Below are 135,117 nucleotides of genomic sequence, written 5' to 3'. Positions count from 1 at the left end.
TTTGCAATCCAGTCCCTGGGCCAGGCTTCCAGTATAGGATAGAAGGCCCCAATTGATAGAATTTTTATGTTCAGGCTCCTTGACTTCCAGAAGCTGTTGGAAGCAGACTTCAGCAATCCTGTTGTGAAATTTGTGATGGATAAAAGGGCTGAATTTTGGTTGCACATCCCCATGGCTCTTAGCCTAGTAAGTAGTGATTCACTTCTACCTAGGGATTATTCCCTGCAGTCATTCATTCAACCTGTTTTCATCCTATTCTTCTATCCTTCCCTTGAGTGGGCATTACTCTCAAGTAATTTATTCCTAGTGTCCCTTTGTTTCCACATAGAGATCTTATGATTTCTTTGATTTCTCCACCTCTGCATGTTCATAAGTCTGGCTAAAGTTAGAAACCCACACCAAAGACAAGTCACACAGCTGGACACAACCCCATCTACTTTCACAGGATCCCAGGATCCAATTTTGAGGTCTACAGCTGGTGGTTACCTTGGTGTGGGAGCTCTTGTGGGGCAGGCAGGTTTAGAGGTGGAACAGAAGGATTGAATAAACACAACTATCATTCCTTTCCAGGGAAGCAATTCCCTAAAGAATTTTTTGTCTTATTTTTAATTTTTTAAAACTGTTTTTTAATTTATTTTTGAGAGAGAGAGAGAGTGAGCAGGGGAGGGGAAGAGAGAGACACAGAATCTGAAGCAGCCTCCAGGCTCTGAGCTGTCAGCACAGGGCCAGCGCAGGGCTCAAACTTGTAAACTGTGAGATCATACTTGAGCTGAAGTCAGCTGCTTAACAGTCTGAGCCACCCAGGCACCCCAGAAGCTTTTGTCTTTTGCCAAGTCTAAGTGACCTAGGCATGATTTCATGTTGCAACCCTTGTTGGGTAAGAATTCCCAGATGTATGTTGGAATATCTAAGCTGGTTCCTTTACTTACTTTCTGATTCTTGTCCCACTGAGATTTGAACTTTGCTTCTGAATTTCTAGTCCAGAGCTTTGATCCCTGGACCTTAAGATAATGTTGGGAGGAGATGGCTTATAAGACTTTTGGAGAAACAAAAATTAGCTATCATAGAAAAACATGCAGTATGGATTTACTCTGTGAACCAGGTATGGTTATAATGTCCAGTGAATTTTCTTAATCTTAGAGTGCCAAAAATTCTTCCCCTTACATCTGTTTCTAAAGTTCAGAGTCTTACCAATGTATTCATATGCTTCTTGACTTCTCCTCCAATTGACGGAATCACAGGGAGAGCTAAACTATGCCTTTGGAGTAGAAATCCAATATAAAATGATGTAACTTCCAACTAGGTCCCTTTGATTATTGGGTTTGACAAAGAAGTTCCACTGGCTCTCATGTTCAGTATGTGAACCATGCCTAATGGTTTCAACAGGGGTTGGATGGGGGATAAAGAAGAGGCTGATAACTATGGAATGATACTTTAGGGGAGCAGAGATGAAATTTTATTTCTACTCTTTCCCTCTCTTGTCTGTATAATCCCACCTATTATCTCTTATTCTTAGCCCTAAAGAGCCATTCAGGACTGTTTTTATCTTATTTCCAAGCAAAATTTTATTTATGCTGATTTTATTCTCTATCCTTCCTAACTGTTCTGCTAGGATCTCTCTACTTTGTAGACTGCTTCTCCTGTCTGTCCTGCTAAATTCCTTTTCCTGTGTGTCTCAGAGAAAGAGAGAATTATTCTCTTATTCATTTATCCATTCTTTAAAGCTAGGTCTTGAGGATATATTAGGTACTTACACACACACTTGGCTTTCTAGGAACTTCCAATATTTTGGAAAATAAGGACAAGTAGACAGTTACTTCATTAGGGAATTCTTAATGTCAAAATGTAAATAAATACATCAGAGGGCATCTAAGTCAGTTTAGAGGGTCAGAAAAATCTTTCAAAGGAAATGACTTCTGGAATGAGATTTCAAAAATGAGAATGAATCAGAACAATGAAGAGGAGGCGGGGAGAGACGGTTCCCCATAGAGGGAAGCACATGCCTAGAAGTGTGAGAGTGACCAACACGTGGAGATCTGAGAACTGGCAAGAGACTAAGATGATGAGCATGTCGGGATATAGATCATAAGGTATCAGCCATTTTAGAGAAGGAATACAGGGATACTAAATGGAGTTGGGCTGCAGGTATGTAGATTTAGGGTGTAGAAGGGTCACTCAGAATGCAATGTGGCAAAATATTGGAGTCAACTAGACTGGCTGGAGGGAGGCCAACTTTATACTGGTTGTATCAAGGGAGGTTAAAGTGCAGGATACCAGGTGTTGGCCAAACATACAGGTACTTTCCTAACCACCAGATAGAATGTCTGATGTGAGCGAATGATCTCTCCTCACAAGACATTTGAGCAGAAACTACATGATGTGTCAATAGTCGAAAAGACTCTTGCAGGGGCCCTGGGCGGCTCAGTCGGTTAAGTGTCTAACTTCTGCTCAGGTCATGATCTTGCGGTTTATGAGTTCAAGCCCCGTGTCTAGCTCTGTGCTGACAGCCTGCTTGGGATTCTGTGTCTCCCTCTATTTGCCCCTCCCACACTCACACTGTGTCTCTGTCTCTCTCAAAATAAATAATCATTAAAAAAATATATATGTATATATAAAGATTCTTGCACCAGTTGCCTCTTTCAATCGTTTCAACTCTAAGATCCTTTTTTCCTGTGCTTGACAATTTCTTCGCCAAATAGATTTGTTAGTTTAAGAGGATTTTACACTCACCTTAACCTGAATTATCATAAGATCTTATCAAGTGTCCTGAATTACTGAGGAAAAATGATTAGTTAACTGTGCCTTGAGGAAATCTGGAGGGCACACCAGGCCAAGACATGTGCTTGTGTAGAGGGTACCTGGTCCACGATTGGGGTCAGGAAGGGGCCAGCCTGACTCTAGGGAAGGATTTGTATAAGAGAGTTCTGGGAATTAATATTGGATAAGAAAGAGAAGTCACAAGTTAGAAGAACTACAAAGGCAGGGCGAGGAGTTTCGAGTTTGTATAGCAGATGGTGCAGAGTAAGTTTTCATAAACAGAGTGGGGACATGATGAAAATAGAACTTTTGGGTAATAAGATAAGACATTTGATAGTGTGGAGATGCTAGAATCAGAGAAAGTAATTAGGAGAGTGCAGATATGAATGATGAGACTGATATAAGGGACTGTCTGGATGACTAAGTGTAAAAGATGCATGAAAGACATTTTATTTTATTTTTTATTTTTTTAATTTACGTCCAAGTTAGCTAGCATATAGAGCAACAATGATTTCTCTTTTTTTAAATATTTTATTTATTTTTTGAGAGAGAGAGACAGAGTGTGAGTGGGGGAGGAGCAGAGAGAGAGAGAGAGGGAGACACAGAATCTGAAGCAGGCTCCAGGCTCTGAGCTGTCAGCACAGAGCCTGAGGTGGGGCTCGAACCCACAAGCTGTGAGATCATGACCTGAGCCGAAGTCAGACGCTTAACTGACTGAGCCACCAAGGCGCTCCAACAATAATTTCAAGAGTAGATTCCTTAGTACCTCTTACCCATTTAGCCCATCCCCCCTCCCACAACCCCTCCAGCAACCCTGTTTGTTTTCCATATTTAAGAATCTCTTATGTCCCCCTCCCTGTTTTTATATTATTTTTGTTTCCCTTCCCTTACGTTCATCTGTTTTGTCTCTTAAAGTCCTCATATAAGTGAAGTCATATGATTTTTGCCTTTCTCTGACTAATTTCATTTAACATCATACCCTCTAGTTCCATCCTTGTAGTTGCACATGGCAAGATTTCATTCTTTTTGATTGCCAAGTAATACTCCACTGTATATGTATATACCACATCTTCTTTATCCATTCATCCATCGATGGACATTTGGGCTCTTTCTGTACTTTGTCTGCTATAAACATGGGGGTGCGTGTGTCCCTTTGAAACAGCACACCTGTATCCCTTGGCTAAATGCCTAGTAGTGCAATTGCTGGGTTGTAGGGTAGTTCTATTTTTAGTTTTTTGAGGAACCTCCATACTGTTTTCCAGAGTGGGTGCACCAGCTTGCAGTCCCAGGATGAAAGACATTTTGAAGAAAAACTTAAACATTGGTGAGAATGAGGATGCATAGAGGGGAGGAGAGAGAGGAGCCCCATGTTTACCTCCTGAGCTGACGAGGCTATTTGAAGACTTCAGTTGGCCACTGTGTGAGAATATACATTCATTTCACAGTAAGAATATAAATATGTTTGATTATGGGGTACTGCCCCAGACCCCACTGGAGGGGTATATGATGTAAGGACTATGTGCTGTATTACTCCTTAAAGAACCACAGAATTCTGGTTCTGAACACTTCTGACCCCTATATTGCTGATAAAGGAATTGGACCTCTAGTACATTACTTAGTGCTATTAGTATCCACGGTATGGAAATCGATGTATGTTTATGTCGGTGAATGTGTGAAGGGTGGCCAAAAATTACACACAACAAGAAGTTTGAAAGGTTTCAGAACTCTGACAAATTCACAACAATTAGGTGTTTGGTCTACAGTTGTCCAACCCCCTAGCTCATGGTATCTAGAGCCTTGAGGCCCTGCTTCCTCTTCCCCTTTCATTTTACTCCTATGGGGAAAGATCAACAACTCTCTCTCCCAACCCCTCCTATCTTTGTAGAACCTTCTCTTTAGGTTAGAGTACTAGAGATAATGGTAGCTGAATAATAGGTATAATTTTGTCTGTCAATGTAAAGTGCTCTAGATTCAAGTGGGTGATTTTCATCACAGGAAAACTCTATGTTTTACCAATTCACCGCTAATGGAGTGCTTTGTAGAGATTTTAAAGAAATCTCATACTTAAACTGAATTTTTTTGTTGGCAATTATGTTGTGGACCAATTATGAAACTCTTTTGAATTTACTATAAGACTACAAATGAGCAAATATGCTGATACTGTGGGAATCAGTGTTCTCACTGTGAAAGAAGCAAAAATATGTCATGGGAAAGGAAGAAAGAACTGTGTGGTAATGGTTTGGAATCAGAGATATCTGTAGGGTCTCTTGTCTTTATTGCTGAGAGGCATTGACACCACAGTATCAGTGAGAACAGCTGCCATTCAGATCTTGGGTTCTAGAAATCATTGGGGCGCCTGGGTGCCTCAATCGGTTGAACGTCTGACTTCGGCCCAGGTCATGATCCTGCACTTTGTGGGTTCATGCCCCAAGTCGGGCTCTGTGCTGACAGCTGGGAGCCTGGAGCCTGCTTCAGAGTCTGTGTCTCCCTCTCTCTCTGTCCCTCCCCTGCTTGCCCTCTGTCTCTCTGTCTCCCAAAAATAAATAAACATTTTAAAAAATTAAAAATAAATAAATAAAATAAAAAATAAAAATCATTACCCCCTGTAATGACCCAGGGATTTTGAGAAATGGCTGATTTTAGGTCTGGCTGCAGAAAGAATGAAATCCTAGAAAATATAGTTGTGTTATAAATCAGTAAAATACCCAAGACTAATGTGGACATGTCAATGGCACATAGATAGGTAACTGCCTTGGGGGAAGTCATATTGGCCACATTTGTCATCTGTCACCTAGCAGAGATGGATCTCTGTCAAGTAACAAACACGTTTATCATAAGAAGTTCATTTCACGATATGAAAACCCAAACCATGGGCACCTGGCTGGCTCAGTTTGTAAAGCAAGTGACTCTTAATCTCAGGGTTGTGAGTTCAAGCCCCACACTGGGCATGGAGCCCACTTAAAACAAAAAACAAAAAACAAAAAAACAAAAAAACAAAATAAAAAACCCAAACCATCCACACTGATGTTACTGATGGAAGGGAACGTCAACAATGTACAAATAAGATAGTTAGGTAGACAGATAAATAGACATTAAATCCAAGGACCTGACTGAGTGTGTAAAAGCCAAAGCTTTCATTTTTACTGATGAGATTCAACAGAAGGACCAATGGAATATGGGCTGAAAGATCCTTGTCTACACAGGTGCATTGTCAGGTACCAAATTCTATTGGCTCTGATGAGTTGTATAAATGGGATAATTTTTGCAGAAACAACCAAACACTGGCAAGGAAAAGTGTGAAGTTAGTCGCCCACATGCTAATTCACCCTTCTACAGGAGGGGAAACAGTTATTAGATTGTTTGCATCCAAATAAGGGCAAAAATACAATTTATAAAGAAAGGGGAGGAGGATCATATGTCTGGGAACAGTCAGTTTTTTGTCCTACTGGATAAACTGCTTGGCAGGACATTATCAGAGAGATTACTCTAGTCACTCTTCTCTGCATGCAGTTTATTGGAAGACTTTCTAAATATCTTGGAAGTTTAGCTGTTGAACATATGCAACAGTGTATCTCTGGATAATGTCCACATGTCTTTCTGTTGTACCTCTCTTAGTTAAGTCAGGAAGGCACCACTCCCCTTCTATACAATCCGATGTATAGAAAGTTTGTTGTGCAGGCAAAAGTATGAAGAAAAAGGCCCTCTCACTGAGTTTGAAAAATATATCGGAACATAAATCGGTGCAACTCTTACTAAAGTCAAACTAAGAAAATATAGAGAAGCCTTTGGCTTCTAGCAGAGGGGAAGTAACAGAAACCAGATTTAGCCTCATTTGAAAATAAAACAAACACAAGAACAGATAATATAAATGAAATTATGGTTTTCAAGATCCTGGAAATCAGGCAACAAAGGATAGCAACCCCCAAGAGATGGGAAAGAAAGAGGTGAGACCTATGGTTGTCCCAGCTTACACTGTCAGGTGCAAAATCATTTCCAGATGTGGTACAGGAAGGGATCAGAGGCAGACAAAGAGACTGTATTGAGGAGATGAAGCTGAGGTCTGAGGAGAAACAGCCAGAGTTCATAGGACACAATACCAGTGAGGAGACAGCTGGGCAGAGAGAGAAGTCAGGAATTCCATCTCCAGGACTCTGTGGATCATGAACTCAGTCCCTGATCAGTGAGCTCATGCTTGTGAAGAAACTATCTGAGGTCACGGGAAGAAACATATGAAAAGATTATGGAACAGGGCCTGGCATTCCCATAGGGCAGGAAAGAGTGCCTGTTCCCACTAGGTAGACTGGAACTATGCATAATTTGTTCTGCTTCAGTAGTAAGAAATAATCAGTCCTAGAATGAACACTGTTCCTGAACCACCTAAAAAATCCTAAAAGCAAGACCCAACAGGATCAGTTTATAAGTCACTTAACTATACCCCAGAATAACAATCAAGAATATGTATAAAATTACCAAAATAGCCAGTACCCAAGAAGCTAAACTTTGACAATGTCTGCGATCCAATCAAACAATGCCAGGCATGTAAAAACGTGACCCATAAAGAGAATAATCAGTCAATTGAAACTGAACCAGAATTTACACGATGTTAAAATGATCAGAGATGACTTTAGGACAGTTATTATCACTTATATATGTCCAAAGAGTTAAGTAGAAATGTGGAACATATACAAATGGCCAGAATGAAACCTTAGAGATAGAAACTAAATAAATCTACACCTGAAATAATAAATTCACCAAATGGAATTATTAGACTAGACACTGCAGAAAAAAAGATTAGGAACATAAAGATATGAACATTTGAAGATATGCAAAATGAAACTCAGAGTAAAAACAATTTTTTTAAATGAACATAGCATCAGTGAATAGTAGGGCAACTTTAAAAGTCCTAAAACATGAATAATGGGAGTTCCTGAAAAGATCCAGGGAGTCAAATGAACCCTGAGCACAAGAAACATGAAGAAAACCACATAAAACCATATTATAATTAAATTGCTCCAATCCACTGAAAAAGATTAAATCTCCAAAGCAGCCAGAGGAAAAAGACTTGGTCCATACAGAAACAAAAATAAAGGTCAGAGCTCTTATCAGAACCAGCGTGAGTGAGAATATAGAAAACATCTTTAAGGTTTATATTTTTGAGTCCGAGAACTAGTGGAGAGGGGCAGAGAGAGGGCGACACAGAATCCAAAGCAGGCTCCGGGCTCCGAGCTGTCAGCACAGAGCTCTTGGGGCTCAAATCCAAGAGCAGTGAGATCATAACCTGAGCCCAAGTCAGATGCTTAATGGACTGAGCCACCCAGGTGCCCCCAGAAAACATCTTTAAAGGACTAGGGTTTCCCCCTAATGGAATGTGGAATTCTATGCCTGCCCGCCATCAAGTTCTTTAAAAAATGAAGGTGAATAATGACATTTATAGACATAAAAATGCTAAAAGACTACATCACCAGGAGGACTCCTCCAGGAAGAAGGACATTGATACCACATGGAAATCCGGAGTACCGAAGGGATGAAGGACAACAGAAATTATATCTGTATGGGAAATTTTATAAGATTTGTTATTATTTAAATCTGTTTAAAAACATGACAGTTTAAGGGACCTCTGGGTGGCTCAGTCAGTTAAGGGCTTGACTTCAGCTCAGGACATGATCTCACTGCTTGTGAATTTGAGACCTGCCTCTGACAGCTCAGAGCCTGGTGTCTGCTTCAGATTCTTTGTCTCCCTCTCTCTCTGCCCCTCCCCTGCTCACACTCTCTTTCTCTCTCTCTCAAAAATAAACATTAAAAGAATTAAAAAAAAAAAAAACATGACAGTTTCGGCAAAAGTATAACAATGGATTGTGGATTTTTTTTTCAACGTTTATTTTTTTTTTTTTATTTTTGGGACAGAGAGAGACAGAGCATGAACGGGGGAGGGGCAGAGAGAGAGGGAGACACAGAATCGGAAACAGGCTCCAGGCTCTGAGCCATCAGCCCAGAGCCCGACGCGGGGCTCGAACTCCCGGACCGTGAGATCGTGACCTGGCTGAAGTCGGACGCCTAACCGACTGCGCCACCCAGGCGCCCCGGATTGTGGATTTTATAACATATGTAAAGTAAAAAGCATGGCAACAATAGCATAAAGGTGGGCAGGGGAGAAATGGGAAGAGGCATGGGATCAACTGGAGGGAGACTGGTAAGTTACACATGTATATGCTATGAAGCCCAAAGCAGTCGCCGAAATAACAAAAAAAGATTTATAACAAGACCACAAAGGAGAGAAAATGGAATCATGTAAAAACTGTGGTAGAGTAATTGCTTTTCCAGGACTCTATGGAAATAACTGTACAAGCGGTCAAAGATATGTCGACAGGAATGAAGACTACAGCATTATTTGTAATGTTAAAAATATAGAACCAAATTAATTTCAAAAGCACACAGAGTGTTAAACACTAGTACAAACGATAGAAGAAACTTCTATGGAAAGTGAGGCCGAGGACAGCTCTGCTTGTTCTTGCTTTTTCATACATATGCTTTAAATAGCTCTTCCCAGGATCTGGGATGACCTTTGCATAAAGGATCCAGAGGTGCACAGGACCCCGAAGTGCTCCAGAAGTAGAATGGTAATATAAGTGAGGTCTTCTCCTTCTTAAAGGGAAGGAGATCACAAGACCAAGGCTTTTCAAGCCCAAACATTACGTCCCTGGGTGGACTCGAACCACCAACCTTTCGGTTAACAGCCGAACGCGCTAACCGATTGCGCCACAGAGACCTGCTCAAGTCTGGCTTTTCATCCCAATAAAGAATGAGCATGCACTCTACTCCGGGAGAGCTACCCACCTCGGCAGGACCACTGTGCAGGTTCCAAAGCCTCGAAAACCCGGGAGGACGAGTCGACGGGGCTAGTTCCTCGCATTTGAAATCCTTGCCTTGGGCGATTCCGAAGGCAGAAGGGCAGCCAGCCGGACTGTTCGTTGCTGTGGCGGGAACCAGAAAATTAAAGGGAAGGTTATGGAGGGCGGGACCAGGAGGAGGTGGGAAGGAGATCAGGGGAAAACACGAAACGTGGAAAGAAGTATGGACGAGACGAAGAGACCTGCCCGGACGGGAGATGGGAAAATTGTTTTGTGGAACAGAATGGGGAGGGAGAAACGGAGAAGAGCGTGAAAGAGGACAGCACGAACATCTGTAGGTGTCCAAGAATAAAAGGGCAAAGGAAGTGTGAATATGTTTACGTAAGAACAAACCGTAGGTATCTGGCAGTGGCGGCCCGCAGGCCTGTGGTGCATGGTCACTGTGCAGTGGTTAGGGCGTTTGTGGCTGCAAGTTCAAACCCGGTAACGGCAGAGTAGTGTCTGACCCATCTTTTTGGGTTGCTCGTCATCCCAGCGCCAGAGTTAGCAGCAGTTGGAGCACACCATACTTGAGTGCAGAGTACACGGCTGACCCCACAGAGCCACGCGGCCACAAGAGGAGTAAATGCCACGGTGCACGAACTGGCAGGCCGCCAGCCAAAGCGAAACTTTGGGAGTTTCCTCGTCTCACTACCCAGCAGAAAACATCCCAAAGGTGAAATACCGCCTTCAGGGAGGCTTGCCTGTAGCCTCCACTAACGAAATAGTGCGGTCATAGCCTTTTTTTCTGGTAAAGATATTTCAAATATCTGTGTGTGTGTGGCGGAGGGGGTGGGGAAGGGCTACACTAAAGGAGAACGAGTTTTCGAGTTTAATAAAATGCCAACAAGCGGTCCTGGTCTACCTCAGCTTGTCTTCATCTGCCATTCATTACTAGTTTTTATGGGAACAGTAAATTACTGAACTATAGTTCACATAGAGTAAAAATCACAAATCTTTAGTGTACACTTTGTTGAATGTGGGCAAATGAAATCATCACCCAAATCAAGTTACAAAAAATTGCCATGATCCCAAAAGTGTACACTGATCCCCTTTCCAGGCAATTCAGACCCTATTTCACTTAGTTAATTATCACTTGGAGGTCTATTTCCTATAGGTTACAATTGCTTGTTCTTGAAATTCAAACAAATAAATGCGTATTTTTTTGCATTTGTCTTTTTTTCATGCAACATTATGTTCATTAAATATGTCCATACCGTTATGTACATCACTTCTTGATTTGGGTATTATTGGAGTAACTTTGGTGTTATTTAGTATTAATTAGTGCTATTGATGAATATTCTTAGTGTTTTGATGCATAGTCTGTGCTGGACTTTCTGTGTACTTGTACATTCATAGAAGTACTGCAGTTGCTGGGTCATGGAGTTTAACTTTATTAGAAATCACTGGGGCTCCTGGGCGGCTCAGTCAGTTAAGCCTCTGATTTTGGCTCAGGTCATGATCTCATGGTTTGCAAGTTCCAGCCTTAGGTCAGGCTCTGTGCTGAGAGAGCTCAGCCTGCCTCAGATTCTGTGTCTCTCTCTGCCCCTGCCCCACTCATACTCTGTATCTCTCTCTCTCTCTCCAAAATAAAAAAATTAAAAAAAAAAGAGATTGCCAATAGTCCTCTAGAATGATTTTGAACCAGCAACTACAGTTGCAATTGCTCTACATTCTTATCAGCATTTGGTGTATTAATTACTTTAAATACAGTCATGCTGGAGGGTGTAGAATGTTATATCTCCTTATATTTTAATTGTATTTCCCAAAGGAGTAAAAATATCTGGAATATTTCTGATAACTTTTGGTCATTAAGATATCTTACTTTCTGAGGAAAGACTATTCAAATATTTTACCTATTTTTATTTGGTTTAGTTTTTTACCACTGATTTATAAAAATAATTGAGACATTTTATTTATTTATTTATTTATTTATTTATTTATTTATTTATTTATTGGGACAGAAGGGGAGGGGCAGAAAGGGAAAGAATCCCAAGCAGGCTCTGAGCTGAGAGTCCTATGTGGGATTTGATCTCATGAAGCATGAGATCGCCACCCAAGCTGAAATCTAGAATTTGAAAGGCTTAACAGACTGAGCCACCCAGGCACCCCTGAGACATTTTAAAGTAATAATGTGACTAATATATTTTCTCGATTTGTGACTTGACTTTCATATGGTGATTTCTCATGAGTATAAGTGTTTAATTTGGGTGAAATTTTTTAGCTTTATTTTTTTGTTTATATTTATGCCTTTTTATGTTCTATAAGAAATCTTTGTACCAAATATTGTGAATATATTCTCCCAAATTCTCTATGAGCTCTAGAATTTTAGTCACAATTTAAAAATCTGTGATATGTTCTTCTCAAAATCAAAATAGTCTTAGGAGCTATCAATGACAAGGAATAGAAAATACTTCTAAAATGCTCTTAAGAGAATCTATTAGGGACTTGGGATGATGGTGTTAGCAATACTCCATGTTCACAGGAAGATTCAGAAATTATCCTTCAAACCTGTCAAGTGCTGAGTGAAAATGACTCTTTTGGAAATCTCTACAACACAGTTTGCCCCTGGTTGCAAGGGCTGTTTACTGGATCTAGTGAAAGTCTGCATAGATAACCTGCACAGGTATTTTCTGAATTACAGTCTTCCCAAGGCTATCTCCAGTGAGTGATTCTCCCATAATATTTGGCTTCCTTTAAATGGCATTCTATTCTATTTTTTTATTAAATAATTTTTTTTTTTTTTTTTTTGAGAGAGAGAGACAGGGTGCCAGCAGGGGAGAGGCAAAGAGAGTGGGAATTCCAAGCAGGTTCCAGGCTCTGAGCTGTCAGCGCAGAGCCCTACCCTGGGTTCGAACTCCGGAACTGTGAGATCATTACCTGAGCAGAAGTCAGACGCCCAACCGATTGAGCCACCCAAGCACCCTGATTTTATATTTTTTAGATGGCATTTAAAAAAGCCCTGAGAGCCTATCATGCGCGCGCACGCACGCACACACACACACTTACACTTGTCATATTTGAACACTTACCTCCTTCACACATTCCCCTTCCTCACTCCTCCTGGGCAGGGACCTGACCCACAATCTATCCAGCACCAATTCCAGAAGGTCCCGGGGTGGATCCAACATCCCCCAGGATTGACAACTCTACCAATTCCGTATCTCTCCTACTCCAGACCTTAACGACAAGCATTTGCAGCTACCGCACGCCCACGTCATAAGGTGCCTTTGCGCGCCAGGTTCACGGCTCTAAGCCCCAGGAGCCCAAGGCCTCTTTGATGCCGGTGTCTGTGCGGGAACACCGAGGCTGGGTGGGTCAGGCGCGATTCTCCCTCCTGGCGTCGCTTTCAGCCCTGCTTGGGAAATCGGGTCTGCACCTTCGTCTTCCTGGATCTCCTCTTTCGCGACGGAAGTGCATGCTTGTAACTGCTTCTTGCACCACACCCCCGGTCTGTCCAAAAGGTGCCAGAGCTACACCTGCTCTTTCCCTGCAGTCCGCCCTGTCTGCGGGAGCTCCGGCGCCAGGATCTGGCCCAGCGAGCTCAGCCCCAGGCTGGGAGCTCCTCGCAGGCCAGCAGGACAAAGGCCACACGGCTTCCGCTGGTGGGAAAGCACGCGGGGCGTCACCGGAGGGCCTCCGCTCCAGCGCCACATTCCCTTTGGAACCAAGTCGGAAGGAGGCACCCCTTCCAGGAGCAAGGAGGCCAGAAACCTGTCTTCGCACGGAGGCTCCCGGGGCCAGCGCGCCCTTTGTCTTCCTGCCCCAGCTGGCCACGGTTCCTCGTCTCTCACCCGGCTTCTCCTTCCCGCTGCTTCTCTCCCACTCCCGCTGTGTCCTTGGGGACAGGAAGCCGCCCTCTCCGTCCTCCCCGTCCTCTCCCCGCCCCCCCCCCATCCCCACCCCTACCCGCACTCCCCGCGGAAAGGACCTGTCGCCTCTCCCATGCTTGCGGAGCAACCTTTTGTAACAACGGGAGGAGAGAGGAACTGCGGTCGGAGGCAACCGGTTCCCGCGCTGGTTCTCACGGCCCAGCCCGTCGAGGGGCCCGGCTCGAGCCCGGAATCCTTGCTTCTCCTTGAGCTGCCAGAGCCTGCGGCGCCCGGAGCTGGCCAAGTCAGCGTCTCTCCCACCGCACCCCAGGGAAGAGCTGGAATATCCTGTGGGGGTCGCACTTACCCAGAAGAGACACCTGGCAAGCGGTCCAACCGAAGCCCGGACTCTGCGCCCCGGGCCACTTCTCGGCGTCGCTTCCGTCGGCGCGTGCAGCCCTCGCGGGGCCTTGGAGAGCGGAGGAATGATGGAGAAGGACGCACTCTCCAGTGGCAATAAAAAATCCCACTTTCTCCCAACTTGCCTCACCGTCTTCCCCACTCCTCCATTCTAACACCTCCAGGAAAGAAGAATGGTGGTCTTGCTTTTCTTGCAGATTTGTTTTTGTCCATGACTCCCTTTCCTTTAACGGACATGTATTCACATATCCACAAATTACTAGTAGAATGACATTTTTACCAGACTTTCCCCAAGTACGGTATATTGAAATTACTTAAGTATCTGTCATTGGTCTTTAGTTTTACGGTGGTATACTTATCATTACACCATTATCATTAACACCAGAATGAAAGTGTGACAAATGCAATAACACATATAAAAAACATGATGTTGCTTGATAATGGTTAGAAAAAGTGTATATTCATTCATGTGAATTTGAAGAAAGGACAAGCCTAATCTGTGGGGGTAGACATCCCTAAAACAGCAAGGATGGATAGGCATTACCTGGAAAGTGTATCAAAGGGCCATGCTTGGATGAGAGAAAATTTGTCTCGATCCTGGTGTGATTAAACATTTCAATATTTAAATAGCTGTCCATTAATGATTTGGGCATTTTGTTCCATGAATACACATTACTAATTTCCTTTTTAGGATAAAATTGACTATCCAACGTTAGAGACTACAACGTAGACCACGACCAGTTTGGAGTGTATTGCAAACTCTTTAAAATCTGTTCTTTTTGTGTACAGCAGTCTCACTAATGTTTGAAATAGTTCCACCAAAAACAAAACAAACCAAAAAAAAAAAAAAAAAAAAAAGAAAAAGAAAAGAAAAGAAAAAACAACTCTCCATAAGACTAGACCATTTCCTTAGTGGAAGCTACATACAGGGATCATTGAGAGCTTCCACTTCATCTTTAGATATTTTCTGTTAAATTGGGAGATGTGGAGCGCGTCCAGGGTTTCTCTGGGACAGCGCTGCATAAAGCTTAGTGCACTATTGTTTGTTTTTTCCTTCCTCCTGACCGTATCGCACTTGGTGGTGGCCTGCGAAAAGTGTGGCTCTTTGCGTGCAGGTAAGGAGAGCGGCCCGTGTGGTTTCAAACACAAAGTAAAATGGAAAGCCTTGCCGTGACTCGGATTCGAACCGAGGTTGCTGCGGCCACAACGCAGAGTACTAACCACTATACGATCACGGCGCGCCACTCTACCGGCGGTGAACTCAGTTCTTGCTCTGACAAATGGGATGAAATTCATTCCAGTTACTGTGCTGCTTTGTTGTTGGATAACTGCAGGTACTCGTGCTGTTCCCTCGTGTCTTGCCTTCGTTTTCCCCCTCCCCATTCGAATTCATTTATCATCTCCCCTGCATCCAGCCCAGCCTGTGCGTCTGCACAGGCCTCTGCGGGGTATCTTTGCGGTGTCCATGCCTCCCCCGTTTCTTTCCCTCCTCCATACGTTTCTCCTTTTGATGCCCCCACCTCTCACTCCGGCTCCCACCCCACCGACCGCGGCTGAGCCGAGCATCATCAGCACAGATGGGCGGGTGAAGACGGCACAACCCGAGGAGCCATCACGAGAACCCACCAGGCGTTCAGCTTCTCTTGGGCACCTCTTGCATCAGGCTCGGGGAGTCGCAGCCCTGGGCGTCTCTGGGGGGCTCTGGTATCTGACGCGAGCGTGGAACAAGGTATGGGGGAGGCTGTTCAGCTGGCTGCCTTCTACCGTTGGAATCGCCCAACGCACGGGTTTCAAACGGGACGAACACTGCATCGCATCGCAACTCTTCTCCGATTTTCCGAGGCTTTGGAGCCTGCAGTGCTGTCCGGAAAAGGCGGTTGGCTCCCCCTAGCGTTGCGTGAGTGCTTGCTCTCTGTTCTATGAAAACGTGTGCTTCCACGGGTCTCTGTGGCGCAATCGGTTAGCGCGTTCGGCTGTTAACCGAAAGGTTGGTGGTTCGAGCCCACCCAGGGACGCACCCGTCGTTTTTTGTTTGTTTTTTTTTTTAGATCGTGAAAGTCGTTTCTTTCTATCTTGTCCATCCCCTCCCCTAAAGGCAGAGAAACTCCTCTGCAGAGAAACTCCTCTATTATCCTCCTGTCCATACTGGTCTTGTGCACAACAGAAGGACCTAAGTCAAGATCATCACGGATCCTCAAAGACCTCGGGAGGAAAAGAGGTCACCAGGAATCCTCAAGAGTAAACATCGTTACCCTGAGTTCGTTTCAACAACGAGGCTTCTTTGCTTGTACTAATATTTATTTAAGCCTTTCCATATAGTTACCAAATTTTAATTTCCATATAGTTACCAAAATTAATTTGGTTTTATGCTTTTACTATTATAAATAATACTGCTGTCATATCCAGTCAATACTTGTATACACATCTACATGGTAGAATGCAATTGTTCTATCATAGTCTTTAGTCTTTACATGGTTTCTATAGGATTCCACTTTTTCTCCTTTGATGGTTTATTAGCTATAACTCTCTTGTTATTTCAGCTACTGCTTTGGGCTTCATAGCATATACATCTGTAACTTACCACAGTTGCCTTTAAGTGATCTCATATCTCTTCACATTTCTCCTCTACCAGCCTTTATGCTAGTTTTGTCATGCATTTTACTTTGTGTATGTTATAAACCTCACAATCCATTGTCATTACCTTTGTTTAATCTGTCTCTTGGTATTAGGGATTTAAGTAATAAAAAAAAATCCTATATTTTCCCATGGAAATATCCTTTCTGTTGTTCTTTATCTCCTTGGGTACATACAGATTCCCATCTAGTATCAGTGTCCTTCCCAGAGGACTTTTTAAACATTTCTTGCAATGTGAATCTGTTGGTGATGAAGTCTTTCAGCATTTGTATGTCTGTAAATGTCATTAGTCACTTTCATTTTTGAAAGACTTTGGGGGGGGGGGAGGCAAAGAATTCCACCGTTGAATTCCTCCCCCATCCTTTAAAGATGTTGCTCAACTGTCTTTTTTTTTTCTTTCTAAAGGGACATTTATTTCTTTTCCAAATGTTACAGTAAAACCAGGTGGAAGAGAATGTTTTTAACAGTTAGAAAAAAAAAAAAAGTACAAATCTAGGGTTTGGCCATTAAAAGTTATTTACAACAATGGGAGGGGGAAAAAAGACAACAAGAAGTTGTTTTACATTATAGACCTCCCCCTCCCCCCAAAGCCTAATACTTGCTTACCAAGTCAAAAAAGAGACACAGTCGATTCACAAGCTGGAGGTTTGAATTTGAGTAAGACATTTATAAAAACCTAGACAGAGGCAGTGTCCTCCCCAGCCCAGGTGCCACTAGGCACAGAACAAGAGACTAAAAACTCAACAGGGGTGGGGTGGGGGGGGAGGGGGAGGCTGGACACTCAGGGTTTGAGGGTGTAGGCACCCCACATCTGGCTCAGGGATTTGGGAAATAGGGAAAATGTCTTTTCTACTTGGAAAAGAATTGGGGAAGAAAACCAGCAATTGCCTTCTGCAGGGGTGGGGACAGGACAGGTAAGGCCAGGAGCAGGAGCATTTCACATCACTAACCTAACTTGGGAAACTGCAAGGGACCACCTTCAACTGGCCTTAAGAGGAAGGCCAAATGGATGATGGGAGAATCCACAGGAGGGAAAAGGAGAGGGAATGTGGCTGGGAGGGAGCAACAGCCCCTTCCTTTCTGGGCACAGGAAGGCAGTCAGGGGACCTGGTCCAGGCAGTGACCTTACAAGGACAGCACAGTTTTTGCAGCTTAGAGATCACCCACCTGCCCCCACCCAGCTACTCATTCTGCTCGCTGGAGTGTGTAGGGCCACTCTCCCGCCCAGAGGGAGTGGATGGTCCTGCAGCCTGGGCCCCTGCCTCTTCTTTGGTGTCTCCTCTCTTGGAGGCAGCACTAGCCTCTGCCCCCTTGGCCTGGGGCTCCTGACCCTCCGGGGCAGCAACAGCCTTCCCTTCCTGGGCTGTGCCTTCCTCGCCGCAGGCACCGATCTCCCCCTGCTCCTGATCTTCCTCTGTGGGTGAGGAGGCAGAAGAATCACCCTTACCCTCCTTCCGATTTCTCTTGAAGGACAGACCACTCAATTTGAAAGCCTTCTTGAAAGAAAATTTCTTCTTCTTCTCGGGGGTCTCCTTGGCGGGGACATCCGCCTTGACCTCACCGCCCTGGCTAGGGGATGCTGGCTCGATGGCATCGCCAGTGGCCCCGGCTGCTTCCTCTGTTCCGTTCATGGGGGGCGATTCCCCTTCACCCTTGGGGAGAAGTCTCCATTGCTTTTCACGTGGTCATTCTCCATCTGTTGGCCTTAGCAGGGGAAGCGCCTGCTGCCTCCTAGGTGGTCACGTCGCCCCGGGGAGCCTTGGAGCTCTGGCTGCCCATGATGGGGGGAGGTCTGCTGGGGGGCGCCCGGAGCCGCCCCGGGCTCGCGCTGCAGAGGATAGTTCAGCCAGGTCCGCCTGGCCGGCGGAGGGGTGGGGCTCGCGCCTGAGGGGGAGGGGGAGGGGTGGGGGTGGGGAACCGAGCTGCACCCCCTCTCCGCGCCCGACCCGCTAGCTGTGCCCAACGCCGCCCAACTCCGCGCCAGAATGCCCTCAACTGTCTTATCATTTGTGCTGGTTCTGATGAGAAGTCTGACATCATCTTTATTTTTTTCTGTATGTACCTTAACCTTAAAACAAAATTGCCAGTTGTTTTACCAGCAAAAGATCAGTTTGTTCAGGAATAGCAGAGAATTACAATCCCAGACAAGCAAGCTAAAGCAAACCCATAGACAAGTGCACAGAACAAAAGAGAGGTATGCTCTTTTATACAGGAAAGCGGGAAGTTGGGAAGACTATTATTATAAATAACTACTTTGGCTCAAACTAGGAGTTTTAAGTATAGGGGCTTCCCATTGGCTGAGTTGTGACTGTTTCATTGGCTGGGCTGTTGCCAATGAATGAGAAAATGAGAAAAGATGAGAAAAGCCTCTCATCTTTCTGCAGGGTAGCAAAAGTAGTGTCTTCCTACAAGGTCCACCTTTTACAGTTGGATTTGGAACTGAGAGCAAATGGTAAGGCATGAGAGCCCCCCCCCCCTCGCCCCGTTGAACCTCCCCACTACATTTCAGTAAGGTTTCCCTTAACGAATTTTCATAGTACCATGTCTTTTTTCCTCTGGCTGCTTTAAAGGTACCCCCCCCCACCCCCCCATGGATTTGAGCAATTTAGTTTTGATGTAACTTGGTGTGAGTTTTTAAATAGTCCTTGTGTTCTTTCATTGTATCCATTTGGCTTCTTGGGTGGGTGAGCTTATAATTTTCATTATGACTGAGGGGCGCCTACATGGCTCAGTTAAGCCTCTGACTTGGGCTCCGGTCATAATCTCGCCCTCCCTGGGTTCCAGCCCCGCATCAGGCTCTGTGCTGACAGCTCAGAGCCTGGAGCCTGCTTCGGATTCTGTGTCTCCCTCTCTCTCTGCCGCTCCCCCACTCACACTCTTTCTCTCTCTCTCTCAAAAAGAAAACATAAAGAATATTAAATAAAAAATTTTTTCATTATGATTGGAAATTTTTCTCATTGCTTCTTCAAACATTTTTACTTCAAAGAATTTTCTCCTGCAGTCTTTTCAGGGATTCCAATCACTCATATATTAGGCCTTTTAAAGTTGCCCTACTATTCACTGATGCTATGTTAAGTTAAAAGCTTTCTGGGAGCGCCTGGGTGGCTCAGTCGGTTGAGCGTCCGACTTGGGCTCTAAGTCATGATCTCGCGGTTTGTGAGGTCCAGCCCCGCGTCTGGCTCTGTGCTGACAGCTGAGCCTGGAGCCTGCTTCGGATCCTGTGTCTCCTCCTCTCTCTGCCCCTCCCATGCTCATGCTCTGTCTCTGTCTCTCAATAATAAACAAACGTTAAGGAAAAAAAAAAAAACTTTAAAAAAAAAGGTTTTTTTTTCTTTGCGTTTCACTTTGGATATTTCCATTGTTCATGGCTTTATGTTCCCTAATATTTTTTTACACAATGTCTAATCTGCTCTTAATTCCATCTGGTGAATTTATTAACTCAGGTGTTATAGTTTCCTCCTTTAACTTTGATCCTGGTCATTTGTGTATGTTCCACATTTCCAACTTAACTCTTTGGGCATATGTAACACATAGTATCTATTTTAAAGTCTTCTGTGCTAGTTTTAACATCTTGTCAGTTCTCGTTCAGTTTCAATTGCTTATTCTCCTCCTTTGGGTTTTGTTTTTCTGCCTCTTGCATGCCTGGCAGACATTGTCACAGTGTACCTTCTTGGATACTGGCTACTTTGGTATTCCTATAAATTTTTTTTTGAGTTTTGTCCTGGGGCACAGTCAAGGGTGTGGCCTGCTCTCCAAGGTGACTGGGAGCAGACACAGAGCGACCAGGCCTGGTAGTCGAGTGCTGAGAAGGCTTTCAGGTGGCGGTGGGACTCCGGCCTTGCTTGTGTTGTTTTTTTGTGTGTTAGTTTTCTAAATGGAAACGCAACAGCGCGCCCGCCGAGGCCGCCTTGGCTCAAGCCATTGTTCTTTCTGCCTTTTAAAGGTCAATAGATATATGTGTGGGGGGCGGGGCGGGGCGGGGCGGGGGGGGGGGAGTGTGGAGGAGGGACTCGTAAAAGGAAGCTGTTTCCGCCCGGTTTCGAACCGGGGACCTTTCGCGTGTGAGGCGAACGTGATAACCACTACACTACGGAAACGAGCCAGGCGGCTGGGTCTTCGGCTCTAACCCCCAAAATCAGCATTTCGGCCACACCCGTTGGGCCCGCCGACTTCGCTTGAACTGCCCAAGGCCCTGAAAGCAGCCGCGCCCCTGCGGGCGAGGAGCCTGCGGGCGAGGAGCCCGCGCCCCCGGAGCGGTCCCGGCAAAGGACCCCGCGCCTCCCCTGACGACGGGACCCTGGCGCCCTCAGCAGCCTGGCCTCGGGAACCGCACCGAACGCAGGGTGTCCGCCTCCAGGACGAGGGGCCCCAGGGCAGACGTCGGGTGCACGCTCTTCCTCCGCCAGCCCTTTGGCTCTGCGCCGCCCCGCGGCCCTCCTGGCAGAGGGGTCCTTCCGATTCCTGCCGCCATCGCTTATTCTACTCGGCTCCTTTAGTTCAATATTTTAATCATGCCTGTGTGTTTTAGTCAGTACCGTAGCAAAGGCCACATCTTAGGACATCTGGCTGTTTTAAAATATCGAACACGAATACAGGCCAATCCACGATTCCCGGCCTGGAATGAATTCGTTCGAAGACCACATAGAGTAAGTATAAATCTATTCAGGAGCCAGGGACAGTGCACGCAGATTTCATGATTATTCGATTTCCTCCTCATCCCTCTTGAGATTCGTTTTGAAGAACAGTTTTGTTTTACCTTTCACAATACCTGACACTTCTTTTATTTGCCTTTTATAATTTTCCCGTTCAACAGGTCAAGGAATGCGATTTTTAACCTAGGACAGGTCAAGAGGTAAAGGCGGTTTTCACAGAAAGCATGTGCCTGGAGGGGTTTTCAAGCTCACCTCACAGCAAAATGCTAGCCGACCAATGCTGGGAAAGACTAATGTTCTTTCTTTCTTTGCTTTTCTTTCTTGTCCCTCTCCCCTTTTCTCTTTTTCCTTTAGAAGTACAGCTTAAGAAGTTTGGCGAAGAATATGCCATTTTCTCCAGCGGTTGATCTTAGTGCAATGGTTACTGCGTGGCCTTCTCGCTCAAAGTTCAAGTGCTCCAACCCGAAGGAAGTGCGGGCAGCATACTCACTGGACACCAGCCCACAGTGCTCTGCTTTGTTCTGCTTTGGCTCAAAATGCAGTTAGGGATGCACCATCGTCACCAGCAACCGGAGGACCTGCTTCCAAAAGATGTGGCCTTCAAAGTAGCTTTCCATCATTGAATTTCTTTAGGTCACCCTCCCCCCTTTCCTTCCCTCCAAATTCTATTTTTCTCCTACCACCCCCAGCCAGGGGAGAGGATTCACTGTCTTTCTGTCGTGTCCGGACCCTCTGTGGTTGTACGTGGACAGGAGGAAGGAGTATTTGAACCTTCCCTCCCAGGAGCAAGACGTGCAGTCGGGGCTGGAGAACCACAAACGAATACACTTGGATCAGCTGGGTTTCCGCAAACCCAGTCGAGCGGTCCTTGGAGCCTCTCTGTTGGCTGAAACGGAAGGCACGTGGGATTCCACACCCCTCAAGAGGAGCTACGCTGAGGGGCCCCGGCCCTAACCCCTTGCCCTCGAGGACAGGCCTGGAAGAGGGACAGAGCCGCCCCCTCACTCCCCCCCCCGCAACACCACTCCCCCCGGAAAAGAACAACGGCGGCTCAAACCCAGGATCCCTAGACTTAGGGATGAGGGAGCCAAGGTGCCAGCGTTAAACTGATCTCCCGCCTGTGTCGGGAGAGTCGTTTGCCCGAATCAGCAAGCCGGTTGTGTGGCTCCGAGACGGCAATTAACAAAAGCAGCAGCAGGATTTTCGGACAAAGCAGGCGTGCGGCGTGTGGCTGGGGGGCCGGGGGCGGGGGGAGGGGCGGGACCCGAGTCCAGTCCAGGGCTGCAGAGCCTGCCTCGAAAGCCGTCTCGGTCCGCGCCGCCTCTGTCGCTGCGTCCCAAACTTTGGGGGGATGTTGGGGACTGCGGGGTCTCACTCCGGGCGCTTCCCCTCCCCGCCTCTTCGCGGCGACCTTGTGTCCACACGCAGCCACCGGTGCGGCCTGGACGGGGCCCCGGGGCGCAACCGCTGTCCCGCACAGTGTAAGGTCTTTGTTGTGGGGCATTTTTTATAGAGGGAACGGCCTTAGGGGACAGTTACTGAGAGGGGTGCGCGTCACCCAGAGCAAACAGACGGGAAATAGCCACCGCTTAACGCGGAGAGTACTCCTGCTTCTTAAAAAGAAGCGGCTGGCAGCTCCCTGGTGGTCTAGTGGCTAGGATTCGGCGCTTTCACCGCCGCGGCCCGGGTTCGATTCCCGGTCAGGGAAGGCGTTTTTTTAATGGTTCTACATGCACGAATCTGGATCTTCATCCCCACGTGGGGGGCGGGCAGGGGCAGGTCTCCGGGTCCAGGCTGTCTCCAGGCTCTGCTGCTGGCAGTTCAGAGCCTGGAGCCTGCTTCGGATTCTGTGTTACCCTCTCTCTGCTCCTCCCCCGCTTGCACGCTGCCTCGCTCTCTCCATCTCTTCTCAAAAATAAACATTGAAAGATTTGGTCAAATAGAATTTTAAAAAATGACAGAAAGCAAAGGGCCCTCTATTTCTGAAAGAAAGGCAAGAGAGGAGCCTTGCAGCTTGAGAGGAATGAAAGGGAAAGACAAGGGGGAGGTGGGGAGTCCCACTGCTCTTGGCTTGCAAGGAGCTCTCTCATGCCTCACAGCTGTGCAAGTCCCCCAGTTTCTGCAGCTTCCAGAAGCTCCAAGGTCCAAGGGATAAAAACTTTCAATTTGTACTTTGGTCAAAATCAGGAGTCCCGCCTGAGATGTGGGATTCTGAATCCAGGATGTGAAAATCCTGGGCCCTTACTTCCAGGGGAGAGGCAATAAAGCCCCAAAGCAGGGGCCTCTGGAGAGCTGAGCTCTCATTTGTCTGAAGCTGTCTCAGTTCTTTCTGAAGACTTTGCTCCTGGTATATTATGCATATGAATTTTGCGTATCACATGCCCTAAATTTGACACAGCAGAAAGCTCTGTATTCAGGAAGGGGTGAGGAGCCACTACAGTGAAGTTGCCTTACATGTGAAAAATGAAACTAATAATAACACTGTTAGTTATATTTGAATGGGAAAAAAAATATCCTTTCAGAAACTGAGTAAAAACTATTTTCTTTGAAAAACTTTATTCTTTTCTGAAGGACCTTGCTTGAAAATGCAAGAAATATAAGAGACCTCATTTGCATCCTTGGACTCCAAAGAACCCTGGAAATAGATTCAAGCTGGCTGAAGGGGGCAAGAAGAGTTGAAAACAGGGTTTGAGCATACCAAGCCTGCCTTCTAAGAAAGCATACACAGTTAAAAAGAGCCAAATTCTGGCAATCCAAGAAAACAACTTTGCAGACAAATTCTATCTTTATTGCTAGAGCTCCACATGAAAATATTTCAGTTAAGTCCACCAATACTCCACTCATTAGAGCTTTTTATCTGATTTAAATGATAAAAGCAACGAGAATGAGATCACTGATCAAATGATAGCAAAACCCAACAGTGTAAGGAATCTACCTGAAAAAACTCAAAAGGAAGCCTTTGATTCTAAGTGGGTTTATGCCACCAAGTACTGAGTTTATAGTCCAAGGGACAGGTGACCCTGAAGTCTTTGTGCCATACTCTGGAACATAGAACTAGCTATTGTTGGTGTTTTTTACTACAACTAGCTGTTGGTGTTTCATCCTATGCCCGTCCAGGGTCCTCTAACTCTGTAAGTCTGGGGAGGCTTTGGACCTTGGAGACGTGACTAGGGAAGTCATATCATGGAACACATTTGGGGGCCTGTGAGAATCCCTGTTAAGTGATTTCAGGGCTAGCCTGGCAGGCCAACTGTCCTCCCCTAACTTGTTCCTTACCTCCCTCAGAAGGAAAGATTCTGCAAATCCCATCTGCAAACTGAGAAGACACCAGAACCCAGTTAAATTTTACTTCCCCCTTGCTTGAAGTGAGGTGTCTTGTGGACGCAGAAGCTTCCTTCCAACAATTTTTACTGCTGTTTCTCCTTAGCCCCATGGTGAATGCAAGAGCTTCAGTTTTTAGCATACTTCCCACAGCTAACTTCACAGCTAACTTCACAGACATCAGCAGTGTCACTTAAGGTTTTTTCTTTGGAGGAAAAGCAAATATTCAAGCATTACTTTTCTAAGCATTTTTTTTTTTTTTCTACAAAAAAGCCCTGGGATTGACAATGAATGCTATCCTTTGAGTTGATTTCTAGCCAGGGAATACATGTAAACAATATCCCACAAGCTTAGGGGCCACAAGCTTGAAGGACATACTCCAGGGGCAGGAATAACCGAGAATCTGATGAGAGGAAAGTAGAAGGATGGTGAAGCAAGTAAGACAGGACACTGAGGCCTACCAGGTGGTTCAAATCTTGTCTTATTTTGTTGAATAACTTATCAGTGTAAATGCCTGATCCAACAAATGGTCAGGAGGGAGTAAGTTGTGTGTGTGTATGTGAGTGTGTGTGTGTGTGTAGGCGTGAGAAAGTCACGTAGCAGAGATGCAATTTGCTGAAGTTCCCAGTCTTATTTCTTTGTGAGGTGCCATTGTTCTATTGTGTTTAACATTGTTGTAGTGACATCCTCAGTTAGAACTGAGTTACAATAAGTGAAGTGGTCCTGGAAGAATATGAGCTTAGGTATGGGTTCTGAGAATGTGTTCTGGAGTATCTGCTATGGGGTCTTAGACCTGTTTAGATTTGAAGGTATTAAGGACCCTGATGTCACGGAATACTGTCAGTTCATGGCATGCAGTAGCAAAGCATTTACTCAAGAGGCTTTCACTGTTCACTTGCTTGGTTGACCGAAAACTTGCACCAAAAGTGGCCTCTTGTAAATGAAGTTTAAACGCCAGAACTTCTTTGGTATATTACAGAGGAAAGTATCCAAAAGCTTAGGGAGATCAGGATACTAGAGAGGATTTATCATGTAAGACAAGCTCACTCACCCCTATCTATATTCTCTGGAAAGGTCGAGAAGAACACACTACTTCCAACAAGGTTGTGAGAATTATATTCAAGAGGGCTGTCTCTGCATCTTCAAAGGACTCTGTAGTGGCTATTTCTTGAAGGACAGTGGGAGCTGCTGCCATTGAACTGTGATTCCTGAAATTAGTGGGGATAATGGAAAGATGGCGTTGAGAGGGTCACATGACAATGATAAATCTCTAAAGAAAAAGTGGTCACAGCTAATACAACGGGTAGCAGACCTGAAGCACTAATCAGAATGGCTTACCACTCTTTATCATGAACTCATCAGTGTCCCCAGATCTGAAATAGATGGGTAACCTATTAGAATTTTACTTGATCTGTATAAACAGAAATATTTTAGGTCTAGTGAACATAGGTCTGACTTGAGTCACAATAACCACAAATCCTTAACAAATTCACAATCATAGAGCCCTTTGAATGAAGGAAAGATAGGTTCCCTCAAGGAAAGATGCTATTTATACAGTTAAAAATTAACACTCTCAGACCTTTAGCCATAGAGCATGATCATGCCAGAGTCATCTGAGTAGAATGCTCTAATAGTAAAAGATGAGTTTATAAGAGAATATTTGAAAATTGTGCCATAATAAATATTACTTTATGGTAGCTATTATTGGTTATGTTTAATTGCCAAAAAAAAATATATAAGGATTATCATTATGGTTGATTGTCATTATCATTATCATTATGGTTGATCAGTGAAAATCAGAATGAAGCAAGTTTAGAGTTTGAACATCTGTCATGAGATTTACCTTTACTAGGAAGCACAGAGTAGCTAACTACATATTTAAGCAGCATTTAACAATTTTATAGGAGCATATAATGAAATTCTTTATAGCAGTATTTGGTATTTTTAACTTTAGCCATTTCAGATATGTGGAATGATATCTCATTGCAGTTTTAATTTGCATTTGCCTAATGGCTAGTGATGTAATGGCTTGTCACGTGCTTATTTGCAGTCTTTATATCCTTTCAGGGGAAATATCAGTTTATATCTTTGTTAATTTTCTAATTGGGTTGTTGCTTTACTGGTGAGTTTTTTTTTTTTTTTATGTTTATTTATTTCTGAGACCGAAGAGACAGAGCATGAGTGGGGGAGGGGCAGAGAGAGAGAGACACAATCAGAAGCAGGCTCCAGGCTCTGAGCTGTCAGCACAGAGCCTGATGTGGGGCTCAAACTCGTGATCTGTGAGATTATGACCACCTGAGCCGGAGTTGGATGCTTAACCGACTGAGCCATCCAGGCGCCCCAAAATTCTTTTTATATTCTAGATACTAGTTTTTCGTGGATATATGGTTTGCAAATATTTTCTCCTTGTCTTTTCATTCTCTTAACAAAGTCTTGTAGAGCAACGGTTTTTAATTTTGATGTGGTCCAATCTATCAATCTTTCCTTTAATGGATCATGGTTTTGGTGCCAATATTTGGTGCCGTAACTCTTTGCCTAGTCCTAAATCCCGAACAGTTTTAAGTTGAAGCTCATTTCTTTTTTTTGCCTATCAATGTCCAATTGCTCCAGTATCACTTGCTGAAAAAGGCTATCCTTCCTCCATGGGATTGCTTTTGCACCTTTATAAAAAAAATCTGATGAACATACGCGTGTGGGTCTATTTTGTGGGTTCTCTATTCTGTTCCATTGATATATCTATGCTTTCACCAACACCACACTGTATTGCTTACTATGTATAATAACCCTTAATGTCAGGTAGAGTGATTCCTCTCACTTTATTCTTCTTTTTCAAGATTATATTAGCTGTTTGAGAGTCTGTTACTTCCTTATAAGTTTTATAACAAGCTTATCTATGTCTCCAAAAATTTTTGCTGGGATTTTGATAGGAATTGCACTAAACCTATAGGTCAGTTTGGGGAGAGTTGACATCTTTAATATCTTGAGATGTCCAAACATGGACAGAGTATATCTCTCCATTTATTTAGGTCTTTTTTATTTCTTTCATCAGTATCTTGTCATTTTAAGCACACAAATCCTTTGTTTGCTTTGTTAGATTTATACCTTAGTAATTCATTTTCTTTGGAGCAATTGTAAATTATATTGTTTTTCAACTTCAATTAAATTCAATTAAATAATTCCCAAGTACTCATTGTTAGTGTATAGAAATTCAGTTGATTTTTGTATGTTGATCTTGTATCCTGCAATCTTGCTGACCTCATTTATTAGTTCTGGGTTTCTTTTTTTTCCTTGGAATTGTCTACATAGACAGTAATGTCATCTGCAAATAGGGTTAGTTTTATTTCTTCCTTACTAATCTGTATGCCTTTTATTTCTTTATTCTTGCCTTACTGCAGTGGCCAGAACTTGCAGTATGATATTGATTAAAGTCATGAGAATAGACATCATTTTCTTGTTCCTAATCTTTGGGGAAAAGCATTCAGTCTTTCACCACCAAGTATAATGTTAGCTGTAGGTTTTTTGTAAATAGTTTTTATTAAATTGAGGAACTGCCTCTCTTGTCCTATTTATCTGAGAGTTTTATTCATGAATGGATATTGGATTCTGTTGCATACTCTTTCTGCATCAGTTGGTGTAATAGTATGTTGTGTCTTCTTTAGCTTGTTGATATAGTGAAATATGTAGAAGCCGCTTTTAGACAACAGGTGTGCGTGAGCAATGGAATGTAGAAAGAGCCCTCAGTGACTCTCTGGCTGAATACAGACAGGCCCACCACCGGGCAACTCATCTCAACATATCCATAGGCCCTGACTAACCAATGGGCTACTTACAACCAGGCACAGTTCAAAAAAAAAAAAGAGGAAATGCCTTACTTACTCATACTCCTCACCTTCCACATTTAAACACAGCCCCCACCCACTGCCTCATTGCAGACACTCTGCTCTGCTGACCTGTCTGTAGCCCCCTTATGGTGTATTCAATAAACTTCTCTCCTTCTCTCTGCCTTGGGTGAATCTTTTCACCGCTCAAGCCACCAGCTTCCACTGTAGCAGGATTTTCCACAGAGATGGGACATGGAGGCTCTTCTTTCCAGGAAGCAGTTTTATTCATGCCACCACAGGCTCAGTGGGCTAAGACCCCAAAAAAGCAGAGCCTCAAGTGCAGTGGGGCTTTTATGCAATTTCGACTCCTTTGTCTCCTGTATATGATGACACATAGAGTCTGACTGGACACACTCCAAGTTGCAGAGTCTGTTAGAGTTATGCATATGTGTATAGGAGTTCATTGGGCCAAGTTGCGTGTTGCCTTCCTTTGTTTTGAGAAGGCCTCCACCACATTCCTTAGGGAGGGGCTCTACCACACCACCTGATGGTCACCCCACACTTGGGAGCCCCTATCCGATTGAAAGACAGACACCATAAACTATATCAATTAATTTTTTAGTGTTAAGCCAACCTTGCACACTTGGAATAAATCCCACTTTGTCATGGTGTATACTTTTTTTTATACATTGCCAGATTCAATCTGCTAATATTTTGCTGATAATTTTTGCATTTAAGTTCATGAGGGCTATTGGTTTATAGTATTCTTTTGTACTATCTTTGCCTGGTTTAGGTATCAGGGTAATGGTAGACTCATAAAATGAGTTGGAAACTGTTCCTTCCTCTTGTATATTTCAGATTAGATTGTGTAAAATTGATGAAGTTTTGGGGCGATGGGGGGTTCGTGGAATTCAGAGCTGACGGCCAAGAAATAATTCTTGAAGACACCTTTGGTGCAAAAAGGTGATTTATTAAAGCATGGGGACAGCACCCTTGGGCAGGCAGAGCTGCGCTATAAGTATGGGGGCGACCCTTTTATGGAGTGTGGGGAGATGAAGTCAAGAGGGGGTTTCAAGAGATACTTTCACATGCTAAAGACTTATTGGAGGCCTTACTGTTGTCAAGCTAAGGTTGTTTTTCCCTCTAGCAAAGCATTAACATTAAGACTGTAGGGAGTTCCTGGACCTTAGGCTATTGATGGGATTGCCTTTTTCTGGTAAACTGGTGGAGACTCTTACCAGTTTTTTGTCATTTCCTGTTTTTGGATAGCCAGGAGAGTCCAAGGAATATCATACCTGTCCCACCTAGTGTGTGGCGGGGGAGGGGGAGTGTGCGTGGGGGGTGTTAGCTTCTGCTTTGTCCTTGGTTTGCTTCACGCCCCCTCATCAAAATTCATGTTACTTCTTCTTTAAATGTTTCATAGACTTTTCTGGTGAAACCATCTGGGCTGGGAGACTTGCTTATGGGGAGTTATTTAATTACAAATTCAATTCTTCAGGGATGCCTGGGTGGCTCATTTGGTTAAGCATCCAGTTCTTGATTTTGGCTTTGGCCTTGATCTCAGCATCATGTCATGAGTTCAAGCCTCATGTTGGGCTCTGTGCTGGGTGTGGAGCCTACTTAAAAAAAGAAAACAAACAAACAAATTCAATTCTTCAAACTTTATAGGATTTTCAGATTGTCTATTTCATCTTGGTTCAGTTTTGCTAGCTTGTGTTTTTTGAAGAATTAGCTCAATACTTCTAAGTTTTCCAAGGTGTTTTTTGTTATTCACAACAAGCCTCTTTCAACCACACCTGAATTTATGTTAATGGAGGGACTTTTGGAAAGCCCCTAAGGATGAGGACTGGTTGCCAGTGGAACTAACTGTGATTAGAAGGTTGGAACTTTCAGTCCTACCCTCCTACCCTTAGGGAGGGGAGAGGGCCTGGAAATTGCCTCAATCACCAATAACCCATAATTTACTCAATCATGCCTATGTAATGAAGCCTCCATCAAAAATCCCAGTAATGAAGCCTCCATCAAAAATCCCAGAACCATAGGGCTCTAAGAGCTTCCAGGCTGGCGAACACAGGGAGGTGTTAGGAGAGTGGCAACCCCAGAGAGCGTGTGGAAGCTCTGTGCCCCTTTTCATATACCTTGCCCTATGCATCTCTTCCATCTGGTTGTTCCTGAGTTATATTTTGAAATAATAAACAAGTAACCTAGTAAGTAAACTGTTTTCCTAAGTTCTGTTAGACACTCTAGCAAACTAACTTAACCCAAGGAAGGGATTCTGGGAACCTCTGGGTTGTAGCTGGTGGGTCAGAGGCGTGGTTAATAACCTGGACTGGTGATTGGTATCTGAAATGGGAAAGAGACAATCTGAAGGGACTGAACTCTTGTGGGATCGGACACTAACTCCATTAGTCAGTGTCCGAATTGAGTTAAATTGTAAGACACCCAACTGGTGTTGCAGAATTACTGACGTGTGGAAAACTCATGTATCTGGTGTCAGAAATAAATTAGCGTTGTAATACTGAGGCTAGAGGAGACACACCAGGGATGTTTTTCCTTTACAACAAGTTCACTTTGGGTAAGTTACTCTCCTAACTCTCACTGCTTCACTTAGGATGTTCTTTGAGGAGTCCGATGATGCTACAGGCATTCCTTAGGGTTCCCTGATTTTTTTGAACCCAGCCTGAAGACCATCTTTATTCTTGTCATGTTGGCTACCACATGCTCTGCCATTATCTTGGCTTTCTTCAGATACTTTTCATCCTCCAAATTTGCTGACTTTCTTCCATTTTCTCTCTCAGCTCTGGATTCTCAGGGCATTGGCTCAGCTCAGGCTATTAGAGGAAACACACACCGTAGGGCCCAGGTCAGGTCCCAGCAACAGTTCCCAGGGCATGTTTAATACACATTACAGTTCCCCACGGACTCAGAGAAAACTGAGTGGGAGAAGACCTCGAAGAGCTAGAACAATAACCTTATTTTACTGACAAGGAAACAGGCCCAGAGACTAAGAGATCTTCCCAAACTCCCCCCCCCCCCCAAATGGCATCAGAATCACCACACAAACCTTGGCCTCAAGCTTCTCTGTCCAAATGATATAACACACCCCCCAGGAACCCACATCTAAATTTCAGGGGACCTTGGAACAAACATAGGTATTTCCACTGTTAAAACAAAGAGCCTTTCCTGGGACATATTTTAAAATGTTTATTTTTGAGAGAGACAGAGACACAGTGTGAATGGGGAAGGGGCGGAGAGAAAGGGAGACAGAATCCAGAGCAGGATCCAGGCTCTGAGCTGTCAGCACAGAGCCTGATGCAGGGCTCAAACTCACACACCGCAAGATCACGACCTGAGCCAAAGTTGGACACTTAACCAACTGAGCCACCCAGGGGCCCCTCCTGGGGCATTTTTAAAATCACACTTCTAATGTCCTATTATTTATACTCCGTCAATTTTCAGTTGTGGCTGACACAATGGGATGAAGGAACACAAGTATTAAGTAAAACTTATCACAGTCATAATTAAAATGTATTGATGTGATTATCTATAAAATACTGGGCTCCTGTGCCAGGAAACCATCTTCCTGAGAGCAGGCACTCTGTCTGCCTTGTTCATCCAATCTCCCCAGTGCCTCCACAAGAAACTGCCAGATAAAACATTGTTGTAAATAGTTGTTGAATGTATAAGTAACAGTTACCAGGAATAACTAACTCTTACGGATATTGTCCACAAATCCCATCCTGGGTCTGTGCTGAAGAAATAAAAGCACAGCCTTGGGAAAAGCAGTCTAAGATGTGAATACCAGCTTCATCACATATTGCATATGCTTTTGTAAGGGTTAAATTGTAGTGTAAGGCTAACGCTTAGCTTGAAAAATAACAACTTTGTTCTGACACTGAAGGCCAAAAGATAACAGCCTTGCTTTTACTCTTGTAAATCATACTTCATACTCTTGTGAATCAGGCTTTACCAATAAAGGAAACAAAAGCTCAAAAAAAGAGCATCAGAGACAAGGTCAAGGAGATCCACTGGTTACAACTTAGCGGCAGAAAGTCTAAAATAATCACCTCATTCAATAACTGTTTCTGACTCATCTGGCAACTGTTTCTAACTCATCTGGGAACTGTTTCTCTGTTCTGTTCCCAGATAATGATAAAACGATGTGATCGGCTTTAAAAACTCTGTACCCCGGCTGTTCGGAGCCACACTCTTATCAAGAGTGTTGGTCCCGGTCAGTCGGCCTTGCCTCTCGTTGTAATAAACTTTGTTGTGACTGTCACTGGTACCTGTAGCATTCTGTTTCAGGAGTCGTGTGGATGCAACACTTTAGTGGATGATTTCACTATCCTCTTTTTTTTAAATGGTTTTATTATTTTTGAGAGAGAAAGAGAGAGAGAAACAGAGTGTGAGCAGGGGAAGGGAAGAGAGAGACACACACAGAATCTGAGGCAGGCTCCAGGCTCTGAGCTGTCTGCACAGAGTCCGACACAGGGCTCAAACTCATGAACCTAAGCTGAGCTGAGACCATGACCTGAACTGAAGTCGGATATTAAACCGACTGAGCCACCCAGGTGCCCCTTCACTATCCTCTTTGAGCTTATTCTGCTTACATAGAGCAGGAAGGAATAGAGAAAGAATAGAGAAGGAAAAATAAATAAATAAATTTAATTAAATAAAAATAAAATAGAAGGAAGCATTAACCAGGAGAGTTTCTGGATGTTCAAATTAACGTCAGTAAAGAAAGCTCCCAATCCCAGCATCATAGTCATTGGTGTGCTTATTAAAAATATCTGGGGGAATATGTGAAAAACTCACAGCTAATATTATACTCATTGGTGAAAACTGAGAGCTTTTCCTCTAAGATCAGGAACAAGACAAGGATGTCCAGTCTTATCACCTTTTTTTTTTTTTTTTTGAGAGAGGGAGAGAGAGAGAGAGAGAGAGAGAGAGAGAGAGAGAATCTTAAGCAGGCCCCACACTCAGCATGCAGCCCAATGTGGGGCTTGATCCTATGACCCTGGGATCACAACCTGAGCTGAAATCAAGAGTCAGATGTTCAATCGAGTGAGCCACCCAGGCGCCCCTATTACCGCTTTTACTCGACACAGTCCTGGAAGTCATAGCCACAGCAATCAGACAAGAAAAAGACATAAAACCCATCCAAATTGGTCAGAAAGGAGTAAAATTTTCACTATTTGCAGATTACATGATACTATATATAGAAATCCCTAAAGATTCCACCAAAAACCCATCAGAATTCATAAATGAATTCAGTAAAGTTATAGGATACAAAATTAATATACAGCAATCTGTTGCATTTCTATACACTAATAGTGACGCAGCAGAAAGAGAAATTAAGAAAACAATTCCTCTTACACTGTTGGTGGGAATACAACTTGGGCAACGACACTGGAAAATAGTGTGGAAGCTTCCTCAGAAAGTTAAAGATAGAGCTACCCTATGACCCAGCAACTGCACTACTAGGTATTTATCCAAAGGAAACAAAAATACTGATTCTAAGGGGCACATGTACTCCAGTGTTTATAGCAGCACTATCAACAAGAGCCAAATTATGGAAAGAGCCCAAATTTCCATCAACTGATGAATGTATAAAGAAGATGTGGTATATATATATACATTTTATATGTTAACTAACTTGAATTTAAATAAAATCTTGGAAAAAAAAATTCTATTTACAGTTGCACCAAAAAGAATAAAAAATACCTAGGAATAAACTTAACCAAGGAGGTAAAAGACCTGTACTCCAAAAACTATAAAATGTTGATGGAAGAAGTTGAAGATGACACAAATAAATGGGAAAAAATTCCATGCTCATGGATTGGAAGAACAAATATTGTTAAAATGTCTCTAGTACTCAGAGAAATCTACAGATTTAATGTAATCCTTATCAAAACACCAACAACATTTTTCACAGAACTAGAACGAATAATCCTAAAATTTTTATGGAACCCAAAAGACCCCAAATACCCAAAGCAATTTTGAAAAAGAATAAAATTGGAGGTATTGCAATCCCAGATTTCAAGATATACTACAAAGCTATAGTAACCAAAATAGTATGGTACTGGAATAAAAATAGACACATAGAGCAATATAACAGGATAGAGAGTCTACAAATAAACTTATGCTTTACTTATTGTCAAGTAATCTACAACAAAGAAGGCAAGAATATACAAGGGAAAAAAACAGTCTCTTCAATAAATGGTGCTGGGAAAATTGGACAGTTACATGCAAAAGAATGAAACTGGACCACTTTCTTATACCATGTACAAAAATAAACTCAAAATGGATTAAAGGCCTAAGTGTGAGACTTGAAACCATAAAATTCCTAGAAGAAAACATAGGCAGTGACCCCTTTGACATCAGATGTAGAAATATTTTCCTAGGTATGTCTCCTTTAGCAAGGGAAACAAAAGCAAAATTAAACTATTGGGACTACACCAAAATAAAAAGCTTTTACGCAGTGAAGGAAATCATCAACAAAACAAAATGACAATCTACTGAATGGGAGAAAATATTTTGCAAATTATGTATCCAATAAGGAGCATAATATTGATAATATATAAAGAACTTATACAACTCAACACCAAAAAGCCAAATAATCAAATTAAAAAAGGCAGAGGATATGAATAGTCATTTTTCCAAAGATGGCCAACAGACACATGAAAAGATACTCAACATCATTCACTATCAGGGAAATGCAAATCAAAATCAAAATGAGGTATCACCTCACACTCGTCAGAATGGCTAAAATGAAAAACACAAGAACTAACAAGGGTTGGCGAGGGAGGATGTGGAGAAAAAGGAACCCTAGAGTGTGGTTGATGGAAATGTAAGCTGGTACAGCTACTGTGGAAAACAGCATGGAAATTCCTCAAAATTTAAAAATAGAACTACCAATATGATCTAATAATTCCACTACTGGGTATTTACTCAAAGAAAACAAAAGCACTGATTTGAAAAGATATGCACCCCTATGTTTATTGCAGTACTATTTATAATAGCCAAATTATGGAAGCAGCCCAGGTGTCCATCCACAGAGGAATGGAGAAAGAAGATGTGGTACAGGGGTGCCTGGGTGGTTCATCGGTTGAACATTTGACTCTTGCTTTCGGCTCAGGTCATAATCTCAGGGTCATGGGATTGAGCCCTGTGTGTGGCTCTGTGCTGAGCACTGAATGTGGAGCCTGCTTAGGAATATTACTCAGCCTTAAAAAGAACAAAATCTTGCCATTTGCAAAAACATGGGATGGAGCTACAGGATATAATGCTAAGTGCAATAAATCAGAGGAAGACAAATACCATATGATTTCACTCATATGTGGAATTTAGGAAACAAAACAAACAGAAAAAGGAAGACTCTTTTTTTAAAAAAATTCTTTAATTTTTTATTTATTTTTTAGAGAGATAGATCACAAGCACGGAGGGGCAGAGAGAGCGGGAGACATAGAATCTGAAGCAGGCTCCAGGCTCTGAGCTGTTAGCACAGAGCCCGACGCAGGGCTTAAACTCACAGACTGTGAGATCATGACCTGAGCTAAAGTCAGATGCTTAACTGACTGAACCACCCAGGCACCCCCCAAAAACCCAGATTCTTAACTATAGAGAACAAACTGGCAATTGCTAGAGGGATGGTGGGTGGGGGGATGGGTCAAGTAGGTAAAGGGGATTGAGAGTACACTTATCGTGATGAGCACTGAGAAATGTATAGAATTGTTGAATCATTATATCGTACACCTGAAATTAACATAATACTGTACTTTAATTATACTTGAATTAAAAAAAATAGCTGGGTATAGAGCCTGAGAAACCACATTTGAGACAAATTCCCCAGATTTTCATGCAAAGGAAAAACCCCACCATTAAGCAAACAACTTGAGGTGATGACCCCCAAAGCCCTAACTGCAGTAAGAGTGACTCAGCTGAAGCAGGCAAGTCCTTTGTTCGTGGTGGTCTTTCAATGGTAGTGTCCCTGTTTGTAGGAAAGAGCGTTCCACCTGATTTGGGCAACAAAGGAAAACACTGTTTCCCTAGTATGGGTCTTTGGCTCCTTCCATTCCATTTTTTTTCCTTCTGCTCTGTTAGGTGATCTCAGCTCTCATATGGATCATTTCTTCATGAAGTCTTCTGTTATTGTCTTCTCTTGGTGAAAGAGAGAACAGAGATTAGTCTGGATCTCCATAGTTCTAGGCTTTTTGCTAAGCCACCTTGCTGGGCTGAAAGAAATCATGATGGATAAAAGTCAGGTCAAAAAAGAGGATCCCAGAGGAACATGAGATCGTTAGAGCAACCCCTCATGGGAGATAGAACAATGGCATGGTTAATGTCAGATCTATTCAGATGGGGAGGACTTATCAACTAACTATGCAGAGGATGCTGTGAGAGGAGGATGAGGACCATCCAGAGGAGTGTGAGACCAAAGAAAAAATGGATTAAATGAAGATAGAAACAAATGGGTTTTTAATTGGGTGGGGAGGAGGATATTTACTGTTGAGATAGAGTCTCTGGAGAATCCTATCTGTAGTCAGAAGCTTCATTAGCACCCAGGACAATTAAGAGGGCTTGATTATGGAGCAGGGGCCTCAACAGCCAGAGCTTAGAGCCTGAGGCACTGCTTGCAGTCCAAGCTCCAACAAAATTGCCAGTTAATTGGCGTTACAAGCACAGAAGTAGAATATAAGGAGAGCTTCCTATCCAGGGAGGTTCTTTCCTTTGGCTGTCTAGCCAAGCCAACACCCAGTGCAACAGCTCAAAAAGTGTACACTCTGGGCTTTGCTTATTTTAATAGCCATCTGCAGTCTTCTGGTACCTTTCTGCCCAAACTGCCAACCAACCACCTTAAAAAATCTACAATACTACTGCTTGTTCAATCCTCTATATACAAGTACAATATCTTTCACCTCCTCCCCTCCATTTTCGAGAACTGATGTAAAGTCATCCCTCAGTCTCTCTTAACCAAAACAGATTTTATGGCTTTTTCCTCCGATAAAAAATTAGAGAGTTTTAGATATTTCTTCTTCTTCTTTGAGTCCTCTCCAGTTTTTAAATTTTCACACTCTTCAAAAAAATACTAAAACATAAATGTAATATTCTACTTAATGATGACTAATTAATCCAGTAAAAGGTTTTATCCCCCTGACTTTTGATATTCTTCTTGATATACTCCAATACCATTGTCCTTTTCCTCACAGTGGGCTATATTGATGTTTCATTTAAATTGAGGTCAGTTTTGACCTTCTAATGTCTCACTTCCCACTACCACTTCTGCCTGTGGGATGCTTTTGTGTTTGTTTTTTTTGTTTGCATGGATGTTATTCTTTTTTTTTTTTTTAATTTTTTTTCAACGTTTTTTATTTATTTTTGGGACAGAGAGAGACAGAGCATGAACGGGGGAGGGGCAGAGAGAGAGGGAGACACAATCGGAAACAGGCTCCAGGCTCTGAGCCATCAGCCCAGAGCCTGACGCGGGGCTCGAACTCACGGACCGCGAGATCGTGACCTGGCTGAAGTCGGACGCTCAACCGACTGCGCCACCCAGGCGCCCCGCATGGATGTTATTCTTATACTTGTTGGTTTTACATTTCATTTTGGCTGTCTAAGGTCACTTTACAATTAATCTCCTTTAAGATAGTGGCGGTCACCCATTTTGATGACGACCTGCACATCTGATGACACTCTTTTATTCTTTTATTCAGGTCACCAATACACCGAACGTGACAGGGCTCAGGAGGAATCTTGACTGATTTGCTGGAGGGAGGTTGCCACAAAGCCCCTGGATGTGGTCCAAGAATGTGACCTTTCTATAGAGCATGGTAAAATCTGGCCCTTGGGTATTTGGGGCATAACCCATGATCTGCATGTGAGTGGCGTTTAGTGATGTTGCCACTGAGCTTGTCAAGAGATGCTCGAGTGTGGCAGGGGAAGGACTTATCTGACCCACCTTGTCTCTCCGTTCTAACTGAGGTTGAAGCCTGAGACTGAGGAGGATGTCCTGGAGTAACCATCTGTCTCTGTGGCTCTGCTGCTAGACTGTTGGTACCACATGTTTGATCCTGAGTGCCTCCACACGTGCAGCAAAATGATTTTTAAAAAGCGAAGGCAGAAAGATGAGGGAAAATCACTTTTGAAAGTTGTGCCTTACTCTACTCTGCTTCACATCTAGCTATGCCGTGCTATTGCATTGTGAAATGTCTCAAACACATTTCTGAACTCTCTTCTCCAGTAACAATGGGACCTGCCATTGTGTTGGAAAAAGACATTTTTTTTTAATGTTTATTCATTTTTGAGAGAGAGAGTATGAGCAGGGGAGGGGCAGAGAGAGAGAGGGAGAGGGATAGAGGATCTGAAATATAGAGGATCTGAGCTGATAGTAGCAAGCCTGGTGGGGGGCTTGAACTTGTGAACAATGAGATCATGACCCGAGCCAAAGTCAGATGCTCAACCGACTGAGCCACCCAGGTGCCCCTAAACATTAACTCAGTTAAACCTCCTACTAACTTTGAGGAAGTGTTATTATTGCATCTAGTTTATCAGAAAAGAAGCTGAAGATTACGGAGGCCAAATAATGTATTTGCTCAGGTGCTCAGGTTTTGAGGGTGCCACAGGAAATTGCACCCAGACTACTTACCTCTAAATACTAAGGAACATCCCCTGCCCAGAAGATAATGTCTTCCTTTAATGATGACTGCCAATTTTTTAAGTACTCTTTGTATACATGCTATTGAATTCTATCAACTGAAAGTAGATTCGGATTTTTAAAATATTATTTATATTTAATCTGATAGAATATTAATACCGGAATTACACCAAAACCATCTTCACAAACTCTCCCATTTTAAGATGAAAGAATATAGGTCTGATTTTTTTTTTCCGGTGGCAAATAATGGGGTTTTTTTGGATAATATATTAGAAATTCTTGATTATAAAAGTAGCATAGTAGATGATCAGCAATCACATACGGTCGTTTAACATTTGTATTTAATGTTCGATTACAAATAGTATTGCCAGCTCTAAGCTCAGCTGATCCCCCTGATGATGAGGTGACTTTATGAGTCAGTTTGCTTAAGGCTCAGAGCCAGTGGGTGGTGGTCGCATTACGAGGGTATTTAGACAGAGAGACTCAGAGCCCGGCTCCCTGATACTTTGTCTCTTCGTCACTTATGCTGGAGTTACTCCTATCCTAGCGACAACAGCCATTAGTGACCAGGCCACATCCCAAATGGCTGTGTTTTAGAATCGGCATTTGTTCATCCTTTGAGTCCCTCTCTCGCTCAAGATTGTCACTGAAACCAGAGGAAAAGGAACAGAGAGACCTATTCACAAGGGCAGAAATAGGCCTAGTTAGGGTAACAAACTTCAGTGAGGAGGACTTAAAACAAAGCTTTTCAAACATAAGAAGTGATGTTCATGCAGGAATTTAGGGGAGGACCAGATGCTAGCTATGGATCTTGAGAAGAGAAAAGACTTCTGGGAAGAAAGGAGAGAGCCTGTGTTGAGGATGTGAGATGTGTTGGTTTTGAAGCTACTGTCTGTTGGGGCGCCTGGGTGGCTGTTGGCTCATCTGACTTCAGCTCAGGTCATGATCTCAGGATTCATAAGTTTGAGCCCAGTGTCGGGCTCTGTGCTGACAACTCGGAGACCGGAGCCTGCTTCAGATTCTGTATCTCCCTCTCTCTGCCCCTCCCCTGCTCACGTACTCTCTTTCTCTCTCTCTCTCTCAAAAGTAAATAAACATACAATGAATTTGAAGTTACTGTATGTCAGCTTCAAACACTGATTTCCTGAGTACCTACAAACCAGCTCTCTCCCATCTGAGTCTGCTAATGGGAGCACTAGAAGGCAGGAAAATGAGAAGGATTTGCTTCTTCCTGTTTGCTCACTGTTCCTTTTCTACATCACTTCAGCAATAGTGCTTCATCTTGGCAGTTGTTTCCAGTAGTTACAGTTGGCCCCAGATTCTAGTGTTTTCCTCCTATTCCCAGAAGGATTTTCAGTGTGCTCCTTCAGAGATATCCGCGTCAGCAGCCCTGTGCCTCCTGTTCTGAGTCCTGGTGGCAAACAGGTGCCTCTTCAGAGCTCTTGCAGGAGTGTGGCGATGTCCCCTCTGGATCTCAGTGCTGCAAGGGTCTTGTTTAGACTCTGGAGGTTCTACCAAAGGTGGGCTTCCCCTTCTCCTCAGCTGCGAGCTTTGCAGGGTCCCTCCTTCGAATTCCTGAGGAGCCAGCATCAGCCAGGTACTGAGCCTCCTCCCAAAGGTTTGGGTCCTGATTCTGGGGGCTTTGTCCCCTCTGATTGCCTGAGGTAACAGCAATGGCTAGACAGCAGCTTCACCTCACAGCTCCAGGTTCCAGCTTCACGGGGCCTCTCTTCCAAGCGTCCAGACTTTACAATCCCCTTATATATATTCTTTCTGGTTTTCTGGCCCTAGGTATGGAAGCTATTTCCTGCTCTTTCTAGCTATGTTAATTTGGTGTTGGCTTTTTGAATGTTGAGCCTCCAATATCTGTTGAATTCATTCCATGTGGTTTCTGTTTCCCAGAGAGCTGCTCATCTCAGTAGTCAATGCCTGGGCCAAAGCTGTGCAACTTGAAGAATGATCACCTGAGCTCCTCCCATCGGATCGTTTAGCTATCTCCTATTTTCTTACGTAGGAAAAGGAGCATCCTCAGGAAACCTCATCCACCACATGGTTTTCCAAGATAGCTATCACTGGGGGAGAACAAAACCATGCTATTTCTGCAGGAGAACAGACAATGACAATCCATGTTCTATTTTTGACAGTCCAGAGTACCACATGTGTGGTCAGTCTCGAAGTGACTATTATACAGCACTGGGTGAGTGGGGATGCCTGTGTGCCCTCCCTGGGTCTGGGTGCTTCTGTGAGTGCTCCAGGATCACTGTCCTTGACTTGAGCTCTCAGGGCTGGGGCATTGACCCTAAGCTGGAAAGGTAAGCCAGCAGGCCCTCTTTGGTGATGGGTGAGAGCGTGTCCATCTAGGCTGCCAAATTCTGAGATTCGACAAGGGCTTGCTCTTAATGTTACATCTGCTGGCCCATAAATGCTCACACCCCAGCTTTGGGGCAGTGGTTGGTCAGACTCCCACTCCCTCCCAGCCCCCATCCTTTAACATAGGAACTTCTGCGGAGAAATAGCTCTCTTGTGATGGCACTCAGGTCCCCTTGGAGTTCCACTTCCCGACCAACCCATCAAGGATTCTGAGGATTCCATCTTTCTTTTGGCATTTCATTGAAGAGACAAGGAGAAAAAAAGAAAAAAAAAAAAGGGAGAGAGAGAGAGAGAGACAAGGAGAACTAGCCATTTTCATGTCCAGTGTGCAAATGCTCCTAAAACTGTAGCTGCAAAGGGTAAAAAGGGAAAAGGTGGGCAGAAGAGAGCAAAGAACAGGAGTGTGAGAGCAGAAGATGAGTTAGAGAAGGAAACAGATGAAAGGAGTTGGAGCAGGGGTTGGGATGCTTTTAAATACAGTGTCGCCTCTTTTCAGATCCAAATGGCATTTTCTGCTGTCAAGGTCCATATGAGACCATCAGAAGAGCAGTATGGCTTCCCCATCCGAGAGGCCCAGGACCTGGGTCTGGCGCTTTCTTGCTTGTGTCTGTTGTGTGCAGCCTCCTGCGAACTACTGTGGTTTGGCTCTGTTCTGCCATCCTCTGTCTTTGCCTGCAGCTGTGTCTAGAGGCTAAGTGCAGAGGAGCAAAGTGACTCCCTTCAGGATGGTTTCCAGGCAGCTTCTAAACACACATCTCTTTTGCTGTCCAACTCTACTTTCTTCCTTTCCCCACTTGTGCTCCCCCAGGCTACAGGGACAACAGGGAAGACAGAGAGAGCCTCCCTGGTTTGCCTACACGGTCTCACTGTCCTACAGCCCGATTCCAGGACTGGCCTTCTCGCTGTACCCATGGAGCTGCCTGTTGGGGACTGTGAGCTGTCACCCCTCTCAGCTGGGTTCAGAAGGCCTCAATTTATTCTCAGCCCTGCCACCATTTTCTTTGTAGTCTCAACTTCCTCTGCTGTTAAGTGGGTCCATACGTGACTCCTTTATTTCCCACCACCAAGTGCTCAAAGTGTCCCTGACTTCATCTTGGATTTCCAAGAACAAACTAAAGGAACTATTTTATGACCATCCCTGCCCCCTTTACCACGTCCACTGTTGGGACCCAGGCCTGCCATGGACCAATGATCTCTCTCTAGCACTCCTCCTCTGGGAAGTCCCTGTGCTCCAGGTGTCGTCAGGACTCAGGTAGAGCAGCTCAAGGTTTTCCTTGTTTCCTCCTCTGACCTGTCCTCCTTCATCTTCAAGGTTGGTTGTAGTCATTCAAAGGCATAACCTTCAGCACTCTGCTCCAGATGACAAGCGTGGTTCATCCATTCGTCATTGCTCTATAGGACCCACTGCTGGAATATGCCGTGATTTATTTCTCCTTTGTCCTATTGATGGGCCCTCATGTAGCTTCTAATTTTTTACCTTAACCCACTATGACACTATGACTATTCTACTAAATGTCATCTGATGAAATAGTATGATTTTCCATTGGAGGCCCCTTCTAGGTCTTCTGTGGTATTTTTTTTCTTTAATGTTTATTTATTTTTGACAGAGAGAGAGAGAGAGAGAGCGCATGAGTGGGGGAGGGGCAGAGAGAGAGGGAGACAGAATCTGAAGCAGGCTCCAGGCTCTGCGCTGTCAGCACAGAGCCTGACGTGGGGCTCGAACCCACAGACCACGAGATCATGACCTGAGCTGAAGTCGGACGCTCACCCGACTGAGCCACCCAGGCGCCCCTTCTGTGGTATTTTGGTATGTCTCTTACATTCTTTGAAGTCTTCCTTGGCTACGGTGGTCTAGACAAAGCCCATCTTGACAATGATCTAAATGAGCGGCCCCAGGGTCACGTGAAGGCTAAAAGCAGTGTTCACTGACCCTGTGCCAGTTTTCCCACCATCTAGCCAGCATTCCAACACCACACAATAGTGTTCTCATACTAGTACTGGAGGGGATCCAGACAGCAATGCAGTGGGCCCATTTAGGGGCTGCCTGATTTGTCATAGGGGCAGGGTTTTCTTTACCTTGAGTTGATTATTTGAGCACAGGAGCTAAAGTAAAAAGCTTGTGCTACAGCCAGTGCAAATTTACCTAAGCCTCATTAAAAAGCAGGATCACAAATTATGTGTGCAGACTAAGTGCATTTTGCTTAGCATTGGTTAATGATAATCCAGAAGTGGAAATGGCTTCCTAACTTTCCACAGACCCCAACAGGACATAACTGACTTTTTCTGGGCTGCTCTGTAGGTTTGCAAAGACAGGGCCCAGATTCTGCTCATGAGACAGGTAGCCCTCAGAGTTGAGAGACTAACCAGGCTGCTACTTCCTGAAGCTTTCGAGGGTAAGATTGTGTTTGTTTGTTGCCTGGCTTCCAGAAGTCTCAGTTCACAGGACTAGAGTATCTGGCAGCATCCACTGAGGTTTGATCTGCAGACAGAAAATGGAAGAAACCTCAATGAGAGTCTTTTAGTCTTTATCCTACTGATGGCTGGAGTGAGAGCCATGCAGTCCTAAAGACCAAGACCAAGAACACAGTGAGAGGCTGTAGAAGACAGGCTGAGTGGTGAGCAGCAGCCTGGAAGGGGGAAGCATTACCGGTGAATTCGAGGATAAGTTCCCTCCTGTGATGCAGGACTCCATGTTCACTGCCAGGAGTTGGTGATATCCTGCTCACAGCTTCTGCAGACTGGGTAGCCAAATCCCTACCACTCTTTCCTCAGCTGCCAGTTTGCTCTCCAGACCCTTTTTTTATTTATATTTTTTAACTTTAGAGAGTGGGGGAGGAGTAGAGGGGCAGAAGGAGACAGAGAATCCTAAGCAGGCTCCACATTCAGCACCGAACCCAATGTGGGGCTCAATCCCATGACCCTGAGATCATGACCTGAGCCGAAATCAAGAGTCAGACGCTTAACCGACTGAGCCACCCAGGTTCCCCTCCAGATCCTTCTTTTCTAAAGAAAGTGATGGCCTTCTCCCTTTTGCAGGAGGAAGAGAGGTGCTTAATCTTGAATATGCACATTTACAAACAGCCTGTTACATTTTACAGAGAACACACCTCTTTATTAGATTTTCCTTTCTATTTAAAGAGAAGGGAAAGCATCAAAAAAGAGCCCAAGAATGTAAACGCTTAGTTGGCCTTTAGAGATCAAATAAGTCCAGTTCCATCATCCACAGATTAGGGGACAGTGGTTGGAGGAGGCTGAGGGAGTAGCTAAGGACACACAACCATTTGGTGAGAAACGAGAGTCTGGTAGAAGAGACATGAAAGGCTCCAGTCTGGAAGGAGCCAACAGTCATGAGAGGCACTGGGTCACCTTTGTGGGGACAAGGAGTAAGCCTTCACAGAAGTCTTGTGTTCTTTTGGAGAGGTTCAGGAGAGAAAGGAATCATCAGAGAAAGCAAAAAAGAATTGGCAAAAGGATTAGCCTAAACCATGTCTACCAAATTTTTACCCAGAGATCAATATTCTCCAATGGGACTTTAGATCCATTACACTATAGGAACATTCTAAGAATAGCATGAAAAACTTCAGCTGTTGCATTTTAAGCCATCTCTCTCTCCTGTCATCCTCTGGATTATTCATCAGACAGTGGTTTCTTCTTAAGTTTCTTATGGCATGATAAAGGACAGCATAGAGATAAAAATGCTTTCATATGTTTCAATTCCTATTTAGAGAATTGTTGAGGCAAGTAAGTCCTCATAGTTCTCTTTTAAAATATGCCTAAAGAAAACTTTTTCTTTCTTTTTCTTTCTTTCTTTCTTTCTTTCTTTCTTTCTTTCTCTTTCTTTCTTTCTTTCTTTCTTTTAAGAAAACATTTTAAATCCATGTTTTTCAAGCTATGTTCTCAATTCATGGGTGGATTAGGAAATCAACTTAGTACAAAACTATGAAAGTTCATTGCACATGGTAAGGGTACATATAATTTTGCAAAATTTTAACTATTTACATGTATGAACTGAATCACAGTGTAATATGTGTTTCTTATTGTGAGTTGTGGTCAAGCAAATGTAAGGAGCATGCTTCTAGAAGAAGGATATCTGCACAGGAAACACTATTGACATGGTTCATCTGTTGCTTTTCCACTGATCCTTGTTCCAGGCTCTCTCACCATCACCCCTGAGAGGCGAATGCAAACTGCATAAAGGGCCTGATTTTCAGTCTCTGCTGTGAATGAGATGCACACTGCGGGGCGGTTTGTAGCTGGCTTATCTGCAATGCTAGGCAAGTCTTATTCTTGGCTGTTTGTTAAAAGCATCTGTGGAGAATTTAGAACTCTATGCCAAGCCCCATCCCAGATCAAATAAATCTGAATTTCTAATGATAAGTTTTGATATCCATTTTTAAAACCCCTCAGGGGAATATAAGTTGCAGCCAAGATTGAGAACATAAATTCCTTAACCTCACCCTTTCCTTGGCTTCGCCTTCTGTCTTTCCCACGATAGCACGAAGATAATGCTCTGCCTCTGACAACAAATTATTCTCTCCCTTAGGGCCATGGCTGTCTTAACAATTCTTGTTTCACCTTCCTGCATCTCTGTGCATGTTTATAAAACTGGTCCATGGACTTCCTTTATCCAAAGCTAAATCGTACCTAAGTCCTCTTTCACGCCTTCAAGATTCAAGTGAGTTGCATTTTGCTGTATTGAAAACTTGACATAACAAAGGCAAAGTACAAGAGAATGACAGTAGGAGGGTACACAGAGCAAGCAGTAAGGAGACAAAGAGGGGGACAAGTGGGGGTAGAGATGGACAGTGGAAGGACACAAACTGGAGTGTGAGCAAATTGTGGGATGTTCATATAATAGAACAGTACTCAACCATAAAAAAGGAACTACTAACTGATAGTTCAACAACATGGATGGATTTCAAAAGTGTTATGATGAGCTAAAGAAGCAGGTTGCAAAGCAATAAATACTTTATGGTTCCCTGGATATGTAGCGGGTGGGGAGTAGGCTGATGTGATGATGGTGGACTGGTCTCAATCCTTGACTTCTTCAAAATAGCATGTGACCTGGTCATTGTAATAGTACAACTAAGAAGAATTGCAGTTTGGTCCCAAATTTGATATGGAATGTGTTTTCCAAAGCAATTCTCATTCATTCATTCTTCTGTTGTTTCTTGTTTCCTCCATTGCTCTCCTCTCCCTGAATCCACAATTACCCATCTTAACAGGCGGTTCAGGCACACCTGAGATAGTTTTCTCCCTGTCATTGCCCCCTCTGACCTCAAAAGTTGCTGAACCTATAGGAGCCCAGGTGGAGTGTTGGAAGCCCACCTCTTCCCTTTTCCATTTTCTTGGCACTGGGTGGTTGAGAATGAACCTCTTGAGGCTCTCCTCTTGAATATTGGTCTTCAGTTGCCCATCGTTCTTGGAGGGAACTCTCCTGTGTGTATAATTCTCCCTGAAGCCCCAGAGTTAAAGCCCTCATTGGCTCTCCCTGGGAAAGAGGGACAGACTATCAGAGGTAAGGACACTTAAGACATCTGATGCTCCAGGTCTTGAAACCCTGCCCTCTCCATCTATTTCTGGACTGACTTCCCTCCAGTACACACTCTCAAGTCCTCCAGGTGACAACAGCTTCCAATGAGGCCATCAGATGCAGCTATGGAGCACGTGGAAGACCTACGACAGCACAGGTCTAGAACCTAATGCTAAGGAGAAACCTAACTCCAGGTCAGGATTGCCATGAACTCTGACCAACAGTTCCTCTTTAGGCCTAGATATGGGGGCTCTTACTTTCAGTTAGAGCACTTGTGAATCAGATGAACATGTCAGGAATTGGGGGTGTCTGAGGGCAGGTTTAGTAAAAGCAGACCCTGAGGTGAGGATTTACATGCACGTGATTTATTAAGACAGTCCTCCCTGAGCATCTGGAATAGAGTGAGGGAAGCAGGAAAGCAAAGGGAGGAAACCAAGAAAGATTTCAGGCAGAGTCTCATTGACAGTAGGTTGGTATGATACTCAGGAGAACTCTGGAATTTGTTGTGCCTCAGAGTTGGCCCAGTCCCAGGAGACTGTCTCACTTCTTCCCACCCTGCACCTTTAAGCTTTCCATTTCACAGAGTTCTCAAGCGCAAAGTCCTTATAGTTTGCAATGGCTCCCCCTTTGCCCATCAACACATTGCACCTCATGCTTCAACCATGCCGAATAAACTGTGGCGCTAATGTGGAATGAGTCAAGAGAACCCTGCAGCTTTCAAACTTAGCCCCTTTCTGAAATATTTCCTATTTTCTTAAGAAATGACCCCATCTGCCTTTGTGCCCTCACTGTACCCTAGACAATTTTTGTCACTATGCTTACAGTGCTTCCTTGGTTTTTGAAGTCATGTTACCACTGGTGTGAGGACTTCCTGAAGGCAGAGGCTCTCCTTTACTCATCCATGACACTTCAGTGGCTCTCCCCGTCCAGCATTCAGAGCCTGATTTCACTCAATCACTAAGATTGATTAGAGCAGTGGCAACTGCTAGCCTTATCCCCACTCAGTCTGGAAACCAAATGGCTGCCAAACCTGTAAACCTTCCCATTTGTGTGACTCATAAGGATGGAAATACCTTCACTTTGTTCTGATTTACTGGTTTTGTTCTCTCTCTGAATGTCCTGTGCTCACGGGTGTATGCCTGGTGACTATAAGCTAATAAAGGGTGATCAACACAGCATCTTATGTGTTTACGGGCGTAATAAATGTGCTACTAATAACAGACTCTCCTGTGGCTCTGAGGCAGGGTGAGGAGAGAGAAGTAACAGTACAGTTACATCTGAAACAAAACAGAGCTCAAAGTGCACACAGCACACAGAGATGGAAGAGGCTGACAGGATGCCAGCTCTGCCTATTCTAGATTCTCCAGGAAGCAAATGCTGACTAGGATTAAATGTGCAAGGGCTTTATTAGGGAAAACACCTGTGTGAAAGAAAATAGGAACATACTCAGGGAGGATGGCAAGGCCTTCAGGCCACAAAGCAAATCTGAATACAAGAGAAAAGGAGAGAAGGCTGGGGGGAGGGGCCCAAGACTCAGCCACGATTTATAAATTCATCACTGAGTCAATGAGCCAAAGTCAGCCAACAAAGAGTCCTGTGTTGCCCAAGGAATGGGGCTGTCTTAGCATCCCCACTGCGCCCAGCTATTGGCAGGGAGCAGTGCATGGGAGGTGTGGCCTCAGAGACCATTTTAAAGCCTAGCAACGGGGGCCCTTGGTCAATTAAGCTCCATGTATTAAGAAGGTCTGCAAGGCAAATTCTCATGGCCAAACCCTGAAGTAAGACCTCACAAAAGCATTAGTGATTGACAAATATGTGGGATAGAAAAAAGAATAATGGTAAAACTGTTGTGTCTCCTTCTAACCGGAAGGTTTCATTAATATGAAAGCTACTGTCACTCCAATTTCTTTTGCTCAACCTCCACTTTGAGCTCCATGTGGCAATAAGGAAGAAGTGGACCCAAGAGCCACAGATGTGATCACCTCTGTGCCCTGGGCTGACCTCGTGAGAAAAGCCATCTTGTCAACAGCATCTTGATTAAAATGATCCTTTTTCTGATAAGTATGGCTTGGTTTCTTGCTCACACCTTGATGGTAGGTGAGTGTGCCCAATAGTAACTAAGACAAAGGGCTGGCTCACACTGCAGTAGAGAAAGAGAGAAGACGGGAGAGGGGAAGACCTAACCAAACATCCCTCCATTAAAACAAAACAGAAGCTAACCACATAAGGAGATTGGGTTGCTGAGGGCAATGTCCACATCCTTGTGAAGACAGGGGAGATTGGATTGAGAAGGAACGCTGAGAGGATAAGGTCTGAGAAATCCCTCCCGAGAAAGTAAAGATTTAGTCCACAGTGATTGGAGAAGGCAAAAAACTGATGCATATCAAGTGGAACAGTAATGCATGTAAAAGCATTTTGCAATTTTAAAACACTGCCAAACACAAGAGATCTCAAGTATGAGATGCATTGCCATTATTAATTTGGTGATTTTTCTGTAGACTATCACAATGCTTTCAACCACCAGATGAGACAGATTTTATTATTAGGGTGTTAGGAGATGAAGAATTTGAGACTGGCTTAAATACCTGAGAGCCCACATTGTTTGCCTCAAGCAAAACACAAAATAATAGTGGCAATCCAGACCCTACCACAGATGGTGGAGACAATCAGCTATAAGTAATACAGTGAAGACCCATGAAATCTGATTTGAATCTTTGGGGCCAGATGTTTTTAAGATGTCAGGATTTGTTATTTTTTTAAGGAAAGTAATACAGAGTACAGTCTTTATATTCTATAACCCCTCCAGTGAGGACTGGGATTGTATCCTATGATCAGGTATACTGGAGTCTCTAAATGTAGGTACCATTTGTCTTGCCCTAGTCATTTGCAGCTCATGAAATGAGGGCCATTTTATTTGGAGGCTTTATCTGAAAGGACAATCTTCCTGGAAATGCAAGCTCTTCTGTCACTTCTCTTTCCGGTTCTATAAAAACTACTGTCACTCCTTTTGTTCTACCTTCAGTCTGAGCTTTTGAAGCTGGGATTGAGAGGATCTGAGAGCCTTCTCAGAATTCCTCGGAGTGCTCTGATGAGCCCAGATTGGGAAGGGGATAAAGAAGAGGAGAATTTGGCTTCTTAGCACTTGGGAACTGTCAGCAAGAAGGTGAGCCCAGTCACCGCCCACACTGACATTAAGATCTAAGGCAAAGCTGGGGCACCTGGGTGGCTATTTATTAAGTGTCGGACCCATCTGCTCAGGGCATGGTCTCGTGGTTCGTGGGTTCAAGCTCTGTGTGGGGCTTTGCACTGACAGAATGGAGCCTGCTTGGGATTCTTTCTCTCCCTCTCTCTTTGCCCCTCCCCTACTCACTCTTGCTCTCTCAAAATAAATAAACTTAAAAAAAAAAGATCTAAGGAAAAGGTGGAGGGAGGATCACTATTGGTATCTGAGGTGGAGCTGCTCACTAGGGACATATAATGGCCCCTAGTCACCCTGCACTTATCTGGGTTCAGTGAAATAAGAGTGAAAGCTGAGTTCCAGGAAACTGAATTTAGTATGCAGGCATCAGGGGATGTGCCAGGTACGTTTGTAGGAGATTGGTGAGGTTGCAGGGAGCTGCTGAAGTAGTGCGGGTGCCCTTGTGATAAACTCCTGATAAAGGTAGTATCCTTGGGGTGCCTGGCTGGCTCAGTTGGTTAAGCCTCTGACTCTTGATTTTGGCTCAGGTCATGTGAATAATCAAATGTTAAATTTAGTTCATGAGATCGAGCCCCATATCAGGCTCTGCACTGACAGTGCGGAGCCTGCTTGGGATCCTCTCTCTTCCTCTCTCTGCACCCCATCCTATGCTCTCTCTCTCAAAAATAAACAAGCATTAAAGAATAATAAAATCAAGTTAGGCCATGACCATTGTAGAGCACATGGGCCTAATTTTTCTCCCTGGCTCAGCTCTCTGAGGCCAATTCTTCTGACTTGCTAATTTAGTCACGTGGCTTACCTTGGTGAACCCATTTGTGTTATCAGTGACCATCTTTTCTATGTGCTCACATACCATCGAGTTAATATCATTTTGTTCCTGGTTTGCAAAAGATCAAAACAAAACTCACTCTTCTATAGATATTAAAATATATTATTTCCATCATTCTGAAAATTTGACAATTGCTATTCTCCAGGCTTGAGGCAACTCTTGTGATCTTCATGACTTTGAATGACTCCATTGTTCTCTTGGAGTTCACCTGGGTCTGGCAAATGGTCTCCATTAACACTTTCAAATTTTGTCCTACTACCTTTTGATGTGTGATAGTTTTTCTGTTCTTTCTAAGCACGTGATGGGGTCAAGGAGTCCCACAGTCCCACTCTCAATAGCTCTAACACTCCCTGAGCCTTTGTAGTCTAGTTGTCTGAAACAGAAATAGCTAAGAGAGGTCACGGCAGACACAGTGGGAAAAGAGGTGTGGAAGGGCCCGCACTACCTTGCTCACCGCCCCCCGCTGGGGTCCCATCCGGGCCCTGCAGCTGTGCCAGCACCACACTGGCCCCCAGCTCCCACCGGCAGCGCTCAAGGTCTCAGCCCGCCTGTGTGGAAGTGGGGAAGGATCTCTGGCCACCACCAAACAGGGTGCTGTGGTACTTGGGGCAGACGGAGCACATCCTGCACTGTGGGCTCCAGAAGGATGACCACACAGGTACCAGCATGCTGCTGGTGCTGGGTATGCAGGTGCACTCCAGGCCATGGGATGAATTTCCTCTGCTGACAATCAAACCTGTATCCTAGAAGGGTGTTTTGGACGAGTTGCTGTGGTTTATCAAGGGATCCACAAACGCTTGGGAACTGTCTTCCAAGGGAGTGAAAATCTGGGGCTCAAATGGGTCCTGAGACCTCTTGGACAGCTGGTATTCTGCAACAGAGAAGAAGGGGAGTTAGGCCCAGTTTATAACTTTCAGTGGAAAATACAAAGATAAGAATTCAGATTATTCTGGTCAAGGAGTAGACCAACTGCAAAAGGTGATTGACACAATCAAAACCAACTATAATGACAGAAGAATCATCCTGTGTGGGTGGAATCCAAAAGATCTTCCTTTAATGGCTCTTCTCTGCCATTCTCTTTGCCAGTTCTACCTGGAAAATGGTGAGCTGTCCTGTCAGCTGTACCGGAGCTCAGGAGACATGGGCCTGGTTGTGCCCTCCAGTGTCACCAGCTATGCCCTGCTCACCTACAGGATGGTACACATCACAGGCCTGAAGCCCAATGACTTCATACATACTTTGGGAGATGCACATATTTACCTGAGTCATGTTGAGCTGCTGAAAATGCAGCTTCAGTGAGAACCAGGGCCTTTCCCGAAGCTTAAGATCCTTTGAAAAGTTGAGACAATTGATGACTTCAAGGTTAAAGACTTTCAGATTGAGGGGTACAATCCTCACCTTACTATAAAAATGGAAATGGCTATAGCACAAAAACAGACACTCAGATCAATGGAACAAAATAGAGAACCCAGAAATGGACCCACAAACAGCCAATTAATCTTTGACAAAGCAGGAAAGAATATCCAATGGAATAAAGACAGTCTCTTCAGCAAATGGTGCTGGGAAAACTGGACAGCGACATGCAGAAGAATGAACCTGGACCCCTTTTTTATACCATACACAAAAATAAACTCAAGATGGATGAAAGACCTAAACATAAGACAGGAAGCCATCAAAATCCTAGAGGAGAAAGCAGGCAAACACCTCTTTGACCTTGGCTGCAGCAACTTCTTACTCAACACACCTCCAGAGGCAAGGGAAACAAAAGCAAAAATGAACTAGTGGGACCTCATCAAAATAAAAATCTTCTGCACAGCAATGTAAACAATCAGCAAAACTAAAAGGCAACTGACAGAATGGGATAAGATATCTGCAAATGACATACCAGATAAAGGATTTACTATCCAAAGAACTATCAGATGCAACACCCAAAAACCAAATAATCCAGTGAAGAAACGGGCAAAAGACATGAATAGACACGTCTCCAAAGAAGACATTCAGATGGCCAACCAACACATGAAAAAATGCTCAACCTCACTCATCATCAGGGAAATACAAATCAAAACCATAATGAGATACCACCTCACACCTATCAGCACGGCTAACATTAACAACTCAGGCAACAACAGATGTTGGTGAGGATGCAGAGAAAGAGGATCTCTTTCGCACTGCTGGTGGGAATGCAAACTGGTGCAGCCACTCTGTAAAACAGTATGGAGGTTCCTCAAAAAGCTAAAAATAGAACTACCCTACAACCCAGCAATTGCACTACTAGGCATTTATCCAAGGGATACAGGTGTTGTTTCAGAGGGGCACATGCACATGCACCCCAATGTTCATAGCAGCACTATTGACAATAGCCAAAGTATGGAAAGAGCCCAAATGTCCATCGATGGATGAATGGACAAAAAAGATGTGGTACATATACACAATGGAGTGTGTATCCAATCAAAAAGAATGAAATTTTGCCATTTGCAACTATGTGGATGGAGCTAGAGGGTATTATGCTAAGTGAAATTAGTCAGAGAAAGACAAATATGACTTCACTCATATGAGGACTTTAAGAGACAAAACAGATGAACATAAGGGAAGGGAAGCAAAAATAATATAAAAACAGGGAGGGAGACAAAACATAAAAGACTCTTAAATATAGAGAACAAACAGAGGGTTACTGGAGGGGTTGTGGGAGGGGGGAGAGGCTAAATGGGTAAGGGGCACTAAGGAATCTACTCCTGAAATCACTGTTGCACTATATGCTAACTTGGATGTAAATTTAAAAAATAAAGTAAAAAAAAAAAAAAAAAGGAAATGGCTAAAGTGCTTTAATTTTTTTTTTTTCAACATTTATTTATTTTTGGGACAGAGAGAGACAGAGCATGAACGGGGGAGGGGCAGAGAGAGAGGGAGACACAGAATCGGAAACAGGCTCCAGGCTCTGAGCCATCAGCCCAGAGCCCGACGCGGGGCTCGAACTCATGGACCGCGAGATCGTGACCTGGCTGAAGTCGGACACTTAACTGACTGCGCCACCCAGGCGCCCCTAATTTTTTTTTTTTAATGTTTATTTTTGAGAGAGAGAACGTGAGCATGGGAGAGGCGTTGGGGGGGGTGGTGCGGACAGAGGATCCGAAGTGATGTGGGGCTTGAACTCACCAACCCATGAGATCATGACCTGAGCTGAAGTCAGACGCTCAACCAACTGAGCCACCCACATGCCCCTACAGTGCTTTTCAGGGAGGTGTTTGAAGGATATTCAGTCTTTGGGGGTTGGACTGAATGCCCAGGTAAAAGCTCGTTTGCCCTAAAGAAAGAAGGAACGAGGTAAAAAATCTATTGGTGATCAGTGATTATTATTAACTTTTAAGGATGTTGCCATTGGCAAACATAATCTTGCCAGTTCTCTTAGGAACAAAAGGCCTTGAGTTTGGTTAACTCCCCAAAGATGTATGAAAATGCTGAGACTGGGAATAAAGTCAGGAGAGTGAAATTTATATACATGAAAAATGTATACATGCATTTCAATCCCACATTTTTATGAAGGTCAGTGAATTTCAAGAATTACATATAAGCTATTCCCCTAAATTTGAGCAAGCTGAACAATACTAGCAGTCCTAGTAATGTACAGTTGTAGTTATAAACATTTAAAGTTATGTTTGTTTTATATATTGTCATAATAAAGAAGTGCTCTGCAAAAAAATTAAGTAACTAATAGCGAAATCTCATTTTTTCTTTAACCTTTTCTATGAACTTCTGGCCATTATGGGTTGTATTCTTTCCTCACAAATTTTACTCTTTATAGGAATTCAATAAATATATGTAAACAATAATTTTTAAATAAGAATTTATTAATTTGATCCATTCATTTAAAGGTGATGTCGATGCCTCCAAGTTCACACCCAAGAATGCTGTTGATAGGGCTGGGTAAGTTCTGGAGAACCTTCTTCCGGACCATCCAGACATCACGTCACAAGGTGTCCTGAGCAGAGCAGCAAGAGTGACTCTGAGCGCATGTGTGAGGGGTGGCTGGGGAGACCTCTGGAGCTGACTGGGCACTGCCTACGGAAGGAGAGACAGAGCTGCAATGACATCAGGAAGCGCTCAGGGAACTCTCTACACTGACTGCTCCAAACAGAAACTGACCTCCCTTTCCTTCCTTATTCACACTCAGCTGGAAGTGGAAAGGGAGGGAGGGAGACACCAAACTGGTATCCAGTTTGCAGCCAGTGACTCCCTGGTTATTGCACAGAGCAAGGGACAAATACATGAAATGTAAATTTCCCAGAGCTAGTGACTCCTAGAGTTTAGAGTCCAGGAATGTGTAGACAGGCCCTTATAAGAAGCAGCCTTATCCAAATTGAAAATAACTTACAATTTTGGCCCGTGTGGGGCTGGGCAATTTTTTTACTCTCCAGCCTCTTCTGCTTGCTTCTGCAACTGGGTACTGCTGTGGAAAGGTGGAACATGAAAGTGACCAAGTTTGGGGTTTGCCCTCTGTCAGCCCGAAGGCTCCAGTTTGCTTTCCCAAAGGCCCTTTTCTAGTTGCAGAGCTGAGGCACAGACTCTGGGTTCTACCCATGGAAGCCAGAGGTGGATACTGTCACAGGGAGTAAAAAAACAAAAAACAACAAAAAAGTCATACATCTGGGAAACAGATGCTCTCAAAGATGTACTTTCCTGTATACACCAAAGTTACAGGCTCAGCCATGCAGAAAACCTGGGGGCTGCCTGAACTGGGAAACGGTTGTGATGTGGCTGAGTCACACCACACTGGACCAAACACTCATGCACAGTGGCTGCAGTTGCGGGACGGACTTGCCCACCACTCAGCTGCCGCTGTGAGGTTGTAGGGGCCCTGGTCGCCATTCTTCTGAGCTTGGCAAGGGAGAAGGGATGTGGAAGTACCAGTCTCCAAGTGAGAGCATCATGTGGAAAGCACAGGAACATGGGCCATTTGCATATGGGAAGTGGCAGGTGGTACCCAGAACCTGTGGTGGTGGCGTGAAGGTGGGATGTGGTCCACCCTCAGCTGACGTGGGCATCATGGCAAGTCTTGGTTCCACCACTTGCCAGTCAGGCCAGAAGCCAGGTGTGGCACCAGGATGTACAGGGAGTCACAAGAATGGGCATCATGTCAGACAGTGCTGGGCGTGAGACACAGCCCTGCCTCGGGCAAGACAGTGTCTTCATTTATAGAGTAGGGACAATGGCGCCTGCCCTGCTTCCCTCTCTGGTGGACTGTGAGGAAGACTAGGGTACAGCACACTGATGTGCTTTTTAACTGCAAACCTAAATGCCCTTGTGAGACTCTAGATGTGGATGGAACCAGTTTTGGCCTTTCCTACTTTTTCCTCGGTCGGCACTGCTGAGCACGTGTCCCAGCCTCTGCTGCAGGCGGTCGTTGATGTAGACGGACTCCTCCAGGCGCTGGCGCAGGTTCTGGATCTCAACAAGGTTCTTTTCCAGTAGGTCAGCCCCTGTTGCATCCCACCAAGACATGGGAGAGGTAGGAGGTGAGGAAGGCCACTTGCTCACAGGCAGCTATGGAGCCTGCCCAGGACTTCTCTGCAAGATCCCTGCCCATCCCTGTACTCCTGTCAACTTCCTTCTCTCACCTGGGCACCAGGAAGCACCAGGCAGCTTTGTTTAAAGAGCTCCTGGGCTTTCAAACACAAGATGGCCCTCTGGAAGGAAACTCCACAGGGCCTTCTCCCAGATGAAGGCTGAGTACATCTGAGGGAGATGGATCCTGGGCTGGAAAACAAGGGTGGAAACTGCTACAGGTCTCCAGGCAGGACTGGCCAGTTGGTCTACCTCCTTTGGTCACAGTCCAGAGGCCTCCTCTCTACCTCATACCTATCCTACCTGATGATCCCTGACTGAAAACCTTTACCACCCATCCACTAATAGAAAGGCTAGAGTAAATGCATATGAAATTAAATCAGGCAATGAATAATAAGGGATGCTGAGTATTTTCCTTTAACCACTTTTGGTGAAGAGTGACAAGGAAGGGCCTGGGGAGGTATCAGGACCTGAAGGAGGAATAGGAGAGAAAGGAGCACCTCTGAAGAAGTCAGAGGATGCACAAAGGGAAGGAAAAAGAGGCCAAGAATAGGCTTCATCCACTAGGACATCTTGCTTAGGGTCAGGTTTTTCTGAGAATTTCAAATGTCTTATTGTTACACTGAGCTCCTTCAAGCCATTCTTCTCCATGGGCGCACCCTGGGTCACTGGTGCCAGGATGCCTGGCTCTAAACTACTAGCAAAATTTGAGAGGCAAGACTGACTCAGTAATTGCATACAAAGGGCATGTGTGTATAACTGTAGAAATAGTCTCCCATCCTACAATAAATAGCTCTTGACCAAAGGAAGATCTTCCCCAGGGTAGCTTGAGCTGGGAACTCCAAGAACAGTCTACATGTAGGCCGCAGAAGATTGTAGCACAGGGCAAAGGGAGCATATGAATACGAGGCAACTCATCCTGTCTGTAGAGCACCTCAGAATGCCCCTGACTTCCTGGGTTCTCCTGCTCAGCGTGAATCTCTGGGTAAGGGGAATGGGAGACGCACTTAGAAAGGACCAGCACTGGGCTGGAATCTTGTTCTCTGGCTGAGCCACAGGATACTGTCCCTTCATCTCACCCACTTCTGTGAGCCAGGATCTAACAGGGGAATAAGAATCCTTGGGCCCAGGAAGAATGTGTTCGCCCCCATCCATAGGCTCCATTGTCACCATATACTCTTTTGTGTTTACCAGAAGGCTTGGAGTTGGGCCGGTACAATGAGGAGAAGGAGGAGAGGCACCCAGACGCGTTCATTTTCTGAGGCCTCGTCTCATCCCATGGGCCACTGCTGCCATGGTACCCAGGTTCTGGTGTCCCACTCAGTTGTGTGGTGCCACTCAGAGGATAGGAGGGCTGGGTGGATCTGGCATCTGAATGGTCGCTGAGCAATGATGCTGAATCAGCAGGAGTGGCTGCGCTGACATCTGTCCAGAAAGGAATGTGAGGAAGAAATGGATGGGAAGTCAGAAATAAAGCGTTTTAAAAATAATTATACTGGGTTGAATAGTGTCCTCCAAAGTCATGTCCATACCTGGAACCACAGAATGTGACTGTATCTGAAAATGGGGTTGCCGCAGATGAAATGATTTAGGACAAGATGATATTGGATTAGCATGGACCTACATTCAATATGACTGATGTCCTTACAAGGACAGGAGAGGAGACACGGATAGAGTCACACGGGGGGAGAAAACCACACGACAAGGGAGTCAGGAAGCAGACACCAGAGAGATGTTTCTACAAGCCAAGGGAAGCTCCCAGCAACCACCAGAAACTAGGAAGAAGTAAGGAAAATGGAGCATGGCCCTGCTGACACCTTGATTTCAGACTTCTAGCCTTTAGAACATGGGCAAAACAAATGTCTGTTGTTTTAAAACACGCAGTTTGTGATACTTTGTTATAGCAGCCTTAGAAAACTAATACAGTAATCCATGGAATTCAGACCAGAGCAGATGTGAGAGACACCCCAAGCACAGGCAGTCATTTCTCTAACATCAGCCATAGCAACATTTTTCATGATAAGGAAGGGAAACAAAAGCAAGATTAAACTATTGGGACTACCCCAAAATTTAAAGCTTTTGTGTAGTGAAGGAAACCATCAACAAAACAAAAAGACAACATACTGAATGAGAATGTTTTGCAAGTGATGTATCCGATAAGAGGTTATTAATATCCAAAATATATAAAAAACTTACATAACTCAACCCCCAAACCCCCCAAGCAATCCAATAAAAAATGGACAGACAACATGAATAGACATTTTCCCAAAGACATACAGATGGCCAATAGACCCATGAAAAGATGCTCAACATCATTCATTATCAGGGAAATGCAAATCAAAACCACAATGAGGTACCACCTCACACTCATCAGAATGGTTAAAACAAAAAACATAAGAAATAAGTGTTGGCGAGTGAGGATGTGGAGAAAAAGGAACTCTTGTGCACTGTTCATGGGAATGCAAGCTGGTGTAACCACTGTGGAAAAGAGTATGGAGGTTCCTCAAAAAATTAAAAGTAGAACTACCAATATGATCCCATAATTTCACTACCTGGTATTTACACTAAGAAAACAAAAACACTAACTTGAAAAGATACATGCACCCCTATGTTTACTGCTGCATTATTTACAACAGCCAAATTATGGAAGCAGCCCAAGTGTCCACCCATGAGCGGGGGAAGGGGTAGAGAAAGAGAGACACAGAATCTGAAGCAGGCTCCAGGCTCTGTTAGCACAGAGCCTGATGCAGGGCTCAAACCCACGAACCCTGAGATCTTGACCTGAGCTGAAGTCAGACAGTTAACCAACTGAGCTACCCAGGTGCCTTGAAGATGTGGTATTTATATATAATGGGATATTACTCAGCCTTTTGTTGCAAAGTCTTGCCATTGCAACAACATGGATGGAGTTACAGGATATAATGCTAAGTGAAAGAAGTCAGTCAGAGCAGACAAATATCATATAATTTCACTCATATGTGAAATTTAAGAAACAAAACAAATGAACAAAAAAGAGAAATAAACAAAAAGCAGACTCTTAAATATAGAGAGGAGGTGGGTGAAGGATGGTGGCATAGATGAGATTAAGAGTAAATTACCATGATTGGCACTGAGAAATGTATTGAATTCTTGAATCACTATATTGTACACTTGAAACTCATATAACGCTGTATGCTAACTATACTTGAATTTAAAAAAAGGAAAAACAAAGAAGTGGTGGTTAGATGTACTATCTGAGGGTCACAATATATGCACAGGAAAAGTACAAGGGCCACTCTCCTGCCTCTCTCTATGGAGGCACTTCAGAAATGTCTCCTTCTGTAGCAGAAATCACTGCAGATCTTACAAATCACAAGGTTAAGGAGATGAGCATTTTGCTAGTCTGTGAACAGGTAATATATTCACTGGACAGTCTATGCCCTTGCCAGTGACACAGTGGCTAATCCTTTCTGAGACTGTTCTCGATTGGGGGTTGTTGGAGGAGGAAGAGAAAGGGAAAATGGCCTCCGGTTATGGCCGTTGTGCAGAGAACTGAGACAGGGTGACGCTCCTGGTGGCTCCCACTCCTCCTGCCTCCTCCTCTGGATGCCTACTGAGGCTGAGGGGATCTCTCAGGAAGGCAAGTGGTGATTTGGATCTCACCCAGAATGGCTCACAAGACTGTAAAAATAATTCTTAAATATAGCTTAAATTGTCTGGCAAGTTTATCCTCTAAGCAGATAGGAGTGAAGTCCTTGTTTTCCAACCAAGTCAAGTTCCTCTAAGGAACTATGTACTTGAATCAATATCCAGTAGGTCTTCTCCTTCCATTATGTATGGTCTTACATAAAACCAGTTATAATTAGCCTCACTGTGAAAAAAAAGCGTAAGGTAGCCTACCATTAAGTCTTTAACACAATGCCCAACAATGTAGGAACTCAATCAAAAGGTGATTCCCAACCCCTTTCTTCTCTTTGTTTAATGTAAACTAAATTTATTGTTTCTTTTTTCTTTTTCTTTTCCCACCCCCTTTCAAACCTCCTTTATCGCCTCCCTAGAAAACCAGCTGACACTCAACCACGGCCACAGGAGTCCCAGGTCCATCGGTGACAGTGATCAGCATTTCACGTCCCAGTCTCCCCTCGCCACATGCACAGAAAACATGCCCTATGCTGTACGCAGAAAGCAACAGGGAGCAGCCTCTAGTGAGAAGGGTTTCACCTCACCGGGAAGCTGCCCCACCAGTCACACTGCTTGTTAACTGTTCTACAAAGTTTGGTCCAAAAAACAGAGGAGGAGCAGTGATAAGCCAATGCCCCTCTGAGAGGATAATGACTTCAGATGGCACAAAGAAGGGTTTCAATCTCCCTCAGAGAAGAAGGTAGCAGAAAATAGGGGTGATGCAATGCGATGAGGCCACTTGAGATATGGCCTTCCCTACCAGTTGTGGCGGGAATTGTCGGTGAGGGGGAAGGTGTGTTTGCCCTTCTGCTGTCTCCCAGGGTGGCCCTGAGTTCAGGTCAAGTGACTCTGGGCAACTGAATTCAAGGATGTAGGTAAAACTCCCCTGGGCCCCTTGGAAGATGTCACATACACATCAAGGACAGCTCATTCATTCATAAATCCGTGGACGAAAGTGCAATGTCCATAGGGACTTGTCTCATCTGCAGAGGCTACACCATTGTCAGAAAGAGTGGAGTGGGGAAAACACCGGCTCCAGAAACCCAGCAAAAGATATGTGCGAAGAGGTGACGCCCTCCCTGCTTGGTCCCTGACTGCTCTGGCTGCTGTGTGGTGGACGGTCTGAGCTGTTGAGTCAGGCTCACGGTGAATGCCATCCCAAGCTGGCCACTCTTCAGTAAGTGTCCTGACTTCACTGAGCCTCAGTGTCCTCAGCCTTGTAAAACTGGGACACCACCAACTACTTGAGGGGATGGTTATGCTGATTAAATTAAAGGCAAGATGCGTAGTTAGTAATGTAAGCACACCAGATGTTCAATAAATGTCAATTTCCTTTCTTTCCTTGGTTGCTATAATCCCGGGGGAAACATTATGCTGCTCTGATCCTCAGGGTAAAATGAGAAACAGGAATAGTATCAGGTCAAATCCCAATATGGCTCATTCATTGCTTAAAACAGTCAATTCAGGAAAAAAAAATCAGACTAAGGTTGGTTTCTTAGTATTATTTACACCAGAATTTGATTGATACAGTTCCCTAAAAACAGAAATGCTTTTCTCAGGAGGAAAATTAAAGAGAAAGCTGAGCAGGAGAAAATGAAGGTTTGATTTTAAATGTATGCTGCTCCTCCTCCGCACCGAGGCGACCCAAGTGCCCTCCTTGGGGAATTCTGGGGAGAGGCAAGTTGGCGATGGGTTCAGCCTGAACCTGAGACACGTCCCAGATACTGAGGGTTCAGAGGACATTACAGCTGAATTATTAGAATGATGGATGGGATCTATAAATCCACAAATGATAAAGAATGTTTAGTAATAAACAGAAAATAAGAACTGTGACTGTTTACCCCAGAGATTCCAAGATCAGAGACCCAATATTAGTGATGTTCATGCCCATGGCCTGAAACATGATATGATGGGATTGCAGTGATAAGGGAGCATTTGCCCCTTTCCCTTCCCAACTCATGACCCCTCCCCTCAAGTCCAAGACCGTGTATGTGTCAGAGGAGGTCTAGTGGCTGATGACGTGTGGGGTTAGGAATGGAGAAGAGCTGCCTGACACCCTTGGGGCCTGTGCTTGGCACCGAGTCCCAGACCTGTGCCCCACCAGGTACATCACAGGGGATCTGTAGGGCCTGGCTGCAAAGATACCTACTCTTGGTGTAGACAAAGGAGCAAGCACCTAGCAACAGGATGCTGTCTGGGTACTCACTGGCCACAGCCACTGCAGGGTGTACTTCTTGCTCTTCATGAAGCAGGGAGGTGCTGCTGGAGGAGTGATGGGCAGCAGACTGGGCATGGCTGCTGGACTGGATCTGGGGCAGAGTCTGGGGCTGGGCCTGCTGTTTGGTCTTTAGAGCTTCTGGCACTTTACCCTTTGCATGCATCTCCCTTAAGATACTGGCGGGGTAAGAAAGACAGAGGGAAAATAAAGGTCACCTGAATGACATAGCTATAGCAATCTGGCAGCCCATGGGAGAAGCCCCAGAAGTCAAGGAGACTGTTCCTTCAGAGGAGAAGGCAAACCATTTGTTTGGGGGTGGAGAGTGGGGGACAGGGGAGGACAACAGTTGCCCAGTGCCTTGGCCACAAACATCCTGAGGAAGAGAGAAGACCCATTAGGCCCCTTAAATAATACTCATGGTTCCTTCATAAGACAACCAGAGGTTCACACTCTGTGAACACGATGTGTTCAGTAGTATTTGCAGTGGCCTGTTTAAAACTGCTTCCCAAGGCAATGCGGCTTCCTAGGTGTCTTGTACTTTCTAGACTTCCTTCCCTAAGTATGGTCATGGAGTATAAATCTCTTTTTTTGCAAGAAAAACTTGTAGTTATTTATCATGTGCCAGTACCTCTTGGGTCACCCTTAAAGAAACCAGATATAATCTCACTCTGGTCTTTACTTTTTTTTTTTTTAATATCTTTTTTTTAAATTAATTAATTATTTTTTTTTCTCTTAACGTTTATTTATTTCTGAGACAGGGAGAGACAGAGCATGAACAGGGGAGGGTCAGAGAGAGAGGGAGACACAGAATCTAAAACAGGCTCCAGGCTCTGAGCTGTCAGCACAGAGCTCGACATGGGGCTCGAACTCACGGACCGCGAGATCATGACCTGAGCCGAAGTCGGATGCTCAACCGACTGAGCCACCCAGGCGCCCCTCACTCTGGTCTTTAAAGATCTGAGAGAAATCAGAGCTGATCCCCGGGGGTACAGGAGACTCCTAAGGTTGCTAAATTGGTATTGCTAAATTACTGTATTGCTAAATTGGTGATTGAATATGAGAATGGGACCAAAATAACAATAAATTAAAAAAAAAAAAGAAACGAGACCACTTCATCACCAAGGAGACATAATCATAATCAGCCATCTGTTTTTTTATGGGATGTGAGAGCTCCTGCTTATAAATCCTTCACCAGATTATGTTTCACAGCCCCTGAGAACCTAGAGTTACCTGAGGGTCCGCAGCATGTGTCCTGTTTGATTCTTCTCACTTATGCAGTCATCTGAAAACCAGATTCAAAAAGGACCAGTCATAATTTAAGCAGGTCTTATTTCCCAGATTACAGACAAACTCTGAATTTTCTCTGGGATGAGACGTGACTATTTGATGCTCCAGTCCAAGATACTCTGAATCTTCTCAGGAGACATTGGCTCGAGACTTTGGAGAACTTGTCTGGTGGGCTTTCCTGAGCCCACCACAAAGGCCATTATCTTTACTTGCTCTGCCCTGGATCAGAGTCAAAAGCTAAATGTCTCTTTTCCTACAGGTCTTGAGCTACTTGTCTGGCGGCTCTGGACCACTCCAACCAGAGTCTCCCAGTTCTGCCACAGAGCTGGTTCCCAGTCCTGCCTCTGTGTGCTCGGCCACAGTTTTCACACAGAACCTACTCCTATCTCTGTAGAGGTGACAGACATCCCTGTCCCACCTCTGCATCTGCCACCAGGAGCCCACACAGTGGCCTCAAGCCTATGCGTCCTTGGTGCTCCAGGGACTATTCTATGAAAAAGGCACCTGAACTAATGTTCCCACAACCAGGTACCAGTCTATACAGTGTCTAAACTATGCCCAAATCAGCATGGTTGTTTGATCATGTTTTTGAAGTGCACTGATTAATATTGCTGATCTGATCCCTGGGACAATCACGCTGGTATTATTTGACCTAACTTTTTTTGTGAGGAAACAGAAATCAAGAGAAATATGAACGTGTCCGGAGCTGGCAATGAACACATACAGGCTAGAGCCAGGGTCTTCAGATCCTGGTTTGGGGCTCTGTTCACAGCACCCAGCTGCCCCTGTTCTACCTCCCTTTCTGCCAGTTAGTTTCAGATAAATGCTATCACCTGCCAGAGATGCCTTTTGCCCGAGTGGCCATATCCCATGAGAGATGGCAGGGCTGTGGCCCTCATCTGGGCATCCTCAATCCGGTGTGCTTCTCCTCAGTGCTCCTCACCAGCCAGTCCTGACTCCACCATGCTTCCAAGGTGGTGACTACAGAGCAGGACATCAGATTGAAAAGTCACTTGTCGATGGATATGGGCTGGTCTGAGCCTTGGTCCTTGGGAGGGACTGAAAGTCTTCCTGAGCCCTGGGGCCGGCTTACCTGTGCTGAATTTGCTGGCAAGGCTCTCTGCCAGCTGGCTCCCCTTGGCCAGCTGCTCACGGAAGTGCTGCTCCATGCAGTGGTCAATTTTATTGCTGCTGAGGAGCTCCTCAAAGGTTTTCACTGTGTTCCTGACATGTTGAATGAGAAGGGAAGAGAAAGTTCTCCCCACTCTCATCTTCTGCCGCAGGTGGGTCAACTCTCGAGCCTGATCCTGGATCAAGGAATGGCATTTCCTAAAGAGGGGAAGAAACAGTAAGTGAGGAAAGAGGTGACTGACAGGTTGTGGTACTTCAGCAGAAGACACTTAGAGAATTTCACCCCCAAAACCCCTACACTGAATTAGCACGTGTTTAGGGACCTGAATGTGGCAAAGGGAATGAAGAAAGGAAAACAAAGCCTTCTTCTGTTTGAAAGCCTCCTTCTAAAAGTGTCTTTCCCCAGGCCTGTACTTCTGAAAATGGAATCAGCTTTTCTTCCCTAGTTCTGCTTTAAAATCTGTTCCCAATCCATCTCTTCAGTTTAATAAACCATTTCAGTACAGTAAAAAAAAGTCAGGCTTTAATTGGAAAGTCGAAAGGAAAACCATCATGTGAGAAGAGACCACTTGTTCTCTCACCAGGATGGACCTATCTATGTTTTTCCATTGCTCCATTGCTAGCACATCTTCAAGCTCCTTTAGTCTACCCACTGTATTCTACCATGTCTGTATGCTCTGGTGTAACTAATTAGTGCAGTGTTTTGCTTGTAGGGTTCAAAAGAGTGATCTGAAAAATGATCTCCAAGAAATGATCTGAACCAATTTAGTATCCCATAATATCCTGCCCAACACGACTACTATTTGTCATAGAGGAGAGTAGAAGAGGAGGTTTTAGTTCATCTTGTTCCTGAGGGAGGCAACACAGCTGGATGGATGAAGCAGGAAGCAGCAGGCCTAGACTGTAGCCTCAGTATGCTCTATGCTCCCACTGCAAACTTGGAAAGTCACTTTACTACTTTGTGCCTCGGTTTCATCATCTGCAAATGAGGGCAAAAGGACTATTTCGCCTTTTTAGAAATATGGTCAGGATTGACTTTAAGTTAATTTTCATTTATTTTGAGAGAGATAGCAAGCAGGGAAGGACAGAGAGAAAGGGAGACAGAATCCCAAGCAGGCTCCACACCATCAGCGCACAGCCCACTGTGAGGCTCAAACTAACAGTGAGATCATGATCCGAGCTGAAATCAAGAGTCGGATGTTTAACTGACTGAGTCACCAAGGCGCCCCAAACTTTATTTTAAATGTTGGGATGAGGACAGCAATCCCAGTAAAGCATTTAACTTATCAAAGACATATTATCATTACTTTGGTAATGGTGAGTTTATCAGACCAACCTGACGTCCCCTCGGTTTCCGCAGGTGTGCCAGAGCAGAATCAATGGCTTCTGATTTCACCAGTTTCTCTTGGAGACCTTGGCAGTGTAATCTGTATTGTGCTAACAGGGAGCATGGGTGCTAGTTATTTCCTGAGGAGGTGAAATTTTCCTGAAGCCCAGAGTCACTGGTTTAGTACATTAATCCAGGCACTGGAAAGAGCCAGGATGGCGATCAGGACAGGTCACCCCCAGGAAGCATCAAACTCTATTTGAACCTTCTAAATGATGCTATACTTTATTCACATTTCTGACCAACATTTCTCACATCATTAGGCAGATGCTGGTTCCTAGACTAAGAGCTCTTTCAGAGCCTGGAGTATTTTGGTCATCTTATGGACACAGCTGAACACAAAGGAGGCTCTCAGTAAACATTTTTCCAATTCTGGAAAAGAGAAGTTCTTACAAACCTCCACTCATCTCTCACTGTGTTTCTGTCCTAAATGTCCTCTCAGGGATCGTATGCATTTTCCACTGATGCAAAAAACCCTTGCCCCTAAGAAAGATCCTGTCCTCACTTGGGGAGCTCTGTGAAATATCAATGCCCTCAGACTTGCAGAATATTGTCAGTCCTGGGTCCCTAACCTTTCCTAGTTAGCTTCTCTACTCTATGAACTAAGATTAATGCTCAAGAACCTCTTCTTTGGAAAACAAACGTGAGGAAGCCTTTACTGAAATTAAATGGGCATTACCGAATCTTCCTTCATTGGGACTTCCTCACTACACTAAACCTTTTACGTTGTTTGTTCAAGAATGTAACAATCAGTTTTGGGAGCCCTTACTCAAGAAATGAAGGAAAAAATAGGCCTATAGCCTATTATAGCTTACAATTGCATCCAAAGGCCAGGGCATACCCAAATTGTTTAAAGGGCGTAGCTGCATCTGCTAAAATTATGGAATTCTCCTTGAAACTTGTTCAGGAAATGAAATAAATCTATAGGTTCCTCATGCTGTAGAAAGTTTGCCAAACACTGAGCATACATACCATTTCTCAGCTAGTAGACAACATCTTGTGAGATCCTCATCCTGTCTCCTGAGTGTTCTTTCCTGCGTCTCCTCAAATCTTGCTACCTTCCTACCCTTATCAAACAAAGGAGAGACTCATAACTGTTGAATTGGTCTCCTCAAATCAAACTCCTAGATTAGATTTACAAGAAACCCTATTGGCCTGTCTGGATTTAGTACTCTATGCCAAAAACTCTGAAGGAAAATATCAGGACAAATATGCTGTCACTACGCAACATGAATTACTAGAAAGAGGAGCCCTTCCTTTATTTAATTCAGCCGTACCTGCAGAGTTGTTTGGCTCTCACTGGAGCCTGTGAATTGACAAACGAAAAAACTGCAAATATTTACACGAATAGCAGGTATATCTTCAGAGTAGTTCATCACTGTGGTATGCTCTGGAAACAAAAACTTTTTTTTTCCCTCCCAAGTAGTCTCTACACCCAGTGTGGGGGTCACACTCACAACCCTGAGATCAAGAGTCACGTGTTCCACCGACTGAGCCAGACAGGTGTCCCCCAAAACAAATGGCTGACTTTCATGCTAAGGTTCCTACTCAAGAGATTCCTAAGGTACCAGAACTTTAAATAAACGCCATAAAATGGCCAAGGGACAGATACTAAACCTTTTGGTAAAGCCATTCTCCTGAATTTCCATAACCTATCCTCCACTGTAGATCCACATCAGATTACTTAAGACAACTGTGTAATAGACAAAAAATGGTATCTGATGCTGAAAACCAAAAGTGGCACCAAGAAGGATACAGATTTATCATAAAAAGAGGATTTGGGGAGGGTACACATGGCTGGCTGGTGCCTCCTGAATCCCTCCATCACCACTCTTGCAAGTGCTTCATGTGACTACCCACCATGGAATTGACCAAATGTCTTGAATTCTGAAAAAATATTAGTGGGGTGATTGTTCTAAATTCGCACGATGGGTTTATATTCAATGATTAACCTGTCAATCATATAACCTGGGAGAAACCATTTAACCTAATTCCAGGGGTTGCTCCCCCACTGTCTGGACCATTTGAACATTTTCATTTGATACTTTTTCAAAATTCTCCTTCTGTGGGCTATCACTATGTACTTGTAATGGTATATCTATTTTCTAGATGGGTAGAAGGATTCCCATGTTGGCAAGCTGATGATCACCACAGTCGCAAGGAAATTATTAGAAAATCCTTTTCCACTGTGGGGAATCTCAGATGAAATTTCAAGTGATAAAGGACTCAGTTTTTACCTGGATAGGTTATAAAACAACTAAACAAGGTTATTCAAACGTTATGACACTATCATTGTCTCTATCACCCTCAGTCTTTAGGGAAGGTTCAATGTACCAATGATATCCTAAGAGTAAAACTGGTAAAATTGACTGAAACCACAGGAACACCTTAGCCTAAAGTGTTACCCTTAGGCCTTATGACAGTGAGATCAACACCTTTTGGGAAACATAAATTAACACCTTATGAATCCATGCCTTTAATGATAAAGCCCCATGCACATCTTGCCCTTGTAAATTCTAATATGACTTTAAAGTACTGATACAATATTCAAAAACTTATATTCAACAGGTCAAGGAGGTTTTTAGAGACCTTCTGTGCCTGGTGAAAAATTTATACTTCATACACTGGAACCTGGAGACTGGGTATTCTGAAACAGATATAAATGAAAAACAACACTTGAACCTCTATGAAAAGGGCTCTACCAGGTTCTGTTTTTTCATACACTAGTTAAATTACTGGGTATTAAACCTTGGGTCCATGTCTCTCAATCCAAGAGAATCCCCCCCCCCCCCCCCCCCCGCCTCAACTCTTGGACTTGTCAACCTACGGCTAACTTAACATTAAGGATTTCCAGGAAAAAAAAATTTCCCTTGAAGCAGACAAGGCAAAGAACACAGAACAAGATTCTGTTAGATCCCCTATCTTTTTCCAGGACTCATTTTTATAACAATTACTGTGATATTACTGCTTTACAAATTAATACAGAACATTCACACCCATGTTCCTTTTTCTGTTAGGGATTTTCTCTACCCACTAAGGCCTACCATTCAATGCATACCTTCCTTTACTAATCAAAATGATTGTTGGTTATGTAGATACTTAAATGCTCAGGAAGACTCTCAGTGTTAGAACCAGCTCCTATACATGCTTGGATGACCGGAAAATGGCTTTACAAAAAGGTTTGGTATCCATGCCTTGGCCATTCAATTAATACTTACAGCCAGTTAATCTGGTACTGGGAGGAACTTTGGAAGCCAAAGGATGGCCCATAATCATTGCAAACTTCATTGTTGGCAATCTGTCTATGCACAGCAAGCCTTCATGGTACTGGACGTAATTTAGGGCATGTTCTAGACTCACTCTATAATCACACACTTTGGCTTGACTCAGACAATGGAGATTAGACTTCCATATACAACAGTACAGATTTTAAAATAGATAATGACCGTGATATTTTTGTCATGCTATTAGGAAAATTACTGAATCCAAACCTAGCTTATTCTGCAAAACAAGCGAAAATTACCTTGGGCCACTTCTTGCACATGCCTCTGAAAATCACAGATGAAATTCAAGCTGTTCCCCCAAATTGGCATGAGGTGGTCACTTTTAACCAATCCTCAATCATTAGGAAAACTCTAATGATGTAACCAATCATTGGAAATAATAAATAACCTATGCATTCTCACTATATAAGGTGTCTTATAACAATATACCTTTGAGCCTCATTCCACTGTTGGTTTGAGAGCTCCCAGTGGCAAACTACTTTTATGTGCACAATAAACTCTAACTAATATTTTAGTGATCTAGTGGTTTCAATCTTGCTATTTCTAGATTTTTGACATTCAACTCCCTCTAACTTTCTCATTTATATCAACTTTGGCTACCCAAGTCCCCTCATCACCTCTCATTACTCTCTTTTTCTAACCAAGAAGATGCTCCTCCCATCTGTTCTTTCAGCTCTGAGACCTCAGGATATAATATTGACATAGTGTTCTCTTGCAAAAAACACACACGTGGGGAGGCCTGGGTGGCTCAGTTGGTTAAGCATCTGACTCTTGGTTTTGGCTCAGGTCATGATCTCACAGTTCATGAGTTCAAGCCCGCATCAGGCTCTGCGCTGACAGCATGGAGCTTGCTTGGGATTCTCTCTCTCCCTCTCTTTATGCCCCTCCTCTCTCTCTCTTTCTCAAAATAAATAAATAAGCTTAAAAAAAAAACCACACACACACATGTGCACACACACATACCCAGATACAGACGTGCACAAGGGGCTAAGACTTGGTCCTGATTGCAATTACTAAGTTAATAAACCCTTTTTAAAAAAATTTTTTTTCAATGTTTATTTATTTTTGGGACAGAGAGAGACAGAGCATGAATGGGGGAGGGGCAGAGAGAGAGGGAGACACAGAATCGGAAACAGGCTCCAGGCTCCGAGCCATCAGCCCAGAGCCTGACGCGGGGCTCAAATTCCTGGACCGCGAGATCGTGACCTGGATGAAGTCGGACGCTTAACCGACTGCGCCACCCAGGCCCCCCAATAAACCCTTTAACATCCCAGTTCAAGATGTGGACAACACTAGTGCAGGAAAAGGCCTCATCTTATTTTATAGATGAAGACATTGAGACTCACAAAGTGTAAGAAATGTACCTGATATATGTTGATAATATCTCAGTAAAGTTGGAGTGGGGAGAAATACACCTGAGCTTCCATCATTAGTTGGTGGAAGGATCATTATTACAAATTTTGGTTCCAAACTCTCACTCTAGTGTTCTTTATCAGTACCATGCATCCTCTTGCTCTGAGTTTTAGGGGTCTCTGAGATAAACAAGGCTATTCCACTTTTAAGGCAAGGCCTTTTTTCTGGAATACACTTATTATTCTGGATTCTATAGGTTTATTATTTATTCCCATCCAGTTTCTCAATAATAAATAATACTTATTACAATGACAATTAAAATTTATTTAGGTAATTTTTAAAAAATATGGTTATTCGAAAAGATCAGTAAACTCAATGAGGCTCTAGGCAGGCTAGAGAAAAGGAAAAAGAGAGAAGATCACAAATTACTAATACCAGAAATAAAGGAGAGGATCACTCTAGAGCTGATGCACACTGAAAGGATAATTAAGAAATGCTATGAACAACTCTATGGCCACAAATTTGATAACCTAGATGAAATGGTCCAATTCCTTGAAAAGCACAATCTGCCAAAGTTCACACAAGAATAATAAACAATATGAATAGACCTATGTATATGAGACACATTGAATCAATAATTAATAACCTTCCAAAACAGAAAGCACTGGGCCCAGATGAGCTCACAGTGAATTCTACCAAACATGTAAGGAAACAATTATACCAATTCTCTACAGGCTTTCTATAGGAGATAGAACCAGAGGAGATATTTTCTAACTCATTGTATGAGGTTAACATTACCCTATTATCAAAACCAGACAATGACATTATAAGAAAAAAAAAAAAACACCTTACAGAACAATATCTCTCATGAACACCGGTACAAAAATCTCCAGCAAAACATTAGTAAATTGAATACAGCAATGTATTTGATGAATTATGTAACACACCAAGTGAGATGTATTCCAGATGGAGAGCTGACTTCAACATCTGAAAATCAATTGCTGTAATTCAGGCTAATGAAGAAAAATCATATGATCATATTAATAGATGCAGAAAAAACATTTGACAAAATACAACACCCATTCATGATGAAATGAGAAAAAAAAATTTTGGCAAACTAAGAATAGAAGGAACAATTTCCTCAGCTCGATAAAGAATATTTACAAAAAACAAACAGCCAGCATCATACTTAGTGGTAAGAAAGTAGAAGCTTTTCCACTTGGATCAGAAATAAGGTTAGGGGTCCCCTCTCACCACTCCTTTTAAACATCATATTGGATAATGCAATGAAACAAACAAAAGCAAATAAAAGGTTTACAGATTGGAAAGGAAGAAATAAAACTGTCTTTGTTTGCAAGTGACACAATTGTTGATGTAGAAAATCTGAAAGGATTGACAAAAAAAACCTCTTGGAACTAGAAAGTGATTAAAGTCAGGTTGCAGAATACAAGGTTAATATACAAAAATCAGTTGCTTTCCTATATACCAGCAATTAACAAGTAGAGTTTGAAATTGAAAACAATACCATTTACCTTAGCACCCCCAAATGACATACTTTTGTAAAACTCTAACAGAATATGTACAAGATCTATCTATATAAGGAAAATAACAAAGCTCTGATAAAAGGAAATCAAACAAGCACTAAATGAATGTAAAGATATTCCATGTTTATGGATAAGAAGACTCAACATTGTCAAGATGTCAGTTCTTCCCAACTTCATCCAAAGATTCAAATCAAAATCCCAGCAAGTTATTCTGTGGCTATTGACAAACCAATTCTAAGATTTACATGGAGAGGCAAAAGAAGCAGAACACCCAACATAATATTGAAGAACAAAGTCAGAGGACTGACACCACGACTGCAAGACTTATGATCAAGGTACAAGTAATCCAGAAAGTGTGACATTGGTGAAAGAATAAACAAATCAGTGGAACAAAACAGCCCAGAAACAGACCCACAAAAATACAGTTGACTGATCTTTGACAAAGGAACAAAGGCAGAACAATGAAGAAAAGATAATCCTTCAACAAATGGTGCTAGACAATTGGACACCTACATGCAAAAAATTGAACCTAGACAGGACTTTACATTCTTTACAAAAATTAGCTCAAAATACATATAGGTCTAAATGTAAAACACAAAATATAAACCTCCTAGAAGATAACAAAGCAGAAAGTCTAACTGATCTTGAGTTTCGTGATGACTCTTTAAACACAAATATCAAAAGGCACAATCCATAAAATAAATAATTAATAATCTGGACTTGATTATAATTTAAAACTTTCACTCTGCAAAATGCATGGTCAAGAGAATAAGAAGACAAATCACAGACATGGATAAAATATTTGCAAACGCCCTATCTGATAAAGGACTGTTGTCAAAATTATACAAAGAACTCCCCAAACTCAACAACAAGAAAATGAACAATCCAATCAAATAATGGGCAAAAGACCCAACAGACATCAAAGAAGATATACAGATGGCAAATAAGTAAAAGAAAAATCCTCAGCATCTTATGTCATTATGGAATTGCAAATTAAAATAACAATGAGACACTACTACATGTTAGAATGGTAAAAATCTCGAGCATTGGTAACACCAAATACTAGTGAGGATGTGGAGCAGCAGATCCTCTCACTCACTGGTGACTGAGTATGCTACAGCCACTTTGGAAGATGGTTTTGTGGTTTCTTACAAAACTAAACATACCATTACCATATGATCTAGAAACTGTATCCTCACTATTTACTCAAATGAGTTGAAAACTTATGTCCACATAAAAATCTGCACACAATGCTTATAGCAGCTTTATTCATAATTGCCAAAACTTGGAAGCAACCAAGATATTTATCTTTTAGTAGGTGAATTTATAAATAAACTGGCACATCCAGAAAAAAATGTAGTATTATTAACACTAATGAGAAAGGAGCAATCAAACTATGAAAAGACATGAAGGAACCAAAATTTGTATATTATTAAATGAAAGAAGCCAATCTGAAAAAGCTACATGGTGTATGCTTGCAACTCTATGACATTCTGGAAAAGGCAAACTATGGAAACAGTAAAAAGATCAGTGGCTGCCAGGGATTAGGAAGGAGGAAGGAATGAATAGGCAGAGCACAGAGTATTTTTAGGGCAATGAACAGTCATTCTATATGTTTCTATAATGGTGAATACACATCATTATACTTTTGTCAAAACCCGAAGAATGTACACCACCAAGAATGAACCCTAATGTAAACTACTATGACTCTCAGTGATAATGATGTGTCGATGTAGGTTCATGGATTGTAACAAATATACTACTTTGGTGCAGGATGTTGATAGTGGGGGTGGAGGCTATGCATGTGCAGGGACGGGGTATATATGGAAATTCTTTGTACCTTCCACTCAGTTTTGCTCTGAACTTAAAACTGCTCTAAAAATAAAGACTTTATGAAAATAATCATGAGAATATGATTTTTTAAATGTATTTCACAAAGTAGGTATAGGCTTTGTGAATTAAGAGTCCAAGATTTTAATATTATTTCTGCAAAAAAGGCTATTGTGCAACTTTGATCAAGCAACCATATCTTTGGGCCTGAATGTTCTCAGGTCTGAAATGAGGAAATGAGACTAAGTGACTCTAAGGTTATTTTAGCTCTAACATTCTTCTCTGGGTCAGGGAAATTTAAGTGGTACATATTGACAGTACCCAATGGAGCATGAAGCTGAATTTTATCACCTTTAAATATGTGCTCCAACCACTAAGCAAGTTAGTTATGATGTAGTATGTCAGTAACTGGTGTTCACAGGTAAATGTATAATGCATTAACTCCATATCATTTTAATGCCTTTGAAAAGCTATAAACATACAGCCATTAAAAACGCTGACAAGTCAAGCCAACCAGCCATTATTTGACAATTTTGTAAGCTTATTTTAAGAATTGAACTTATCGGGGCGCCTGGGTGGCCGAAGTCGGTTAAGCGGCCGACTTCGGCTCAGGTCATGATCTCATGGTCAGTGAATTCAAGCCCCGCGTCGGGCTCTGTGCTGACAGCTTGGAGCCTGGAGCCTGTTTCAGATTCTGTGTCTCCCTCTCGCTGACCCTCCCCTGTTCATGCTCTGTCTCTCTCTGTCTCAAAAATAAATAAAACGTTAAAAAAAATTAAAAAAAAAAAAAGAATTGAACTTATCAAAATTGCCAGACCAGAAACCAGGGACAATCTGATTGTCCTGAAATCTCCTGACAGAACAGGAGATTCTTAGGTGTCCCTGTCAATGCAGAAAAGAGACGCTACTCACATGACTGGAAGAATTCCATGAAATCCCAAACATCCTTGAAGGTGATATATTTGGTGAATACATGCATTGTTATTTAGAATAAAACCAAATTTCTCTGAATAATATAAAGTAATTGATACTAAAAGCCATATAGGCTTTTCTGTAAAGACTTTTCAGGAAGGTCTTAAGAGACAGCCCTATAATTAAGCTACAGAGTCTGGATGCAGACCTGAAAGCTGCCGTAAGGGCAATGATTTAATTCTGACGGTGGAGTGTCTAAACAAAGAGTCTCTTACCTGCTATGGGACATAGCGGAGGACCCTGTCTCCTCTGGCTGAGTCTGCTGCTCACCCACTCTCCTCTCAGCAGGTCCCTTCTCTAGGGGCTGCTGCATTCCAGCTTTCAGTTGCAGCATTTTCTCATGAAGAATCCTCTTACTGCCTCCTTTAAAAGGAAAGATGGAAGAGAAATGTGTCTGGGTCTCCACAATGACCAGGCTTTCTTCCAAAGCTGCCTAGAGTAATCAAAACAAAATGATAGTTTATAGAGCTGGATCATTAAAGAGGATCCCATATGAGCACAGAGAAAGGGAGTGGGGAACCTGCCAGGAGGTAAATAATGAAACCTATGATGTGCTCCTGTGAAGAGTTCCCCCTCAGCCATGAGGACCTTGGTGACCATGGGTTGGAGGAAAGATACAGCAAGTAGGGGGAGATGGTGCCATGAGGGAGAAGAGCAGGACCCAGAGGTATTTTAGAAAAGCAAACAAACCTGGGGCACCTGGGTGGCTGAGTTGTTTGAGCATCTGACTTCAGCTCAGGTCATGATCTCATAGCTCCTGAGTTCGAGCCCCATGTCAGGCTCTGTGCTGGCACCTCGGAGCCTGGAGCTGCTTCAGATTCTGTGTCTCTCTCTCTCTCTGCCCCTAACCCACTCACATTCTGTCTCTCTCTCCAAAATAAATAAACATTAAAAAAATTTTTTTTAAAAAGCAAACAAACCAACCAACAAGCAAATAATGAAATAAACAAATGAAATCAAATGGGCTTTTTAAAAAAAAAAAATTTTTTTTTTTTTACATTTTATTTATTTTTGAGAAAGAGAGTGAGACAAAGCGTGAGCAGGGGAGGGGCAGAGAGGGAAGGAGACACAGAATCTGAAGCAGGCTCCAGGCTCTGAGCAAGCAGTCAGCACAGAGCCCGACGCGGGGCTTGAACCCACAAACTGTGAAATCATGACCTGAGCCGAAGTCACACGCTCAACCAACTGAGCCACCCAGGCGCCTGAAAGGGGCTTTAAACTGGAGTAAGAGTTGAGTATTTTTGATTCTTACAGTTGAGATAAAGTTTCCTGGGAGTGTTCCTTTAGAAATCAGAAGGCCTTTTTGTCACCCACAAGTTTTGAGAGTTATGAAGGCAGAAACAAAGTTTGAAATGCCAGAGCTCAAATCCGGTCACTGGGACATCAACAATAGTGCCATGGGAAGGACTCTTGGTTCCGGTCTCAAATTGTAATCAGAGAATTAGAATGTGTTGGTAGCCACAGAACCTGAGAAAGCCCTGTCTTCTAAAGGCCTGCCATACTCAACACAAAACTGCTTGTTTCTCCCTGGATGTCTCTATCAATGGAGACCACCTCTCTCACCAACCAGTTTTAATATCTGGGTACTCTTTTACTGATACTACCAATTTTTTTAAAGTAATCTCTACACCCAACATGGAGCTCAAACTCAACCCCAAGATCAAGGGTAGCACGCTCCACCAACTGAGACAGTCAGGCACCCCAGCCAGTCAATTTATAAAGAAAAATCTAAGCATGTTCTCTTTGTTCAATCTTGCTTTTGCACAGAAAACCTCAAACAAAAATCTTTTTTTCAACACCCTTATTTTCTTTAAAAAAAAATTTTTTTTTTAAATGTTTATTTATTTTTGAGACAGAGAGAGACAGAGCATGAATGGGGGAGGGTCAGAGAGAGAGGGAGACACAGAATCGGAAGCAGGCTCCAGGCTCTGAGCTGTCAGCACAGAGCCCGACGCGGGGCTCGAACTCACGGACTATGAGATCATGACCTGAGCCGAAGTCGGACGCTCAATCGACTGAGCCACCCAGGCACTCCAACACCCTTATTTTCTTGAAGATACTTTCAATAAAAACAATTCTGTGGCTCTTCATGCATGAATTTTTAAAAGCCTCTAGTGATTTTTACTGTTCCTCTTTGGGAACTGTCAAAATTTTACCCCCTAGATCCTTTCAAGGGAATAGTGACCAAAAACTAAGTATAACTAATAAATTTAGAATAATGATGTCTTACTTTTTAACCCCATAAAAATTAATATATCTTAGTGCAATGTTAAATTTCTTTCACTTGCAGTAGGAGAACATGTGGGGGTTTTATTTAACAGGAAGTAATTAAAAAAGATTTTTTTAATGTTTATTTATGTTTGAGACAGAGAGAGAGAGACAGAGTGTAAGTAGGGGAGAGACAGAGAAAGGGAGACACAGAATCTGAAGCAGACTCTAGGCCCTGAGCTGTCAGCATGGAGCCGGATGTGGGGCTCAAACTTAGGAACTGTGAGATCATGACCTGAGCCAAAGTTGGACGCTTAACCAACTGAGCCACCCAGGCACACCTAACAGGAAGTAATTTTAAACTTCCAAACTCCCAACTTCACTTAACTTATAGATGACTGTTTTTGCATTGCTTTAAAAAAATCTCTATTAACATTATACTCTGCTATGTCTGTTTTTCATTCTGGCTCTATAAGTTACTTTCTACTTCGTCAAAGTCCTCAAAACACTTTATCTCCTTGAATATGGATACTTAATGTGGTGTTCATTTCTAAATCTAGTAGATTTATTTATTCTTTCACTCATCTTTGACAGTTGCCTGGGATGCCAAAAAGCCATTGAAAATGGTCTGTGGCAGAGCCCAGTAAAATCTAGCTGATGGAATGGAGGGAATGGGTGGCAAGTACAAGCAACAGTTTGGTCACCGCAGCTGAGACTGTCAAGAGAATCACAAATATAAAAGGTCACCTGACCTTGTTTTTTCCACTTCCTTCCAAGGCCTCCATTATTCTCTTTCTTTTCTTTTCTTTACTTTTCTTTTCTTCTTTCTTTCTTTCTTTCTTTCTTTCTTTCTTTCTTTCTTCCCTTTCCTTCCTTCCTTCTTTCTTCCTTTCTTTCTTTCCTTCTTTCTTTCTTTCCTTCTTTTCTTTCTTTCCTTCCTTCCTTCCTTCCTTCCTTCCTTCCTTCCTTCTCTAGGCCTCCGTTTCAATGGTGTGCTGGTAAGTGTTTAATGACAAGTACTCCAAGGGATAAAATCCTGATTTGTAGCATTTGGCTATGTCTGTGGAGTAAATACTATCACCATGGCCAATTTTAAGCTATCAATAAGACATCACTGAATATAGAGTTGGGATATGATATAGTATTTATATATGATATAATCTTTCCACCATATAAATATGATAGATATACCACTTCATATCATAACTATTAGGATAGTTACTATTTTTAAAAAACCCAGAATAACAAAATAACAAGTGTTGTCAAGAATGTGGAGAAATTAGAACACTTGTGCACTTTGGGGAATGTAAAAAGGTGCAGCCCCTCTGGAAAACTGTATGGCAGTTCCTCAAAAAATTAAAAATAAAATTACCATATAATCCAGAAATTCTACCCAAAAGAACTGAAAGGAGATATTTGTATGCCCATGTTCATAGCAACATTATTTACTGAAACCAAAAGGTGGAAACAACCCAAGTGTCTATCAACAGAGGACTGGATAAACAAAATGTGGTATATACATACAATGGAATATCATTCAGCTTTAAAAAGGAAGAAAATTCTAACACATGTTACAACATGGAGGAACCCTGAAGACAATATACTAAGTGATATAAGCCAGTCATGAAAGGATAAATGCCATATGATCCCACTTACATGGGAACATAGAATATTCAAATTCATAGAGACAGAATTTATTTTTATTTTTTGAAATTAAAATTTTTTATTTATTGAAATTAAAAACAGAACTACCCAGCAATACAACTATGACCCAGCAATTGCACTACGAGGTATTTATCCAAGGGATACAAGTGTGATGTTTCAAAGGGACACATGCACCCCCATGTTTACAGCAGCACTATCAACAATAGCCAAAGTATGGAAAGAGCCCAAATGTCCATCGATGGATGAGTGGATAAAGATGTGGTATATATACACAATGGAGTATTACTCGGCAATCAAAAAGAATGAAATCTTGCCATTGGCAACTATGTGGATGGAACTAGAGGGGATTAAGCTAAATTAGTCAGTCAGAGAAATACAAATATATGACTTCACTTGTATGAGGACTTTAAGAGACAAAACAGATGAACATAAGGGAAGCAAAGCAAAAATAATATAGACACAGGGAGGGGGACAAAACATAAGAGACTCTTTTTTTTTTTTTTTTTTAATTTTTTTTTCAACGTTTTTTATTTATTTTTGGGACAAAGAGAGACAGAGCATGAACAGGGGAGGGGCAGAGAGAGAGGGAGACACAGAATCGGAAACAGGCTCCAGGCTCCGAGCTATCAGCCCAGAGCCTGACGCGGGGCTCGAACTCCCGGACCGTGAGATCGTGACCTGGCTGAAGTCGGACGCTCAACCGACTGCGCCACCCAGGCGCCCCATAAGAGACTCTTAAATATGGAGAACAAACAGAGGGTTACTGGAGGGGGTATGGGCTAAATGGGTAAGGGGCATTAAGGAATCTACTCTTGAAATCATTGTCGCACTATATTCTAACTAACTTGGATGTAAATTTAAAAATCAAATTAAATTAAAAAAAAAGAATGTTGTTTATTCGGCTGGGCAGGGGGAAATGGGGAGTCATTGTTTACTAGCGACAGAATTTAGGTTTGCTAAAAGAGGAAAAAAGTTCTATGGATGGATGGTGGTGATGGTAGCATAATAATGTGAACACACGTAATGCCACTGAACTGTACACTTAAAAATGATGAAGATGGCAAGTTTTTTTAAGATGGCAAATTTTATGTTAAATTTAAAAAATTAATTTAATTAATTTAATTAAAAAATATAATACACATAAAGAACCCCAAGAGCATAGATAATAGTAAAATGTTGTGAAATAATTAGGAAGTGATGTGTTCTGGATATTTATTACTTTGTTTTTGTTATAATTTATTTAATTGTAAGTTAAAACACTTCATTATTTTTTTTTTAATTTTTTTTAATGTTTATTTATTTTTGAGACAGAGAGAGACAGAGCATGAATGGGGGAGGGTCAGAGAGAGAGGGAGACACAGAATCAGAAGCAGGCTCCAGGCTCTGAGCCATCAGCCCAGAGCCCCACGCGGGGCTCGAACTCACGAACGTGAGATCGTGACCTGAGCTGAAGTCGGACGCTCAACCGACTGAGCCACCCAGGCGCCCCTATTTTTTTTAATGTTTATTTATATTTGAGAGAGAGACAGAGTGCAAGTGGGGGAGGGGCAGAGACAGGGAGACACAGAATCTGAAGCAAGCTCCAGGCTCTGAGCTGTCAGCACAGAGCCTGATGTGGGGCTCAAAACTACAAACTGCAAGATCATGACCTGAGCTGAAGTTGGACACTTAACCAACTGAGCCACCCAGGTGTCCCTATACTTTAATTTTTAATGATGACAAAATCCTGTGAATTTAACAGCTACCTTGAGAGCTGGTGCTTGTTGGCTGCACCATACTACTGACAGATTCCCATCGAGGGTTTAAGAGCCTAATACTTGGGTTGTCTTGGTTACTGTTTCTATGGCTCTGCTGTCAGGCTTAGATAGGCTGGTAGCAAAACCTGTTGGTGTGACCATGGCCATCTCTACACATCCTTCAAAGGATTTGGAAGAATATGAAGAAAGGTCGTCTGGAAAGACTAATTTTGAAAGTTGTTATTGTTGCCCAATCCTCCCCCAACTCCTTGTAGACTGTGTAATGATACTGCTGTATGGTGTTAGTTGGACTGTAAACTAGCACAACCACTTTGGAAAGCTTTTGGGGAGTTCATAAAGTTAAACATACACTTAACCCTATGATCCAGCAATAATAGTACTCCTATTTATTTCCCAAGAGAAATGAATGTATGCATCCAAAAAGATTCCAGAAAATGATTATTGCAGTATTATTCATACTAGGCAAAAACTAAAAACAACCCAACTGTCTACCAACAGGGGAACTGATAAACTTAAAAAAAATTTTTTTTAGTGTTTTATTCATTTTTTTGAGAGTGAGAGAGAGACAGAGCACTAGCAGGGAAGGGGCAGAGACAGTGGGAGACACAGAACCCAAAGCAGGCCCCAGGTTCTGAGCTGTCAGCACAGAGCCCAAAGTAGGGCTTGAACTCACAAAGTATGAGATCGTGACCTGAGCTTAACTGACTGAGCCACCCAGGCATCCCAGAACTGATAAACTTTTATATTCTCTGGATCACTACTCAGCAATACAAATGACCAAATGACAAATGCTCACAATAACATGGATAACATGGAAACAGTATGTTCAGCAAAAGATGCCTCTGCAAAAGGATGTTTTTAAATATCTAAAACATAGCTATTTTAGTGTTCCTGTGTGTTACTCATGTATGATTCCAGTTACAAGAAGTCCCAGAAAAGGCAGAACAGACAAAACTAAGTTGTAGTCATAGGAATCAGAAGAGTTGTAGCTTCTCTGGGGTATTTTGATTGGAAGCTTACATGAGGGAAACTTCTTGAGCTAATGTTCTATAAAGTTTGGTCTGGCTAATGGTTACAAGGGTGTATACATTTGTCGAGATTCATTAAACTGTACACTTTATATATGTGCGTTGTTTGTAAATTGTATCACAATAACATATTGTTAGCATAAAAACAAGATTATGTATATTTTTTAAACTGTTGGAATTACATAAAAATAATTGTTCAGCGTTTAGTTTCATTCTGATACACATTATTTTACTTTTATGTGTTCTGTAAAATCTAAATGAAAGACTCTAATATAAATTAGAACTTCTGTACTTTCTAAACTATGCTAGTGTTAGAGCAGGCAGTTAAGTTAGGCTCTGACCTGGAAGCCAGCAAAGAGGAAGTCCTGGTCAGCTAGGCCTGTCGCGCCTGGCGCCACTCCACAAGAAGCCAGATCAAACCAGACAGGCCCCAGATGGTGGGTGCCAGGATGGGAAACCTCTGACCAAATAAGGAAGAAAAGGTGAGAAACTCTGCTTCTAAGAAATCCCTGCCCCGACAATAGTCCATCCCCTAGTTAACAACTGTCAATAAAAAATAGAAACACAACCCCTCTCCCTCCCTCCTTCTTTAGCTCACCTGCTCTCATATCTCATATCTTGAGAGTGCATTTTTCGCTTTAATAATCATTACCACTTGTGTTGCACATCTGCTGTGTTGCATGTCTGTTCTTAAATTCTTTCTTGGGACAAGACCAAGAACCTTCAGCGACACCTTTGGGACTGGCTGGGACAGGGCCCCAGGGCCCTGGGTCTCCCCAGTTCAGTGGGCAACAGTAGGGCTTTACTAATACTAATTCCATGTACTCTCCTGCCTTTTGAGTTTTTATCATTCATTATATTTCAAAATATGTTCAAATCACACAGTCATTATTTTTGCTTGGGACAGTTATATTTATTTGATTTAATCACATATTTTACATATCCATTGCTTTTCATTCCTTCTTTCATTTTCCATGTTCCCTTGGGATCATTTCTGCCTGAAGAATGATCTTCTGAATTTCCTTTACTGAAGGTATTCTGCTTATCTGGAAAAGCCTTTATTTCACCTTCACTTTGCAAGATATTTTGCCAGGGATTAAATGCAGATTGAAAATTATAGTATTTTAGCACTTTAATAATGAATATAACATGAGTTGTTTTCTTCCAGGTGTTTCTAGATTTTGTTTGCCTTTGATTTTCAGTAGTTTTACAATCACATGCCTGGATACAGTTCTCTTGTCTTTAATTTTGTTTGGAGTTGACAGAATTTCTTGTACATTTGGCTTGATAGTTCATCAGTTATTTTTTAATTGGCCATTACATTTTACAAAATTGATTTCAACCCAATTTCAATCTCCTTTAACGTGAAACTTCAAATACAGATACGTTAGCCCTTTAAAAACATGACTTACACTTTTTAAAAACTCTCCCCTCTGAAGCTCTCAAGTTCCTTTCCTTTTAGCTCTTTATACTTCAACTAGGTATTTTATACTTATTATTTCAATTACTAATATATTTCAACTGGGTCCAAACTGCTGTTAAAACTATGTTACTTTTTTTTTTTTTTTTAGTTTTTATCTATTTATTTTGAGAGAGAGAGAGAGAGAGAGAGAGAGCAGATAAGGGGCAGAGACAGAAGGTGAGAGAGAATCCCAGGCAGGCTCCATACTCTTAGTGAGAAGCCCCATGCAGGGCCTGCTGTGGGGCTCAACTCCACAAACTGGGAGATCATGACCTGAGCCAAAATCAAGAGTTGGACACTTAACCAACTGAGCCACCCAGCTGCCCCAACCATATGTTGCTTTTTAAAATTAGTTATCACATATTTTTGTTCTAGGATTTCCATTTGAGTTTTCAATAGATTCCTAATCTCTAATGTAAGTTTCCATTTTGTCATCTACGTCCTTGAATGCCTAAAACATATATATTTGAGTGTTCCTATCTGGTAAGTCCAATAGCTCAATCATGTTGTGAATCAGTCTCTATTGTTTGCTTTCCTGCCGTCCCCCTCTTGTTCATCTCTTTGTATGCCTGAAAAATGTGATTGAGTGATGGTCCTGATGTATGAAGAACCACGGAGTCTTTGGATAATGTTACTTTTGGGGAGAGATTATAGAGAGGCAGATCACCTCAATCCATTCCATAATTAAGCTATTTGACAGTTTGCACTGCTTGGAAGTCTCAGCCTATATCTGGTTTTGTCTACATTCCTAGGTGGTAGATCTTTAGGGCTGCCATCTGAGCAGTACCTTCTCTTTGGGGAGACCTGAACTTCAATTCATATCTATCTCCTTTGCACCATGTACCACTGAAAACTGCTCTTCTTTCAGCGGTACTCTGCTTGCCTTCATAGCTTCTTGACTGTCTATAGCAGAATTTGCAAATGCCTTGAGGGTGTGAAAATTAGTAACTTGAAACCTGTCTAAGGTGAAGATGGGAGATTTGGTAGGGGGAGCTGTCACAAATTGCCATACCAAAAGGATGAGACAGACCTTGCAAGTGGATATTACTTTACTATTCCAGCAGGAAGAAGAAAGGCTTTCCTCCTCCCCCAGCAGTAGCCCAGCTAATGAGAAACAGTCACAACTCAGCCAATGAAAAGCCACTATACTTTGAACCCCCAGTTTACTCCAATAGATTTTTTGTTTGTAACACCTACCTAACTTCCCCTTTCACTTTATAAAAGACCCTTCTCCTTTGTTGAGTGGACTTGCCTATGGTTTTGCTATAGCTTACCTATTGCAATTCTCTACTGTTCTTGAAAAAACACGTTTTTTGCTGGTAAAATAACTGGCAGTTTTATTTTTAAGGTTAACAAGGGCAAACCCTTTCCGATTATCTGGTTCACATCCCAGTGCACTCCAGGATCTTGATTCAAGTCTGAATACCTGGACAGCCCCACAAATCTCTCCAGCCCCCTCTATGGCTCCCTTTTACCCTCCTCATGGATTATTTAAAGTGCTGCTATTTTTTCTGATTCTTAGTAGCTGCCTTCTCCCCAGCTTCTCAGTCTCTGGGTCCTATGCCAAGAACTGGCCAATGCCTGAGGGGAAAAGGCAGAAAATTAGTTTCATTCCAATGAGCTTCTCTCTCTCTCCCTTTCTCTCTCTTGAGCTGGCTCTGTGTGTCCTAGTTGCATTGGTAGCCTTCCAAAGACTTCAAACAATTCCTTTAAACCAGATTTGATCTACTGTTTTCAGTGTCTGTGCTGGTTTACTGCAGATATGCCATCATAACTGAAAGAGGAAATCTACAAATTCCAGGTAAATTAAATTTTCCTACTTTAATTTCTTAAAAGCAACAACAACAAAAGGAATAGGTTACCAGTACATAATTGGGACTTTTCTTATTATATTTGGGATAAGTCTGACTGGCTATTAAAAGCTCTTGCTAGAAGCAGGTGCAAAAGATTGTCTACCATGAGCTGAACACTTATCACGCCTGTCCAAGGTCCGAGAATTTGATCAAGTTGGATCCATTTACCTGCTGTGCTGTCTCATCAGTTAACTCACCATGGAAATTATCAAGCAACCAGTTTTCCAGGTGTTGGTCACTAATACGGACGAGAAGAGCCCAAGTGAACCATTTAACACTCCTCATTTATTCTGGGGAATGCTGAAAGTCAGCAGTGGTGCAGTTAGAAGTGAAAACGGAAGTCTTAGTTACAATGATACTGGCAGTTTTCTCCGAGTGAGCGTCACCGTGTGAGCAGCATGCAGTTCCTTGGTGCTGTACTGAGCATAACTGATATAGTCCCCATAACAACCCCGAGACGGTGTAGGTTATCAGCACCCCTGCTTGCAGGTGAGGACACTCAGGCACTGAAAGGCTGGTCTGACTTTCCAAGGGGCCCAGCCCTGTGACAGGGAGGGCCAGCACTCAGGGCCAGGCAGTTTGCCTCCAGAGCCCTCGTGTTTGGCTAGCCTGCCAGCGCGCACTGAGAAGCCTTCACCAAGATTTGCCGTCCCCTCCTGGCTCAGCCTCCCTGATGTTGAAAAGAAAGAAGGTTAAAAGGAAGGCCTACTTTTTTTTTTTTTTTATTTTTTTTTATTTTTTTTTTAAATTTTTTTTTTTCAACGTTTATTTATTTTGGGGACAGAGAGAGACAGAGCATGAACGGGGGAGGGGCAGAGAGACAGGGAGACACAGAATCGGAAACAAGCTCCAGGCTCTGAGCCATCAGCCCAGAGCCTGACGCGGGGCTCGAACTCACGGACCGCGAGATCGTGACCTGGCTGAAGTCGGACGCTTAACCGACTGCGCCACCCAGGCGCCCCAGGAAGGCCTACTTTTAACACTGGCAACTAATGGATGAAATGAAGAAGAGAAAGAACAAAACGATTTAGTCCTCCCCAGAAACAGACTCCATGGCTCTAGGGATGAAGGAATCACATCTCCCAACTGGAAGTATTTAGGGACCTTGATATTTCCTATGGTCTGAACAGAGAGTTCCCTTGAGGGGCACAAAGGAAAAAGTGACTGTATGTAGGAGACAACTGAGCCAATTCCCACCTTCCTGACTTAGGGCAAGAAGGAGTGCGCCTGGAGTGACAAGAGGGAGGGAGGATATCCCATAAAAATGAGCCCAAATCATGTTTTTCAAACTTCATGGAATAACACTTTAATATTTGGCCATATCCATGATAACCTAATGTCTTCTTTATATTGAGTCACCTTTTTTTTTTATTAAGGAAAGATTCTTTTTAAAATTAATTTTGTCACTACCATAGCTGAAATACCAGAATGAATCAATTGTCTTAAGCAGGATGTAACTGAAAAAATAAAGACAAAGGAAACAGAACAGTGTGATTATAGTAAAATAATATTAAAATAGTTAAAAATGCAAGTTAAATAGTAAAAGTAAATTGGCATAAAGTATAATAGGCAATTTAATTCTCGTAGCAGCAATTCAACGTAAATGTTATCTCTGTTGTTACAGAGGAGGAAGCTGGAATGTAAAAACTCAAAATTTGACTGACAGGCCAGAGCTAGTGGAAGTGGCAAGATCAAACCAAACCATCAGATGCCAAAGCCCCCAAATTCATGTCCTCTGAGATTTAAAATGGATGTTGAATTACAGTGTATGACAACATTGAAATGAGTGTTCACAGTTAGAGAGGAAGAAGAGAGAACATTTTCCATCAGTCTCTGGTCAGGACCCGAAAGGGGTCTTTTCTGGGGAGGCCGAGGGGTTAGCATTGAAGCAGAGCCCAGGAGCCTCCACAAGCACTCCCTCGAGGAGTGTGCAGAGACAGCAATCAGAGGAGCCTAGAGCCACGCTGGGGTGATCAAATTACTGAATTTTGCAAAGCTAATTTCTCTATTGCACAGATGAGATTGCAGTATAAGAATGGAAGTCACAGAAACAATGTCCTTAGAGGACACAGAAGGATGAAGTTTTGTGGTAGGACCTGAATGGTGATAGAGAGGCCTCAACCTTTAACAGGAGCCAAATGGCTAAGCCCAGAAAAGCTCTGGCTTTGACTCTACATGCTATCTCCCCCCCTTCATGCCCCAAGTTACGTCCTGAGAGCAAAAGGGTATCCCGGAGCAAAACAAAAGCAAAATGGATCTCCAAGACCTCTCAGAAGTGGGAGGTGAAGCACAAGGAGGAGAATGCAGAAGCAGAGGTTTAGACACAGAATTAAAACAGGTTTATTAACCATACACTGGGAACTGACTTTAAAGACTAAATTGTACCTGTCTTCCAGTGGCTCAGGGGCTGAATTTTCCATGGAAGTGTGTGTCAATCTTAGAATATGATGTACAGAGATTAATATAAAAATATTTAAATATTAGTAGTAAATAAGGGACTGTGAATCTCATGTTTCCTCAAAAAAGGGAGACCATCATCAAAATGTTGTCAAATAAGTAGAAAGCCAAAAGTATGAGAGCACCCAAAATGTCACAGGGAATACTTTGAACCTACTTTGTGTTCTGGGAGGTTATTAATTGTTGATTCAATTTCCTTAATAGATATATGTCTGTTCAGATTATCTATTTATCCTTGTGTGAGTTTGGTAGGTTGTGTCTTTCAAGGAATTGGTCCAGTTCACCTAAGTGATCACATTTGTAGGCACAGAGTTTTTTATAATATTCCTTTATTACCCTTTTAACATCCATGGGATCAGTACTGATGGCCTCTTTCATTTCATTTTTTAATTTTTAAATGTTTATTTTTTTATTCTTGAGTGAGAGAGAAAAAAACAACACACAAGTGGGGGAGGGGCAGAGAGAGAGGAAGACAAAAGAATCTGAAGCAGGCTCCAGGCTATGAGCTGTCAGCGCAGAGTCCAATGTGGGGGTCCAAACCACTAACCTCAAGATCATGACCTGATCCGAAGTTGGATGCTTAGTTGACTGAGCCACCCAGACTCCCCATATCTTTCATTTCTTATAGTAATAATTTGTACCTTTTCTCTCTCTTTTTTGTTTTTATCAGTTAGTAGCTTGGTTGGAGGTTTATCAATTTTATTGATCTTTTCAAAGAGCCAGCTTTTAGCTTTGTTGCTTTTCTCTGTCTTCCTGTTTTCAATTTCATTGACTTCTGCTCTGATGTTTATTATTTTTCTTTTGCCTACCTACAATTTAATTTGTTCTTTTTCTAGTTTCCTAAGGTGAACCTAATTTGCATCCTAGCCTAGGCTTACCTAGGAGAATAAATTTCAGTATCAGTTTGGCAAACCTTAGCTAATCAAGCAGCCTTTTAATTATTTTTACTTAGAACAAATGTAAAGTACACTAAGTGTGCAGTTAAAAGTTACTTTATTAATTAAAGTAAACCCACCTGAGTAAACCACTACCCAGACTAAGGTACATTATATTTTCAGACTGTGGAAATCTTCCTCGTGCCTCTTCTCAGGCAACATTCCACAGGGTTAGCCTTCTTTAAATGTCTATCACCATAGTTTTCCTTATTCTTTGCTTTCATGTAAATGCAATCAGAAAGCAAATACTCCAGGGCCTTTTTCATGGGGCGGGGATAATCTGATTTGTTCACTGTAAACTATGGTATAGATACATCCATTTTTTAAAAATTTAAATTCTAGTTAACATACATCCATGTTTTTTCATAAGTTTTTACTGCTGTGTGTGTTCCATCATATAACTACATTACAATATATTTAGTCTGCCGTTGTTGGACATTTGAGTTGTTTCCAGATTAGAGTCATTTAGAATAAAGCAATTATAAACATTATTTACATGTCTTTTGGTGAACATATGCACACCTCTCTCTAAAGCAGTGTTGTCCCATAGAAATTTAATGCTACCATTTGCAACTACGTGGATGGAACTAGAGGGTATTATGCTAAGTGAAATTAGTCAGAGAAAGACAAAAATCATATGACTTCACTCATATATGGACTTTAAGACACAGAACAGATGAACACAAGGAAAGGGAAGCAAAAATAACATAAAAACAGGGAGGGGGACAAAACATAAGAGATTCTTAAACATGGAGAACAAACAGGGTTACTGGAGGGGCTGTGGGAGGGGGGATGGGCTAAATGGGTAAGGGGCACTAAGGAATCTACCCCTGAAGTCACTGTTGCATTATATGCTAACTTGGATGTAAATTTAAAAATATACATATAAAAGAAGTTTAATGCTAGCCACAAATGTAATTTTACATTTTCTAGTAGCCACATTAAAAAAGTAAAAAGAAATAGGTGAAATGATTTTAACAATATAATTTAGCTTAATATAATCCAAAATATTACCATGTCAACATATGGCACTAGCCATAGTGGTCAACAGCTCTATGCAGCTAGTGTTTACCAGGTTAGCAGCATGGTTCTAGGCTATTTAGCTAAAATTGGCATTGTTGGTTCATAGAATATATACATATATGCCTATTTTCCTATCTATATTTATATCCATTTCTATGCTTATATCTGCAGTTGCCTTTAGTAGACACTGCCAAATAATTTTCCAAAGCTGTTGTGCCAAATTACACTCCCACCTGAAGTGAACAAGACAATTATCAGTACATAATTCACCCTTACATATGACAGGGAACTGCTGATCTTTAAGTAAAGCCTCCCTCCAGAAAATTATATTAAAACAAAATAGGTACGAGGAGAGAAAAGAAACACAATCAGGGAATAATGGATCTCTCTCTTTTTACTTTTTTTCTTTCTTTTGCTTTTCATAAGCTGATATTCTGGAATCTCTAAAAGGACAGGTTAAGCAATCTGCCCTGGGAGCAATTTCACTGGGTTATGAAGGAAACCGATTTCAGTGATGTGGAGGTTTTCTGGATAGCATTGAAAGTTTAGCTAAAAACTGTACATGACAAGTTATCTCTGCCAGTGTCCATCTGTTGGAACCTCTGTATTTGAAACCAGATTTGAATCTTTTCCTTTTCAGAATTTTTGAGCTACCATTTGGTCAAAATTCTGTTTCAAATGGAGCCAATTTGACCATGAGAGCCTCAGGCTCTTTTTGATACACCAATTGGATATTACCACAGGATAATGGTTCTGTACCAACATTTAAACACATGAATATTAGTGGAAGAAGACCAGAAAAAGTATGAGATCATAAGAAGTATGGAATCCACTTCATACCCAATTTTATAGTCAGCCTTGGCCTAAATAGGATAATAAGGCTCAAGAATCACTTTGGTCAATCTTAGCTAACAGGTGAACTTTTTAAAAATCCTCACTTCAAAATCTTAAATCAGCTTTTGTATGGCTGGCCAGTAAACACTAACTACTTAACTACTCTGATCTACTCTAGGTAGCACATTTTTGCTAATCTGTGGAGTATCTAAAACTTGAGCTGTTTTGTTATTTGAACGAAAGTCGGTGGTAAGTTATACACCACATGTTTCTAGTTTAAGAACAACAAGCCAGAATAGAAATTCTCATACATTACAAACTGGTGAAATTCAGAATCTTGGATCAGATCCTTAGCATGTTAGGTTCTTAATAAAATATGAGAGACTGCCTTTTTTTAAAAAAAAGTTTTGTAGTAGTAGTAATAATAGTAAGAATGGCCACATGACCATGGTCCAGGTAGCATTTTGATGTGGTGAGCAGGGGAAAGTCATTTGATTACTTAAAAAGAATAATGTCAGGGAATCACATAGAAAAAGCACAAAACAGTTGCCTGTGAAAATTGAAAGGAGCCCAGTACTCTCTGAAAATTTAAGAACCGTAAAATTTTTTTTGGTTGAAATACTTAATTTCTCTTATTTTCAATTCATATAAGTTATTATTTCAATTCATATAAGTTATATAAACCATTCTGGGCAGTCCTTCAAATTGCTAGAGACCTAATTTGTCTATATCCTCCAGAAGAAAACAAATTATACCAATTTGTTTTCTTAGAAAGCAGTTTATATTTGTATAATGGAAAAAACTCCTACAACTACTGGGTATTCTAAAAGAACTAATTACAGAAAGCAATAACACTATTTAAAGAAAAAGGGGCAATGATATTTATTAAAAATGCTTATCAGTGAGGAAAATAAAAGGAAATAATTGTTTGCAAGGAAAATAAAAGGAAATAATTGTGTTTGGAGAAGACTCATTGCTGAAAATCTTAGTAATTTTATGATACCCTTTTCAGTTCAGCAGGACCCTCTCAGAATCTTTTGCATTGTGGTCACTGAATTTTATCCATTTTTTAAAAATCCATTGTAAAAGGATTTTCTCTCTCTCTCTTAATAAAAGAATGAACTAGTTAACAGTTCTAGAAATTATTAAATCTTGCTTTATATAGTTGTCAGAAGCCCTATTTGTTCATTTAATTGTCTAATTGTAATGACATAAATGTCTTTTCCCTCCTTTTTATAGCCTGATTTAAATAGTTGTGAAATTATTCTACCATTTAGTAAGTTCAGTATGTACTAAGAAAACAGACTAACAGATACCAGAAATTCAGTTAACTTTCTTTTCTAAGATGTCCATTATGTAGAGCAATTTATTAAAGTTAAGAGTTCTTAGGGGAGAATTACTGTGTATGGAGATAATTCTTGTTATATATAGTATTGACTTTGGGGTCCAAAGAATTTTATCTAGTGTTAGATAAGGTGTGAACAAATTCTCAGCACTGCAGACTCACACACCAGGAAATACCAAAACCCTCAGGACAAATAGCCAATCAAAAAAGACTTGCAGGTTAGATTATCTGTCATTTACTGTCTAACAGAGAGTGGATCCTTGTGAACCACCACCCAACAGAGATCATCTTTGGATGTTTATTTTATAAAAGCAAAACCAGAATTCCACTTTGATACCACTGGCGGGAGAAAATGATTGAAAATGTACAAATGCTAGAGAAAAAGACTTGTCCAAGAATTACATGTAGTAGTATATAAAAGTCATAGAGCTCAATTTCTGCTCCTGAGATTCGACAGAAAAATCAACCTCTAACACAAGGTGCCCCGGTCAGGTGCAGGATTCTCCTGGCTACAATGATGTGTCTCAGGTGTGTGAATTTTTGTGGAAATAGGTGCCAAAAACTATTAAGGAAAAATATAGCAGAGGTGATGGTTAATTTTTTATGTCAATTTAGCTAGGTCTCAGCACCTAGATATGTGGCCAAACAATATTCTTGATGTTCCTGTAAAGGTGTTTTCAGATGAGATTAACAGGTAAATCGGTAGACTTTGACTAAAGCAGATTGCCCTCCATAATGTGAGTGGGCTTCATCCAATCAGTTCAAGGCCTTAGTAGAAAAAGACTAATATTTCTGAAAGAAGAGAAAATTTTGTCTGCAGAAAGCCTTTGGAGCCAAACTGTAGCCTTTTGTGGGTCTCCAGCCTGCCATCCTACTTTGCAAGGGTAAAGCCTCCATAGTCCTGTGATCCAGTTCCTTAAAATGAGTCTCACTTACCTGTCTATCTATCTGAAGGGCCAAGGATGAATTAGTATGTTGTCTATATTAGTTCTATATTGATTCATTTTATCTGGAGAATCCTGACTAATATAGACAACCTACTCTTTCACCCTTGTTATTTCTAGAGAAAGGGGAAGAGGAACAAATATTTGGGACCAGTGAGTTTTTTCTCCACCTTGGCCAGTCTTCTCTGGCTCTGGTTGACGAGGTCACCACAGAAATCAATTACAGTTTTACAAAAATGTCTTGGCAGTGTAGTCGAGGAGCAGGTGCAGATATCCTACTGCTTAATGCCCATCATGTCATCTTTGTACCTCCGCCTTAGTTAAGTCAGAGGACAACACTCCCCTTATTAGATTATCATGGATACATTCATGGAAATTTGTTGTGCTAGCAAGAGTATGAGGAAAAGAATTCTCCTAGTTAGAAAAATAAAATGAACGATAAATTGGTACCACTCCAGTGGAAGGCAAATTTACAGGATTTATGATTTACATTAAGAAACATATATATTGTAACCACTATGATAGAGCAATTGCATTTACAGGACTCTATCCTATAGAAATACTTGTACAAGTGGCAAAAAATATGAGTACAAGGATGATGACTGCAGAATTATTAGATTATCACGAGACCAATTTACTTGAAAAAACAGCATGTAAAAGGCTAAGTAATTGGTACAAAGGAAGAAATGCCTTCATTAAAAATAATGCAGGAAATAATAATGATCATGACTCTAGCACTTTTTTAACTTGTTTTATTTTTTATTTTTTAAAATTTACATCCAAATTAGTTAGAATATAGTGCAACAATGATTTCAGGAGTAGATTCCTTAGTGCCCCTTACCCATTCAGCCCATCCCCCCTCCCACAACCCCTCCAGCAACCCTCAGTTTGTTCTCCATATTTATGAGTCTCTTCTGTTTTGTCCCCCTCCCTGTTTTTATATTATTTTTGTTTTTCTTCCCTTATGTTCACCTGTTTTGTTTCTTAAAGTCCTCATACGAGTGAAGTCATATGAGTTTTGTCTTTCTCTAATTTCACTTAGCATAATACCCTCTAGTTCCATCCATGTAGTCGTAAATGGCAAGATTTCATTCTTTTTGATTGCTGAGTAATACTCCATTGTATATATATATACCACATCTTCTTTATCCATTCATCCATCGATGGACATTTGGGCTCTTTCCATACTTTGGCTATTGTTGATAGTGCTGCTATAAACATGGGGGTGCATGTGTCCCTTCGAAACAGCACACCTGTATCCCTTGGATAAATGCCTAGTAGGGCAATTGCTGAGTCGTAGGGTAGTTCTGTTTTTAGTTTTTTGAGGAAGCTCCATACTGTTTTCCAGAGTGGCTGCACCAGTTTGCATTCCCACCAACAATGCAGAAGAGATCTTCTTTCTCTGCATCCTCGCCAACATCTGTTGTTGCCTGAATTGTTAATGTTAGCCATGCTGACAGGTGTGAGGTGGTATCTCATTGTGGTTTTGATTTGTATTTCCCTGATGATGAGTGAGGTTGAGCATTTTTTCATGTGTTGGTTGGCCATCTGGATGTCTTCTTTGGAGAAGTGTCTATTTATGTCTTTTGCCCATTTCTTCACTGGATTATTTGGTTTTTGGGTGTTGAGTTTGATAAGTTCTTTGTAGATTTTGGATACAAACCGTTTATCTGATATGTCATTTGCAAATATCTTCTCCTATTCTGTTGGTTGCCTTTTAGTTTTGCTGATTGTTTCCTTTGCTGTGCAGAAGCTTTTTATTTTGATGAGGTCCCAATAGTTCATTTTTGCTTTTGTTTCCCTTGCCTCTGGAGGTGTGTTGAGTAAGAAGTTGCTGCGGCCAAGATCAAAGAGGTTTTTTGCTTGCTTTCTCGAGGATGTTGATGGCTTCCTGTCTTACATTGAGGTCTTTCATCCATTTTGAGTTTGTTTTTGTGTATGGTGTAAGAAAGTGGTCCAGGTTCATTCTTCTGCATGTCGCTGTCCAGTTTTCCCAGCACCACTAGAAGAGGCTGTCTTTATTCCATTGGATATTCTTTCCTGCTTTGTCAAAGATTAGTTGGCCATACGTTTGTGGGTCCATTTCTGGGTTCTCTATTCTGTTCCATTGATCTGAGTGTCTGTGCTTGTGCCAATGACTCTAGCATTATTAATCGAGCAATTATTAAACCCACACATATCCTGCAAGACACTAGTACACATTTGAAAAATTGAAGTATGTAAAATTTGCTACTAGCCCAAAGAAACATGACTTCATCCCAGAACACACCCTCTTGAGGAGAGATTGCATCAGGCCTCTCTTGTTCCCTGTTTTTAGAAATGCAGTGTCTCTTCCAGGCAGATTTTCTGGGAGGTCATGGAAGCGCGGGAAGGGGCCATTATGTCACTTGAAAGGAAGGGAAAGCAAGTATCTTGTCCTTTGCCAGAGTGAATCTGAGAGAACCAAATTGCTGCTGTAAAAATATCCATTACGGACCCTGGGTGGGCTTGAACCACCAACCTCCTGGTTAACAGCTGAAAGCGCTAACTGATTGCGCCACAGAGACACTACACTTTGGTGTCATTAAAATAGAGTGATCTCTTACTCAAGAGATTGGGCAGGCTCCAAAGCCTCGAAAAACTGAAGATTAGAGTGAAAAATCGAGTCGTTCGTCATGTTTGAAACCGGTACATTGAGTGATTCTGAAACTAGCACACCCAAATGGCTTAGCCCCGCCCTGTCCCCTCACCAATCACAAAATCCAGAACCTCCAGAGACCCCCGGGACTGCGACCCCTCCTCTATTCTTCTACCCCCAGCCTGAGTCGAGCGAATCCCAAGGGAAGCTGAATGCCCAGGACACTCAATTAGGACTTGTTGAATTAATAATGCATTGGAGAGTCTGAATATCCAGTTATTCAGGATGTTCAGCTTCTAGTTAACCGCCTAGTTTTCCACGTCAACAGCTTCCAAAGATGGCACACCTTAAGTCTCCCCCGTTCTACTATAAACCTTTCCCACTGCTCCCGCTGCCTTCGTTTCTTTTAAAACGCAAGTGACCATGGCTGACGCCCTTGCAAGGCGTATAAATAGCCTTTTGCTTTTCTCATTTGGTCATCGTTTATTCCCATACATTGTCGCCTTTAAGCTTTTCGTCCTTTGAGGAACTCTGAGAGCAGAAATAGAAGTGTTTTTAAAAAGGGGAAATTCTTTTCAAAAGGTTTTAGTTTGGTCAATTGATTTCGAAGCCTGCAACATCCCATGGGCTGGGCAATGGAGGGGCCTACAGTGCACCATCTGTGCCGCTGGAGCTCCAAGCGCTCAAATCAACTGTGTTCCAACTTTAGTGGGGCCGATGGGGTCAGGGGGAGGGAGCAGGAAACGGGTCGGGGCCAAAAAGGAAATTTTAGGAGAAGGGAAAGAAGCAGGCGAGGCGTTGTGGAACACAAGGAGACCCCCCCCCCAAGAGACCTGTGGAGATGCACTGGCCAGATCCTGAGACATGAGAATTTTTTATTTCACTTCAGAAGGCACAGGTTTATGGCGCGCCGTGATCGTATAGTGGTTAGTACTCTGCGTTGTGGCCGCAGCAACCTCGGTTCGAATCCGAGTCACGGCATTATGTGGTGTCCCTTTTTTTCCTTGACAAAATTTGGTACATCTTCCAGCCTCTCTTTTAATTCCCTCACCACTATTTGTGGCCTAAGATCGGGGTTTGCTGTGGCTCTCCAGCACTTTGCAGGCAGGAGAAAGGGCGGTCGGGTATTCGGTTTTCCAGAACCATGCCCCATATCTGAGCTTGCGCAGAACTATCCCAAAAGGTAAAGCGCGGTTGGTAGCGTCCGCTTATGTAACGGTGTAGTCATAACAGTTTTTCTGGTTAAAATATTTCAAATGTTGATGGGGCCTTTTTAGACACTGTGACAAATGAGCTTTTTATCAGTTTGTATTCGATAAGGTATTTTACAATAAAATCTAATAAACAAAACCTAGATTCAATGCCATTCTCGGCATTCCCCACCCAATTTTTATGCTAATAGTACATATTGAAGTACAATTCACAAAGAATAAAACGCACAAATCTTAAACGCACAGCCCAATGAATTTTGACAAACGCCTGACACTACCGTGACTGGGACTGCAGCCCAGGTTGCTGCGGCCACAAGGCAGAGCACTAGCCGTTATGCGGATCACTGCGCAGCGCAAACCTGCTGGCAATTGGTGTGTGTGTCCTTTAGTATTTTTGATGTAAACACATCCACACCTAGATAAGAGCTATACAAAATTTCCCTCAGCCCAGAAACATCAGCACAGCCCTTTCCAAAAGATCCCCACCTACTTTCCCTTCACTTAAGCAAATCTTTCTGATTTCTTTTTGTTGTTTTGAAAGGACTTTATTTACATCTTAGCCACAAGTTAGATAAGCAACTTTGTTAAATGGCAATCAAGATTTTGAGTCCCAGCGAGAAGAATTACAAGGCCCAAAACAGGCATAATCATTGTTATTTTTAAAGGTTTTATCTCTATACCCAATGTGGAGCTTGAACTTACGAACCCCAGATCAGAGTCAGATGCTCCACCAACTGAAACAGCCAGGTGCCCCAAATCACGATTATTTTTAAATGAACATTTTCTATATGTAAAATATATACATTCAGTTACAATTTACTTTAGAACTGAATTGATTTAAAAGCAAATCACCCACAGTTCCATGGTTATTAATAGTGTCCAGGTTTTTATCTTTAATACCATTCCCTACAAAAATGAATCAAAATTTCTTAAAGAAATTACCTCTTCCAGGAATGGTGTTGGGGAATTACAGGGTAAGCATGGGAAAGCTTGGATCAGAAACCAGTGATTCACTAACAATCTATTATGATCTTAAAAAAACACAACAAAAGACATAGCCAGCTTGAAGGAATTCCCACTGGCATGAGCTGTGATACTCTGAGCATGAAAAACAACTGTGATCTTTGTGCAGGGGTCATTAAACTATGGCCTGCTGGCCAAATCCCATTCAGAACTTGTTTAGTAAACAAAGTTTTATTGGAATACGACTATACTTACTCATTTATGTATTATCTGTGGCTGCTTTTGTGTTACAACGGTAGAGTTGAGCAATTGCAAAAGAGACCATATGGTCAGCAAAGCCTAAAATATTTACTATCAGGCACTTTACAAAAAAGTTTGCTGACCCCACTCAAGTGGACTGAAAGACTGGATTAAGAAATATCGGAGTCAAATACAAATCAAAACCACACTCAGGTATCACCTCACGCCAGTCAGAGTGGCCAAAATGAACAAATCAGGAGACTATAGATGCTGGAGAGGATGTGGAGAAACGGGAACCCTCTTGCACTGTTGGTGGGAATGCAAAGTGGTGCAGCCGCTCTGGAAAGCAGTGTGGAGGTTCCTCAGAAAATTAAAAACAGACCTACCCTATGACCCAGCAATAGCACTGCTAGGAATTTATCCAAGGGATACAGGAGTACTGATGCATAGGGCCACTTGTACCCCAATGTTCATAGCAGCACTCTCAACAATAGCCAAATTATGGAAAGAGCCTAAATGTCCATCAACTGATGAATGGATAAAGAAAATGTGGTTTATATACACAATGGAATACTACGTGGCAATGAGAAAAAATGAAATATGGCCTTTTGTAGCAACGTGGATGGAACTGGAGAGTGTGATGCTAAGTGAAATAAGCCATACAGAGAAAGACAGATACCATATGGTTTCACTCTTATGTGGATCCTGAGAAACTTAACAGGAACCCATGGGGGAGGGGAAGGAAAAAAAAAAAAAAAGAGGTTAGAGTGGGAGAGAGCCAAAGCATAAGAGACTGTTAAAAACTGAGAACAAACTGAGGGTTGATGGGGGGTGGGAGGGAGGAGAGGGTGGGTAATGGGTATTGAGGAGGGCACCTTTTGGGATGAGCACTGGGTGTTGTATGGAAACCAATCTGTCAATAAATTTCATATATTAAAAAAAAAAAAGAAATATCGGAGTCAATGAAGTAATTTGCATACTGAAATATTTAGGTTCAAAGATCATGATGTAACTTAATTTTTTTTTTAATTTTTTTTTTCAACGTTTATTTATTTTTGGGACAGAGAGAGACAGAGCATGAACGGGGGAGGGGCAGAGAGAGAGGGAGACACAGAATCGGAAACAGGCTCCAGGCTCTGAGCCATCAGCCCAGAGCCTGACGCGGGGCTCGAACTCACGGACGGCGAGATCGTGACCTGGCTGAAGTCGGACGCTTAACCGACTGCACCACCCAGGCACCCTATATACACATATATATATATATATATATATATATATATATATATATATATATATATAACTTAACTTTAAAATGGTTCAGCAAAATGGGGCACCTGGGTTGCTCAGTTGGTTAAGTGTCCAACTTCGGCTCAGGTCATGATCTCATGGTTTGTGAGTTTGAGCCCCGTGTTGGGCTCTGTGCTGACAGCTCAGAGCCTGGAGCCTGCTTCAGATTCTGCGTATCTCTCTTTCTGCCCCTCCCCTGCTAATGCTCTGTCTCTCAACAATAAATAAACGTTAAAAAATTTTTTTAAATGGTTCAACAAAAACAAAATTAAGTAGATATAAACGGTTCTGGTTCTGATTTCTGTAGTTTTGTGTTGACTATTTTTAAAATTCACACAATATACTTTTTTTGTGTGTCTATTTTTTTTGTTTTCATGCAGGATAATAACATTTTTTGAGATCTATACATGCTATTGAATATATTATTATGGTGTTCTTGATGAGTGTTATTCCTGTGTGACCATACTGCCATTGATGGATACTTGGATAATTTCTAGTTTTGGCTATTGTGAACAAAGCTGTTATACATATACTTGTGCATTCATTTTCTGAGTATATATTTCATAGTGATATTGCTGGGTCATGGGATAGATGTAAATTCAACTTTATTAAAAACTGCCAGTTTTCCGGAATGACTGTGAGATTTTACTTTTTCAACAGCAACAAGATATAGTTACTGTACATTGTCAGCGGTTGATGTTCTCCCATTTTAAAAGTTTACTAATTCTTGTGAGTGCATACTCTTGTGAGGATCTCACTGTGGTTTTAATTTGTGCTTCCCTAATACATAATGATATTGGCTTCTTTTTTAAACGTTTTTATTATTTATTTATTTTGAGAGAGAGAGAGCGCACTGGGGAGGGGCAGAGAGACAGGGAGAGAGAGGATCCCAAGCAGGCTCCCCAACTGTCAGTGCAGAGCCTGAGGCAGGGCTCAATCCCATGAACTGTGAGACTGTGACCTGAGCTGAAACCAAGAGTCAGATGCTTAACTGACTGAGCCACCCAGGCGCCACAAGATTCTTATCTCTTTTGCCTATTTAGAAATTATGGTCCATATTGTGAAGAAAGACTATTCTGGTGTTTTGCTAATTTTTAAATGTTTTGGCTTTTATTATTGATTTCTAGAAGTTCTCTACCCATTCAATATCTGAGTCGTGTTCAGAGAAGAATATTGCAAACATCTTCTCCCACTCTGTGGATTGCCTCTTTACTTTCTTTCTCTTTCTTTCTTTTCTTTCTTTCTTTGTTTCTTTCTTTCTTTGTTTCTTTCTTTCTTTCTTTCTTTCATTTTTTATTTTTTACAAATCTACACCTTTATTTATTTACTTTTCAGTTAGTTTAAATACTTGAGGGGTACAGTATCACACGGATTCTGTGGCCAATGGCTTTAGCAGGAAGGTTGCTTAGGAATTTGGCACGAACCATGCCATTGTTTCCATGAGCACAAGTTACTTTTCCCCAGATTGCTCTGGTTTTATTCAGTTTGCCACCAGGAGTCACTGTGTTGTTCTTTGCTTTGTACATATAAGCACATCTCTTGCCTAGATAGAATTCAGTTTCATTCTGAGCATAAACACCTTCAGTTTTAAGAAGAGCTGTATGCTCCCTCTGGTTCTGGAGACCCTGCTTATAGCCAGCAAAAATGGCTTTTGGACCACAGTCTTCCCGACATATTTGTCATTTCAGGAGTCCTGTTCCCAGCAGGCCTCCAAAGGTTCCAAGATGGCGGAAAGAGAAAGGCCTTGCCTTTTTACTTTCTAGTGGTGATTTTTGATGAGCAGAAGCTTTTAATTTTGATGAAATTTAATTTCTTTATTTTTCTTTTACTGTTAAGGTATCTTACTCTAAGACATCTCTCCTACCCAAGACTGTGAATATATTTTCCTACATTTTCTCCTAGATGCTTTAATATTTTAGTTTTCAGCTCTAGAATCTATGATTCATTTCCTGACCTCAGCCCAACATTTAATCACTTTGGCTTAAGAATCTTTGGCTTGTTTGCAGATCACCAACCTCCCAGAAATTTTTATAACCTTTGATGTAAAAATATTCATAATAGTTTCCTGCTCTGCTCTTCACTGACTACATATCTTTGTGTTTCTATCCCTTATTCCTTCTTTTGCCTCTCTTTCCTTCTCTCTTCTCCCTACATCTGAGAAAACCAGAAATACCTAAAGCCGAGAAGAAAGATCTGATCAATCTGTGCTTAAGAGCACAGACACTGGTTTGTAAATCTGATTCAGCCCTTGTGTGGCCTTGGAAAAGCTTAAGTAAAGTAACTTAAACTTTATGTGCCTGAATTCTTTCTGCTGTAAAATGGGGCTAATAAGAGTAATCTACTTCATTCTGTCATTGTTGGCTGTGACTGGATTTAGCAGCTACTCAATCAATAATGTCATTATCTAGTAGAATCATCATCCTCATTGTCATTATCCTCTGCACTATTTTCAAAAATCATCATTCTGATATTTTTCACCTTAATTAAATCATGGAGTACTCATGCTGCTGTGTTCTGCATGATGTCTGTGAAATTTTTTTTTTTAATGTTTATTCTTGAGAGAGACAGAGCATGATCGGGGGAGGGGCAGAGCAAGAGAGGGACACAGAATCTGCAGCAGGCTCCAGGCTCTGAGTTGTCAGCACAGGGCCTGATACAGGGCTCAAACCCATGAGCCCTGAGATCATGACCTGAGCTGAAGTCAGACACTTAACCAACTGAGCCACCCAAGCGCCTCTGTCTGTTTTTTATATCAAAAGTTCATGCCTTTTTATTGCTGAATAGTGTTCCACTATATGAGTATACTATGATTTGTTTACCAGTTCCTGATAATGGACATTTGAGTGGTTTCTAGTTTGGATTCTTGTGAACAAAAAACACTATGAACATTCTTGATACATTTTTTTTTTTTTTGGTATGGACATATGTTTTCAATTCCCTTGGAAGAATATCTAGGTGAAGAATTTACATGAATAAAGGGATATTTATGTAAATTTATGTTGAAATGTATAAGAAACTGTCAAACCAAAATGGTTATGACATATTCCCACTAAAAATCTTCACCAAGATTGGATGTTTTCAGACTTTATAATTTTAGCCATGCTACTGGGTGAAGTATCTCAATGAAGTTTTAATATATATTTCCCTGGCAATTAATGATATTGAGTACTCTTTAATATGCTCCTCGCCATTAGTATATCTTCCTCTCTGAAGTGTCTATTTAAGCTTTTGCCCATTTTTAAAAATGGGTGCTCCAGCTTTTAATATTGATTATAGGAGGTCATTTTATATTCTGGAACAGGGTCTTTGTCAGATATGTTTTGTGAATACTTTTTCCTAGTCTGCGATTTATTTTCACTTAATGGTTATCTTTTAATGAGAAGACATTATTATTTTAATTATTTTATAATTTAATATTCAATATTTTAATATTAATGTTAAAGTCTGATTTAATATTTAATTAGACTAATGTTAGTTTATTTTTAAAGTTTATCTATTTTTAGAGAAGGAGAGAGTGGGTGGGGGGTAGAGAGAGAGAGAATACCAAGCAGGCTCTACTCTGTCAGCACAGAACCAGATGCAGGGCTTGATCTTATGAACTGTGAGATCATGACCTGAGCCAACATCAAGAGTAGGTCACTTAATCGACTGAGCCACCTAGGAGCCTCTAGTCTAATATTACTTTAATATTTTAAAAGTCTAATTTATCATTTTAATACTCAATACTATTAAAGTCTAATTTGTCATTTTTCTTTTTTACTTATCTTTTTGTGTAATATTTAGGAAATCTTTGCTTACCACCAGGTCATAAGGAGATTCTCATGTACTTTCTTCTAAAACTTTACAGTTTAGTGTGTATGTTTTGGTCTATGATCCAATTTAAATTAGTTTTTGTGCATACTGGGAGGTAGGGAATGCAGGGTTTTTCACTATGTAGATCTCTAGTTGTTTCAGTACTATTTGTCGGAATGATCCTCCTTTCCCCACTGAATTGCTTTAGTATCTGTTCTTGGAAAATAATTTGGCCAGAGAGGGTGGGTCTGTTTTAGGGTGGGTCTATTTTAGGTGTTTCAATTCAGTTCCATTTCTATATATAATGTGTCCTTCTGCCACTCCCATACTATCTTGTTTATAGTAATAAACAGCTTAATAGTAAGTCTTAAAGTCTTCCAGGTTTGACTTCACACAGCTCAATAAATTTTGAAATGTATACATACCAAAGTGGCCACCACGCAAATTAAGATCTGTGGCTGCTTAAGTTGTCTCCTTTCATTGTAGGACATATGCCCTTACAGATTGTGGCTGATCCCTTAGCCAAAGATCCTCTATTACAGCCCCCAGGAAAAAGAAATCTCCAGTTACCTTTAGAGCTGATGGAAAAAAAAAATGTCTGTAACACTTAACCATGAATATAGATTTTTCTTGGGGCGAAAAAAGTTCATTTTCCAGGCCAATGACTATTATTTATGACCACGAATACAATGGTTTGCAATTTTCTGTTCTTTGTAGGGAGATAAAGTCCCAGGGAAGGCCTCTAACTTACTGGACTGATAGTTGAGTGTTAAAGTTGGTTAAACTTTTTTTTTAAAATTTTTTTTTTTTTCAACGTTTATTTATTTTTGGGACAGAGAGAGACAGAGCATGAACGGGGGAGGGGCAGAGAGAGAGGGAGACACAGAATCGGAAACAGGCTACAGGCTCCAGGCTCCAAGCCATCAGCCCAGAGCCTGACGCGGGGCTCGAACTCACGGACCGCGGGACCGCGAGATCGTGACCTGGCTGAAGTCGGACGCTTAACCGACTGCGCCACCCAGGCACCCCAAAGTTGGTTAAACTTTAAAGTTGGTTAAAGTTGAAGGCTGACTTTGGAATTGACTTTTATTGTGTTAGAAAAGATGAGGGGGATGCTGAGGAAAGGTGTAGGGAAGAGTAGGTTGGAACTAGAAAGGTGAATTTTGGGTCTTGCAGTGATTGTCAGATTTTGTAGAAAGAGGAATTTGGGGTATGGTAGTAATTGTCAGATTTGAGGAAAGAGGAACTTTCCACTAAAACAAACAACAAAAAAACTTTAGTGGAAACAACCAATACTTAAAGGCCTCATTTCTCTGAGGCTTTCTCATTTATATACATCGTCTTTCTTTCTCATTTTTGTAAAAATGGCGGGCTTCATGGGTTTTTTATGTAACTTTAAAAATGTGTATTTAAATTAAAAACTACTAACATTAAAATATTTATCATGAAAGTCCTAAATTCATCTGAAATTCGACCAACAGTGCATTTAAAATAAAATGGGCAGAACCTAAGAGACACACTTACCTGGCTGAAGTGCCGTTCCTGGGTGTGTGAGATTCTCAACCACAGTTGCTTTCGCTAGTTTTCCCCACACCTGAAAGTCCTCATCCAAAACTCATCAGACACTGCTTCCTTCGCCAAAAGATTTTAAAATAATCTTAAAGTACGTGCTTTAAAAATAAACCTGCCAGGTGCATCCTTGGAATCCACAAGAAACCCAGGGACAGACGTTCAAGGGCCAAAAGGAACTCACTGGGAGCCCGGCCAAGGCTTTGGCTCCTCTCCCCCTCCCCCCCCCCCCCCCCCCCCCCGACGGAACTCACCTTCACCAGCTACGGGACGCCGATTTCATCTTCGGGCTGTTTGCAGAGGAGGAAAGTCGCGTGGAGTTCCTCCCTCCCCTGGGCTCTGTTTCCACCTCTCGGTTTCTGTCTCCTCCACGACGGTTCGGGAGCCTAACACTGGACAGGGCTGAAAGGGGAGGCTGCCCTTCTCCTCCGGGTCCCTCCCTCCGGGGCGTCAGGGCAGCTCAGCCGGGCCGGAACGTTACGGCCCGCGGGTGACGCCCGCGGGGCCGCGAGGGCAGCGAGGGCGGGGTCGCAAGTTCGCCGCGTGCCTCCGCGTGCACCGCGCAGCTGCGCGACGCCCGCGCCGGACACACTGAATCGACGCCGCCGTCGGGGGGCTCATCCGCAGGCCGCACGCAAGGGTGCGGGGCGCGGCAGAAGGAGGGAGAGGGCGCGGCGCGCCGAGGGGCCCCGGCCTTGCTCCTGACCCTGGAGGCCGGGCCCGGAAGAGGCTAGTTGAGACAGAAAGTCTCAACGGCGGCCCAGCCCCGGGTCCTGAGGGTAAAGGCCCCAAACCCCGAAGTCCTAGTGGAGCGGGGGTCGCGAGTGGCGTCATTCTCCCCGCCTGTGTCGGGAGAGTCGTTTGCCCGAATCAGCAAGCCGGTTGTGTGGCTCCGAGACGAAAATTAACAAAAGCAGCAGCAGGATTTTCGGACAAAGCGGGCATGTGGCGCGAGGGGAAGGCCGGCGTCGAAGACAACTCTGTGTGGGCCCTGAGCGTGCAGAGCAGCAGCCGAAGTAGGTGGAAAGCGCAGGCGCGGCGGGCTGGGGGCGGGGGGGGGGGGGGGGGGGGGGCAAGTCCAGTCCAGGGCCGCCGAGCCTGCCTCGAAAGCCGTCTCGGTCCGCGCCGCCTCTGTCGCTGCGTCCCAAACTTTGGGGGGATGTTGGGGACTGCGGGGTCTCAGTCCGGGCGCCTCCCCTCCCGCCTCTTCGCGGCGACCTTGTGTCCACACGCGGCCACGGGTGCGACCGGGACGGGGCGACTTCTGGACCTGGCGGGGCCCCGGGGCGCGACCGCTGTCCCGCACAGTGTAAGGTCTTTGTTGTGGGGCACCTTTTATAGAGGGAACGGCCTTAGGGGAGAATTGCTGAGAGGGCGCGAGTCACCCAGAGCGAGCAGACGGGAAATAGCCACCGCTTAACGCGGAGAGTACTTGTGTTTCTTAAAAAGAACCTGCTGGCAGCTCCCTGGTGGTCTAGTGGCTAGGATTCGGCGCTTTCACCGCCGCGGCCCGGGTTCGATTCCCGGTCAGGGAATGGGGTTCTTCTTACTGGGCTTCCCCCCCCCTCACCGGGAGCAGTGAGTTTTGCTGTGATTTTCCCCCAAATTGGCGGGAAAATGGAGTTAACTGTTCATTGAGGATACATGCCAGAAAGCAGAACTACTAGGTGAAATGGAGTGTGAATTTCAAACTATCAATGACACTACCCACGAACCTATAAGCACCAATTATAAGCCCCCACCTGTATGACGCTTCATTCCCCCCCCCCCACGTTTAAAATTAACACTAGAAATTATCAATCTCTTAGACATAATTTCAAACTTTACTTACCATCAAGCAACCTCTTCATAGTCAATTTCCCCCATGGGCTTTAAGTCCACAAGAGACAAACTGGAAGTATTTGAATCGGGAGTATTTCAGGTATCTTGAATTGAATCTCAAATTGATCTGTTCTGGTATTTACCTTTTCTTCCAGGTAAGATTAGTCGCAGTAAAAATGTAAGTCTGCCTTTTTGCTTACCGTGGTCTCACCAGTTCTAAATTCTGTGGGTATGGAGCTGTTGCTTGGATAGTTTCATGGGCACATTTCATCTTTAGGAACTTTGGAAAAGTTGTGCACAGGAGGGTCCCTAAATCCATCTTTGGAAGTGTTGGCAGACATAAATGAGCACTTCAACTTGTGAAGACCTAAAAGTGGTTGGAAGCAGAACAGATTTTTAAAAATCAGAGAGTTGTTTCAATAATTTAATTTTCATTTTGATGGCCACTTTATTTTTTTGAAGGAAGATAAGACTTATTTTATCTTTATTTACTTATTTTTTAAAGTCTATTTTGTTATTTTTAGTAATTTGTACACCCAAATGTGGGCTCAAACTGATGATCCTGAGATCAAGAGTCTCTTGCTCCTCCAACTGAGCCAACCAGGCACCCCCATTTTATCTGTTTTATGAGGACATTAGTGGAGGGAAATTGCTTTATTGGATCAGTAATTTTTCTATATTTTTATTTCTCTAAAGGAAATTTAATGATAATAATAAGTTAATATAAATTATAATAAAAAGATTAATAAGATTTAATAATAAAATTACACATCTTACATTATTCACATTGATATAGTTGGCCTATACTGGTCATGTATTGCGCACTGTATAACATTACCTGATGAGTTATGTTCAACTAGGTGGTAATACATACCATAATGCAGCTATTTATAATTCAAAAAAGGAGGTAAAATGGGAAGGTGTTGTGATCTCTTAGTGTAGTCCTGAGATCAACTGAATTTATACCATGCTCTCACATACTTTAGAAGACTATGCTATAGTAAAATGACATACCTGAGCCAGTGGTTGCCCGTTTCCTGACCCAGCATGATATACAGGAGTGACCATAGGGGGAAAATGGCCTTTTGAAGGCCTTACCTAATATATCTCTCTTATTGGAATGACATCAGAAAAGTAAAGGGAAGGTTCATATGGAAAAGGAAAATTGTCTGCTTTTCCCTCTTTCCCAACCCTTAATACCCAATGGGGGAGCAAATACTCTGATTCTTCATGTATTAGGATACATACTGAGCTTCCTTTTTTTTTTTTTTTTTAACTTTTTTAACGTTTATTTATTTTTGAGAGACAGAGAGAGACAGCATGAGCAGGGGAGGGGAGAGAAAGAGGGAGATACAGAATCCAAAGCAGGCTCCAGGCTCTGAGCTGTCAGCACAGAGCCTGACGTGGGGTTCGAACCCACAAACTGCTAGATCATGAACCACGAGATCATGACCTGGCCGAAGCCGGACACTCAACCGACTGAGCCACCCAGGCACCCCTGAGCTTCCTTGTCTGATGGTTGAGGACACACTATATTAAAATATTATACAAAGGGGTGTGGCTACTGCTGCCCCTTTTCTATCTGAGCATCAAAACCTGCCGCCTGGCTGGTGTCAAGGAGAGCCTCCAACCCTGCATCTATTTGTCTTTTTTCTGGCTCTCTCCTCTCAGAGGACTTGTAGCATCAGATTCATTTGGGGAAGTTTGGTTAAGGTTGTTTTGTGCTTAGCAGGAAAATCTTCTAAGACCTTGAATTGACCAGTTTACTGGGATTCCCTCTACTGGGGCATAAACCCTACCAATAACAAATTGTGATTATATACATGTTGCCGCTTTTCATTGTATACATATCTCCCTCAGGAACCCCCACACCCACCAGGGAACCTAGGTCATTGGCAGAATGAGATTTGGGAATTCTTTGGTCCTCTGGCCAAACACTACTAGTAAGTGCTCTAATTCCATCACTTTTGAAATTATACTCACCATAAATTAAATACTGTTTATTTTGGAGAGTTTAGTTTGGGGGCAATGGAAATTATTGCTTTAATGTTCTTTCTGTACTTTTCAAATTTTATCCATATTACAGATTTTTCATCAAAAAGTATGGAGGACAGAAGACAGTGGAAGAACAATTTTTACCGTAAAACAAACAGGCCAAACTTTGTTAGGACTTACAAGTTTAGCTTTACAGTGGTGGCTTCTGTATAGAAAGAGTTCCTTACTTTGTGCGAAAAAGCAGTTTTTTTGTTTTGCTGTTTTTCCTTTTGGCTGCCAGAGGGATTAAGTATTGTCAGAAGGACTTATCTCTATAGTCCCAAGAAACCTCACTTGACAAGCAAGCTACTGAAAATTGGTGGGGTATATCAGTCACTCTTCCTGGCAGAGATCTGATAACACTGCAGTCAGAGCCATTGAGAGTAAAATTCTTGACTTGCCAGTCAGTATGACATTATTTATACAGTGAAACTTTGGACATCAGCGGGTTTAGCTACTCATGCTAAATTTTGAGCCATCCTCTGGTGTCAAATGTCACCATTTGCTACATTTGCTGCAATGGGGGTTTGTCCCATTAGCACTTTATTTAATACATGACAGTGCCCTGGACAGAAGAATCCCCATTAATACTTTAAGAGCATTCATAGTATAATCATGCAACTCATTGATTTCCATTAAACATTTGCACAACTGTACATTGATTTGGTATGGAAGCCATACTCTTAACTGTGATTTCTTTTTCTTTTTCTTAGAAGTTTTACCCAAACTCTGTCAGTTGAATTCACACTCGGTCTTATAGGAACACAGACCAAGGAGTTGAATACTTGCACTTGACCGGTTACACAGCAGCCTGGAGACCATTTTATCTCCTTGACAAAGAGCTCAGGGAGAGCGAGGAGGTGTGACTAGTCTGTGAGGCCCATTGGAGCAGTGAGGAGGCTTCTTACTGCCTGAGGTCAAGGGTGAGGGGTAGAGAGGGATGGAGTGGGGGCCACGGGGGAGCAGTCCCACTAAAGTAAGCACAGCCTGTTTACTTGCTTTTGGTTTTAAGAGGTTATCCACTCAGTCTCAACAAACTTAGTAATAGCTAAAGCACCATTTAGCATCCTTCCTTGTCACTGCTCAACCTCCAATTGTCTGTCAACATATGGGGACTATCAAAAGGTCCTTACTCTGCTTTTCATAATTACCACTTAGGGGAGATCATCCTGGGGAGCCTTCTCATATCCCCATGCACCCCCTTCTGTCTTTTCACTGAGAAAGTACTGGGACTTTACTGCCTCTGCACTGAGCACCAAATTTATCATGCAGTCTAGCAGTCCCTAGGCAGTAGTAGATTGTGTTTGTCACACTTCTGTAGAATTGACCAGTAAGGAGACAACAATCTTAAATGAACTGAGGTAGCTACTACTTAGACACACAGCATAAGCAAGTGTAGTATGTTGTCAGCTCCCCACATCTATAATCCCATAGCAGGACACCATACTGGAGGGATCAAATGACAAGAAAACACAAGTGGTGGCTCACTCTGTCATGAAGGAGCTAATTCCATATTGCTGTCAAGCAGTTTGATAGCTTGTAGTTGCATCCTAGAGGGGTGGAGGCAAGGTGGAAATTTCCGGGTCTCACCAGAACCAGGGACAGGTGAAACTGCCTGCTTATAGTTTGCCCCAGGACAGGCAACCTACTACAAGAGATCAGTGAGAAATAGCCATACAGTAGCACCTCACAAGACTGCCTATCTTTCCATGTTCCAAGGGGATATTCAGCCAAGATTTGGGTCAAACAACATTGAACCTTGCCTATGTGGCCCATGTGGAGAAGTACAGGGTCACCAGAGTGCCATAAAAGAGCCATTCTCCTATACCTTGAGCACTGAAAAGGAGGTTGGCTGGATAGGATATCTGTGATTTGCCCTTCTTTACCGAAGTTTCTTGAAAATGCTGCTCCACTGTTGCCTTGCTTTCTATGTTAGTGCTTATCTAATTCTGTTGCTTTTGTGACTTATTTCATAGTTTTGCCTAGAGCACCTGAGGATGTTTTCTTTATTTTTAAAGTCTAGTAGTTTTACCGTGGTGTTGTTTTGAAGTTGATCATCCATGGTCAATCCCTGGTACCTGATGAGCCCTTTCTGTGTGCCTTGTCACATAAGCAATGCATCATTTTCCTTTTTATAATAAAATCAAGTCTCCTAGGCCTGATTCCTGTTTAGAGAAAAATCTTAAAAACAAGAAATTATGTATCACATTACAATGTTTATTGGACAAAGACAAAGATTCTCAGACAAGTTAAAACAAAATAGTAAAACCATCCTGATGATTTCAACACAGTATTGCCAAGAAAGGACTTTAAAATATCACCATCAGTTTACAACAAACGTACAAAGACATAATGTAAGGGTTAAATTGTAGTGTAGCACAAAGACATAATGTAAGGGTTAAATTGTAGTGTAGGGCTAACGTAGCTTGAAAAGTAACAGCTGTTCTGACACTGAAGGTCAAGAGATAACAGCCTTGCTTTACACTTGTAAATCACGCTTCATACTCTTGTAAATCAGGCTTTACCAATGAAGGAAAACAAAAGCTCAAAGAAAAGAGCATCAGAGGCAAGGTCAAGGAGATCCACTGGTTGCAATTTAGGCAGAAAGTCTAAAATAATCACCTCATTCAGCAACTGTTTCTAACTCATCTGGGAACTGTTTCTCTGTTCTGTTCCCAGGTAATGATAAAATGATGTGATCGGCTTTAAAAACTCTGTACCCCGGCTGTTCGAGGCCGCACTCTTATCAAGAGTGTTGGTCCCAATCGGTTGGCTTTGCCTCTTATTGTAGTAAACTTTGTTGTGATTGCCACTGGTGCCCATAGCATTGTTGTTTCAGGAGTCGTGTGGATGCAACAATAATATCAGAATAAGGAAACCCTTGAACATGAATAAATTTATTTTTAAAGAGTGAAATGTTGCTGGTTTGAAAATAGATTTTAAAAACTTAAATTTTAAACTATTCTTAGATGAAAATGAATCACCCGCAGTCTCCAACGCAGTCACGCACTTAGTGCCCTCAAATGGGAATCCTTTGAAGGAGCGTCCAAGAGGTAGAAAACAAACCCGGATCAACCGTTCCCAGAGTCTTCAGTTCTTTTTCCCTTATTAAAAGTCTACTTTTCGGGCTAACACCTGTTGGGGCGCACTGCCAGGCACGCGGCATCCTCGCGGGAACAGCCACGCGCCCGCGGGAGGCGCGCAGGTGGCGGCGGCTGATGACGTGAACCTACGCGTTTACAGCAGCTCCCCTCGGGTCCACACGAGTTCCTTCTCACCAGCCTCCACCTTTATTCATGCTCAGGGGTGTCTGCGGGGCCCCGTGGCTATTGTCCTCCCGGGACTTTGGTGTCTCGATCCTCGCTCTGCCGCGCTCTGCCACGTGGCCCAGCGGCCAACCCAAGGCCCAGCACGGGCATCGGTGACCTGGTAGCTTTTTGGGTTCTGCGGGGCCTCCAAGGGAAAGGCTGAAAGTAACTGTGGTCTTAGGTCCAAATCGCAAACCCTTTCCCCCCGCCCCGCCCAGACACTCCCACTTTCAAAGTCAGACTCACTAAATGATTGCTGAATGCCAAGCACTGGAGCAGTAACAACCCAGAACTCTAAAAGACCGTATTTGCCTGTGCGGTGTAATTTTGTGGGATAAACTATAAAGGAAATTCCTGCATTGGCCGGGAATCGAACCCGGGTCTCCCGCGTGGGAGGCGAGAATTCTACCATTGAACCACCAATGCTTTCCTTACTGTGCACGTGAAGTTTAGGTGGCGTGTCCAGAAAGACTTAGCAATAGTTGTAAGAGGTTTTTTTCAAGTGCTGGCTAATAGCTGTTAGCTATTAGCTATGGGTTTTTACAGGCAACTTATACTAGACAAAACTATCAAAATATCTGATTTGTCTGTGCAAATTCTTAACTCTGAAAAAGACTCTTTCAAACTGCATAACAGACTCCAATAGAAAAACATAAATTCATCCAGGTTCCTTGTTTCTGTTCCTAAATCTTCAGTTATTAACCTCAAACTGTTGTCTTAGTGGTTCCTGAAGGTAACCTGGTTACTTGGGAAGGTAACCTAACTTGTAGGTGAGGTAAGTAAAATTCCAATCCAGGAAAGAAATAAGAATCAGAACCAGAATTAGTAACCAAAAAGAGAGAAAAGGACAGAATCAAGATAGATATAATGAAGAAATAAATTTTAGTCCATGTAGTTAATTCTTTGTAGCTTTTTTTTTTTTTTGTAAAAGAGTAATGATCAGTCTTATAATCATTATAATGTGTCTGCTTTTTAAGGTGTATAAAACCTTAGCATGGATATATAATATGAAAAGATTAGTAGCATTAAATTTGCATTTAATGTTGGGAGAATCCGCTTTCTCAAGTTAATAGGCTTTGATTTACTAGCTGTATGAGGAGTAGACTATTTTATTTTATTTTTTTAAACTGAGTTGAATCCTCAGCAGCTTTTTTTTTTTTAAGTTTTTTTTTGAGACAGAGACAGAGCATGAACGGGGGAGGGGCAGAGAGAGAGGCACAGAACCGGAAGCAGGCTCCAGGCTCTGAGCCATCAGCCTAGAGCCTGGTTTCGGGGCTCAAACTCACGGACCACGAGATCGTGACCTGAGCTGAAGTTGGACGCTTAACCAACTGAGCCACCCAGGTGCCCCAGGAGTAGACTATTTTAAAGAAATACTTTATGTTGAAATATTAATATAGTGGTCTTTTGTTGAAGTTCAAATAATGGAGAGATTTCTTTCTTCAAATTTCCCTGGGGAAATTAAACTGAAGCGAGGAACCTGGAGAGCTCCTCCACACGTTGGGACTAGGAATCATTATGACTTTTTGAAGGACAGGAGCACAGAGGTGCAATGATGCCTCTCTTGCTAGAAGAAGGCAAGCTAGGTGGAGGCCGAGTCATAAACTTGAGCTCAACAAGGAAAACAACCATCACCTCGACCTTGAAGAGCTTTGGCTCCCTGTGCCCTCTGCCCAACGCTCAGGACACACACCGGCTCTGGCCAACACACTTTCAACTACCACCTGCATCAACCAGGGGTACATTTATCCCCACATCTCTTTTGAAACTACAGATCTGCACCTCCAACTCACAACTCCTGATTTACAAGTCACTGCCTCATATGCATCTCAGAGTCACAAGTGCTAAAACTCAAGGCACCAGGGAGTTCCCTGTCAGCATCACACACCACCCTCTGTACCTCTAAGATCAGACCCAGGCACAGTGTGTCCCAAAATGTAGTAGTGCATTATCTCGAATGTTTTAGTCAATCATCAAAACAACAGCCAAATCTGTTCCTGCCCCTGCATAGTACATTTACCCTCACCCCAACCATCCTATTGCCCAAATCAGATCTTGCTATTCTTTTTGGATAAACTCTTCATCCTTCCAACACAGAAATTTGTTCCTAGTATAATTAATAAATAGTGCTTAAATTTATTTGGCTTTCTGTAGGCTCACTGCCACTTCATTACTAAACTCTTCCATCTATCACCTCTTCCTTCCTTCATATAAGTAGGTTAAAAATAATTGGCCCTCCTACAGCCAGTCTACTCTACTCCAATCCATTTGCCACATTGCATTCTGATCACTCCATGATGTAAAGCTGGACATACCTGTAGCCTAAATCCACATCACCCACCACAGTAGCTAACCAACAGCAATCCTCCCTCTCTTGGTCATTGGAGCCCTGGAGACCAGAGGAAGCGTTGGTAAAGAGCTGTAGTGGTCAGCCCCTGGAGTTAGTGGGTTCTGGACTTGTAATGGCTTTGAAACACATGTACATGTTGCAGAAGCACAAATCTCTGGCAGAGATTGGAAATAAGGAAGCAAGAACAAAATGCATCACTGTGCTGGTAAACCTGGCTTTCTGACTTTGCAATTTCACCAAGTCAGTTTCCAGACAGCTGGGTTAAAGGCCACCAAAAGGCCCCTGTAGGAAGTTCCCTGCAGGAAACATTCTGAAACTTGGTCTTCTGGAAATTCTTAGCAGTCAAGCTTCAGAGGTGTCCGAGGAGCACAGAGGTCTCCACACAGGGACAATTTTGTATTCTTCAGCTGAGAATTTGTATCCTTTAGAAGGAGCAGGTCCCACCTGAGGTTCTCATCCATCCCAGATCAAACTCCAGAATGGGCTGCTTAGTGTAACAGGGACCGTGTGTTCACCGAGTCCAGGTATGGACAGGTAGCTCCATTTCTGTAAAGCCCAGGAGATGAAGTCTAAGGACCTGTCATGGGTTGTGAGAGAAGAAACCTCATCCAGTGTTGGATGCATGTTGGATGTGTTACAAGCTGAAGAATGTGGGTGCTTCAACAGCCAGCCTCTCATCTTCCACCTGAGTGTGCCAACTTTGGTTGCAGGCCAATACATATAACTGTTTTTCTTTTCTTTTTTTCTCCACCACAGTAATTCATTCACCTCTACTTGAATCTTTACTTCAAAGGCAAATCTGGTCTATGCAAGGATCCAACAGACAGGGATCCAACTCACTGTAGTCATTTGAGGAAAGAGAGAAAAAGAATAAAATGGGCAGCGTTTGGGGAACAAAAAACTATTAAAAAGTGTGTCTACACAGTGACATGCCACCTTGGGACTGAGACAGGAATGTGATCATGGAAGGATCAGTGCTTAGCATGAGGTGCACAACTGTTCCTCTAGGGTATGGAGTAAGTTCTGGTGTGTTGCTGGGACATGCATCATTGGGAACTAATATCCTTGCCACAATTGTGTGCAGAACTTCTGATATCATGACATCACCTCCTAGAATATGAAGAATAACTTCGGTGTTTCTCTCTTTGGAAATTGGTTTTGACACAAAGCCAGAAGATTTCCCTTCCTTGTCGTGCCTGTATTCTGATTTTCTGTTGTCGTGATACATGTAAATGTATCCGTAGGAGGAGACTTGAGGAACATAAAGAATGTCTTACTCTCTCCTTTAGATTGCCATTCCATAAACTTTTCTTGAACTCCCTATATATTACATTGGACCAGAAAGTTGAGAAATTGGGCAATAAAGAAATTTCTCTCTAAAAGTTACTACATCATGAATGGTCAAAATCATACATTAAGTTAACTTCAGGAATCTAGTATCTGAGAAGTCAGTTGTTCCTTTTGAATGCTAATTATTTGCCTTTTCTAACTGCTTATCAGACAGCTACAGTTACTTTACACATAGATGAGTATTCACTTTCTGCCTTAGGTGGGCACAGCGAATGCAGAATAAAAACTGTTCAGAACGAGAGAGAAACTGAAGATTGGGCGAAGTGCTAGGAAATGCTAGAGCCAATCCAACTTTAACAGCTGACCACTCAGTTAACAGCTGAACACCCTGATTGACCACTCTTCACAAATGAAATCACATCAAGTGATAATGTGGATAATTGCCAAAGCAGAAGTATGTCCAGCTTATCTCTACTCTGTCCAAAATGGCAGCTCCAGAAGGCTGAAAGTGCAGGACCGTATCAAACCTCTGTTTCTTTGCTACATTCATAGGAAACACAGTAATTTCGGGGATACCAAAACAAGTAGGACAGAAATGGCCATCCCCAGTTTTGGTGTTCTGAAAAGACAAAACTAAGGGGGTGGAGGTTGGGGGACAATGTTGGAAGTTTGATGGGGTGGTGGAAGACTGTTCCAGACCAAATACCTCCTGCTGTTGGCCCAGTGATGAGGGAAGCAGTTGGCATCAGAGGAGCCACATAGATGAGCATTTGATACACTGTGGGAGGCAGAGACAAAAGAGCAGCAGAAAACTGGGCAAGGCGGGCAAGGAATTTGGCACCACCATCTATCCATCCCCACGCCAGAGGCAGTGTCATCCTGGGTTCTTTCTTGCGGTCTCCCTTGACGCCAGGCAGTTAGTAACCGAGGATTCACCTATGAAGCAGTTCTGACTTCAGTGCCAGGGAATTTTCCTAAATTAAAACATGACAGTAATCACACACAAATTGAAAGATAAGGTATTTTTAAAGGTTTATTAGTTTATTGTACCTTTACAGTTGGAGGGTGAAGAAGAAAATATCAAAGCTGTTTGTCTAACAAAATGGCTCTTGGAGATTAATCTACATATCGTTACCCATGATAACCAAATAGCGTAAAAAGCAGTTAAAAATGGATAGTTATATCCACTAGAGACATTTACTGAAGTCATGCTTTTGGCCTTTAAGTCTATTAATGTAGCTATCTTTTGGTTAATGTATTTAGTAACGCTCCTTTTCTCTCCTTTTGTTTTCAACCTATCACATTATGGTTTTGGCATGTCTCTTGAATACAGCATATTTATAGTTTTTTTTTTTAATTAAGTCTAGCAATATTTATTTTTTACTGAATAATTTGGTCTACTTACCTTTAACATAATTGCTGATATAATTAATTTTAAACCTATCTTTATTTGTTCTATTTGTCCTCCTTGTTCATGTTTTTCTTTCTCTCTCTCTCTCTCTGGATTAGTTATCTTTTAAACTATTATAACTTTTTTATTGTTTTATATACTTTACTTCCATTTTTCCTTCTGTTTTTCATTGTATTTCACTTTGCTTCTATTCTTTCAGTGATTAATTTAGAAATTACAATCTTAATCTTTAATTCTTTTTCTTTTTGGTTAATTTTAGTCCTTAATTTATCAAGCATAATAATAATAATTATTCCATTTCCCTCATCCTGAACAGTATATAAACTTTTATTCTATTTAGTCTCATCTACATATATGCTGTTATCCTTTATTATAGTTCTGAGTATTAAGTCCCGAAGACAATTTACACATTTTTATACGATTAGTGTTAGATTTATCCATGTATTTATGGCTACCCTTTCTCTTTGTTTCTTTCTGTGTGTGTCTTTCCATGTGGAATAATTTTTCTTCTGCCTGAGAAACATCATTTAGAAATTTCTTTTGTGTTAGTCTGCTTGTGAAGAACTATTTCAGGTTTTTTTTTTTCTTCTGTGTTTATTTTACTTTAATTACTGAAGACTATTTTTATTAAGTATGTAAGTCTAGAAGGCAGTTAACTGTCTTTCAGAACATAAAGGATATTTGCATTTGATTTTTGTTTTTCAGAAGTCAGTCAATGGTCTGACTTCTGCTGTTTTGAATGTAATGTGTGTGTGTGTGTGTGTGTGTGTGTGTGTGTGTGTATCTCTATCTATCTATATATTTATATATATATATAGATATATATATAAAACAATTTTTGTCTTTTTAAAAATTTTCTTCAGTTTTACTTTGATTTCTCTAGTACTGGTGTCCCTTTACTCACCTTGCATGGGATTGGTTGGCCTTCTGGAATCTGCTGATTTGTGTCTTTCACATTGTCTGGAAAACTCTCAAACATTGCTTCTTCAAATATTGCCTTTGCCTTGTTTTCTGTCTCTTCTCCTTCCAAGGCTCTAACCAAAATTCAAGGTATACTTTCTCACTCTATTTTTCCTATTTTTTGTTTGTGTGTTTAATGTTACATTTTTTTTCTTGCCCTACATTTTGAATTTTTCTCCTTCCCCGTATTCTGCCTTACTAATTTTCTCCTCAGCTGTGATTTCTCTCTTCAGCTGTGAACTCTTCAACTGAGTTCTTAATTTTAGCTATTTTTATTTCATTTCAGAATTTCTTTTTTTCCCTTGCCAAGGGAAGAAAATGTTTCCAGGAAGGGAAAGGATCAACTGTAAAATGTTGATAGATTAGATTAAATGAGGGTCAGAGTTGACCATTGGGTTTAGCAAAATTAATTTTTGGCAGCCTTGACAAGAGCAGTTTCAGGAAAGTGATGGGAAGAAAGGTATGATTATAGTAAATGCTAGATGAGAGACTGAATATGTAAGTGGGACAATGGCCAGACCATATATAAAAATAGAATTCTGAGCCACAATCTGCAGCAGCCAGCCCTGGAGACCAATCTGTTATTTATACTAACTAGCCCAGGAAGTCAACCTACAAGTCATAGTCAGTCTACAAGTCATAGTTGTAGAAAGTCAAAATGTTGTCTCCAGCAAACAGTTCAAGAAGTCAAACAATAACCCCGGTAACAATTGGCCCCAATTGTGAGATTTGATTAATAAGACAGCTTCCCTAGTTTTTGTTCATGCTTCCAATGAGACCAACCAGAGAAAGCCAAATATGCCCTCCTAACCAACTATATAGGACCCCCTTTCCCACCTATCTACAGCTTCCCCATGTCATAGCACTTGTTCCATCAAGTGCCTACAAGTGACAGGAGTAAAGATTTAAATAAACAGAAGCTGAATCAGTACAAGAAAGTGGTTTTGCTTTCAAATGACTATAAAAGTATAGGATCGACTTAGGATTTCAGGCAAGCAACAGAAAAATTCTCCACTGGTTTTTATCCTAGAGATGCTTTTGGTGATGACCCTACAGCAGGATAATCCTGGGATCCTTTCCAACTGTAAGAATATATTAGACTGAGAGGACCCAAGAAACCCAATTTCTGGCACTCCTGACCATGACAAAGCCCATATAACAGGTCTGTCCATGATTTAATGTTGAATCTGGGAATGGTCATTACCATTCTTTCCTATTTGAATGGTCATCTCATTTCCTGCTTCAAAAATGATATCCCCCAAATATATATCTATATCTGTATAGATATCTATCTATATATCTGTCTATAGATATATATCTATGTATCTATATCTATATATATCTATATCTATAGATATCTACCTATCTATATAGATAGATCTATATATAGGTATCTATATCTATATCTAGCTGGCTTTAGGATTGTAGTCTCAATATTTAGGTGGAAAGTAGTCTCCAGAGACATCAGACACAATTAAGTATATGGATTGGGAATCAGGAAAGGAGGATTGTTCTCTTAGGAGATAGAGAAATTGATAGAACAACTGAAATTATGCCATTCACCCCTCATGTCCTGTGTAGGAGGGAAATTCTTGCCTTACTTGACCCATAGACCGCAGAGAGCCTCCAGCAATAGAGCTACCAAAATGAAACATAAATTTGCTCTGGCTCAAAGCATAGCTGAAGTAGTATTGCATCATAAAATGATCTTCAGACATCAATTTCACTTGTAGTTCCTTACCACTACTCCAGTCTGTCTCCTCTCATAGGTTACTTACTGCAAGGAAAATATCACCGTCATTCATCACTAATTCCTCAGAATATTAAGGAATCACCACCACCAATAGTATCACCAATAGTAAAGTTCTGAGAAATTCTGGATTCTGTTGTCATTAAGGAGGTCATTTCTTTTGCATAGAATGTTGAAAGTTTTGATAGTATGCAGATAACATCTTAGATTTGCATTAAGTTGAAATAGTCTGAGGGAAAAAGTGATACAATAAAGCTCCTATAGGAAGCTCCTATAGGAAGCTTCTATAGGAAACGTTCTATACATTAGAATTCCATAACAATGAGTTTTGGTAATATGTTTTTGCTACTGCCTAGAGCATGAAGTTGGTGAAAGGATTTTTCTTTAAGTTTTCATCCTGGTGATGATCTTTATAATTTCTTATATAAAATATGCATGATATACTTTTAGGAGAATCAGTAAAGAATAGAAATAGCATGTAAAAATTCTAAACCATGAGAAGAGGGAAATGGAAAAAGAAAAATGGCATATAGAAGAAAAAACTCCATATAAAAAGTCAAGGAAATTTTAAAATTTATCAGCAATTGGTAATGAAAATATCATGAGTCCAAACTTATGAAATGCAGCAAAAATAGCAGTAATTACAATAAAAAGAAACTCTTATATTAAGTGTGAGGCTAGCAATCCCTATCAAACTAACTCCAGCATTCTTCACAGAGCTAGAACAAACAACCCTAAAATTTTCATGGAACCAGAAAAGACCCTGAATAGCCAAAGCAATCTTAAAAAGAAAACCAAAGCTGGAGGCATCACAATCCCAGACTTCAAGCTGTATTACAAAGTTGTAATCATCAAGACAGTATGGTACTGGCACAAAAGCAGACACTCAGATCAATGGAACAGAGTAGAGAACCCACAAATGGACCCAAAAATGTATGGCCAACTAATCTTTGACAAAGCAGGAAAGAATATCCAATGAAATAAAGATAGTCTCTTCAGCAAATGGTGTTGGGAAACTGGACAGAGATGTGCAGAAAAATGAACCTGGACCACTTTCTTATACCATACACAAAAACAAACTCAAAATGGATGAAAGACCTAAATGTAAGACAGGAAGCCATCAAAATCCTCGAGGAGAAAGCAGGCAAAAATCTCTTTGACCTCAGCTGCAACAGCTTCTTACTCAACATGTCTCCAGAGGCAAGGGAAACGAAAGCAAAAATGAACTATTGGGACCTCATCAAAATAAAAGCTTCTGCACAGCAAAGGAAACAATCAGCAAAACTAAAAGGCACCCAACAGAATAGGAGAAGATATTTGCAAATGACATATCAGATAAAGGGTTAGCATCCAAAATCTATAAAGAACTTATCAAACTCAACACCCAGAAAACAAATAATCCAGTGAAGAAATGGGCAAAAGACATGAATAGACACTTCTCCAAAGAAGACATCTAGATGGCCAACTGACCCATGAAAAAATTCTCCACATCACTCATCATCAGGGAAATACAAATTAAAACCACACTGAGATACCACTTCATACCTGTCAGAATGGCTAAAATGAACAGTTCATGCAACAACAGATGTTGGCGAGGATGTAGAGAAATAGGATCTCTTTTGCACTGCTGGTGGGAATGCAAACTGGTGCAGCCACTCTGGAAAACAGTATGGAGGTTCCTCAAAAAGTTAAAAAACAGAACTACCCTACAACCCAGCAATTGCACTACTAGGTATTTATCCAAGGGATGCAGGCATACTGTTTCAAAGGGACGCATGCACCCCAATGTTTGTAGCAGCACTGTCAACAATAGCCAAAGTATGGAAAGAGCCCAAAAGTCCATCGATGGATGAATGGATAAAGAAGATGTGGTATATATATACAATGTGGTATATATATTTTGGCAGTCAAAAAGAATGAAATCTTGCCTTTTGCAACTACATGGATGGAACTAGAGGGTATTATGCTAAGCAAAATTAGAGAAAGACAAATATCATATGGCTTCACTCATATAAGGACTTTAATAAACAAAACAGATGAATATAAGGTAAGGGAAACAAAAATAATATAAACACAGGGAGGGGGACTAAAACAGACTCTTAAATATAAAGAACAAACAGAGGGTTACTGGAGGGGTTGTGGGAAGGGGGGATGGGCTAAATGGGTAAGGGGCATTAAGGAATCTGCTCCTAAAATCATTGTTGCACTATATGCTAACTAACTTGGATGTAAAATTAAAAAATAAATTATAAAAAAAGTGAAGGCTGAAATTAATAGCTTTAGCATGAGACTTAAAATTAGTAAAAGGACAAAATAAACCCAAAGAAAGGAGGAGAAAGAAGATAATAAAGATAAGAGCAGGGGTGCCTGGGTGGCTCAGTCAGTTAAGCCTGCCTCTTGGTTTCAGCTCAGGTCATGATCTCACAGCCCTGAGACTGAGCCAAGCCCTGTGTTGGGTCCATACTGGGCATGGGGCCTGCTTGAGATTCTCTCTTCCTCTCTCTCTGTTACTCCCCTGCTCCCACTTGCGCACACATGCACATTCTCTCTCTCTCTCTCTCTCTCTCAAAAATAAATAAATAAACAAACAAACAAACAAACGAAAAATAATTAAAATAGAAAAATCAAGATACAATAAGTAAATTTACAAAATCTCAAGTTGGTTCTTTGAAAAGACTAATAGTGTTGACAAACTTCTGGTGCAATTTATGATGAATGTAAATGCAGAAATCTCAAGTACAAATCACTGGCAACCAAATTCATTAATATCTAAAAATATAGAATAAATCATGGTGAATAGATTTACTCAGGAATGTAAGAGTATTTTTTTAACGTTTATTTATTTTTGAGAGACAGAGACAGAGTGCAAGTGGGTGGTGGGGCAGAGAGAGAGGGAGACACAGAATTCAAGGCAGGCTCCAGGCTCCGAGCTGTCGGCACAGAGCCCGACAGGGGGCTCAAACCCACCAGCCATGAGATTATGACCTGAGCCAAAGTCAGAAGCTCAACCAACTGAGCCACCCAGGCATTCCAGGAATATAAGAGTATTTTTAACAATAGTAAATCTATAAATATAATTAGCCACATTAGCAAATTTAAGGAGAAAAAGCACATTATCTCAATTTATAGAGTAAAAGCATTCAATAAAATTTAACATCCATTTGTGATTTAGCAAACTAAGAAATAAAGCATTATTTCATGAAAAATATATATATACTCAAATCCTATGGAAACATAACCATATAAGGATCAGAAAGGAAGAAATAAACATTAGAAGATCATATGAATATCTATAAAAAAGACACAAAAGAATTTGATTAGTTTCCTCATTAAAAAAATGTTTATTTATTTTGAGATATATTTTAATAAAGAGACCGTGTGAGTAGAGGAGGAACAGAAAGAGAGACACAGAATCTGAAGCCGGCTCCAGGCTCTGAGTTGTCAGCACAGAGCCCAACATGGGGCTTTGGCTCATGAGCTGTGAGATCAGGACCTGAGCCAGAGTCAGAGGCTTAACTGACAGAGCCACCCAAGTACTCCTAGTTTCCTCACTTGCAAAATGGAGATGAGAGTATCTACTCATAGTTTATTGTGAGGGCTAAATAAGAAAAGATATAGCAAGCATATTTGGCTGGCACATAATAAACAGTATAAATATATGCAATGATGATAATGATAGCAGATAATCAGACAACATCTATCTAAAGAAAAAAATGTACTTTTCTTTGGACTGAGCAATGTTGGTTCTAGGAATGTGTCCTCTGAAAATAATAAAAGATAGGTACTAGACTATTCATTGCAGTGCTGGTGATAACAGTAAAACATTGGAAATAACCTCCATGCCCATTAAGAGAGGTGGTGAAATTATGAAACATCTACACAGTGGAAAACTGGAGATAAAATAGTGTAATAATTATGAATATAGGCTTTGGATGTAAGTTTCAGTGAACTGGGACCCCCTGAGTCCTTCCTAGACCTTTCTTCCTTGCTTTTAATTGTGTCAGTCAGCTATTGCTCTATAATAATCTCAAAAAATCAGTGGCAAATAATAGTATGCCTTTATTTTTCAAAGTTTGCAGGCCAGTTTGGGCAACTCTACTTCAGGCTATGATGGCCAGGACGGCTCTGCCTCACAACATAGCTGGCTAGTCAGAATGTGTTCTCGTTGTGACAATCACAGAAGCACAGGGGGTTTCAGAATGAGCACAATGCTGTTTCTATCCACATTTCATTAGGCACCGAAAGTCATGTGGATGAGCCAAAGTCAAAGGTCAAAGAAGTATCCTTAGCCTCTCATGGGGCTGTGGAGGCAGTGCTGATTGAGGAAGGGGGAGAAATTGGGGCCAGTAATTGAATCTACAGCATTATTTGTCATCATTTTAATTCTCTGTTGGTGAGATTGCTACCCAAGTCCGTGTTTGCACTCATTGGACGCATTCTAGTTTCTGTTTAGTTTTCTTTCTTTCTGAATAGAATACCTAAAAATCCCTCTATATCTAAACAACTCTGCCTTAGGAACCAACTCATTTTGATAGCATAGAGCTTCTCCCCATACTCTGAAGCTCCCCTGTTAGGGACATTTGCATTCATGTATGTGAGTTATTTTTCTTCTCTACAGCATTTACATTAAACAGTTAATTTTCTTTGATGTAGCCAAGATAAACACTCCAAATTCATAATGTCTCTCAGGGAGTGGCTTTAAAAAAATAAAAATGGGACATTGATCCTGCACGTATTCCCAGAGGAATAGAGGCTGGATTGTAGTAGGGGAGCTCTTATAAATGAGTTACTCATCACGGGTCACATACAGGTCGATATAGAATAATCTGGATTCAAATGATAAAGTTTTAGAGACACTGGCCAGTCTTTGGAGCAATTTTAGAAATGAGGGTTTGCTGGGGTGCCTGGATGGCTCAGTCGGTTGAGCATCTGACTTCGGCTCAGGTCATGATCTCATGGTTCTTGAGTTTGGGCCCCGCATTGGGCTCTGTGCTGACAGCTCAGAGCCTGGAGCCTGCTTGGGATTCTGTGTCTCCCTCTCTCTCTGACCCTCCCCTGATCGCACTCTGTCTCTCTCCCTCTCCCTCTCTCTCTCTCTCTCTCTCTCTCTCTCAAAAATAAATAAAGATTTATAAAAATAGAAATGAGGATTTGCCATATTTTAGACTCAGGAAAGGGAGAATACAGTCAGAATAGAATATCAATAAATAAAATATCAAAATAGAATATCAATAAATAAAAACTTTAGTCTTTCCCTTGAATTCCGAGAGTTTCATAAACCCCAAACCCAGAGTTTCAAACTAAGGGAGATAGGCTAAGAAGTTTGAGAACAAGGAGAGAATGACTCAAGAATTAAAGATGTATTTCCCAGAAAAGGAGTGTGATGAAAGTGGTCAGAAGAAGCAGTTTCCTTCCTCTTTTCTAATCTTGGCTTCAGAGCCTCCAGCAGAAACTCTTCAATGTCTTGCATGTTACAGACTTCACTGTTCCCATCAGCTTGGAAATAACATGTGGCTCTTGACGGCTCTGCTTCTTTGGGGTAAGTTGGGCTTACAGGGGATAGCTAGAAGGGTACTGGCTCTGGCTTTGGGGACTCAAGACTTTTTGTCTTCCTTTGGTATCATAGGCTAGAACTCATAAGTATGGGGACAACCGTATTTGTGCTTCCATGGTTTATTCATGCTTATTATATCAAAAGGATGGGAAGAGAGACTTTGAGGTAACATTAGGCCTGGAAGCATCATGTCAAAATAAAGCCTCATTAATAACCATCTATAGGCTGTTCAATGCCACTAGCACCTGATTTGGGGAAAGGGAATAGAGAAAGACTCAAGAGACTTAACCTGGCCCCTCAGAGTCTACGTTAGTTTTGTCTCCTTGATTCTCCCTTCCTTGTCATCTCCCGCTGACCAATTTATGTCCCTGTTCTTTGGTCTCTTACAGTTCCAGCTGGTGCACAAGCGGGTGAGTAATCTTAAAATCAATGTCTCTTCCTCTGCCACATCCCTGCACATGGGTTTTGTTATCCTGAAGAAGAGAGTATCAGGAGAGGATAGAAAGAAGAGGGAATTACAAATTATGTAAAATCCCCTATATTTAGGGTATGATTTTGATAAAATGCTGGGTTTTAAGGTTTCTACGATTTTCTGCAAAAGCTTTGACCTCTGAACTGAATTGCCTACGTGTGTACATAATAACAGGAAAAGGCCAGAATTGCAAAAACATAGAAGTAGCTCTGCTGGGTTTTTCCCAAACCAGTCCCTTTTAGGAAAAAGCTGAGTGCTTGGTTTCTTCTCAGAGAGAACCAAACAGGTACCAATGACTTTGAAATGAGGAGTTTGAGCCTTGGTTTCTGATGCAGATGCTAATTAAGGCCTGAGATTAACCCTCAGAGACAGTATAGCCCAGAGTATGAGAACCAGCCCCAATCAGCTTGCCTTAGTTTACTAATAAATTAGTCATTTATTTCTCAGGAACCCCAAATCTCCAACAGCCAGATGCAGATTTAATAACATGAACAGAGCTCTCTGCATGGGGTCTGGACACTTGCAATGGCTGGCTTTTATAGGATCCCACTTGCTTATTTTTCCATCTCATCTAAATACATATTTTGTCCTTGTGCTATCCATAAAACCTTACCACTTGTTCAGACTTTCCTTTTGTTCCACTTGTTTGTTGTTGTTGTTGTTTATCCCCAAGCAGACCTTACAAAGGCAGTGATCACCTTGCAGCCTCCATGGGTCAGTGTATTTCAAGAGGAAAACATAACCTTATGGTGTGAGGGACCCCATTTGCCTGGGAACAGCTCTACACGGTGGTTTCTCAATGGCACAGCCTTTCAGACCTTGACCCCCAGATACAGAATCGCTGCTGCCAGTGTCAGTGACACTGGTGAATACAGGTGCCAGACAGGTCTCTCAGTGCCAAGTGACCCAGTACGGCTGGAAATCCACAGAGGTAAGTATGGCATGGAGCAGGAGAGCTGGAAATCACAAGGTCTTCCTTTGTGTTTTCTTCTTTCTGGATGCCACATGTATGTGTTTGATTTATTGGAGTATGTATGAGTCTCAGGTCTATGCGCCTACCAGGTGAAATTAAGTCAAGACATCAGAAAATCACATTAGGGTCCTTAAACTGTGCCCCAACAGCACACCAACTGGGACAGCTGTGAGCAGGGTGTCTCCAGTAAAACCTAGACTGTAAGGTTTTATTATTTAAAATTATGTAACTTTGTTGAAAAAGTTATGCCTGCACATAGTAAATAAGAATTCAGAGAAATGAACAATGATGAACAGTGAAGTCTCTTTCCCATCCCAAACTCCTATTCCCACAGTCACCTTCTGTAGAAACAAAACTGTTAATATATATAAACTTAAAAAAAAAAAGTGGTTGGTAGACTACTCTATATACTGTCCTATCACTTGCTTTCATCACTTAAAATACCTTGGAGGTCTGTTTAAATCAATAGAAATCTGCCACGAACTTTCAAATGTCTGCCAGTATGGCTGTGCTGTAACTGATTTAGCCATTCTCCATTTTACTAAACTTCTGTGTTTACAGTTTTTTGTTTTTACAAGCAATGTTGCAATACACATCTCTATACATATAGTCTGGGACACATTTCATAGAATATCTGTAAGATATTATTCTGGGCATGAAATTACTGCGAGACTTGAAGCATTTTAAACAACGATGGATAGAAGAAGGGAGAAAAAAACCCCCACTACCCACTTAAATCTGTAAAAGGTTTCTATTTGTTAAGAAATGGAAACCGCAATACTGTCTAGGGCAAAATGTTTCATTGTCAATACAGATCATTCAAATGTGTTTTTTCGTTAATCAAAACCATTAGGGTAAAACTTCTGTGTAATTGATAATGTAAAACTTTATGCTGGGGGCAGAATTAGATTAATGTGGACTAGGTTGCCTTTGGAGGAAATGTGTTTTAAAATACTGGGAATGTGAGAGGAAATGCTAGGTGTTCCTCATGAGTCTCTTTGGACTCTGGGAATCAGATCCCAGGCTACAGGTGTGAGGCAAGCCGACAGAACTGTTTTAGCAAGAGACTTTGTGTGTAGTTCAAGCAGAAGCAGTGGTGTTTCGTGGTTCAAGTGACAAAAAATGAAGCAGGGCTGGGAAGAGGCCATTTTTCTTTACCTCTGCACAGACTCCAGAAACCCCAGCATTGGTGACTTCTTGAGAATAATAGCTTTTACATTTTTAACATTGTATTATATATTATTATATTATGGATTTCTTACATTTTAATGTAAATTTTTATTGAAGTATAACACACCTACGACAAACCTTAAGTGTACGCCTCAGTGACTTTTCACCAAATAAACAGCACACAGAACAATAGAACATTTCCAAAATCATAGAAACTCCCTCTTGCCCATTTCTTTAAAATTTTTTTTAGTGTTTATTTTTGAGACAGAGACGGCGCATGAACGGGGGAGGGTCAGAGAGAGGGAGACACAGAATCTGAAGCAGGCTCCAGGCTCTGAGCTGTCAGCACAGAGCCCGATGCGGGGCTCAAACTCAGGAGCTGCGAGATCATGACCTGAGCTGAAGTTGGTCGCCTAACCTACTGAGCCCAAGACCCCCTCTTGCCCATTTCTAGTCACTACCCCCAATGATGACTTCTAACACCATAGGTTTTCGCCTGTCCTTTAACTTCTTCGTATAAATGAAAACGATATGGTAGGGTATGTACTCTTGTGTTTGGCTGCTTTTTCTCATGTTCATTGTGAGATTCATACATGTTGTAAAGTTGCAATTCATTTGTTCTCATTACTATTCAATATTCCATATTAATTCATGCTATTGATGCATTCTTGGGTTGTTTCCAGTTTGGGCTTCTTATAAATAGTACCACCGTGGGCATTTTTGGAGTAAAGATTTTATTTATTTTTTTAAGTAATCTCTACATCAACATGAGGCTCAAACGTACAACCCTGAGGTCAAGAGTTGCACGCTCCACTGACTGAGCCAGCCAGATACCTTCACTGTGAACATTTTTATGCATGTTTTTTGGTGCACATATGTACACGTATGTGGAATTGCTAGGTCACAAAATGTGCATATATTCATTCAGCTTTAGTATTCAAAAGTGGTTATAGCATATTACACCCCCACCAGTGCATGAGAGTTCTGGTTGCTCCTCCTCCTCATCAACATTCAGTGTATTTTAGCCATTCTATTGCATGTGCAGCAGTTACCACATAGTTTTAATTTGCATTAAAACTAATGACTCATGATACTGAGCATTCTTCATGTTTATTGCCTGTTTGGATGTCCTCTTTTGTAAAGTACCTGTCAAGGTTTTTTGCCAGTTTTTCCTTATTGTTGTCTTTCCTTATGGACTTGTAGGAGCTCTGTATTTTGGATATGAATCCTTTTTCAAGTGTTGCAAATATCTTCCACTCTATGGCTTGTCCTTTCACTATCTATGTTGTTTTCTTTTTTCAGTGAAAAAAGTTCTTACATTTCCTGTAGTACAATACATCAGGGTTTTGGGTTGGTGCTCACTACACCCTATTTAAAAATGTTTTTCCACAGGGGCACCTGGGTGGCTCAGTCGGTTAAGCATCCGGCTCTTAATTTCGGCTCAGGTCTGGACCTTATGGTTCCTGGGTTCCAGCTGGCAGCATGGAGCCTGCTTGGGATTCTCTGTCTCCCTCTCTCTGCCCCTCCCCCACTCGTGCCCTCTCTGTCCCTCTTTCTCAAAAATAAATAATTAACATTAAAGGGGCGCCTGGGTGGCGCAGTCAGTTAAGCGTCCGACTTCAGCCAGGTCACGATCTCGCGGTCCGTGAGTTTGAGCCCCGCATCAGGCTCTGGGCTTATGGCTCAGAGCCTGGAGCCTGTTTCCGATTCTGTGTCTCCCTCTCTCTCTGCCCCTCCCCTGTTCATGCTCTGTCTCTCTCTGTCCCAAAAATAAATAAACGTTGAAAAAAAAATTTTTTAATAATAAACATTAAAAAAATGTTTTGCCACAGTTAATCAGCAGTGGAGGACTCAACTGCAGTCACCCTAGCTCACAGTCACTTCATTTAAATCTGTGTGTGAGATCACAAAAATACAGCTGGCCGAAGACCTACATCCTAATTCTATGGCTTAGAATGAGTGTCCCCAACCTGCTCCAAGGCGATGAGGATGGAGAGAATGTCTTCTGAGTAGGAAATTGGTAATGTCTGCCAAAAGCTGCATCCTACAAATTTTGATATATAATATTCCCATGATCATTTAAGGCTAAATATTTTTAATTTTCATTAGTATGCATGTATTCTTTTTTCTTTTTCTTTATGAATTATTTACAAGTGTTTTAGGGGGGTGGCTTCTGTTATCGTTTTCTAACTTTATGGCATTTTGGTTAGAATTTATGTTAAATATGATGTCAGGTATTTAGTATTTGTTGAAAGTTGCTTGTGGCCTAATATGTGGTCCATGCTTGCACCTGTTGCATGTGTGTTTGGAAAGTACACGAATTTTCTCTAAGCTATAGCATTCTATATAAATCCACAAAGTCAACTCTATTAATTGTGTCATTCGAATATTTTATATCATTACTAGTATTTTTGACAGTTTCTGATGGAGGTATATTAAAATCTGTGGATGTATAAAGCAAAAGGGTCGGTGTGTTTGGGCAGTATAGTCTTTGAGCACCATTTTGCCGGGAACGGGAATAAGGGAGGGAAGAGTATTGATTATATTTAGAAACCCTGTGGCAGCATCCAAAACTATAAAAACATGCTACATATAGCACTGGAGTGTTTGCCTTTCATTCTTAGGTAAGTTCTGGAGGGGGAAAAAGCACTACTGTCCCTTCTCTTTTGTCCTTTAAGAACCTCATCCTCATTTAGCCACACCACCTACCCCAGGGAAAGAAAAAGGAAGCATCTTTAGTTGTGTGTAGAGGTGTGCATCACAAGGGAAGGCTCCTTGGATGTGGGGCTTGTTTTTACCGGCTCTATCACTGATCTGCACAGATGTATGTGTCCTCTATCAGTTTAGAAGCATATATTCATCTGGATATGTTTGCTGTTCTGTGTGTTTGTCTTAGCACCTGGGATCCCATTAATAACTTGCTCAGGACTTGGAGTGTATTAGTTTTTCAATGCTGTGTAACAAATTACCGCAAACACAGCAGCTTAAAACAGCATACATTTATTATCTTTCCATGGGTCAGGGCTCCCAGCACAGCTTGGTTGGGTGGTCTGCAGAGGCTGCAGTCAGGGTATTGACTGGGGTGTTCCTTCCTGCAACTCTTCCAAGCTCACATGGTCATTGGCAGAATTCAGTTCCTTATGTGGTAGACTTGATGTCCCCATCTTTTTGCTGGCTGTCAGGTGGAGGCCGATCTCAGCTCTGGAGGCAGGCCCCTGCCCTTATGGCCCTCTCCCAACATGGCAGCTCTCTTCTTTAAGGCCAGTGGGAGACCTTCTCGGTCCAGTCAGCTAAGACAGAGTCATAAAATGCAACATCATCATGGAAGAGACTCCCCACAACCTTTGTTATGTTCTGTTGAAAGTCACAGGTTCTATCCACACTCAAGGGAGTTACACAAGAGTATGACTCATCCTAAGACTCATCTTAGAATTCTGCTTACCACATAGAGTAAGTTATTTTTGTCCCAACCAACTTATGAAATCTGGAAAGGGAATATAAAAGGGGCTGTGTGCACAACTGCTGGAAAAGACTTTTCTTCCCAGCAAAGCTAAAGATAGTTGAGGAATGGGCAACAGGCCTCAAATTCAACAGAGTTACAAGGTTGGAATGTTATAAAGAGAAAAAGATAAGAAAGCCTCCTTGTACCTCTGCCACTGTATACATACATTTTGGGTCTACACTTTCCAGATTGGCTACTACTCCAGGTCCAAAGCAGAGTCTTCACAGAAGGGGAACCTCTGACCTTAAGGTGTCATGGATGGAAGAATAAGCTGGTATACAATGTGGTTTTCTACCAAAATGACAAGGCCTTTAAGTTTTCTCCTCAGAATTCTGAATTCACCATTCTGAAAACCAGCCTGAGTCACAATGGCATCTATCACTGCTCAGGCATGGGAAGGCATCGCTACACATCACCAGGAGTCTCTATCACTGTGAAAGGTATGTGTCTGAATAGTCATAGAGCTGTAGTTTTAAGGGCCATCATAAATCATCACTTCAGTTTGTGAGTGAAGAGACTAAGTTCCAGAGAGGCAACTGCCTCGCTGAAGGGCATGCAATGACCAGTGGCTGGGCCGGGACCAGAACTGAAGTCTCCTAGGTCTGTGTGTTGCTCTTTCCAGTAAACCACAGCGCCCCATCCATAATCCCAAGAGCTAAAGTGAAGGCCAGGGCATAGTAAGGATCTATTTCATCAATTTTGTTTCAGGTGCAAGGAATAGAGACTCACTCCAGATGGGTGGGAGAGTTATTAGAAAATAACTCAAAGCAATCTCACAAAATCTCCATAGAAATGGAAGCCATGATGGGGCGCCTGGGTGGCTCAGTCGGTTAAGCGTCCGACTTCGGCTCAGGTCATGATCTCACGGTCTGTGAGTTCGAGCCCCGCGTCGGGCTCTGTGCTGACAGCTCAGCGCCTGGAGCCTGTTTCAGATTCTGTGTCTCCCTCTCTCCGACCCTCCCCTGTTCATGCTCTGTCTCTCTCTGTATCAAAAATAAATAAATGTTAAGAAAAAAAAAAAAGAAAAAAGAAATGGAAGCCATGAATGGGGCGCCTGGGTGGCTCAGTCGGTTGAGCGTCCGACTTCAGCTCAGGTCATGATCTTGCGGTCTGTGAGTTTGAACCCCACGTCCGGCTCTGTGCTGACAGCTTAGAGCCTGGAGCCTCCTTCGGATTCTGTGTCCCCCTCTCTCTCTGCCCCTCCCCTGCTCATGCTCTGTCTCTCTGTCAAAAACAAATGAACATTAAAAAAAAAAAAAAAAGAAATGGAAGCCATGAAGACATTAGGACTTGATTACATTTTCTATCTGGCAGGGGCACTGAAGCCTCTCTGGTTTTACTTCTCTCTGAACATCTATCTGCTAACTAAGCAGTTTCCTCTGTTCCAGCTTGCACATGGCCTTCATGGTAACTCTTTCATGTTAGTACATTTAACTACTAGCAACTGTTTTCTGTCTGAAAAATAATTCATTCCTATGGGAAAGAGAGGATTTTCCCAGATTATCTTTTGAGGCAGTAACACAAGCAACGAGTCACTGAACTGGCTAGTGTGGGGGTCAGTGTCCACTCCTGGGCAACCATTACCAAAAGGGCACGGTCATATAATCAGTAACACGGCTATTCAGGGAAGCATGGACCGTGTGACGGTATTCTCCCCAGTAGGAAATGAGGAAGCTGGTAACTGTAAGTATATCTATGAGGAAGCCCCAAGAATGCCTTTCTGCTGGAAGTGGGACAAATTGTCCATGGATGCATTCTCCAGGAGCAGGGTTCCTGAGAAGAAAGGGGGTATACCTTATGTAAAAAGAACCTTGACACTGAAGCAGGCAACCCTGTCCTCATCAACTTTTTCTTTAGAGCTATTTCTGGCCCCAGTGCTAAAAGCATCCTTGTCATTACCACTCCTGGAGGGGCATCTGGTCAACCTGAGCTGTGAAACAAAGTTGCTCCTACAGAGACCTGGTTTGCAACTTTACTTCTCCTTCTACACGGGCAGCAAGACCCTGATGAGCAGGAACACATCCTCTGGATACCAGATACTAACTGCTAAAAGAGAAGATTCAGGGCTATACTGGTGTGAGGCTACCACAGAAGATGGCAGTATTGTCAAGCGCAGCCCTGAGTTGGAACTTCAAGTGCTTGGTGAGTGAGAATAAGGGGAATTTCTAGGCACAGAGGAAGATGTGCCCTTTTCCCCTTTGGGGCTGAGGTCTGTTTAAGGGGATTTCATGGCCCACTCAAGAAAAATCCATGAACAGGCCTTTCCACTCTCTCTCTCTCTTTTTAACGTTTGTTTATTTTTGAGAGACAGAGTGTGAGCAGGGGACAGGCAGAGAGAGAGGAAGACACAGAATCCGAAGCAGACTCCAGGCTCTGAGCTGTGAGCACAGAGCCTGAGGTGGGGCTCGAACTCACAGACTGTGAGATCATGCCCTGAGCCGAAGTCAGACACTTAACTGATTGAGCCACCCAGGCAACCCTCCACTCTTGATTCATAACTTCCCTATTCTCATAAACTTCATTTCTTTTCCTTTCCTTTCTTCACTTATTTCCTTCTTTCCTTCTTTATTTTCTATTTTCTCTCCTCTCTCCTTCCTTCCCCCTCATTCCTGCCCTCAACCCCAAAAGTCTGATCAGCAATATATTGAGTTCTTCCCATCTATTGTCATGGTATGGGGATATGAGGACACTGGGGTGCAATTCTTATTTCCAGGAGCTCACATAGTAAATTGGAGAGATGGGGATTTTGTGGATTGCACATAATACTTGCCCAAGTGTCTCTATCTGGCTGGGGTGCAGAAACTGTGAGCTCCAAAACAAAGACTCTGGGGAAAAAAGTTTATCTTCAACCCAAATTTATTTCAAGCATTAAATGGCATAGAAATAGCATTTATGTCAGAAACTAGGAAGTCCACTGACAGGGCCCTAGCAGTTAAGCTGTAATGAGGAGGCTGCCCACGGTCTGTTACACCACATAACCCAGGTAGAGCACCTCTCTGCCCCCTGAAATGACCAGTCCTCCACTGGGGACAGGTATATCAGGTGTCAGCTAGCTTTCTCCCCCAAGCAGAACTCTCAGCCAGATTCCTCTGGGTTCTAAGTAGCATTTCTTCTCTTTGTCATTTTCTTTTTCAGGCCTCCAGACACCAACTCCTGTTTGGTTTCACGTCCTTTTCTATCTGTCAGTGGGAATGGTATTTTTGGTGGACACCATTCTCTGTATGATTATACATAAGGAACTTCAAAAACAGAAACAGTGGAATTTAGAAATCTCTTTGGGCTCTGGTCCTAAGAAAAATGTAACTTCCTACCTTCAAGAAGATAGATACTTAGAAGACATTTAGAGCTGAAATGTCAGGAACCAGAACAGCTGCAAAAAAGGATACACCAGAAGTCCCTAGAGGGAGGGCAGCAGTAGCGGCCCAGTGGGTGCCCACGGGTCTAGACAGCTCCTCCCTCTTCTTATCCGGGCAAGCACTGGGGCACAAACAGCTGGAACTTTAGACACTGAACTGTGAGTCCCATGGTAATCTGACTCACTCAAATAAAGCAAACAAATGAATGGACTTCAGTGGAAATTAATTTGGAATCTGGGTAATCAGGGATGATTTGAGGTGAACCCTACTCTAAAGAAATCCTGAAAAACTTGCAAATGCAGTCTAACCTGCTTATCCTACTAGCTGGCTTGAGCAATAATATATTTCTAGGGACAGGGTGAGCTGGCTTGAGCAATAATATATTTCTAGGGACAGGGTGAAAAGGTGTGTACATGTATACAAGAGATTAAGACAGAGAAAGACAGAATGAGAGGGAGAAGGAGGCAGAAAAAGAGAGAATGGATCTCAGGAAGAGAAAAGGGCATAGATCTCAAAGAAGGGAATATAACTCACAGATGGATCCTGAGAGACTATGGCAGGAGCGCTCACACCTCCCTGGAATCAGCGTGGTTGTTTGGTGGCTTTTCTCTTCAGCACACTAGCAGGGGACACACCCACACAGCTGGCAGAGCCACAGGGCCGTTCCTCCCCAGGAGAGATGGGTACATTATTTTTGTCCTTTCCTATGAGGCTTTCTCATAACCTCTCTGCCCAGAGACACCAGGGCCCTGCCTGCCTGTCCCAGTCCCCACCCCACAGGAAGACAGAAGAACTGTTAACAGAGGCTTTCCCTAATAAATTCAACCAGACCTCCCAGCTAGGCACTGCAAGGAGGGGCTGC

General features: G+C 42.2%; 2 protein-coding genes, 1 long non-coding RNA gene, 8 other non-coding genes and 3 pseudogenes across 15 annotated transcripts; 6 read left to right on the top strand and 8 right to left on the bottom strand.

Moving 5' to 3' along the window:
- Window positions 1-9,449: 9,449 nt before the first annotated feature.
- TRNAN-GUU (transfer RNA asparagine (anticodon GUU)) lies at window positions 9,450-9,523 on the bottom strand. Its single transcript has one exon. It is a non-coding gene; the product is annotated as a tRNA-Asn (tRNA).
- Window positions 9,524-15,042: 5,519 nt separating this feature from the next.
- Window positions 15,043-15,114, bottom strand: TRNAH-GUG (transfer RNA histidin (anticodon GUG)). Its single transcript has one exon. It is a non-coding gene; the product is annotated as a tRNA-His (tRNA).
- Window positions 15,115-15,817: 703 nt separating this feature from the next.
- On the top strand, window positions 15,818-15,891 carry TRNAN-GUU (transfer RNA asparagine (anticodon GUU)). The gene has a single exon. It is a non-coding gene; the product is annotated as a tRNA-Asn (tRNA).
- Window positions 15,892-16,964: 1,073 nt separating this feature from the next.
- Window positions 16,965-18,413, bottom strand: LOC125159547 (MARCKS-related protein-like; annotated as a pseudogene).
- A 2,121-nt stretch (window positions 18,414-20,534) lies between these two features.
- Window positions 20,535-20,607, bottom strand: TRNAV-CAC (transfer RNA valine (anticodon CAC)). Its single transcript has one exon. It is a non-coding gene; the product is annotated as a tRNA-Val (tRNA).
- Window positions 20,608-22,798: 2,191 nt separating this feature from the next.
- Window positions 22,799-22,870, top strand: TRNAE-UUC (transfer RNA glutamic acid (anticodon UUC)). The gene has a single exon. It is a non-coding gene; the product is annotated as a tRNA-Glu (tRNA).
- A 27,547-nt stretch (window positions 22,871-50,417) lies between these two features.
- Window positions 50,418-54,236, top strand: LOC125159447 (thymidylate synthase-like; annotated as a pseudogene).
- Window positions 54,237-54,713: 477 nt separating this feature from the next.
- On the bottom strand, window positions 54,714-104,776 carry LOC125159528 (myomegalin-like). 5 transcript variants are annotated; one of them, XM_047848012.1, is made up of 10 exons: window positions 104,559-104,773; window positions 75,330-75,477; window positions 67,104-67,193; window positions 64,707-64,942; window positions 63,557-63,608; window positions 62,315-62,502; window positions 57,640-57,873; window positions 56,232-56,363; window positions 55,259-55,333; window positions 54,714-54,945 (listed from the first exon to the last, which is right to left on the bottom strand). In XM_047848012.1, exons 2-10 carry the CDS (start codon window positions 75,446-75,448, stop codon window positions 54,854-54,856), a joined length of 1,218 nt encoding a protein of 405 aa, XP_047703968.1. In that variant the 5' UTR covers window positions 75,449-75,477; window positions 104,559-104,773; the 3' UTR covers window positions 54,714-54,853. The 5 variants fall into 5 exon arrangements, with proteins under 5 accessions (XP_047703968.1, XP_047703969.1, XP_047703972.1 ...); XM_047848013.1 differs by having other exon boundaries at window positions 55,259-55,330; XM_047848016.1 differs by lacking the exon at window positions 57,640-57,873 and having other exon boundaries at window positions 104,559-104,776.
- TRNAH-GUG (transfer RNA histidin (anticodon GUG)) lies at window positions 96,152-96,223 on the top strand. Its single transcript has one exon. It is a non-coding gene; the product is annotated as a tRNA-His (tRNA).
- Window positions 100,240-100,626, bottom strand: LOC125159539 (60S ribosomal protein L35a-like; annotated as a pseudogene).
- Window positions 104,777-104,923: 147 nt separating the features above from the next.
- On the top strand, window positions 104,924-134,461 carry FCGR1A (Fc gamma receptor Ia). Its single transcript, XM_047848011.1, is given in 8 exon segments — window positions 104,924-105,320; window positions 124,666-124,767; window positions 125,172-125,192; window positions 125,931-126,185; window positions 131,088-131,339; window positions 132,757-133,041; window positions 134,035-134,240; window positions 134,243-134,461. Coding segments are annotated over 8 exon segments (1,269 nt in total). The 5' UTR covers window positions 104,924-105,247; the 3' UTR covers window positions 134,318-134,461.
- Window positions 105,768-105,839, top strand: TRNAE-UUC (transfer RNA glutamic acid (anticodon UUC)). The gene has a single exon. It is a non-coding gene; the product is annotated as a tRNA-Glu (tRNA).
- Window positions 111,823-111,893, bottom strand: TRNAG-CCC (transfer RNA glycine (anticodon CCC)). The gene has a single exon. It is a non-coding gene; the product is annotated as a tRNA-Gly (tRNA).
- On the bottom strand, window positions 130,382-131,157 carry LOC125159541 (uncharacterized). Its single transcript, XR_007149812.1, has 2 exons — window positions 131,066-131,157; window positions 130,382-130,687 (listed from the first exon to the last, which is right to left on the bottom strand). It is a non-coding gene; the product is annotated as an uncharacterized LOC125159541 (long non-coding RNA).
- Window positions 134,462-135,117: the final 656 nt, after the last annotated feature.

Source organism: Prionailurus viverrinus, unplaced genomic scaffold (assembly GCF_022837055.1).
Source record: "Prionailurus viverrinus isolate Anna unplaced genomic scaffold, UM_Priviv_1.0 scaffold_50, whole genome shotgun sequence".
Classification (NCBI taxonomy): domain Eukaryota; kingdom Metazoa; phylum Chordata; class Mammalia; order Carnivora; family Felidae; genus Prionailurus; species Prionailurus viverrinus.
This window is presented reverse-complemented; position numbering and strand designations above follow the sequence as displayed.

What these genes read in the sequence shown, in the direction of transcription:
- LOC125159528 (XM_047848012.1), bottom strand. Translation starts at nt 75,448, where the DNA reads ATGCTGCAACTGAAAGCTGGAATGCAGCAGCCCCTAGAGAAGGGACCT. An exon ending in CACATGCTGCGGACCCTCAG is followed by an intron (nt 62,503 to 63,556) that starts GTAACTCTAGGT and finishes TTACCCCGCCAG; the next exon opens with TATCTTAAGGGAGATGCATG. An exon ending in GCCCAACTCCAAGCCTTCTG is followed by an intron (nt 56,364 to 57,639) that starts GTAAACACAAAA and finishes GGGATGCAACAG; the next exon opens with GGGCTGACCTACTGGAAAAG.